The following is a 144,179-nucleotide window of genomic DNA, read 5'->3' on the forward strand; positions in this document are numbered from 1 at the left end:
GCTAACCAAACCAAACCAACCAAACCAAACGAAAACCTTCAAATAACCCTTAAACCAGAAATGTCACCAGTGTCATAATAAATGTCTTGAGGGCAGAAAAACTACATATTAAGTGCCATCTTTGCAACCTGTCCAGCCTCCTGTATAATCTTTCCTTTACACAGCTGCATGTCTTTCATTAGATACATGTTAGCAAGCAGTTCCTTCTATTGTTTCTAGTCACACGCTTTTGTTGCTTCAGCTCACATCTTGACTCACTTCTGGTACGACTGTCTATCTGCTTTGACCTCTAGAACCCATCATGTGAAAAATTTCAAGGGGACTTTTGTAACCATTCTGTGGAAAGAGTGTCAGAATCACCAAGACGGACTGTATCACCACTTCCCAGAAGTTGGAATGTGAAACCACTCTATAATTAAAATTAAAATGAAAAGAGTAGTTGTTTAGGTAAAACTATTTTCATCTCTTGTATATCATATCTATAGTGAGAATGAATATAATGCCAAATATTCATTATTTGTAAAGAAATATATAGAGATATATAAATATATAATATAAGCTTCATTGAATCCAACTGTCTTCTGCATTTTCTCATGTTGTGTTGTCATTCTGCTTTGTTATGGTTATTTTATAAACTGATATGATGGCATGCAAAATAATGAATCTGAATGTAGGCTTTTTGTTTTTTTTAATTACGACACTGTCCCCGCCAATATAATTTTATTTTATTCGGTCTCATATGCTTGTTTAATGTATGTCAAGTTGCTGTATCATTTTTGTTATTTTGTATTATTATTTATTTCAGGAGTCTGCAAATATGTATCTTCCTCTGTTCTTTCCTAGCCAAGCTATTGAAAGATTTTGTCTTTTTGAGTAGTTTCAACTTTGCCGAGGTCATCCAGTGTAAATAATTCTGCAATTAAATTTTTGTAGAAAATTTTTTGGAAAGGTCTGTTGTGCCTGCATTCTCATAATTAAACTGTTAACATAGCAGTACACAAATCACTGCTCTGACAATGGTAGTAAATGATTATTATAAATGGTAAGATTTGATTGAACAAGATAATTCCATATTACCAAAGGATATTATACTGAATCCTGATCATAATAACAGTGATAGTATTTTACCTTGTAGTAGGAAATGTTAACTATCATAAACATTTGGTGCATTTTATATGGTGCATGTTGTAAACTCAACATGGACTTTTCCCATGTTGAGTTTACAAACCAGAAAGGCAATGACATAAAGATGAAAAGTATCTCCTAATTACATTTCAAAAGAAACATGGGAAGTTATCTGACTGGAAGCAATAAAAAAAAACCCTCAGAAGTAGGACTCCAAACATGTCAGGCCCTTATTTCAAAACACAAAAAGGTTTGGTACACATAAAGTCCATCCAGAAACACAAGCAACATTATCATAAGGGGAAAGATACAAAAATCAAGGAAATCCAGTAATGTACTCATGGAAAATCTCTGACACACAAAGGGTAGAACATATACTAAATCCTCAAGTAAGATGGGGCACTAAATCACTGAGGGGGGCAAACACAAGTGCAAAAAGTAGAGTGACAAAGGTGAGTGTCAGAATAAAACAGGAAAAACTGACAAGAAGTGAAAACAAACATGACCATAATGAGAACTCAGGTTGTAACTTAAGTGAGCTAGGACGATAGTGACTGGCCTGGTATCATACCATGGCCAGTCACATCATCACTTTATCACTATGTGATAAATACGTTTTTTAAAAAGTTTTATAAGCGTTGCTCAGAGGCTCACAAAAATGTAATGAGGATGAATTATCTCAGGCTAGAATATAATATGTATAAAGCAAAAAAAAATACTACAACTTATGAAACAAATATTGTCATGAAACATTTTGATCAGATTCTCAAACATTTCACCAGGATTAAATGCATATGATTATGCATATTGTATTTTGAACAAAATAAACTTAATTGTAACATTACTGGAAATATGTGTTATGTAGAAAAATTTGCATGAATGTTATTTTCAGTGTAGATTTCCTTTAAATATTTCATTTCTGTGTCTTTGAATTAATGTTGAGGGATGATAACATGTCTGCATGTTGCCCAGAGTACCAGGACTGTGTATTTTCACTCTGTATCCTGTGCGCTGATCTCTTCTCAGATCTGTTAGTGGCAGAGTCATGATGAGACATCAGGTGACCAAACACAATGCAGTCATGAGAATAATAGAGGTGTGAAAAAACAAAGGCTGTCTACAATCACAAGTTTTCATACTTTAGGTTTCCCACTTCTCATTAATGCAGCAATTTAACCTAAATATTTAGGTCAGGCATGTAAGAGAGAATAATATGTCCCAGACTTTAAAGATAACAGCAGTCTCAAGAAGATGTAAATCATTTAAAAAGAACTGAAAATATTTAACATCCCTATTTTTCTCACAATTTAACAACTGCTTGATTTTATGTATTCTCTCAGCTCACATCTAGAATCTCATATATGCAAGACAAGATCATCCCCTAATGGCCAAAGGAAAGAAATTCATTGGTCAATTAACAGAAAATAAGAGGACGTCTCTGGAGAACAATATTTCATATAAACTGAAAAGACCTGACTTGACATAATCTTTAATCAATAAATTTCTGTGATTATTATATGTTAATATTTACCTCAAATTATTCAGTTAAAGTTGCTTTCTCTGTCACACCGTGAGGACTTTTTATTGTTTGTGTCCTTTGAGAGGGTCAATTAGTTCTGATGCTTCAGTGAGTGACTTTGATGAATAATGCTCAAATAGTACTTTAAAAGCTCACAGAAGTCTGATTATTATTGATGTGGGAGGAGAAGTGGTGTTACTGACTGAGAAGCATGCGAATAGTCTATACACCAAATGCACAGGAGTTCCTGCAGGCCAGATATGAAAATGGAATGGTTCGTGGAGTGGTTGTCAAACCATTATGTTGCATTCAGTAAAACTAAGGCACCATCGCATCACAAGAACAGTCTCGGTTCCACCTGAACTGGCTTCTTTGGAGGTAGTGTTTGCATGTCTTTATCTCTGTAGGTGTCCTCCAACAGTTCTGTGATTAACTGCATATGATGCATCTTGCTCCCAGTTGAGTGAAAGCAAGAATCTTTTATACCTTCCTGCAATTGTACATATAATTGTTGGAAATTAAATCAAGATGTATTGCGCGTTCGCAGTTAAAGGATGCTGTTACAGCATTTGCACCATGTAATTACACATTTTCTAGCAATTAAACCAAAATATAGTTCCCATCTTTTTTTTCTTCTAAAAGATTCGTCAAAATGTCTATGTTTCCGTCCTCCTATAATCATTTTTAGCTGTAGCATTTTTTTGCAAACTATATAGAACAGCTCTACCAATGTTTACACTTCTATTTTTGTATTTAAAAAAAACCTTGGACACTTTATTTTTTAAGATGAGTCTGTATTAGTCGGGGGGGGGGGGGTTCTTTCTTTCATAGTATACTTACTACCAGGATGTGATTTCTCAAAAAAAAAGATTTTAAAAAAGAAAAACGAGTGGCGGGCGTTGACAAAATCATGAAAAAATGAGTATTCTAAATTCACAACAACTGAACATTCATATTTAACACAAAATTAAAAAGTCATGTAACATTTACTGTAATTTTCTGGAAGATGTCCTAATTAGGCTTCAGGACCGCGGATAAGGGTTGGTAATGTGAACATGGCAAAAGGATTTAGCTTAATGCGAACGGTCTATAAAATGTAACATTAACATTAAGATTTCACATGCCATGTCAAACTAACTCAGCAAATCTCAGACTAAGTGAACGATAGGCTCTGATGTCAGACTTCATGTGGCATTTTCAGCTTTCCTGTTGCCATCTGTGGCATTTTGTCCATCTTTTATCCGCATTTTTGTGAGCATCTGAGCAGAGAGCGAATGCACAATTTATTTACCGTATGTGTGTGAGGATGTCCACAAACATCGAGACTACAGTCAATGTAGGTCAGGTTGAAAGGTTGTGCCAGCAACGTAGACTGTAGACCTCCAGTAATAAAACTCTGTCACACCCTGCCTGGTATTTCATTCATTCATTCATTGTCTTCCGCTTGTTCTGCTTATGGCTGGTCGCATGGATTGCTGGAGCCTAACCCAGCTGACTTGTGGGTGAGAGACAAGGGACACTCCGGGCACGACGCCAGTGCATTGCTGATCCACATGAAAGACAAACAACCACTCACACACACACTCACACCTACAGACAATTTGCACTGATGAATTCATCTAAGGTACATGTTTTTGGAGGTGGGAGCACCTCTCCGGGAGATCCCGTAGAGAACCCAAATAGACACGGAGACAACATACAAACAGAGCAGGACTCAAACCCAGAATTTTCTTGCTGTTATATCATATTTTTTAACATTATTGTCCCCCTGTAGGAGTCCAATGATGCACTGGCTCTCCTGAGGATGCTTTGTGCTCTGATATAATTAGGAACCAATGTTGGTAATGTTTCTGTCCAGAAGCATTAACAGTTTTTTTTGACCGCTGAACTCTGAATGGTTTTTCTATTTGATGTTAATTATTGGTTGAGTTAACTGAGAAAATTAATGGAAATAAAACAGAGTAATCAAGCATAAAGTGGTGTCAGGCTTTTGATTATATGGAAGCACAATTGCTACATTGTGGTGGAATCAGGGTGTTTACAGTGCAATAGGGACGATGATGTGTCTTACAATGTAAGAAGTAGGGGTCCTGCCCTCCGTGTGGGTCTCCTGCTATCTGTACTTGTCTAGTCTTTGTAATTTTCCTCATTCAGTTGCATTTTTTTCATTAGTCTGTCTAGTTGTGTAGTGTATATAATTGCAGTGTCATTGTTATTTTTATTCTTACAGCTTATGACACAAAACTTGGCTTAGCTTCTACCCCACCCCCCACCCCCCAACCACCTCCACCAACAGGATAGAAGTAGAGATGTAAAGACCAGAGGGATGATGATCCCCAACCCAAACAAATCACATCAAGGTTAACCAAAAGTGATATGTTTGATAGAATTTAATGTCAGGTTTTGTGGTTTTATTTTTTTATTTATTTTTTCTACATTTGCAGAAGAATACATCCTTGTGAAAGTAAAAAAAAACACCAAAAAAAACCAAGCACATATATTTTTAAAAAACACAAGTCCTTGTATAAAATCAAATATATTCTATTAACTAAGCTGGTAGACTTCAGTATTTGAAGCTTGTTATATCTGTATTCTTTGTATGGTGCCTGGCAAATGTACCTTATTTGGTACACTCGTACTTGTACCTACCGCGTTATGTTGACATTTACACGTTACGCGTGAGTCAGACGTTCCAAGACAAATAACAGGGAGGTCACCACGAAATGAACAGCTGCATTGGCCAATGGGATATTCAGTAGCTTGAATGGGGCGGTACTTCCGGTGTGAACACCACATGACTAAATAGAAATCGCGTGATGTTAAACTTCCTGCTCTAGCTTGATTCGTCATAACCTGTGAGACTCTTGCTCACGTTGGATGTTCCTCGGAATGGTATGTTCTGAATGTTGCTAGGTCGAATATTAGAAATTTTCCGCTAGACCTGTTAGCTAGTAGGTGAGTCAACTCCACCTTTTGTTGTCGTTTATTCTATTTCTTAAATTTACAGCACACGTACTGTGTATTGAGGTTGAATCTGACATCGCTTTGCTAAATAACTTTGCTCTTATCATAAACGTTTACAGTCTGAACGTTCATGATCACAATTGTCACATTTATTTGATGTGCAACTTCTAAATTTTACGGAGTTCCTACCGACAAAAATATCTCAGAAGCGTTTTAGCTCAAATCGCGAAACGGGGTACATTTCCATTTAATAGCTGAAAACAAACTAGTGGGTGCTTCGTGAACCTGTGACTTATTTAATTGTCAAGTGTTAGTACTATAACTTTTGCAGCATTACATATTTTCCGAGGCTTTACCCTCCCTTAGGCCAACCTCTCAAATATTTTTTCGTGTCCATGAAAAACGTTACAGAAATAGAATTATTGTGTTCCATGAATCACATGCTTCTTTTTTCTTCAGCAGGTGACGCCATGCGTCTTCCACCTCCTGCTTTAGACGAGCCCTTCCTTCACTGAGCCACTATCCTACTCCCAACACCATGCAGACCACTCGTCTTTCCCAGCCCAGTGCGGAATACTTTTCATGGGACTACCGCCTCCATCTTATCTGCCTGGGCTGGGCCTTCTATGCTGCAGTATTTCTCCTCTCCCACATCCTGTCTGTCGTTCTGTCCCGCACCTACAAATCCTTACTAACGAAGGAGAAGGTTTTCTGGAACCTTGCAGCAACGCGGGCAGTGTTTGGCATCCAGAGCACAGTAGCTGGACTCAGAGCCCTGATGGGTGACACCGTGCTTACCACAGACAGAGTGACAGGTCAAGAGGACTGGTCATGGTTCAATATTCTCACAGCCACGGGTTTCTTTGTTTTTGAGAATTTATCTTTTCATACTTCCAATATGATATTTAGGTCCTTTGACATCAAATTGGCGACACACCATTTCTTTGCCCTGATGGGTTATGCAGGGTTGGTTGTGTGTGATTCCGTTGGCCACTATGTGCCAATGATAATACTGCTGCTGGAGATGAGCACACCATTCACATGTATATCCTGGGTGTTACTGAAGGTAGGCGGCTTTCTGTGTTTTGAGTTAAACTGCCTGTTGTAATTTTGCTTGTTGTATACCTGCACCTGTTTTCTTTCCTTGGTCACTTTGCAGTTACCAAAGAGTAGTTTGGTATGAGCAGTGTTCTTTGATGGTTCTCGGTTGGTCATCAGATTCTTGTAAGTCAGCATAGAAGTTACCAGAAACAAGCAGTCCCAAATTTGGCCTGTGCACCATGGGCAGTAGATTTTATTAGAAAAAGGAAGTTATTTGGAAAAAAAAAAAACGATGAGCAACTGAAACTTTCTCAGTTCGGTAAAAAGCAAGGCATATTTTAGTAAAGACCATGTCATCATTTTGTCTTTCTTCTTCTGCAACAGGCTGGCTTGTCAAGCACCAAGTTTTGGAGAGCCAACCAGTGGATGATGATCCATGCTTTCCACTGTCGTATGGTTATCACCTACTACGTTTGGTGGTTTCTGTGGAACCACTGGAAAGAGATGAGAAACCATGTTGCCCTGCCCTTAGGTGTGCTTTTCTTCACTGGCCTTGCTTTGCTCACATTTATCATCAACCCCATCTGGACACACAAGAAGACCATGCAGCTCTTTAAACCAGTGGACTGGAACTTTATCAATAGGCCAGTAATTGCAAACGGTACCACACAAGGTCAATCTGAAGAATCTTTCAAACCACACACCAGCTGAGATGTTCCAAGGATCTCCCTTTTTCTATCTAAATCGTATTTGATTCAGTCTTTTTTCAACAGAGTATCTGCAGTATTTATTTCAGCTTTTTATATGCAGGAGTGGTTCTGAGTTGAAGGATGGTGAAATGTATTCCACATTTATTTTCTTCAACTTCACAATGTTGGGACATTAAGAGTAAACTGCTTTCAAATCACATTTTTTTTAAAAATATGCAAATTTGCAGAGCACATTGACTGTATTTAGAGAGTCACGTACTGTCATTCTTGAGCATATTGCATTATACGCCACTCCATTGTCAACTATTGTCGGTTTTTTGTCAATTGCTGGTAAACATTCTACTTGGGAAATTTAAAATGAAGAGACAGGACTGCTTATGTTCTTTCCCCATAGTCATCAAACAACCAGCAGGCTTTGTCATACGTGGAGCCATTGTTTCTTGTACAATAGTGGTTATTCTGCAGTGATTGTGGAGTATATGCAGGAAAATTGGTTTTATACATTGAAGTTTATTAGATCAGTCTATTCATCAGGCACAATGGTGTTGGACTGCGAATCCACTTCCAGTTAAGGGAATATGTATTGTGGTTGTGAAAGAATCTAACAGTATCTTCATTGTTGAAGGACAAAAGCTCAGGACTGGTAGACTCCACAAAGTGTTTTTTGTATTAAATACAAATATAATCTAACAAAATTGAAACGAGGATTACCGAGCAACATTCAGATGCCAATTGCATTACTTTTATTCATATGTCGTGACTCAAGTACAGTATTATTTCTAACGGCTTTATTTGTGTGTTGAGTTTTAGTGTTTTTCAATTAATGGCTGACCTTCTGCACATGTTGGCATTGTGTTTTTGGTCCATTACTTACACCTCACGTGTGTTTTTTTTGTTACAGCTATAATGCAGGTTTTCAGATTCCAGTGTTCAGTGTGTTGCCAATGTAAAAGCATCACCACTGTAGTCGTGGTTATATATTTTGTAGCATATACAATATGAGTTTTATTTTATTTAAACATTTTATTTCACTGTCATTCTGTTGAGATTTTGCTTCTTGAATTTTCATTTACAGTAATGTGTTGAACTATGGTATGCTTTCTCAAATCTCTGAAAGGTTGGCAAATGTAAGAAGAATTGTTGATAACTCCTAAAAATTACAGATAACTTATCCCAGTCATTAAAAGGTTTCAGAGTGACTAATTATATTACACTGTGTACTACTTTTGTGTACTTCTACTTTTGTGTACATCATACTACAGTGAATGGCTTAATAAATAGGGCAAAGAAAGTAGTTGTTGCATTTCATTTTGTTTTTTGTTTAATATATAAATTAATACTTTGACATTCAACTGTAAATATGATGCCTCATAAATGTCATCAGATAAGTGATTAATATTAGTTAGATATTAACTTAGCATTAGGGTGTTATTGAAATTGGATTAACAATCAGATCACAGATAATTCTCTAGGTTCTGATTATTTCACACTATTTTGTTTGTTTAGAGAAATTCATTACTTTGGCTCATAATATATTTTAAATACAGTTCACGGTACAGCGTCGTGGATTTTATATTGTTGGTTTATTTAAGGCTGTGTAATAAAACATTTACCTGTAGGTGGCAGTAGAGGAATATGTGCTTCCAGTTCTCATCTAACAAAGTAATGACTTGTAGAAGTAAATTTATATTTTAATTAAAACTAGATTTCCTCTCAAGTTATGTTTTCAATTAGCCTGAGTGAAATGAAAATTTGAATGGTGATTCTTGTATGAAGAAAATTCCTTAAAAATCGATGTACAGTGTCGTTTTATCATTTTTAAATGCTTTGTTTTCCAGGCGTTATGCACAGATGTCTCCTTTTCTTTACTACTGTGATTCCAGACACCTTGAATCCACCATTCCCACACAGATGTTCAGACAGGAGCCACCTCACACGTCACGTGATCAGTTCTAGGACTCTACTAAGAAGACCAGGGAAACTCGAGTGACGTTTTCAACAGCCAATTAGGTCTTGCCGGGGTCGAGCTATCAGCCAATCGGCTACTGAGAGAAGGTGAAGAGATTTTCGAGGATGGAGTCAACTTGCATCGGAGGGTGTCGGATTAAAGGGGACAGACCGGGAGGAATGTGTGTGTTTTAATGAGACTATAGTCGTTTTTACATCAAAAATGTGTAACGTGTAGTAATTACATCGCATCACAGCGAAGCTAAACTGCAATTCTGGGAAAAGTTATGAAAATGGTGAGTTGAAGACTTTTCGAAGTTTTGTGACACTTTTTAATATCCCCAACATTTTACTGTTTCGTCTATTTAAGCGTTAGCGTTAAAGTTAAGATCGATATTTGACCACAAATCATATTAAGTGTATACTTTGTGTATTATAATGATACTAGTGTGGTTTTGCTTAAAACAGTTTATCTGCAGTAGGACGTGGCGCCTCGAATAACTTTTCCAAGTCACCAATATTGTCAACTCATTTGACTATGTACTTTAGAGAAAGCACTACGACTTAATTTTCTCGACGCATGTATGTTAACATAACTTATAATAATTAATGCGTCATAATAAAGAATAATTTAGAATAATCAAAATGTCTCCGATGCACCATTTCTCCTTGTTTTAGTTGAACTGCAATTGAAAATGACTCCAACAACCATCTTTAGGCATTACCTATGATACCCAACATTTTGTGAATGGCTGAACTATTTTCTGAACACGTCAATCTGTGTCTCCAGGATGCCAATGCAGGTGTAGTACACTGTTTAGCCTTCATACGACTGAAGGCATGAGTGTTGACATCTTGATAGCAATAACTTAATATAAAATACACATTGAAAATTAAAATCATCCCTGTAAAGCTGAATTCTCACCTAAAGTTAAATGATGTCTTTCTTGGCTGCAGCAGCAAGCCTGACTACAATGTAGTCATGCATAGCATTCCACGGGCCAGCAATGAACAGTTTCAGTCAACTGGAAGACACATCTGAACTGTTTCCCTCTTGTTAGGTGCCTTTCTGTTTGTCCAAGACAGGAATCAGGAAAATTAACCAAGTTTACTAAGACTGGTTAATATACAGGGGTTTGTGTAGATCTTCACTTGTATTATCTGGTGTCATGCCTGACCAATTTCACCAAAACATGTGCAAGATGGGGTATTGTAGGGGATCACACTTACATGCATGCACACAAAATTCTCAACTGGTTATTTGTTTTGCAAACACAGTGGCGTAGCTGCAAATACAGATTCTTAATACCGCCCTCACATTGTAATGGGACCTAGCAAGAGCTGCTCATATTCACTGCCGTTTCCCAATGTAAGCACTAGTGATAGCCAAGCAGACATAGGTATAAGAACTATATTTTGTATTTGACCTGGAAACATGGAGCCAACTGCAGTAACATCTCCTGACATGTATTGTTAAAGGCAGATGCAGCTCAGAGAAGAGATTACCTGATGAAGTATGCAAACTTTGACATGTCAGTAACTCTGCTCTCTTAGCATCTCATGGAAATTCCTTCTGCTTACCATGACTAAAGATAGGATGTCACAGTATACAGTGGTTGAGCAGAGGGGCGTGCTATTCATTTTTCAGATGACAGTGTTCAGCCACAACCAAGGAACCACTGAGATAGAGCAGAGGCTGACAACATAATTGAGAAACAGCTGGAAAAAAAAGGTCACTCTGTAGGTGGATGTGTGGAATTTCCCAGCAGTTGGGTACATGTGTTAGATAATTATATAGCATTTATTTTTCTTTAGTGAACACATATGCAGAGAGCGTAGGGTGTAGTACTTGCGAGTTATATAATCCGATATTTAATACCATATCATTGGAGCTTTCTTCTCCTAGTTAATGCTTTAAATGAAAAGAGGCATTTTGTGCCCCAGATTCATGCATTCATCCAAAAATTAATGATTTTTATTTAGATATGTAATTCTGTAGTTATCCAGTTTCTAATTGTTTGTTACTGTTATGCTGCAAGTAGCCTTTATACGTTGTATTGTCATCTGCAGCTTTATCTCCATCACTTTTGTTATTCTAGCTTTCTCAGCATGTACCTGAACCCTAACTCTCTTGCATTTCCATCACGCTTTGTGATGATCGGCTGGTTGTGTCCAAATGTTAACTGCCACATTTTTTTTGTGTTTTTTATCTCTTTCCACGGAGAAATATGGAGAAAAAAATGCACAGAAACATAAAACACGCGTTTTATCCCTTAATGATCCTAAGTGTCCTCTAGAGACGCACCTGCCTGTCTCAGTCTATGTCTCTGTTTAATTTCAAAAGAAATTTAAAAATATGATGTCCATCTTTTTTTGCAGCCCAAACTTTATAAAATGCTCGTTATTGGACTTGTTTCTTTGTTAGTGTTAGGTCTGAAACTCATGCCATCATCTAACAGAAATGTTTGTGAAAATGGTAGAACCAGTTTTCACATTTCTGGGGCTCAAAGACATCCATGTTTCTGTGTGGTATATCCAAAATAATACTAGGATTTTGATTTTTCTATTTTATTTATATATATTTTTAGGGTATCAGTGACATTTGTCCTTACTCAAAATCTGCCATTGTGTGTGGCACTGATGCCCATCGCTCTGCCTACCAGGCAGCAATGGGGTAGTGGAGATTCTCTGTTTTTGTCTTGTCTAAAGTAATTATTCCTATTTAAATATAGTGAGAGCCTAAATCGAGTCTACAAACCTCTTAAATGTCTTATCCCTTCCTCACTACAATGTTGATAATGTTTTTCTGGGGACATGTTGGACTACCACAGCCTTGGCCTGGTTCACTGTGAGGGTGGGGACCAGTTTCACATATGTTACAGCCCCAGCCTGTAATTTTATTAAAGTATTTCCCAACCTAGAATCTACCTCCATGTGGGCAATGTAAACATACACATTATGGTAATGTGAAAGTAAGTAGTTTCACAAATTTCTCTGGTTCTTTTGAATATTCAGTGTTTTGAGGCTCGGCTGTTCCGGTGGATCTGCTGGTGGTGCTAAAGCATGCAGACACAACTGTAGGAACATCATGATATGTACATAAGGAAGACTGTTTTCTGTCTGTAATTTATTTTGTTATTTTCTATTTCAAATTTTTCTTTTGAGATCTATTCAAGAATTTTAACAGTAAGGATTAGGGAATCAGAATTTCACTCTGTTAGAAGTCAGCAAGATTGTGTGCTTCACCTACCATTCTGAGCTCAGGCTGGATGGTGAAGCATTTTGTGTTATCAAGGTTTTTGGTCCAGTTAAAGGTTAGAGGTTTTGATTGGAGTTGAATTGAAGTGACTGGTTGCTACCTGGGTTAGTGGATGCACATGCCACCACCATGTTGTTTACAGGCCAAAGAAATGAGCTATTCAGGTAGAGTATGGATGGTAAAGAAAATGCAATCCCTGACACTAACTGAATGAGTGCTGTGCTGAATCTCAACATTTCACAATTAATAGTGTGGTCACTGAGGTCGATATTTTTCACGGATGCTGATTTTCAATTTTTGTTAGGACTGACTGATGGTAGACGTTTGCCAGATCATCTTAATCTATTAAACAAACGTGCATGTGTTACTTAAATCTAAAATCTCCCCAGAGCTGGAGAATGAGTGATGTTGTCTTTGCTTGGTAAGTGTTAAATAAAGGTGTCATAACGCACTGTTTTAATTGCAGTGAGCATTTATGTTTGTTTTTCCACCAGTAAAATGTGTCCTTCAGTCTGGACAGGATGGGCAGAGGTACCTTTTCCTTTTTAGAGTGCTACAGTGCAGCAAGCTGCCCTGTCCTCCCATGAACTCCATAAGTACATGCCCATAATTTGTTAAACCAGTCCGTCTTCTCTTTGTTATTCTGAGATTTGTTGGTCCATGCCTGCTACTGTAATTTTGGCCGTGGAAGAACGTTGGGACACATGGCTTCGTAAAACATTCAGCCAGGGAGTTGCAAAGCCAAAAGCAGTCACAGCATACCACCAGTCCCTCCTTTTCCTGCTCCTCTTCTACAGCATACCACCAGTCCCTCCTTCTCCTGCTCCTCTTCTCCAGGCCTTTGTATATGACTTTCAGCCTGTGTTTGGAATGCCACTTGTCATTAAGTGCACTCCAGAAAACTACACAAGAATCAAGCCAATCTAACCTTAACACTCACAAATCCTTGAGTATAATGTAGAAATTCAAAATTAATGTTTGACTGATATCTTGATGCCATCTGTTACAGTTTTGGGTGCGTAAAACATGTTGAAAAAGATTTTTATTAATTTTGCAAGAAACCTATGGTTAAAAATATGGAGAAAATAAAAATAGTCTAGTCTGTCAAGTTCCATCACATTTTTATTCCTGTATTTAGACATATGATACTCATAGAATCCTTTTGTCCAAGTATAAAATGTTGTAAAATGTAGTCAGTGTGCAATATTGTAGTGTAATGCTGTATAAAGTAGCAAAATTCTGAATTTTGGAAATTTGCATAAACTTTGCAAATGACATGTTAATTGGCACCTCATAGACAGCTTTCAGATTTTCATAGAATTTAGGTAATGTTTTATCCTGGAGATTATGGATTATATTAACAATGACTCACGCTCGAAGGTTGTATGTGCATGTTTGTGCTAATTGTCAGTGTGTGTTCTTGAACATTTGTTATTAGGAAGACATAGGTGAGCAAATTGTCAGCATTATACCAGCAGACCAGATTACTGTTTTCCTGTCTGCAGAATGCAACTCTGCCTCCCCGGCATGTAACGGCATGCTAAGCTGAGACTGTCATCAACTACATGGTTGATTTTACCTCCATGGTGCTTCTGCTCTGCCCTCAATCATCACCTTCAGTTTAAAGGACTCTTTGGTACACTTTTAACCGAGAGTAGATTTCCAAAGCTGTTATAAATAAATTCTTAGTAAAAATGCACTAACGTGTTACTGTCAGTGCTGCAGATAGGCAGCTTGGTAACAAATGCTTCAGATGAAAGACGATTATTTAGCTGGTCTTGTTCAAATAATGAGTTGGGTGCTTGTATGGTTTTACACAAATTTGAAGTCATGTAGCTCCACCGGTCATTCTGGATGCAGTTTTTAGAAACGTGTATTTGGTTTGTTTGTTTTTTGTTTTTTTAAAAGCCAGTGAAAAAATCTAAACAATTGTAATAACAAGGGAGAGAATTGCAGGTATTTGCCGAGTGGTTTCAAAGCTGGGTATGAGAAGCACTTTCCCTCTTGACTTAAATTGAGACAAGACAGTCAAACAGTTATTGTTTATTTTTTATTTTTTAAACGTATATACAAACTGAAATGTTATAAGTAGATATTTTACTCAGATAACTTTTATTCTTAATCTTTTGTTCTGCCTCAGCATCAAAAAGGGCACACCTGAATATTTCACCTTGTCTCCCCCATTTCCTCCCACTTCCTGCTGTCCTACAAAACAAACAATGTGTTTGAAGGAGGAAATGAGTCATCCTCAACAGCTCATGTCAGGGGTAGACTGCTAGTCGTTGTGTCATTCAGTTTATAACCTTACGTCTCATGTTGCTACCCATTTTGCGGATCATTCTTTCAGGCCTTGCAGCATATAACTTAAAGAAAACATCATAGCTCCAACATCATAGCTTCCTCTGAGTGTCCCTTTGCATTCTCCTTTATTTCTCCTCAGGCTAGGCTAACTCCACCTGCATGTTGGCATTAGCATATTTATCAGCTGTACCGTTTTCAGCAGACACTGGCCCTGTGTTCATGTCTACTGTTCTGGCCTTTTGCCAGAAGAATCAGATGGCGGACAAAGAATCAGAGGATTTGCCATTATTTGTAGACAAAACAAGCCTTGAGACTTTGAGAGTGACTGATCTTTTACATTAGGTATCTTGCAGCTTTATGGCACAGACTTGAATTAGCCAGAAGTACACTTGTATTGTATGCTGCTCCGAACTAGAGACTGAACTGGAGACATTGCATTGATATAGTGTTAACAATCTGAATCTGAATAGTGAAAGGCATACATGCCACAACAATTGCTGCTTTATGCTACGGCATGATGTCATGAATCTGTTCTTGCGGGTACTGCAAGCTGAAGTCTGGAAATAGCACCGCTTTTCTCGAAGAAGCATTTGATGGAAACTATCACCTCTGGATACAATTTGAACCTCATTGTATAAAGAAATAGTGCCGCTGAGGAATGTAGTGTTTCTCATGCCTATGCAGGTCCAAAGGTCTCTCCTGTCTCAGCATGCTAATGACATCTCCCTAGGACAAACTCTGTGGCTGCTATTAAGTCAAAACCTCACCTACCTTTTTTTCTTTTAATGCTCACACATCCTATAGTTGATATTATTATATTTCACAGTGCATGTTGAGTCCAATCTGTAAATAGAGTGTCGCAACCTAGGAAAACCTATAATAACTGCCATCAAGAATGAGAATGACAATCAAGTATGACAATAGATTCATCCCTGACTTCACCAAAAATACACTTCCAAGAACACAAACTGTTGATGCTGTACTTATGTTTAAATGTTTGACCTATATTGTTGTGCTAGCAACATGTCTAGGGCGTACCTCCCCTCTCGCCTGCTGGGATGGGCTCCAACATCACTTGTGATCAGCATGATGGGAAATTAATGGATCGATGGACATGATTGAACAGAATTGTTCATTTTGATAAGTTGCATAGTGTAAAAACATATGTTTGTAATTGATCCACTTTGAATAGTTATCATCCAATATACCACCAAAATCTGAATTACATATGACATTATGACAATATGACACCACAGTGAGATCACAGGGTGGGGCCAAAGATTACAATGGGGAACAATTCACTTAGATTTAGTTGATTTACATTAATTACATTGGACTGCCAATAATAAACATGAAAATGTTGTGTACACATCAACAGCAGATGGTGTCAACATTCCTCAAGAGCACAGAGATTATTTTGTTTCCATTTGTTCGTTCATTTGTCTGAATTAGCTGTGGATCAGATTCTCCTGTTAACACAATGTGTACCAGACCGTGACCACAATGCGCATCACACTCCACTGCCGATAAAGCTCTGCTGTGATTGAGTTACAGGGAATAATACGTGTGGCTTGCCTTTGTGAGACTAGATAATATTAAGTACCTTGCTATTCCAAAGTATTTAAGTATTCTTTTGGTGTAAATAATTCAAAAAGATACCTGCAAAAACTTAGTCTTTTAACATCAATAATATTGTCTGTTCCCTTCAGGAATGTTCGTGGGAGTAGGCAGTCACCTTCATGCGGACTGACGAACTTGTGCAGGAGAAGATCAGCAAGCATGGACGGGGAAGACTTTCCTCCCCCACCTCCTGAAAGTAAAGGCAACAAAGCTTTGTCTCTCATACATGCCATGCACTGCCTCCACTAATAACTAGTCTAATTTACAAAACATGATTGATAGAAAAACATCTGAGACTGAAATAATCTATTGAGAGCTGTTTGGACATTTTGAGGTGCTATTGGGCCAGATTCTGTTGAAAGAGTTGTTCTAGTCATGCATATGTTTTGTGGTGTTATTTTAATGGAATAATTCAGTGATAGATTTAAAGTATTATTTGCTAACTTCTGTTGGCCATGTCATTGTGGTATCACTTCCTGAGAGGCTGGTGAAATCTGGAGTGTGCGATAACCAAAGGATTCTTCTCTTCCACTTCTCCACTGCTGTAGAGTGCGTGGGATGAAGAACAAGGGAGCAAGAAGGGTAAAATATGCTGTGGTGCTGTGAATACCAGACAGTGTGCCTCAGTATTAGGCCGAAGAGTGCAGTAACTGCACACACACACACACACACACACACACACAAACACACACAAACACACTGCCTCTGGGGTTACACACAATCCAGAGAAATACTTAGCCTCCAGCTGGCCAGTCACTTGCTTTGTTGCCGGGGTAATGCCGATGACGATTGTAACTCGGTGACTCATTTCAGCAGACTGTAATGAGGCAGAGTTGATGTGAGTCAGAACAGAAACCATTTGTAATTATGAATTGACAATGAATCCATGATCTCGTACTTCACACGGGTATTCAAAGAATCCTCCAAGGCATTGATGCCTTTTTTGTCAGCATTATGGTATGATAGTAGTTTGGAAGGACAGATGTTCTTCACATGACTGGATAAGGATTCTAAGTGTGTAAATGTTTTCTTTTACTGTAAAGTAAGCTCATGGTCATAAATAAAATGCAGGCTTACTCACCCACTCAGCTATCAATGTTCATCAACGCTCTAGCTATCTAACTGTCCATCAAAGCTAAAAAATAAAGAAAAACATCTCCTTCAGTGAGGCTCATGGGGGTACATCGTCAGGGATCATCCATGAGATGACAGTCATTGTTTGCTCCACAGGCCAACGCGATACATAGTTCATCTGCTGATAGAAGATGACTTTGATTATCGAGCTGTGAGCCTTCTTCTACTGGTGTTGTGCTGGGACTCAAGATCAGATTAATCCTGGTTTGAGCTGAATTGGAATTGTATCTCATTTCGTTGTTTTCCTCTTTGTGATGATTGTAGCGTGTTTCTGTTGTTTACCTGAATGCAGCGTGTTCTCATGTTGATAATGTTCGCAGACAGCTTGTAGCTTTATGTTTATGATTTAATTATTATACAAACAAAAATCATTGGCCATCATTAACATTCATCAGGGCAATAATTGGCATGCATTATCAATGTACTTTCCACCGTCCTGGAGTACTGTGGCTATTAGTTGGCCAGCTGTGCTTTATCTCTGTGTCTCACACCATTCATTATCTCACAGATGGAAAAAGACAGATAGCATCTCTTTTTCCAGGGTTGTTCATTGCCATTCTCTTCACATGCTCTTGAAGTCGTGTGCAGATGGACAGGGGGTCACACTTCTGACCTGGAGCATTAGTCACAGACTGTTCCCCGACAAACCGACTACAGTGTGGAACAACCACCTGTCAAAGCCTGAGGGAATCGTAAGGGATTTACTGTTGTGTTCATGGCTGTGAGATACTTCAAAGTTATTGGGGAGTTTCTTTGAGTTAAAGTTTACTTAGTCATTATCAGTGGACTGCTCAAGCCTGGAGGATTAACATAGTGTGTCCCAACAGCCGGCTGATTTCCACTGATGGTAATTGTCTCTGAGGAGTAACGTTGTCATCTGAACTTTAAATGGCCACAACAGAATCAGGCAAAAAGAACACTTGCAATATTGTGGAAGCAAACCGTGTCTAAAAGAGAGTATGATGAAGGCTCATAGTCGAAACGCGTAAGCGTTCATTTTTGGTGTGTGCCAAAATAAAAAAGTGGAAATGTGAGTACTTTGTCCTCCCTGGATTAATTTTTTAGATGTGCTACCTTTTGGGAATTTATTCCTATTTTTGATAGTTAATTATTTGGTCTAGCACTCTATTGTAAAAACACATAGTTGATGCGCAACCTCTTTTTTTCTTATTTAGAGAAGTTGTAGCCTCCGTGTTACAAGCAGTGCCACGTGCTTACACAGGAGTTTATCTGGGAACTAGGCAATGGGTGGCTGGGGGCAGTCAAAACACCAAAACCCAAGATCGAACCAGGGACCTTTAGATTTTCAGTCTAAGGTGAGATATTTCAGCTGTTGAGGAAACAGTGGACATATGATCTTCATGAACTGGTGAACACATGGAAAATCCAGGCTATAAGCACAGAGTACTAGAATGTAAGCTGATGCAATCAGCGGGAATGAAAGTGTTCCAAAAGAATTTGAGTTAGGCGTTAAATAACACTGAGGTGAAAGTGCCCTCCTTTTTTTAATGTTTTCATTGCTTCCCTTTTTTGTTCAGCCCTTTGGGCCAAAAGGTTTATGCTGTATGAGGAGTTGATTATTTCAATCTTTTTACTCTTTTGCTCTTTAACTGAACTTCGTACATGACTGCAGCTGTTAGATGGAATACACCAGTCAGACTGTACTAGTGACTGAAGGGAGTAACAGCTCTCTTTCCTGCCAGCCTAATTTCAGTGTGGAAACTGGAAAGATATTTGTTGTTCCTTTCCTGTCTGCTGCCAAGTGACTGCTCTGATGTGAACATGTTGCCTTTGAAAACTAACTAAAATCTTGCAGCTCTGCCCTAATTTGTCTCTGCTATCAAGTTGTATATGTTCTTTTTTTTTTTTTTTGAATGCAGATCCTTGATGTAAAAAATCTGGGGGAAAAACTTTGTAAGACCCACCCTTAATTATAAGTCTGTATGTGGCTTAGTCTTTTAACTTTTACTGCCCAAAGACTAAACCTGCCACCCACATTGTGTCTATTAATTGTCTCTAAAGGAATATTTGAATGACATGTGATTACTTAGTTCAACTTATGTTCAGCCAAACCCCCATAAGCATACAGAATGAAATCAGTCCCCAGCATGAGATCACAGATTTAGCATTCCGTTAATCTTGGATTACAGAATGTCCGTTTGTATGAAGGATTATCCACTTGTGTTATATTTAAAGTAAAAATTAGATTGGGAAACAAAGGGTGACACCAGTCAGCAACAAACAATTACAACTGATCTTATCAAGTCTGATTTGATTCTTTACTTGTGTTCCTGAATAGGATAATGTGTTTGATTCCTTCTGATATGACAGCACTGTAAACAGTAAAATCGGAATTTATGTGATTTCTCTCCCACTGAGCATTTGGTAATGGAGGACAAAGTCAAGTAAGAAGTATCAAAACAACTTCCAAATGGGGCGCACAATGTAGAAAATGTAATCAATAACTGGGAAAATCCTTCAAATAAATCCTATTCCTGCATTCTGAAATTTGGCCCAATGCCTCATGACTGTTTCCAGAGCAGCTAGTGCAACAAATTATTATCTTCACTGCATATTTAGTGATTTCCATGGTTGAGTTTTCTGTTAGTTCTGTTATCTGCTGTTCAACTGTTGCTTGTTGTCGATGTGATGTCACGGTACAGATCTGTTCACACTGATGTCAGATATGAGCCACATGGACGAATATCACCATTACAACAAGAAGTTCATAGAGAAAAAACATCAGCTAATAATTAAATTAATGTCACAAGGTCCTCACAGTAGCATATAAGACACAATATGTGAAACCATTACACTCCCACAGCCTCTTATCTATCATCTAAACCACCTATCAGAGACTGGGGGCGTGTCTGATGGAGTGTCAATCACTCAAGCTATGGCTTCTTTAGCTTGTGGAACACATACATCATTTTTTATGCTATGCTATTGTTAGCGTGTTCAGTGTAACAAGCTCCAGCCGTGTAGAGGTCCTTCATTGTGGCGCTGCTGCATAACCTCTGTGTGAAGAGGTTTCATCTCTCAACATACTTTTCATCTGTTAAATTAGTATAAACGATTTTCTCAATCCGGGTGACAAATCTCATTCCTACACGATATGTTATCATTTTTATCATGCCACCCAACTCTTCTGTCTGATATTCTGTAGCTCAGTGAGTAATCCATTACTCTGTCTGAACTGTTTCTAGTGTTGGCAGACGGTGTCAACTTTGCAGATGAAGATGAAGGGGAACCCTTCGACTTTGATGACACTGATGATGACATCCTTGAGGCTGACCAACCAACTCCTGCACCTCCATCTCCTCTGACCCCCAGCCGTAAGGATCCGAACCACGAGGCGTTGGTGTCCAGCCACCCAGAGGGGCATCTCCACAATCCCCCGGCACTTTCCACTGCACCCAACACAACTCCATCATCAGCAGACACAACAGTTGAACCAGTCAGGTCCTCCAACATATGTGCAGCGACAGAAGAAGGCAAGGGGACATCTTCTATTGAGGGGATTGATGACAAAGAGACAGATTTACCACCACCGCCTCCTCCCCCTTTCTTTGACGATGCAGAGACAGATGCTGGACAAACAGGTTTGAAGCCAAAAAACTTTTGTTGTTTAACATTGGGGAGTAAGATTTACTGAACACTAATTTAAGCTTTACTTGGTCAGAGGCTCCTCATCACAACACTTGTGTTTGCAAATTATGGCAAATATTGCTTTGAACTTGTCGGATAAGTTCTAACATAAACTCTAAATTCTCAGAATTCCTCCTCCTCCTTATGTTTGTGTATGTTATCTCTCATCCAGCCCCATCAACTCCTGCAAAGTGGGGCAGTCTGTCTCTCTCATGACACCTTGTATCTCTGGCTGCCTGGTGCTGGAGGTTGTCTGGATTTTATCACTGAAAACTCTGACAGCTGCAGCAGGCTGGGCTCTTTGTATGCAGGACCGGAACACAAACACATGCCTGTTGTTTGGATAATAATGAGAAACTACTCTGTCCTGACTTCTGTATCCTGAGCAGCTCAGAAAATCTCATTCAGAACAACCACTCTTAGGAAACATACCATCGCTCTGAAGCTCTTATGCTAAAAATATCTTCAAAAGGCTTTCAGGAATTTTTAAGCAAAAATGTTTTTTTCCAAGTCTAAACAAAGATTCTTCTACTGAGTCACCTGTTCAGATCACCAAAGCTGTCACACCCCAGATGTGTGACAGTTTTGGTGTTTCACACATGATCCTTAAGAAGCAAAGGGTGCAGTGTAACTTTGAACAGCTGTGGAGTCGGTTTAACCATTTATCCGACATGTCATAAAGAGATCCATTTGAAGCTGGTATTGCCAGACATATAATAGTAAGGCACTGATGAAAACATTAATATTATAAATGATTTGATGTTTTTTTGTTTTAAGTGTTACTTTGATAAAACTCTGGAGTTATTTGCTGTTCATAACCATTTTTAAGACCTAAGAATGGATGCAATAAAAACCATTTCTGAGAGAGACACTTGGAGAGGATTACTCACAAAATTTGTCTTTTTACATCAAATCTCTTTATTTGAGATTTGATGTAAAATTTTATTTCTGTAGTTTCAAACTGAGTACAACAAATTTATCATCATTACATTGTCAGAAGCAAACTGATGAGATTTTTTATAATGTGCTCCAGTGTTATTGTAATTATTGTGACTGACATGAAACTTGACCACAGTTATAGTGCTGTGATGCTTCCCCTTCTTTAGGCGGCGAGGGCCAGGAAGCATCCACTGATGATCCTCCCCCTCCTCAGACCGTCCCTAGGTCCCCCTCCAAGGGCAAAGTCAACCCCTACTCTGTAATAGACATAACTCCCCTTCAGCTGCAGCAGCTGGAACAGCACCATGGTCCCTCCATCTCTGCCTCCTCACCAGATGAGCTGAAGGAACAGGAAGGAGAAGCCCACAATGCCCACACCAGCCCTGTGGGCAGCACTTCAGGATACTCAGTCCCAGTGCCCTGTGGCTACGCGACCCCCTCCAGTGTTCCACTCATCACACCAGCTTACACCACGCCCATCATCATCCGACACCTCTCCATGGATGAGGACGGTAAAGTAGAGCCAGCAGCACTGGGAAATTCTCAGTTTTCAAAATAATGGAATAATATGAAGCTTTCAGATGGGAACTGATGATTTTCTGTGTGGAGTTTCTCTGACTTCCTCCCACCACCAAAATATGCAATATCCACCAATCACTGATGAAATGCTGGCTCCAAATTGCCCATAGGCACAAAGGTGACTGTGATTGGCTGTTTATCCCAGGCCTTATCCCACCTCTTGAGTAATGGTGGGATAAGGGATATGCTATACAGCACATTCGTGCAACAACGCTCGCAACTTCACCTCATCGCGGATTTTTAGTAGGCAGTCACGTGATACCGTGCTCGCATTCTATTGGCTGATGGTATCTGGAAGTGCGCTCTGTTCCGTGAGTCTCTGACTTCTGTGAGACACAAAAGGGCTTTAAACAGTCGATGACAGTTTGGGAAAAGGTAATACAGATAGAAGGTGGGTTAATATTAGTATGGGGAGGGTTCATAAACGGTTAAATTACAGTAAATAATAAGATAAATAGTTTGTCGTTCTATCGCGGAATTTGTTAATAGCGTGTGGTTCCTGGAACGCATTAGCCGCGAGGAAGGAGGGCACACTGTACCCCCACTAGGGTAAGTGGTGAAGAAAATTAATGAATGGATGAGTGACCTTAGAGGTGCTGTTAAACAGATGTGTTTTGATAGCAAAGCAGTAATTGTTTATCACTTTGAGCAACACTCTTAAACAATCCAGATTATACTTGCATACAAGGCCATGACACAGAAATGCAGTCTCAGCTCCATCCATCCCATGTCCTCGCTGTTTTCCTAAAGCCTTTCCACAAGGAAGTACTGACTAAATTTAGCTCTCCCCAAAGATCTGTGTTGGCTGTGAGGATTTTCCGGTTTTTCTGATTTCTAGCAGTAGTTGAGTCCAACTTGACTCTTATTACACTGTTATTACCTTACATTTGTCACAGCACCTTGAACTACTCAGATGTTTTTTCCTGAAAGTTGTGAAAACTTCATGTTTTTTTCTGTTTTTACTGGATGGGTGGATGTTTAGCTGGTTATCATATTTGCTGTGTCATGTCTGTTGTTAAATGTTAGAGTATAGTTACTTATGCCAGGTGAAATATGTGGAAGTACTTTTGTAAGAAAATAAACAACGATTCATGGTCACCCACTGAATGCTATCATCAGTGACACCTGGTGGGAAACACAGGAAATCACAAAAGTTTTTAATCCTGGCTCCAGCACGCTGCTTCATTGGACAATTGTTTGATGATTATGTCATTTGTTCAAACAAAAAACTGAAGCATCATTTTCTGTCCTTCTTTTTTCTTAGTTTTATGCTTCTGTGCTTGAATTGCTTCAACTGGAAATCTGTTGTTTTCCTGCTATAATTCTTTCTCTTTCTTCTCCATCAGTTACTGTAGTTGGGACTGGCAGCACTTCTGTTGACAGGTATGTCACACAGCACAGGTGTCATATCTCAAAAATATGTGTGTAAAGGATTCTCCCCACTTACAGTTAAGTTAGAGTTTCTAATCTATTAAAATTAAAATGACTACTGCTCTCATTTTAGTGGTAATAGATGGATTATTATGACTAAGGTACAGATTTGTATGAAATTATTATGTATTTGCATTATATGACAAAAAATGTACATTTTATTTGTATGTATGTCATAATTTTGTTTATTTGACTTTTTCAAGTGTTTTCAATGAAGTTTATCCACCAATCAGAGAGGAGGATGCTTTAGCTAAATGGGCGTCTGATCCTGCAAACACAGCATGGATGGAAAGTAAGGAATGATGTCTCTACATCCATTCCAGATGCTTGTAATGTACAATTTCCATGATAAAAATACTGCAGTTGTCTAAGTTGTGTGTACTTGCCTGGGCGCACACAGTGTATGCCTTCAGTTTTTCTTTTTGCATGAGGGAATTCTCAGACACTTCCTTCTCTGTTCTTTTGAGGAAGCAGACCCTTGTGTGTGATCTTCTATTAAACCACTCCCACATGACATCCTGTTTATTACATGATGTCAGAAATAATCCATTGATTATTACCTTATGCTTCAGATCCAGATGAGGTGATTTATGATGACGTGCCCAGAGAGAACTCTGACTCCAATACAGGTTTGACAAACATTGTTGTTTTCAAATTGCATAAATTCAGCGTTTCAGTTCTCGTCTGCAGTCTTACTGCTCACTTTCACTTCTCTTGTCTTATATCTGTGCTTTTTTAATATCTCTTTGTTTAAGTCCTGATTAATGATGTTACTTCAAATTACTTTTCTCTAGTTTCATTTGAGTTTGGAATTCGTTATACTATGTGTTTAGTTAATTTTATGAAGCTCATGATTTAAGTAAAATGGTAAAATAAACATTTTGTAAAACTAACAAAATGTTTGAAAAATCAAACACAAAATTAATGTAGTTCTGGATTCTTTCTCAGTAAAAATTGACCAGTTTTTGCTTTTTCAAGAGTTTCTGTTTCATTTCCTCTCTATTTGAATGCTGTGCATTGTTTTATTGTCAATCTGCAGAATTGATCTGCAGAACTTTTCAAATGTGGTGCAGCCAAATTAGATATTGTTGATAGACCAATTGTTTTTCATACAGATCCAGATGAGATGATCTATGATGATGTTGAACTCGGAGAAGAGGGTGGTGGCCACAGCTCCCTGGATAACGGCTGGAGCTCCAGCGAATTTGAAAGCTATGATGAAGCCAGTGATGGGGAGGGCCGGTCTGAGAATGGCCTGCCCCATGCCTTCATGAGAGGAAAACCCCCCCAAAGGAAAACCCATGTGAGTATAATAATCAACCTTACATTTACATTACAGCCAAATAATTCATTCGTTAATACATGTTCTGTTTGTGGGAAGAAGCAACAGTAATTGTCAAATGTAGTCAGATGTTTTGTGCTTTCCGTTCTACCGCCCACATATCCACATATGTGGCGCCAGAGGTCATGAACCAGTTGAAGGTTGAAATAAACCCTTTTATTTCTGTATCAATCATTCATTTTATTTTGTTCCTCCTGAGGTTTGGAGTTAACCTCTTTTCATTTTCATAAATATGGCTCTAATGGCCAAGAAACTAAGCAGATTAAAAAATCCGTAGACCTTGCTACAATTGTAATTTTAGTTAACATTTATGAAGTAATATGTTGAATTAATGTTTTTTTTAAATAAAGGGGAAAAGTTTAAAAGACATCAGACAAAATACAGCAACGATAAAACTGTTATTGTGGTTGAGTCACTGTCCGAATGTGTCACTGTTATTTTACGGTGGTGATTTTCCATTATGTCTGAGCATTTCTTAACATCCAACATTTCAACAGCATGTTTAAAAGAAAAAACAAAATCAAAGACACCATCTATAAACGTCCTTCCTCCCTCGATGCGCAGTTGAAGAGGGTTACATAAAAGGAAGTTCTTGGAGGAGCATAGAGCTGGTGATCCATAAAAGCATATCAAGCCTGAATGATCTTGCTCTGGCTCTGACATTCATTCCAAAAACATAACCAATAATGACTGCTTTGCTTTTGTTTAGCTTTCTGAAGATCTGTCACGCTTGAAAGAACACTATGAGAAAAAGATGAAAGATCTAATGGCAAATACAGTGGGAACGGTAGAGCTGCAGCAGCTAAAACAGAAACACGAGCAAAAGGTAAACTACCTGAGGCTCACTGCACGTGTCTGTGCTCGACAAAGTAGTCCCAACCTTTAACTTTAAGTCTACCTAAACACTCTGCGTGTCTCTTGTTGACTCGTTGCCCAGATCCTGCTGTGAATAACTTATGGTGATGGTAGCACTGGTGGTGGGTTTTCATCTAGTCCAGTTGTCTGCATTGTCTCACTGACCTGTTTCACTAAATGTTTAAGCATTGGAGGATGTGAAGCTTGGGATACAGTTGTTTTAAATTTTAAGGTAAACTGAGACACCAGCAGTTTACTTTGAGAATAGCACAATTTGCTTTCAAAACAACTAAAAAAAACTTGTGATTTTGAAATGTTAGAATGTGCAATTATTTTAGACTGATGTCCCAGTTACTGTTTCATCCTCTGGTCTTCTTGGGTCCTTTTTGTTTTTGAGCTGGATGTTTATTTTCATTTCCTAGTCTAACACTCCTTTTCCCACTTAGCTTAGTCTTCTTAACCATAGGTCTAGATAGGAATCTATACTTCATCTTGGGTTCAAATTCTCACCTGTGAAAAAATAAAACCAATGGTTTTATAGTTAATTGTGTATTTGTTTCTCATCAAAGATGCAAAAACTGGTAAAGGCAGCAAAGGAAGGTACCAAAGATGGCCTTGAGAAAACAAAAGCTGCCGTGAAGAAGGGACGCTCTTTCATCAAGACCAAGTCATTCTGTCACGGTACGACTTGCTCTTCTCTCTTGTTCTTCTACTAAAGCAGTGTTTCAGCGTTTTGTCCCTTTTCATTAACAATATGTTTGCGAAACGGTGTAATTTTTTTTTAGCTTTACTTTCTAATTTTTCTGTTTAAAGAGAGGAAGTCAGCTTGCTATGAGGATGAGGAGTCTGAACTCTTCATTGAGGTAGATTGTTTCAATGTTGAGCCAGTGCTATGTCCAGAGCCAGAGGGTCTTTCACAGCAACAGGTAATAACTTTTACAATTCAAATGTAAGGATTTGTTGTTAAAAACTGAGCTGTGGCCGCAGAACAATGGTTTGTTATTATCTTCTAAAGCTGGTGAGAAGATGTATATTGGGATCAATACTGGAGAGCGAGAAGAACTACCTTGATGCACTGAAGAGGATATTAGAGGTATGCAAGTGAAGCAGCACTAATTTCTAATGCTTTGAAGTGCTTGTTGTCACAGTGCACAATGTCTGATTCCTCAGCAATATGAGAAGCCCTTGTCCCAGATTGAACCGAGGCTGCTGAGTGACAGAAAACTAAAGATGACCTTCTATCGTGTGCGTGAGATCCTGCAATGCCACTTCCTGTTCCAGATCGCCCTGGCAAGCCGTGTGGCTGAGTGGGACAGCCTGGACATGATTGGGGATGTCTTTGTGGCATCGGTAAGCTGGGCCTGTAATTGTAAAGCATGTTACGACAAATTCCCTCCGTAGTAAATATGACTAAAGTATATTAGATGTGGTAACTGCGAATTACCTCAGTCCAGTTGTGTTTGGATCTGTTTTAGATCTGTGGCATTCAGGAAAATTACATACAGCAACTTTTCTTATTTTTAGAGTCTTACCTCAGTGAAATCAAAGACACATTCTTTTGCAGATACAGAAACCTGCCATCTATCCTTTTATAGTGTTTACTTCAAATTCCTCCTGATTATGTACACCTGGCAACTGGGCAAATAAAAGACATCATCTCCTCCATTCTTCTTCCAAATTTCCTTGTTTTTGTACAGAAACTGACCCCTAGCATGACATCAGAGAATCGATAAGACCATTTGAAGTCTGTTTGCTGGCCAGTCTCACCTATCAATCCTCATCCAATTATAAAGCAGCAGGACTTGAACAAAAAGACATTATACTAAAAATACTCCTTTGTATGTTTATAGAGTAATAATAATAAAATGCAGTCATGTTTAATCTGTAAAGAGTATCACGATTGTTCCTCCCTTGTCATTCATGTTTGGTTCTTTTTCCGCTCAATGAAATGAAAACCAAAAATGTGTATGATGTGGTCAACCAGTTTATGAAAGTGAGGAAGTGATTGTATGCTTTTCACGCTCTCATCTCTGATTTCTCTCTGCTCTTAGTTGGACTGTTAAAGTGTTCATGAATTATTTTGCTTATGCAGTCAGCTCAATTTTCTTTTAAATAACCTGGAAATGACAGAATTTACCTGAAGGCATTTGTCATATTTAGTAGGTGGAGATTGTAGTCTTGAAGTCACCCCTTGAACAACTACTTGACAGAGCCAAGGAAAGCCTCCCTTTTGAAATAAATATATCTTTACACTACCAAACAAAAAGTAACACCTTCAAAGTGTTCTATGCACTCCCAGCCTTGTTGAATTCTCCTTGTTATAGAAAACTACTCACTATAAAGACCTTGAGTGTATTAGTTTAATTTTTTAATAGCGCACAGGTAAGTGGGAAGAAGCTAACACCCAGCTGACTGCAGCTTAAAACTCCATCACTCAGTCAATCTTAGGTAACTGTATGGTAGAGTGACTTGTTTCTGTAATGTAGTCAAAACCAAAGCATTACGTGTGTAGGTAAAATAACTAGTGATGCTTCAACATTGCTGTATTTACAAACCTCACAGTCACACAAACAGAATGCTGTCGCTTCCACCACCATCTGCAGGATGATTGGTTTGATTCCAAATCATGGTATGCAATATTTTTTCTTGCTAGTTGTTAATGTGTTAAAACGCCTTTCTTTCTCAACAGTTTTCAAAATCCATGGTGCTTGATGCCTACAGTGAGTATGTGAACAACTTCAGCACTGCAATGGCAGTCGTGAGGAAGACTTGCGCCTCCAAACCTGGCTTTCTGGAGTTCCTCAAGGTTTGAGAAAGACACAAAAATTTCACTTATCTCTGTGTTCACAATTAAAATATTCCTTTGCATTCATGTAGTGAATTCATTCATATTCTGCATCGAATTTTGGAATCAGAAACATCTATACCAGGGGTCTCAAACTTTTTCCTATTAGGGTCACGTAACTTTTCCCCTCTCTGCTGGGGGGCTGGGGTCAAAATGTAACAGAAAAACTGTGACAATCGCAGGGGTGCCTAAATGTAAATATTTATTGTTTTCCAGAACCAAATATTAATAGCCCAATCTGGTTATTATGTCATTTGGGAGGGCGACATAGAAGTCAGCGAGACTGTCGTTCTTGAAGGCGTCTTTCAGAACATCTCACTTCTGTAACTCGGCCAAGTCAAACTGATCAGAAGGCTGGGCTTCATCGATGTCGGAAACAAAGGGGTTCTAGAAAAGACGGATTCTTTTGCATTAGCATGTAGTTCACAGAATCGCACATGGAACTCCGCCTTCAGCAATTCCAGTGCTTCCACACTCCTTTCAGCTGGGAACGGGACCACTGGGTTCCCTGCATAAAGGTTTTGGGTAGCAGGGAGATGGATGAAGTTGTCCTTTTTTACTTGTTCCAAAACCAGCGATAGTTTCACCTGAAATGAGTTTTCCCCTCTTAGCTGCAAGTTAAGGCTGTTCAGCATTTCTGTCACGTCCTGTTAAATATACAAGGTGCCATTTCTATCCTGGATCCATCAGCTGGGACCGTTTTGTTGGGGGGCATTTCTCTGTTACTGTTCAGGGGGCCGTGTCAAATGTGGAGGCGGGCCGCATCTGGTCCACGGGCCCTAGTTTGGGACCACTGATCTAGACCAATTCAATACAAGATGGATAGAAACGTTTGCCTTTCGAATTGCTAAAAACACTTCATTATGAAAAATGTTGATTTGCATATTACAGCTCTGCTCTGCTATCTGGTGCTGCTCATCTCATAGACCGGTCAGACTGGTTCCTGACCACACTGCAGTAACCTTTCTCTTGCACACAGCATCGACAAGAAACTAGCTGTGACCGAATCACTTTGTACGGCCTGATGATGAAACCTATCCAGAGGTTCCCTCAGTTCATTCTCCTTCTGCAGGTACAGTTAGATTACATTTTTGCTTCCTTACCAGACAGGAAAATGCAGACAGTGCTCTCCGTGCATTTACCAGCAGAGGGCGATCTATACAAGTGTATGAATTCAATTTTTTTTTTCAAATGAAGACTGCAAGAGGAGGTGAGGGAAATGCTTTCCTCAGATATCTTTTAATTCTGCCCTGGACTATTTACTTTTTCCTTTTCTCCCTGTAGAATGCCTTAGATAATATGTGGGACACTGAATTGTTTGTTTTTAAGTCTATTGCCTCAATGGTAGCCGTTTAGTGGCTATAATTACCATTCCAAAACATTTTAGTTAACATGATGCCTGGAATTGTACTTTTACTTTTATTCTTCACATCCATGAAAATTTATGTGAAGAATATGCTTCATATTTTCAAATGTTTGGTACAGATGCAGATTTTAGTCCATTAATGAAACTAGCTAAACATCCTCAGAGATTGGTGGCTGGTGCTGTGTGATAATCAGTGATGACTATGTAATATGTGACTTGTCTTTACATGCTCATTAGGACATGCTGAAGAACACACCAGTTGGTCATGCAGACCGGCTGCCCCTGCAGATGGCTCTCACTGAACTGGAGACACTGGCAGAAAAGCTCAATGAGAAGAAGAGAGAAGCCGACCAGCGCTGCGAGATCCGTCACATTGCTAAGGCCATGAACGAAAGCTACCTCAACAAGGTCTGTCCTTGGCCTGTGATGATCCTTTTTGAGGAAGTGGTTAAAGTTGATGATGAAGTCTTTGCTCAGTCAGTGTGTAAATATTTGGCTGATGTTTGATTTCTGGAGCATATGCTGTGGCATTCTCTCCCAGTGTAGGTGGCTGCTGGCACTTGAGCTCCACATTTTCTCTTGCGTGAATGCCATCTTCTTAGCGCATGAGCACAAACATCAACTTTCCCCAAAGGTCTAATTATTTGTCTGCAGCCACCCACTTTGGCATCTGTGTAGAAATGTGTATACGATACTCTGCATAGGGCAGAGGACTTCTGCTCCCAAAAGCTTTTAAATCCACTGACTCACTGTTGATAGACATATATCCTGTTGTGTTCCACAAAAAGTGAATATTTTCACACGAGACAGTAGGCAGAAAACCCAGTGAAGGAACAGCATGATAAATGAGAAAAGCTCCTGACCAGATGTAATTTAGAGATTTAAAAATGGTCCAGTATTTCTTCTTGTCTAAGTAAATTAAGTGTTGCGGTATATGCAAGTACTTTTGGTGTCTGCATGTGTTAGATTCTGTCCTTGAACTTCTATTATGTGGTACTCTTCACACGGAATATCTCTGACTTTTGTCCTTCTTTAGCTCCTGAGTAATGGCAGCCGCTACCTGATTCGCTCAGATGACATGGTGGAGACTGTCTCCAACGAGCGTGGTGAGATCATCAAAACTAAGGAGCGACGCCTCTTCCTGCTGAACGATGTTCTCATGTGTGCCACGCCCAATATCCGGTAAGATACCACAAACCAGACCTCGTCATTTAATTTGTCCTTGGGTGCGATAACCTGTAATCTCTCAACCTTTTTATAATTTTAGAAAGTAATTGTTGCGTGAATATTTTTGTTATGGTTTTCTCATTATAGTTTGCTACTGGGAGGGAATACTAAACACAAAATGATTTTCTCCCAGCAAGCTATCTTAAAGTGACCTAGAGGAGTAGAGAACGCTGGATGCTGCTGTTGTCCTTGGGCTTACAGTTAACCACATTGAATCTCTGGGTTTTGACCCATATGTGCCTGATGTAGCTCATTTCGCTCAGAAATGAAAGCCCCCATGTCACTGCTTCAATCCCATAATTATAACTTATTTGTCACCACACTTCCTATTGGAAACACATGTTGACTTCTAAAAGACAGGTTTTCTAGATGAGTGACTTTTACAAACAAGGCATCCCTCGGCCTCTTCTGTTGACCCTGTTTTCCATTATTCCTTACTCTTTTTGGTTTTTTATTTTCCAGATGTCAGGATAGTGGCGGGAGTGGTGGTGGCAATGCGCCGCTTGACCAGAAGTTCCTTCTGAAGTGGAGCGTGCCTTTAAGCTTTGTGGAGGCAGTAGAGTTTGGATCCAGTGAGGACATGGCTGATAACAGCCACTACCCAACACCTCATTCTGGGGAGAAGGTGGTCATCAATGCTAAACCAAGTATGAACCATAGTCTCACATTTTATTTTGCTTTTGCAGTCTATGTACAAATTATTCCATGAAATAATTGTTTTCTTGATTAACTCCATTGAAAAGGTCAAGTCAAGAAGTTGTACATGTTCATTTAGTTGTGTTGTAAGAATGTCAAACAGTTGGGGATCAATCCCTGTCTAAGCCACGGGGATCTGACCATACACAGAGTTTGCGTTTTTCTTCGTTTTGCAATCCTCTGGTCTGCTGGCTGCCGAGTCCAATGATTTCAGTCTTTCCATCGAGTCCTCTGTTACAGTCAGCTGCTGCGCCCCTGAGGGTTTATGTTTTTACACTCACAGCAGTGTAGTTTTCAATCTAGTATTTCGTTTTGTGCTTTTTTGTTGTGCACATTGTTGAGTTACTGAGTGCTTTTGTGCCATATTAAATCTGTTTGTTCAAAGGATGTATTTCTATTCAGGCGGCGGTCAAACGCTCACTATTTTTGTTGGAAGCAGGCTGGAAATATAGTCTGAAATCTAGCGTTCGCTCACTCTCACCCTCTCAATCTCTCCCTGTGATCTAATGTCTGTCACACAATTGCATAATGCATTCTGCTGCCGGGCATTACCCTATTTGATTTAGGTTCTATAAAGTCTTTTTGTGTTATTACTTGTGTCCTGCTCACCTACCATTGCTGATCATTGTTCACATGCAGTGTAACAATTACAGATGGATTCAAACAGGACAGCACTCATTTACTTGCATGACTCCTTCTGCTGTGTGAGATTGTGCTTCAGATGGCAGCATGTGAAGTAGAAAATTACGTGCAACCCTTGGTGCGTACACTGAAAATATTCAAATTTGGTTTTGTTTTTCACTTTTTTGCCTTTTATAGCCACATTTCTTTACATGACAAATTAGGTGCCATCCCCCTTGCAGCATTGCCTGCTCGACCACCTGTTTCCCCGTGATACTTCAATGGCCGGGTTAAAAAATCCAAACATATAAGTGTAGATAACAGATGGTGCAGATGGCGTAGACAGACCTGAGTAACATCTGCTCTGGCTGTAGGACTGTCCTTGGGAAGCAGCTTCATGTTAGCCCGACAGGATAATGTGAGGTTATGCTCACTCTATATGTGTGTATCTCATAATGCTTCACTTAAGTTCATTAAATTCTGCAGGAGGTCAGCTTTGAGAATATATGATTTTACCTCAGTGCGTTAAGAAGAGTTTAAGCAGAAAAATGTGAAAAGTCTCCTAAATGAGTTTTAGTCCAGCAGGAATTTACCGACATTTGTTCATTTACTTTGCTCTGATTTATTCATCCCTGAACCAACATCACCTACGTGTGTGTGTGTGTGTGTGTGTGTGTGTGTGTGTGTGTGTGTGTGTGTCCATGAAACATTTAATGAATGGAAACAACTGTGTCTCAGCCTTCTGTGTTCTGCCAAAAACACTCAGTGACCAGCCTGCTCGAGGGCAATGAAAAGACTCTCCAGCGTATGATGTCACCGTTTCACGTTTGTCCCCTTTTTGTTCATCTCCCTATGCAGAATAGCAATAAGGCCGCCATGCAGACTGGTCATTTTAAGCAAAGCTGTTGCTTCTTGCCCTCAGTATGTAACTTGTAGTTTTGCTGTTTATTTTTCTGAAGTGTGTAATTGCTGAGATGACTGGTGTGATTTCTTCCAGGCCTGTTTTGTTTATAAAAAAAAAAAAAACTTGTGGTATTTGGCACGCTCACAAAGAGCCATTCACAAAGTTGGACGTGGATTCAAATGAGTTACACAGTGCTTGTTTTGTCTGTGGGAGTGATCAGTTGAGTGATGGTTGAAGGATGGTTCTACCTTGAGTTCTATTATTCACACTGCAAATTCAAAAGACGCGCCTGAAAAGACGGTATTGAACTCATAATGTTTAGTCTCATAGAAGCTCATTCATCTTAGCGGGACAAAAGATGAAGTACAGGTATGTCGTATGTCCCTAGGCGTGTGCAGACCACACACGGATCACATGGCATCTTATGAACAGACAGTTAGATTCTGCATGCTTGCTTGATGCTCTGTGATTACCTGGAGGCTCGTTCCGTCCATGTCAGCTAGGATGGGAGGGTAGCCCTCCCACAACCCTGCACAGGATAAGAAGTTACAGGACATGGGTGGATGGATGCTTAGCTCATTTTAAATCAAATAAAATGTAGGGATATTTTAAGGCATTCATTTTAATGATCTTTCTATTATTTAGCAGTGACAGCGTTAAATGTGCGAACTCTGTACTGCATGCTATAAATGAATGTTTGTAGTTACCCTGGCCCCCAGTATGATACCCCATAGAGCCAACACGAGGTGCTTATTCAGCGTTTCTGCCGTAACCTCAATGCAGCCCTTGTGTGTCGGCCTTTCCTGAGACAGAGGAGCCATAAAAACTGCAATACTCTACTGGATGAGACAGTCAGACGCACTGCAGCAGTGTTGTTGTGCTGTTGAAGTTGGAAGCAAATAAACGTAACCTACACACATGTTGTAGGCTGAATGACATGAATGGAATACCCTGAGGGAGGTGGGAGGGCTGGGGCACTGACCATGAAATCCAAAACCAAAAAAACCACCACTGGCCTGCTATTATCTATTCATGCTCACGTTATATGACAGCGCTGCTCTGTCTGCTGACCCAGAGGTGACACAGACATGAGAGTGGTCCTCTCTGAGAGCACCTACTGACCTGAATTTTGGTAAATTTTGGTAAAGTTTCCCCCAAATGTGAGAGCGTTAGGAGAGAACTGAGGTTTCCATAGAGCTATAGCTCCAAACAGACTCTGATACGATTTCAGCAGAATGAAAAGAATGAAAGGGGGACAAAGAAGAAGATGGCAGAAAAATATTTCAGCACCACTGCTGTTTTCACTGATCTAGTGTGTGTGTGTGTGTGTGTGTGTGTGTGTGTGTGTGTGTGTGTGTGTGTGGGTGTGTGTGGGTGTGTGGGTGTGGGTGTGTGTGTGTGTGTGTGAGGTGTCAGACAGCTCAGAATCACTAGCTGTGAAACACTGATTAACTTTTATTGATGTTTGTTTTTGTCGGTCCTGCTGGAACGACCTCTCATCCATCGTTCTGTTTGTTTCCAGCTTGACTTCAGCCTTTTAAGTTTCAGATTCACGTCCTCGTGTCCTCAACATTTGTTCTATTTTTAATCTCAGTCTGTCCTGTGTCCTTGTCCCTATAGAGAATCTTAATATTTAATTTTTTGGATCCCACATAACTTTACATCAGTAAAAGTTATTCTGTTATTATACTGCAGACTTTGCTGTTTTTCTAATGCTTTGCCTTTGTGTATCTCTGTGTAGACAAACTTTACATGGGCCCAGGTCAGTTATACCAAGATCTTCAGAATCTAATCCATGACCTTAGCTTGGTGAACCAGATCTCCAGCATGATCTGCAGCCTTAAAGGCAACTACCAGGTACTGAATGTCACAGTTAAACCCACATCAGTTAAACTACATTTATCAAGCATTTCCTGTTTGCATTGATTGATCAGGAAGAAGGATTAAAGTGCATGTGAAAATAATGTTTAATCATATTTCATCCAGCTAGGCATCAGTTCATCATGTCTGATATGGAATCAGTAATAAAAAAAAGTCAGAACTTTTTTTTATCACAAATGTAAACAATAGTCCTAAATCCATCTTTTGCCAAGTTATTTTGGCTAATCTGGGAATCTTTGAATTATTATACAATCTAATAATGTTCTTGGAAGTCTGAAAAAGGTTGACATGGACAAATGTTTCTTCAGGGTACCTCAGAACACATTCATCACATTTCCTCTCAAAGGTCCACCAGGACCGGGCTGTCAGGAGGCGTTTAGTGTTTAAGCTGAGGAATGTGCCGGGGTTAGCAATTTGTCTCCTGGAAACTATGAGTCTCTTTGGTCATGATTAGCACCATTAAAGCCTACCGTATCATATGGCACACACACACACACACACACACACACACACACACACACACACACACACACACACACACACACACACACACACCAGTCTGTTTATGCTGTTGAGATGGAGGTTACGTGTCCCAGAAAGTGTTTGTTCAGTGCAGGTAGGTCTGTCAGTCAGAATAAGACAGAAGCTCTGAGAGAGACACGCGTCCCAGAGAAGAAGGAAAGGATGGAGAGACTGAGGGGACAGGAAGAAGTCAGAGATAGAGAGAGACAGTATGTTGTACACAACCAAAAAGTTTCCTAGAAGCTGCCGTCGTTAGGACTGAGACTACAGGAGATGTAGCTTTACGGTTTGATTGAGTGCATCCTCCCTCCCTCCCCATCCAGGCTGTGTGTGGAGTGTCAAACACGCCTCCTGACTTGTACACAGCGTTAAAAGCACTAGGTGGGCCCAAAAGAGACTGATTTTCTCATTTACTACTGTTGAGACTTGGTGACAGTTTTTGAATATATGACAAAGAGTTACCTTTGTCGACATTGCCCACTGCAGCTTTAATACGAAATGTGAAGTCTACAGGATCCTGACAGCATTCTAATAATAGATGCAATTGAAAGGCTGGATAGAAATAACTTATCCTCATCATTTATGACTGTTAAAGCCCAAATTATGTACTGTATTGTATATTTGGAGGCTGTGCATCATCACTGTCATTCAGTGTAAATGACATTTTTACCATATCTTCAACATAATTATGGTGATTACGCTGAGTTAATGTGGGTTATTGCAGTTTAAATGCCCTGAAGTACTTTTATTTCTGTTCCCCTATCATTATTTAAAATGTCATTGTGTCTCTACTTCTCATTTGTTCTTCCTCTCCCTCTTTTATTCCTGTGTGCAGAACGTAAACCCCACAGTGGCCCAGGATTGGGTGTCTGGCCTCCAGAGACTGATTCTGAAGAAGGAGGAGGAGATCAGGGCTGCTGACCGGTGTCGGATCCAACTCCAGCTGCCTGGCAAACAAGACAAGTTTGTGTTTTGCACACATGGACACCCGTCTTTAGCTAGCACTGTGACAGATTTTAGTCCCCGTACCCCCCACCATTATTGTGTTTATCGTAGGATTGGCTTTATCCCCTTTTACCCTCTTTTTTTCGCCCCCCCCCCCCCCAAGCGCTTATCTGCTTATAGCTTTACAGAAGAGTATCACAACACATTTGGAGATTTGGTTAAACAAGCTTCTTCACCAGCTCTGAACTGATGCATCAATTTCAGGGAAGGAAATGTGCTTTAATGTGTGCAACCAAAGGCTACTCAGCACTGCAGCTGTTTCACACACTGACACACACTGATATAGTCTCCACATGGCTCCCAGAGGGTGCATCTTGTTTGGGCTCTTTCACTCCCAGGGTTCATCATCCCTTGTCCCTTGCTGGTGAGATAATCCATGGGTATGTTTGGAAACACAGCTGTGCCCCTCTCATTCCTTCCTCTGTCCCCCAGTTATGAAACACACAGGAGTCAGAGGGAGTGATGCCTTCCAGACAACACACACACACGAAAAACGCACATGTCTACTGAGCTGCTGGTAGAGGCGATAATTGACATTGACATCTATTGCATTTCTGTCAGCCTGTCTAGCGAGCAAGCAGTGAAACTGCAGACTGCAGATATGTCCCTTTTTCATTTGACCTTTTTATCAGGGTGGACGGGTGTGTGTGCAAGAGTATTCAGACAACAGCATAACTGCTTTCAGAATTGTTTGTTTCAACCCAGGAGCTATCGTTGCTAAAGTGTTGAGATGTCTTTCAGGATGTTAATCATTCTGTTGTCTTGTTAAATCATCTGTTATGATTTAAATGGAATCAATTATTAACTTCTGAATTGTCTTTTCTTTAAAAGGCTTATTTTTATATAACACACAGGTCTAAAATGGTATCCCAGTGTTGATTTTTTTTAATCAACAGAAATAATAAACACTGCATTGCTTTGATTCTGTGTAATCTCTCTTCTTTACAAAGGACATATCTCATGAAATGTACCGATGGTATATTTCCAATAAGGATATAATGGATTTTAAAGGCTGGAATTTTCTCCTCACTGTCTTCTTGTTCATTTGCAGGTCTGGTAAACCCACTTACTTTAGTGCAGTATTCAATACCCTCAGTCCAGCCATCAAACAGTCATGGATCAGTAACCTGCAGATGGCAAAATTGGCTCTAGGTACTGTCTGTTCACTCCCACTGTCTCAACTGCACATTTGGTTTTCATTTGAACTGCAGTTATACAACATGGCAGTTTAATTTATGCATGATTTATTATTCCTCAATCCATTGTCTGTGAAATGTTAGTGGAAAATAGTTGAACTTTATTACCACAGCTAATTAAATTAAAACATTAACATTTTAATTTTAGTGAAAGACGTTTCCAAAAACCTTGTAGTTTATCATATCTGTGTATAACTACTTTATTAAATCAGGTTCTCTTTGTTTGTTCTGTACTTTAGTGGAGGACAACCTGCAGGGCTGGTTCTTTGCAGAAGATGATGGAAATCAGATCAAAAAGCAGAAACATCCTCTCCTGCTTCGACAGATGCCCGTCATCATGTCCAAACTACAAGAATTCAAAGTGAGACATTTTCTTAGTTTCGAACAAAGCTTGAACACCCTGGAGCTTGGGCTCCAGGGTGTTCTCATGTTAATTAGAGCGGTGGTCACCAACCATGGGCCGTGGAGCGGTGCCAGTCCGCGGGTCAGGTGGTACCTTGTCGCACAGAGAGAACACACAGCTTACATTATTTTTAAAATTATTGTTGTTGTTATTATTATTATTTACTTATTTTCTGATTCTAGACGAAGTTTCGTTTTGGAAAATTACCAGATTCTCTCCACCACACCCGCCACTCTTGACGCCTGTCAAGATGCTTAACGTTGATCACGTAGCTACCTTCTTAAAGGGGCCGCTTTGGCCGATAACACAGAATACATTACCATTAAATATAAACTCCAAAGCTTCCAAAATGAACAAAAACAAACGTCTTTGGAAAGTTTCTTTTCCCAGGATAACAATGGCAGTTTTTATACTGGTTGTACCATTTTATTTTGATGTATTATCCGCCATGACTTAAAGGCCGTCCTGGGAAAACATTGTCTGACGTTAAACCGGTCTGTGGCACAAAAAAGGTTGGGAACCACTAAGTTGGAGCATGGTGTTAATATGTGCAAGGCTGTGGAGTCGATTTCTGTGTGGATGAACTCCTTGACGTCTTTGTCTGCGGCATGCTTTCAACGTGTCATCTTAAATCAACCGTTTGATTGGCCCTGTGTGTATGCATTTTACAAATGTCACCTCTCCCTGCCATAAAGTAATATCAGTACTAAAATAAATTTTTGTGTTAATGTTATATTGACCAGATCTGACTGACCAACTGACTGAAGTAGCTCATTCATTCTTTATCTGTTTATGTGTGGTAGTAAGTTCCATCCTTCAGTGGGGTTCACATCCAACCCATTTAATTTTATTTTTATGTGGTTTGTTTCTGTTTAAAATCATATGATTCTGTCCCCATGATGAATCTGTGATGAGTTCATTCATTCATTCATTTTCCAAGCCGCTTCTTCCACATTTGCGGGTCAAGGGGGTTGCTGGAGCCTATCCAAGCAGACCTAAGGACGAGAGACGTGATGAGTTTAATATTTAAGCTTATTAATTTGTCATTGTCCCTCCATCAATTTTGAAGCTTCAGCAGTTTTGTTGAACCTTTTCATATTAGTCTAATTCCATATCATAGTTTGGTCTTCCTTTGCAAGTCACACAGGATCTAGAGTTCAACATTGTCATGCACATCAGACTTCAAGTCAGGATTTCACAATAAGAGTCATAATCACTTAAGTTTGTGTCCATTCAGCTTTTCTTTTTGCTCCCTTTGAGTGTATGCACCTGTTGGTCTTTGTCCAAATAATGTATGTATAACAATACTAGACAAAGTGCATATGTAGTTTGCTGCAGTGGAACACAGCATGTCTTCAGGGAACTGTGGTGCTAAACTGTGGTGCTAATTATGCTAACTTGACAGAATTCTGTGATGAAAGACTTAAAAAATAAAGAATGATGAGTTAAGTTCAGTCTTTCACACTGACACACGAACAACCACTGTGTGTATGGATTTTGCTACTGTGTATTTAGACATGAGTTTATTTTGTGAGGAAGTCTTCATGTGACACTGATCAGATGACAGAATGAGCGATGGTTGCCAACTCAAACAAATAATGGCAGACAAACAGGACAGGCTTCTTCTTTAGTTGTTCAACACTTGGTGTTGATTCTGCCTTGATTCTGGATGCAGAACTATTGATATTTTTGCACAACATATATATTCACACTAAATGTTCATCTTTTGGTCTGAATAAAACTGTTTTAGTATTAATTTCAGTCTTGAGCTGTGTGCCACTGTAACTGTGACAATCAAGCAGCGACGCTTGATGAGAATGGTATTAGAGGGTGTGTCAGGTAGTCGTACTTTAGAAGGGTAGGGGTCTTTATTGTCTCATCCTCACATTCATTAACAATCAGTGGCACTTTTAATTCCATTAAATTCTGAATTATGTCTTGATGCAAGCACTACTTTGACCTGTTATTGCTATACTGTGTTTTTCTTGTTTGTGCGACAGGTGGAATGTGCTGTTCATAACCCAGAGCCCCACATCAACACAGAGAGCACAGCCGACATGCCCGTCGTGGGCCATGGCTGCGTCTGGGTGAGGCTTTTTTTCAGTAACGAAGTGCTGGTGTGTTAGTTCTCGGAAATTTCCCCCCTGTGGGACTAATAAAGGCTCATCTTATCCTATCTCTTAGTTATAACTTCAGAAAATAAATAAGTTTATTCAAGAGTTTGTAGGTTCTGCAATAACCCTGGCATTTTACGCCCAGATGAAAGGAAATATTAAATAAATTGGACTTGTTTTTAGATTTAGATAAGTGAGCTCAGTTGCTCCATTAAGTGTCTATTGGCAAAAGGTCCTCTTATTTTTGTTAACTAATACTCAACTTCTTTTCTACTATAATGTGCTTTCAGGTCATATGATAAGTTTTTGCTTGTTTAGTAAAATGTGTCTTGTCCCCATTAGAATCAGTTAGTCAGGTTATAAAATGATTGCGCCTGTACTCCAAACAAACTAGAACTATGCTAAGAATGGCAAATCTCTACTAATGCAGTGTTTTTGGCCATCAGGGAAAACTTTAGGCTGTCAAAGATATAAACATCATTCTAGGTCTTTGTTTATACAGTGAGATAACATATAAGCTGCTGCTGAATTATGTCAAATTAAAAATAAAGCAAATGTCAGTGCTGATTTGAGTGGTTTTCAACATTACATAGTGTTGAAGAGAGTTATCATTAGGCTTTAAAGTGGATAATTATGACATGACTTCAACTTGAAGATATACGATTCAATATTGCGCTGTTGAAGGGTGGTCACATAGTGACGCAAAGCCTTTTGCCTTTTTTTGACTTACACTATGCATCCTTATCCGTGGATCTCTGACACGTTCTCTGAGTACAGAATTTCTAATCCTAACTCTAACTGGGTTAAATTACATGTTGTTAGCAAAACATGAACATAAATAAATATAAACAAGTCTGAAACAGAGTGTTAACTTTTGCTCAGGTTGCAAGTTGCACCAACCAGATGGGTCAGATATCCATTGTGGCAATGCAGAACTCCAGTCCAAAGGTGACCGAGTGTTTCAACGTAGAGTCTCGTATCCTATGCATGGCCTACGTTCCTGCAGAACAACCCCAGGAAAATGGTGAAAAGGTGCCCGAAAGCAACCACGTCCCTACGGCGAAGGCCAGTGATGCACCCAGTGTTTGTCTGGGCATGGAGGAGGGCAGGTATAACGCACAGATGTTACTGGAAGTTACAGTAACTGCTACACATGATAGATCTATTTCTGCTGTTTTACGGTCACAGAGAACAGTGTAGCAGCAGACAGATATCAGCTACCATTTACTCTACATTTAAGTGAAATGGCCAAAGCTAAATTTTGAAACTAGAAGTTAAAAACTTCAAGTAACCGAAAATTCAAAAGCTGCAGATCTATAAGTTAGTTTTATTTTTCTGTAATCTTTTGTTCAGCATAACTGTCTATAAGAGCAGCCAGCGTTCGAAGAAAGTACGTCTGCAGCATTTCTTCACTCCAGACAAGTCCACCGTCACCAGCCTGGTCTACATGAAGCACTGTTTATATGCAGGTCTGGTCAGCGGCGTCGTGGTGGTCTACTCCAGATCACAAGGTGTGTGTTTCTGTTAAATTCCCATAATTCTGCCTTTGTGTTTGTTGATCCTCTAAAATGACAATAATTAGAACCAGCACAAGGTTAAATCACTGTTATTGTGTTAAACAGTAATGCACTCAGTAAAATAATTATATTCACTTTTCACGTTGTAGTTAAATATCTGTAGTTATTGTAGCTCTGAACTTGGCTTCGTTGTTATATTCAACTTCTATTGCATACACCAGAAGCACCACGGTACATTCTAAACATGGAGTTTGAGATGTTTTTCAGTCTTGGGTCCCTGGATTGCCATTCCTGTCCAGGTCAGAGGCTCACTGTGTAACTCCAGGTCAGGGGTCCTCCTCTGTTCTGCATTGAGGTGCCATTTGCTCAGTTGTCTGGGAGAAGCAAATCTGTTAGCAGTGACCTATTTAATATCTTCCCTCCCAGACCAGCTCAGACACATTAGATAGAAGGATCTGTGCTGCTCTCTTCCCACAGTCTGTGTTTTGTTCCATCTCTTACTGGCGTTCATGCAGAACAGAGAGTCGATGTACTTCATCCTTTCTCTGCTCAGTTTCTATAACTATTTTCTGCTTCACATGGGTAAAATAACTTCATGCTGGATTTCAGGCAAGGAAACTGAATATTTCTAGGCTTTCAAATAGAAGATTTAGTACTACGAGTAGCACTAATCTGATATTGGCTAAATATGTGTTTTATGAATCTGAGTTGCACAAAGTTATTCATTTTCATGTGACATTATGACTAAAACTACATTTCCAGCAATGACAAGAAAATCTTCTAAGTGTGCCTGTTCAATTGGTCCTGAAATAGAATGGCAACAGACAGAAAATAGAGAAACACAAGGGGAAACTATTTTTGCTCTTTTTTATGTACATGTCACTTGTTTTTCATTCTTGATACAACAATTATCAGACTCTGGCTATTCCATCAGCTTCAGTAGCTGCTTTTTATCACCTCTGCTGCGTTAAATTAATTCCCAGAAGGAAACTGTGTCCCCAGATTGTCAGAATCTGACTTACGCAGTTTCTTCTCTTCAACGGTTCTGTCACTGTGCTGTACTATGATCCTTAATGTTAAAATGATATCTCATCCTGCGTAGTCTGGTAGGGAAACTGTTCCCCGCATCCCAGTTGTCATGCTGCTCAAGTACTTTGTCACAGCGAAAGGCTCTGTCTATACTCCATTAGCATTTAAATTAGACCCACAGTTTACCTTGCACAGAAGAAGGAAACCAGAACAAGAAGGAATTATCTGCTTATATACTCTGATGTCAGACTGCGAGCCGATCAAACGAAATCCTCAAAGAAAATGTGACAAGACATCAGAAACTGAACAGATGGGAATGTTGCTTGAAGCTTGCTTGAAAAGCCATTCTGCTGTACATGCAGTGGGACTGAAACTGGCCAGCCGGCCTCATTGTACCCTGTTTGCTGCTGCCTTTGTGAGAGATGGAAGAAGAGGGAGGCAATGGTTCAGCAAAGGGCACATGTCACAACCAGACAGTCACTACATAAAGTATTCTGCTCTCTTTCATCCTGTATGGCATGCTTCTTCTAGCTGTTGTTGTTGTTGTTCATGGATTGTCGCTTGTTTGTTGAAAGAGTCATATTATTGGCTTGTTTCATTTGCTTTCTGGTTTTTCTGCTACTCTTTGCACATTTATACCATGATGAGATGTTTATTGTCACTGACATGAACGATTGCAGCAGCTGAAGAAGTGGGAAATGTGGGCAGGGTTATATAAGACCACAAGTTGGCACCATTGACTTTTTTTTTTTTCTCAACTGCTGCCACTTTCCTCTTTCATCTCTTTTTCTCAAGTGCAGTCACCTACACAGTATGATTATGACGATAATATACACAAGGTGTTTCTGGAAAGGGAATCCTACCTCGCCACTTTAGTAGGAGATTGCCTTCACTTCCTGAATCATTACTGGCCTTCCAACAGACCATCTCTCCCTGCGTGGCACCTCTGCCTTCAATGAGAGCCTTTGTGCCTTCTCTCTTAACAAACACCACTGGTGAGGCCTCATTCGCTTCCCAGTCGAGATTAGCTCTGGGAATGTTATGTCTAGAGGAAATGAAATTTGTATCTTCTGCGGGGCCATTCTGGCTAAAGGCACTGATAGTTTTCACTTATGTGCATTCCTGTGATTATGTGTAAAATTAATAAAAGATGAAGTGTGTACACAACAAACTGACATTCCTCTCGTCTAATAAGGACTTTGACTGAAATCTAACCCAGTGAATGTGTTGGTTTCAGAAATGTAACATGTTTATTTATAAATACCCTGCGAGGGGTTTTCGCTGCAGCAGAACTGGCACTGTAGGTGCCCAGGCACATGTAGAACAGTGTGTAGGAGGTATGTGTGGGATAGAGCTCTGACTAATGCCTCGGAGCCCATCTATATTCACAGTGAAGCCTGTGAAGACCATCAATGGTCACTCTACAGTATTAGTAGACTTGTAAATGCAGATGGCCTTTTCGGATGACATTTATAAAGACAGAATGACTATTACAGTGTCTTCAATCTAAACAGTAAAACACACTTATTCAGCTGCATTACGTGAAACATTGCTTGAGGCTTACATTGCAAAAGAGACTGCAATGATACTAATATAAGAGTCATACATTGCTGTTCATCACGTGCCAAGTTTATTACATTTAAGCCTGAAGATATTATTGTGTTTACATACAGTCTGTGTTTTGTAAGTGAGGTATTTTGTGAAATGCTTTTTTTTTTTTTATTTGAGCACTTTGCTTTTTGTCACAGATGGTTCATGGAGCTGTGAAAAGCCCAAGGTGCTGAAGCTGGGAGTCTTCCCAGTTAAGGCCATGCTGGCTGTAGAAGAGCACCTCTGGGCTTCATCGGGTGGCCAGGTCTTCATCATAAGCACCCACACACACTGTGTAGAGGTATGTAACCTTACTGTAAAACAGTTTAGGTGCTCTCATATAAATATATCATTATAAATTGAGCAGGCAGGGGAGAGAATAGAGTCTGGTACCTGTAGGAAGGTGTATGTTTATTTCTCAAGGAGTAACTGGTGTAACTGGATGTTTTTAAAAAGTATCCTGCTGCTGAAAGGGCCTCCTTATTCTGTAATATGGAAGGTATTCCCTGCTGCGTGTCCCTTGTTCAGGGGATGGCTGCACCTGCTTTGGGTCCATGAATAGTAACCTTGCTCAGACATGCAACACACTCACAATCTCTTTAGCTCCATTAAGCTCATTATATTGGACCACCTGTCTCATTCTCTTTTCCACACAGAGGACTTACAGTGAGTGCAGAGTAGAGAATGTAAGAGGAAGACTGAGAGAAGAAAATACTGGATATCTGGAGTAAATCAGTTCGTAAATGAATGAATGATCACATATTAAATGTGAATCCAATGGGTAAAATGTCATGGAAACACAATAAAAGTACAAAAAAATGTACATGTGATGCTCCTTTGTTGCCACATTTTATCTGAATCCTGCACTGACAGAGATGTGAATGGACTCTGTGAAACCGAATATAACTCCACCTACTAGTAGGAAGATCTGCGATGAGATTACGTAACCAGTTGACTTGTCTCCACACACAGAGAACTCATATATATACTAGGCACATGTCTGAGTGGACTTGTACCAGTACGTCCATCCATCCATCCATCTTCCACCGCTTATCCGGAATCGTGTCGCGGGGGCAGCAGCTTCAACAGGGAGCCCCAAACTTCCCTTTCCCCGGCAACATCCACCAGCTCTGACTGGGGGATCCCAAGGCGTTCCCAGGCCAGAGTTGAGATATAATCCCTCCACCAAGTCCTGGGTCTCCCCAGAGGTCTCCACCCAGCTGGACGTGCCAGACACACCTCCTTAGGGAGACACCCCGGAGGCATCCGCACCAGATGCCCAAACCACCTCAACTGACTCCTTTCCACGTGAAGGAGCAGCGTCTCTACTCTGAGCCCCTCGCGAACAGCAGTGTTTCTCACCTTATCTCTAAGGGAGACACCAGCTATCCGCCTGAGAAAGCCCATTTCAGCCGCTTGTATCCGTGATCTCGTTCTTTCGGTCATGACCCATCGCTCATGACCATAGGTGAGGGTAGGAACGAAGATTGAACGGTAGATGGAGAGCTTTGCCTCTCGGCTTAGCTCCCTCTTTGTGACAACAGTGTGGTAAAGCGACTGCAATACCGCTCCTGCTGCCCCAATTCTCCGTCCAATCTCATGCTCCATTGTTGCCTCACTCGTGAACAGGACCCCAAGATACTTAAACTCCTTCACTTGTGGAAGGACCTCATTCCTCTTTCGGAGAAGGCAGTCCACCGGTTTCCTGCTGAGGACCATGGCCTCAGATTTGGAGGTCCTAATCCTCAACTCCGCCGCTTCACACTCGGCTGCAAACCGGACCAGTGAGTGCTGCAGGTCACAGGCCGATGACGCAAACAGGACCACATCATCTGCAAAAAGCAGCGATGCAATCCTCAGCCCACCAAACTGTAAAGCCTCCTCACCACGACTACGCCTCGATATCCTGTCCATGAAAATCACGAACAGAATTGGTGATAAAGCGCAGCCCTGGCAAAGGCCAACAGCTACTCAGACCAAGTCCAAGTTACTGCCGAGAGCCCGAACGCAGCTCTCACTTTGGGCGTACAGGGACTGGATGGCCCTGGGGAGAGGCCCCCTCACCCCATACTCCCGCAGTACCTCCCACAGTAGATCCCTGGGGACCGTACGCCTTCTCCAAGTCCCCAAAACACATGTAGACTGGATGGGCATACTCCCAGGGCCCCTCAAGGATCCCTGCGAGAGTAAAAAGCTGGTACGTTGTTCCACGACCAGGACGGAACCCACATTGTTCCTCGTCAATCTGAGGTTCGACAATCAGCCGGACCCTCCTTTCCAGCACCTTGAAGTAAACTTTCCCAGGGAGGCTCAGGAGTGTGATGCCCATGTAGTTGGCACACACCCTCTGGTTCCCCTTTTTAAAAAGAGGAACCACCACCCCAGTCTGCCACTCTTTCGGCACTGTCCCAGACAATGCTAAAGAGGCGTGTCATTCACGACAGCCCCTCAACAACCAGAGCCTTCAGCATTTCCAGGCGAATCTCATCAACACCCAGGGCTTTGCCACAGTGAAGTTGTTTAACTACCTCGGCGACTTTGTGTCCCATCCTTGCCGTATACAGCTTAGAAGGTCCCCCGTTTCCCCCTCCTGAGGTGTCGGACAGTCCTCCAGAACAATTTTGATGCCGTCCGATAGTCCTTCTCCATGGCCTCTCCGAACTCCTCCCACACACTCTGTTTTGCCTCCATCACAGCCGAGGCTGCAGTCCTTTTGGCCCGTTGGTACCCTGCAACTGCTTCAGGAGTCTCCAGGGACAACATGCCCCTCAAGGCATGTTTGTCCAGTACGGACAAACAATAGTTGAAGGCAACAGTACTACCCGTCAGTGTGGGCCTCGCTATGACAACACCTGAAAGTCCAATCATGTCCTGAAATAATTACATCAATCCAGAATAAACCCATTGTTTCATTGTCTTTGTCTGTTATGCAAATGACATTCAATTCATTCCTCTTTTAATGGCACAGTGTCATCACATAGTCCCAGCTGTAACAGCCACCAACGCAGCATGGGCTCCTGTAGTCTTCTTGATCGCGACAGATGTGAGCTGACTGTTGTTATAAACTTTACATATACTTTGTTACCTTTTTACCTGATACAAAGGAACAGAAGACAATAACTCTCAATCTACTGTCATTTGTAGCTTCCATTTTAAATGTCACTAAGAACTGAAGTAAGTGCTCGCCTAAACAAGCTGTTAGCATATAGCAAATGTGCTTCATATATAATTTATAATTCATCCAACATTAAGGAAAGTTTTCAGGCGATAGTTTTCAGGATATTTTGCACTTTTTTGCATTTTTGGTGATGCTCCCCATCTCTGTATTTCTCTTGGAATATATGGTATATTCCATGTATTCTGCCTGGAAGGAAATAAAGAGGTACATTGCAGCCAGTCCAATTGCTTAGCATTCAGCTGTTTGCATAAAGCTGTAATGTCATGTAAGCTGATGATCACAGTGACTACCTGCTTCCAAAGACAAGAGCTATACAGTGTGAGCAACAACATAGACTAATTATGTAGATGAGAAGACTTCCATCTTCTTATCTGACAGACGTGAACACACTTGATGACCCGCACTTTATCTTGAGACAGAAACCACACAAACATTCCATGAAGAAACTTACATTTCAAACATTTTGCTTGATAGGTAGCAGCTAGTTATTATCAGTTAATTAACTTTTCATCAGTTGTAAACCATTGAACATTGAAAAGTCTTCAATACATTCTTCATAAAGGTTTCTTTGGCAGCACTCATCTTTCCTCACGTAGAGTTCTTTGTAAAGTAGAACTGATGTCTAACCCTGTCACCCTGTGTCGTCTCTACCCACTCAGAGGCAGCTGGAGGCCCACCAAGAAGAAGGCATGGTCGTGTCCCACATGGTGGTTGCTGGGGTGGGCATCTGGATCGCCTTCAGCTCTGGTTCTACTTTGCGTCTTTTCCACACGGAGACCCTGGAGCACCTCCAGGACATAAACATCGCCACTCCTGTTCACAACACACTTCCTGGTAAGACGCCAGTCACTTTAGTTTCTGGATAAATGGAATATAAATCCAGAGTAATAAAGTATACTTGGATGTATACTTGATATTTACTTAGCAGCAAAACTGGAAATAATATTGAGTACCGAGTATTGATTACTTGGTTAAATAATAGTAACGTTAATTGCCAAAGGTGAACCATTCTGTTAATAAACATGTCTATAAGTGGCTTTCCTCATTTAATTTAGGAAAGTGGGAAAAACCAAACACACACAAACAGCATATTTTCCTGTAACAGTTTGTAAATTTAAAATTTTTTTGATTTCTGCTGGGTTATTCTACACATTCGAACACTCTACTGTGGTGTTCAGAGTTTTTACACCTTGCGTAGGTCATTGATCATTGTAAAGGCTTAATGTTTTTACCGCATCAGCAGCTATCAGTGAAGAGCTTTATCACCTGAGGCTGAAACTTTTAACAGTGTCAAACCAACTGTACAGCATTACAAATATCTGGAGAAATAAGTGGAAGCATGTAAATGTAATCCCAAAAAAATATGGTGACATCCTTCTGAATACTTGGACTAATGATAAATAAAATCTAATTGAAATATGTAAAATGCTTTATGTACATCTTATTTATAAAATTCAGCTAAAAGATAACAATTCTTATCTATATGAAGCATAAAAGGCATTAAAAATCTTGAATTAATACGGCATTTTCACTTAAAAAGTAGAAATATTGTGTTATCCTTTAGCAGATACCCTCAATGCAACAGATCAAACATAAACAACCACGTAGGAGTCTCTGCAGCTGCAGTAACTCAAACTGGAGGTTCTTATTTCCTGCTTTGAAAAGCAGCTTTCTTTAATGAAATCATTCCACTGTAATGTGTGTGTCTGGCTCTGCAGATGTAAATATGTCATTAACAGTTGTAAAATCTGTACAACAGTGTCAGAGGACAGACAAATGATGCTGTTTCTCACAGATTATATCATACTAGATGGGTTTAACCAGAAGAATTTGTTGTAGAGGCTTTGGGCAGCTGAAATTATCAGATATGTGCCAGAAATCTAACCTGTGGAACAACTCTTTTGCACAGACATTAGTTTTACTGCTGGTTGTCTTTATCACAGTCAATAATACTGTATTTTAAACTTAGTGCGTGGCAAGAGCTTATGAAACAATTTCTTTCCATGTGTCTTTAAGCCAGACCTCACTGCTGAGGTCAAATGTAATGTGACTGGTGGTTGTCCCAGGCTGCAGAGGAGCTTTCTGCTGTGAATCTTGTAATCTGCTGTGTTGCATCAGCTTGACCCCAAAACACACAGCCTTAGAGGAAGGCTTTCCACGAGTGGAGATGTGTGAAATTAGGACGTGTGCCGTCAGTCTCTGCTGCTGTCAGTCCCCCATCCTTCATGTCGATTAACACTGACTGCTGCAGTTCGAATGCATTTCCTGAAGTAATATCTGTAACAGTGTTCCAAAGTTTTATTCCTTGTTTGACTCTTAAATAAAGGTTTATGTAAGCAGCGTTTTATGGTGGCATTTGCGGTTTAATCTGCATGTGTTGTGGTCTGTAGTTAACAACTTGCTTGCGATTTCTCTGTGTTATCTAATCATTAGCAGTGCTGCCATTAGCCAGGCTCTGTCCAGACCGTTTGCACATTTCATCTTCAGAGGGAAGATGAGGTAGTAATAACACTTAGGAAATGGATCACAAACATTTAGCTACAAAGTCAACGTGTTCATAAGTTAAAATCTTTTAATCAGCAAATGTTATATCTCATGTAATTAGATTTGGGAGATGGATTTGCTATCACTTCGCTGTTAACAGCTATGACAGCAGACTGATTTGCTGTGAAGTGAAACTATGGCTCAGTGTTTGACACCATTTAAACAACTTCACGCTTCTCACAGCACGGAACGATGCTGCTAGCACTGGCAGCACTAGAAATGCATAAATTTACAAGAATTAAAATTATTAAAGATGACAACAGTTGGGAGTTGCTTGATATTAAGGGAGAATCTCACTCCACCCAGTGTTTAGAGTTAGAGGAAGGCCTCTTTTTTAGACAGATGCAAATGATAAAAATGGGCTACTCTGGGACCTCCCTGCCAGTATTGGCTAATAGAATCCATGCAACCACAGAGGAAGCTTGTTCTGGGACAAAATACCACAAGTGAAGGCTTTCATCATTGGACCTTGCTGTAAATGCCCTCTCTCCTGTGTGAATTTCCCCATTGTGGGACTAATAAAAGATCTATCTTATCTTATCCTCTGATAACCATATCATATCCATGGATGTCACCAAGTATGGGAATCACACTTTCATCAAGATTAAATTGCCTTCATGCCATATTTTAACATAGCAGTGTGTGAATTTCACCTGTCTGCTGCTGCTTTTTCTGTGATCTTCACTTATCCAGAATGCTCCTCTTTGTTTAGTATCACTGCAGGCTGCCCCCCGTGGAAACGAGTTTAACCAAGAAAGTGCTGTTTCTGCACAAACTCTGGTGTAATTGGAACCGCCAGCCAATATGTTTGGACAGGAAGGACTGCCTGCAGTCAGTATGTTGGAGACAAAGAATGATGGGTCTTTACCTGCATTTCTGTCCTCCATTAATGTGCATTACTGAGATAAAAGCTTAAACTAATGCATTATATACATATCAGAAACTGACAAGAAGTTAGATTTGGGAGATGGATAGTATTTGACCTCTGATTATTACATTACTGTCTTCTCTAGGAAATCCACGTTATTAAGTAGGAATATTACATTACACATCCTAACGCAATTTTGGTTTGTCCATCCAATGTCCAATCAGAGATTGGGTGTGTTTGCTTCAGTATGAAAGTCTGTAAATATAAGTGGTGTCATGTTGAAAGGCAGGAATTGCTCAGGGTGGTGTTATCCTTCTCAAGTTCATGCATGTTGGAGCAATTTTGCTAACTCCCTGCATAGCAGACAGGAGTTCCCTATCCCAGCACTCAACAGACGGCAGACTAATAAGCTGTAATAGCTGAAATGATCACTATAATGCTTTGTTAGTTTTTATTAATGTTTCCTGTATGCTCTTGTTTAGAGTAATTTAGTAGCATTAGCTGTTGATTGGAAGAAGGCTTAAAGAACTTGTATATATATTCCTAAATTTCAATAGATATATAGCAGTCATATATCCTGTCTGGTCCACATAATAAGAAACCTATATTGATATAGAATCTCCCCATTGAACGATGCATTTGTGTTATTCAACCTCTGTGGGACCAGGTGAGTCCCATCTAATCTATTTCCAAAATAAAGTAAGACAAGGAAATCCCCTCTAGTGTAAACGCTGTAGAGGAACTCCTTGTAGTTCTCATAAGCGCTTGTCATCCTTGATGACAACAGACTGCACTGAGACGATGTCTCAGAGGATGGTGGCTCGCTCTGCTGAGGGTCTAGTCTGTCTTTGTCTTCTGCTCTGTGACCTAAATAGTCGGTCATGCATGGCTTCACAGAAGACAAACATCAGGGGCTCAGTAAATAACACCTCCAGCTCTCCTTTGTTTTTATGCCACCATTGTTGCACACATGAGTAAAACACATGAGTTAACATGCTGCAGACACTGCTTGCCATTTTAAGTAGCTGTAATTAAAACATAACAGATTGATGTGAGATTTAAGGCGTGAACGCTGGAGATCAATAAGTCTCTGGCTCAGCTCATAGCATTTTTTTCATGGAATTGCTCAACAGTGTGAACCATTGGACCAGTTTCATCCAGGTTCAGATGTCTTGGTGACTAGATATCTCATATGTTTTTCTTGAGGACGAGACAATCGCAGTCATCTTCAGACACTTATCTGAAATACAGGTTGCGGGTTACGCTGGAGCCTAACCCTGCTGGTGAGGGATGAGAGGTGGGGAACACCCTGTAAGAGTTGCCAGCTCAGCTCACAGAGCTACATAGACAAACATTCCTTCTTACAGTTACAACTAAAAACAATATAGTATGTCCAGTTCTAAGTAAGTACACTAAGTAAGTGTGTGTGAGGATGTTGCTATGCTATGTAGCATTTAGCTTATTATACTGCTGCACCTGCACCTGTAATATACAGTATATTCGCATAGCGCCGTACATTAGTTCCTAGACATACCACACACTAAATCATGCTCTCCTCACGATGTATTATTGCATCAATGAGTGTCCAACATTTAAAACAAGGTGCAGCTACGCATATTGTGCTGACCCAACATGTTTCTGGACTGACTGAATGGCTGAGGTAGTGTTTTATTGTAGTTGTTGGAATTCGCCCCTCCCTCCTACTGTTGGTTGTCAGCAGTAAGTGCAGATCAAAGTGGTGATCTGGTGTAGGATCAGGGCCAGAGCCTGGCAATGTTGATGTTCACGTTGGGTTTATTTTAGTTTACCCTGTGGGTGGGGAACTCTGCAAATATTATGAAAGGAGGAAGTTGAGCAAGGCCCCCAACCAGTAGTGCGTGTTTCTGCTAAATTTGGACCCTCATTAGAAGCACATGTGGGCCGGGCTCAGGGCTTAGTCCTCTACTGTACCTGCCTGCCTATCTGGCATGATTCCTGGAAGCGTGGCAGCGTGGCGTGTGTGCCCCATGGAAGGGGTCAGCTCAAGTCAGGGGGGTCAGACACATCGGCTGGCAATCATTTCTTCTGAAGCCCAAGAGGATTCCTATGAGGGAGAAAATTCAAGTCAAGCTGTTATAGCAGTGACGACTCATGGTGGCCTCGCATCCCACACACTTGTACAGAAGAAACTGCATTTGAAAGGCCCAGATCATATAAAAGGATAATAAAATGTCTGACTACATACTATTCGTTGCAGTTTACTCCTTATGTGGAGACACTGACATGTGAGCCAAATTCCACATAATAAGTAACCTAACGCTGCTTGCTTGACTTTATTGCCATTGTCGCTGAAAGGTGTTGTTAAACTTAATCACTGCTTTTAGAGTCCAACATGGCATCACAGGGATTTTTAGTTACCAGAATGGGAGGGAAAAGGTCAACTCAGATTGTGCTTTTGAAACTGCTGCAGATACAGAGCTCCCTGTTTGATTGTAGCATTATGCTTCATTCATTCCATTACATAACACTTTTGTGTTTATTTGTTAGACTCAAACTGGTCCATAATGGGCTATTTTTCTATGTTCAGGCACTTGGAAAGAGCTTCTTTTATCCAGGCTCTTCTTTTACGTTGCCCTGGAGACAAATAACCGTTGTCGCTTCAGAATTGTCGACACTCGTGAAAAAGATACTCCCCCAGCCTCCTCCACATCACACAGTATTCAAGTGGCCCATTAACTACTGTATGCTCTGTTCTATTTTTTCAGCATACGTGCATATATGAGCATCTGGTACATCAGTCTAACAGCTCATTATAATCACAGTTGGTAGAATATGTTCACCACAAAACATTTGTACCTGCTTCTCTCAGGCTTTTCAATTCTTTTTAATTTACAGAGGAGTAAACCAGTGTTGTGGTTCTCTTCTGTTCTAAATGTTTCCAAAGGAACCCAGAGAGTGTCAGTGAGCAGTCTGCTAGTCTGCCATGGTCTCCTGCTGGTAGGGACCAACCTGGGGGTGACTGTGGCCCTCTCTGTCCCCAGACTGCAGGGAATCCCCAAAGTTACAGGTAAAACACCGTCCTATCACTTCATGGATTCACATAAGAGCCCACATCTAAGAAACGTTCATATGAATTAATCTGTTAGATTAAAGAACTGCTGGTGAATATTGAAAGCCATTCCTAATCTTCTGCAGACAGTGTGAAATGTTCAATCACAACAAGCTCAACCCAAAGACATTATTAGTGTAATGATAAACAGGATAATAGCCTCTCTACTGATTATATATGCTGGAAAGATTAACTCAAGTTGTCCATCTATTATGTTGTTTTTGATTGTGTAATTTCATGACTTTGTAGACACAGACGTTTGCACTGCAACTAACAATAATTTCATCATTACTCTTAAACATTTGATAACAATCAGTCTATGAAATGTCAACGTACATTTTTGTTTAGTCTTATCAGCAGTTAAAAAATATTTGCTTTATTATGTTGAAAACAGAGAAAGGCAGTGAATTCTCACATTGGAGAAGCTAAAAAAGAGAAAGTTCTAACATTTTTTACATTGAAAAAGAATATTAATCAGTTATCACCAATTGAATTTACATCAGTCACAGTCTGTAATCAGGTCCACTGGAGGATGATCTTCGATTCGTGTTTTTAGACATAAACATTAACTTTTATGTATAGTGAAGTGTTTAAAATGTCTTGGTGAGTGTTAAGGTGGCTGTACTTCCTGTCAGGTCGAGGAATGGTGTCCTTACACGCTCACAACGGGCCTGTCAAGTTCCTCACCGTTGCTGCTGCAGTGTGTAACCAGCCCTCCATGCTGCCATCGTCCACTTCTTCCACCTCAGTCCAACCGACGCAAACAGCTAACGGGGAGACCAGCACCCCACCTCCCTCAGATTCATCCATGACTCCCCCTCAGGGCCGGGGTGTGTGGTTGGGAGAGGCAGGCTGTACCACCATGGCTCTCCAGGATTCCCTGTCGTCATCCTGCGGCTCCCTGGCTCCATCCCAAGGCTCCCTGGAGCACGGGCCTGAGGATGGGGCCCTTTACGACATGCTCCATGACCCGGCCCAGCAGCAGAGGGGCCGTCGGGCCAGCAAGGTGGATGTCAGTTCTTTGTTGGTGGTGTCTGGAGGTCTGGGCCACCGCAGGGTCAACAAAAAAAACAAACAGTCTCGCCATGAGGACACCACCTCGACTATCCTGATCTGGCAGATCCCCTTACTCAACATGTGACACCGGAAGCTTCCTGGTAGGCTGGATGTTCCATTCTCTACCAGTACAAGATGTAGCTTCATCCTTGGGTACAGATCTTACCTCTACGTTCTGTCTTTTCAGGTTACGTCAGAAGTGTTGCACACGACTCTCACACAGCAATCTGGTGCTCTACTTCACAGGAGATTTGGAATAACTCAACTAAATAACTTATCAAAGCCATAAATGCATTCTAATGATGTCTCCTAACATTAAACCCAAGGATCAATATAACCACTCAATCACGATGCTTGAAACATCTCCCCAAAGACCAGTGAAAGGAAGCACTGTACTTGTTGAAGGTATAATTGCTTGAGAACATGTCTTACGTTTCACTTAAGTTGTTCTTCTGTAACATGGCTAATACATGACTCTCCTGTCTTGATGCTATATCAGTTACACCACTGGTGTATTTATATCAGTGTTGAAAAGAATTGAGAAAAATGTGACAAAAAAATCGATGAGCCTTTGCCTCATTCATAAAAGCTTTATACCAAGAGAGGAAGGTTTTTGACCTTAGATCAGTGGTCCCCAACCCCCCCCCCCCGTGCTGCGGACTGGTACCGGTCCGTGGATCGGTTGGTACCAGGCCACACAGAAAAGATACTTAACTTACTTTCTGTTTATCTATGATCTGATTCTGAACATTGTTTTCTTTTGGAAAATTACCGGAATGTCTCCGCCACATCTGTCTCTCTTAACACGTGTCAAGATGCTTGCCTCGGTCACATGACTACTTCTTAAAGGGGCTGCCCTCGGTAACACAGAATACATGACTGCCAAATTGAAACTCCAAAGCTTGCTAAACCAATAAAAAACAAACATTGGTGCAACGTCACAAGGGAACTGCTAATAAAAATGCATACACATTTGATCCACATTTATTATTACATTTAGAAAAAAAACAGTTTTTTGTATCATTTTATTTAGTTTTATTTATCCACCACACCTTAGAAACCGGTCCATGAAAACATTGTTTGACGATAACGCGGTCCGTAGCACAAAAAAGGTTGGAAACCACTGCCTGATATCATCTGTTAAGGTCAGAATTGTAAATAAGTTTAGAAAGTCAGAATTATATGTGTGTTTTGTGGTCAGAGAAGGGTTGAGCGTTGATATGTTCATCATTTTACTTATCAGACCACCTTTTCCGGTGATTTTACCAGTACTTATTTTCTTTATAGAAAAGGGATTAAAGAGGTTTGTAGTTGATGACTGAATTAGTTTGAGAAGGTGATGAGAACCTCTGGCTGGCCAGGTTTCTATTTATAAAGGGATGATATAATATCAACAGGAGAGTTTTCCCCCCAATGGCATGTCTCGCATACAGATAGTCTCATTTTGTATGATGTTTTGTGCATTAAAAAGGGTTATTAATTATTTTATTGAGCGACAATGTCCTTCATTGAACTTCTTTTTTTTTTAACATACATGCATTCTGTGAGATTTAGTGGACTTGTTTCCTGTGCCATCAGTAGTTTCATTAATCTGTCTCATTGGGAATTACACATTAATTCATGATAACTTTGTGCAGGTTTCCAAGTTTCCAGGATAAACAAAATCTTGCATAATAATGACATTTAGATAAAGCAACACTTAGTGATGAAGTTGAAGACATTCCTGTCATACTGAAGACAACATGTAGGAGAAAAGGAGTGTTCCTGACTCAAACTAACCTCCTTCTCCTCCCTGCTGCATGTGTGCAGCCGTCAGTTCATGCTGGGACTAGCAATGTGCCCGAGGGGCCGCAGGAACCGAGTCTGATACAGCTCTTCCGGGATTCAATGTTCATATCTGGAACTACTGAACAAAAAGGGTCAAGACTTTTCTCTCCTTCAACGCCCACATCCACTGTTGCACAACCGTGTTTCACTCCGTTATCAGTTTATAACAAAAATAGACAGGCTGATTTTGGGCTGGAGGCGTTCTCATGCTACGTCCACTACACCACAGGGTTACCCCAAATACTACCGGGCATTTATTATTTTTGGCAGTAGGAAACTGGCCTGAAAGATAATGTTTAACTTCTGTAACCAAACAGGATTGTATTTAATAACTTTGTGAAACACAGCAACATCTCTGACTGACTTACAACTGTGTCACCAAACTACAGTATCAGTTTGTGTGAGTGTTTTGATCGGTCACATATTTACACAGCACTGAACTCTTCTGTTTTTTTCCTGACCCTAAAGGGTCCATAGAATCCTCTCATTTTGTGAATTGGTCTTTGTTCTTAGACTATCTGGCATTAGCGCCTCCCAGCTGACTGCCCTTTAATCTGACATTGCTGATAGTTGTTGTGGTTTTTCCTCTCTATTTTTAAATCTAAAGACCAGTTGTTAAGACATAGTCTCCACACGTGGAGCTTATGGACCCTAGCTGCTGCTCTCTGGTTGTGCTATTTCAAATCACATTTTGAGCTTGTATATCTCTTGTGCCTCTTTTATTACTGTAGAATCACATTTCCGATCCCATGCTAACTTTTCCATAATAACCCTGATAGAAATAGTTGACCGATCATCTCCAAAAGGAACATGTGACTCATCCTGAACAGACTATTTCATGCTCAAACAGGTGGAGTGTAAAGATGGAAGATAAATTGATTTTTAAAATAACGTTCATGTAATTGAAATCCTATCAAAAACCTTCTAGAGTCACCAGTATTTCAGTAATATTCTAGCAATGTATTTTAAACGGTTATCAAACACACATGTAGGAGTTCTCTTCTGTCCTTACCAGGAGAAAAGTAGGGGGTTCTCCCCCTGTTCTGCCCCCTGACCACCCCCTCTAAAAGTGGTACCCAGGACTGGGATGCGTAACGGAATGGCGCGTCTCTGAGACGCGCATGACGCGCGCACAGTGTTTAGACAGTGGCGGCCCGGCTGTCGAGTGTAGGGTTAATACTGCCTGGAGGGGGCGTGGTTTACACCACTGACAACCACCTCACTGTGGGCAACTGTAAAACAGTCAACAAATACCCCGGTGCTGTCAGCTCTCACCGCGACCGTCTCAGCCGGGAAAGCACAACGACTCTCTCCAGGAGGGGAAAGGCGCCAAACGGCTCTCCCCGACTCTCCCTGAATGGGATGTCTCCACGACGGCTGGAGGAGCCGCCGGAGGTGTTGACTGCATGATCGCCTCTTCTCCTCCGTCCCTGATCCTCGACAGGTCCCTGCAGGAGCACTGGTGCTCCGGATAAAGGAGGGACGGACGGTGTAGCTTCGCTGGATCTGGCGGTTCGGTGAAGTCATCCTTGGGGAGCGCTGCCCGGCCGGTTCATCTGGATTGCGATTGCCTTACGTAACTGGGTTTTGTTTGGGGGGGGGGGACTGGCAGGGGAGCTGGTGGCGAGCTGTTTCAACACGACGGGGAAACTTCGGTAGGTCAACACTGGATAGATACTCCTGGAGTCTGGTTTGGTTTTAATTAGACGCACCTTCAATATTCATGTTCCTTTGTGATTTGGTCAAACAGCAAAGCGCTTTCTTCTTTTTTACAAGTCTTCATTAAAACGTCAGAGAATATTTCTTACAATTTCTAACGCCCTTTTCCCTCATATTAGAGATTAATTCCCCCACCGGTGCGACAGCACCTGCGCATGCGTTCTAAATGTCGCCAGATTACCACAAATAATGGGTTGACAGGGTGATTATTGCTGTCAGTCGTGCAGTTTTAAGCCACAAAAGGCTGCGTTTTAAGGGTGTTTCTTTAAGCTGTAGATTTTGCACGATGCAGACGAAACATCTGCTGTAGTCGGTTTAACAGTCATGCCACGTTCATGCATTGCACAGTTTGAATTGACTGCACAAATCATATCCTTTGAATTCCATGGGTATTTTTTTTAATTATTTGGGAAAGGGCGCCCCTTAGAGAATACAGGACGTCTACGCAGGTTCAAGTCTATTTTTCCCTTCCTCTGTTGAACCCCCCCTTTGTTTTCTCCATGTAGATGAAAAGAAAAAACAACCGCAACTGTCCAACCACTCAGCATGATCCGTAAAGGTGCTGACCTACATCACTAGTGGGTTCATGGACATGAACAGGCAAAGTGGAGGGGCTATCACTGTGGAGGCTGACATCCTCCTTCATGCCATGAACCCTGACCTCATCACACCACCTGACAAGAAGAGGAGTTTATGTCCAGGTTATGTTCAAGGATTACTGCAAGATGAGCAAGATGTCAGGCCCACACCAGCATTTGAGAAGGAATACCTGCTGGATGGAAGACCGATGGAGAATTGCCATGTTGATCATCAGCAAGGTTGCAGCTCTTTCAGCTTAAGAGCTGATAAGCCTCATCCATCCACTGATAAGGGAACTCCAGATCTCCCTCCTCACAGTGATTCTGCGGTGCCCAATCACACTGCTGGTATGCAACAAAATTATGCAAGCGGTGGAATACACAATGGTGCCAGAGCTGAAATGTCTTACAAGACAGAATCCTCCCAATGCTTGCCTAGCCAAGCCAAACAGGACACTGATTGGTCATCCCTACAAACAGACCTCAACTGTAGTGACAGCAACCAGGAAGCTGAAAATAAACCTGATTTAGTCATCGAAGTCGGTGGGCAGATGATCAATGCTCACAAGTCTGTCCTGGCAGAAAAGAGCGACTACTTTAAGGCACGTCTGTCACGAGACATCCTCAAAGTGAAGGGTGTGAGTTACAAGACTTTGTCTACATTGATAGACTATGTTTACACTTCTCAAATAAATGTTTGCAAGGACAATGTTGTAGATGTAATCATGGGGGCTAAGATCCTCCAGATCCCTTGTGCTGTACAAGCAGCCATGGACTCCATGTCTGCTCAAGTCAGTCTGTACAACTGCTACGAGATTCTGACCATTGCCAAAAAGCAGCGACTGAGTGAACTGAAGGAGACCGTCTATGGATTCATGAGTGACAACTTCCTCCAGGTCCTCAAAGACCCCGCTGTGTATGGGCGCCTGACTGGATCTGAGCGGGATCTGATCCTGAAGAAGAGAATGGATGGGAGGAAGACGCTAATGGTGGCTGAGATTAACGATGTGTTCGATCGTGTTGGGAGTCGACCACCAAGCCGCTGCAGCAGCCGTCCTCAGAGCCCATTGTCAGTCGGGTCTTCGGAGGACAATCACATGATTTACCATTTTAACGAAACAGCCAATGACTGGAGGCCTTTGACTGCCATGCCCGAGGAGATAAACACTAAAGGGTGCGGGATCTGTACCATGTATAACTATCTCTTTGTGGCAGGGGGAATAGTGGGATATGGGGACAAGGGCAAGGTCTCAGATAAGGTCTTCTGTTACAACCCCATAACCAACAGCTGGTCTGAAGTCAGACCTCTGAACCAAGCTCGTGCCCAGTTAAAGCTCGTGTCCATGGATGGCTACTTATATGCCATTGGAGGAGAGTGTTTGTTTACAGTGGAAAAATACGACCCTCGCATGGATCGCTGGACCCCAGTGGCCCCCTTACCCAAGGGAGCCTTTGCAGTGGCCCATGAAGCTGTGACCTGCAGTGGGGAACTGTATGTCTCCGGGGGCTCCCTCTTCTACCGCCTTCTCAAATATGACCCCAAGAGGGACGAGTGGCAGGAGTGCCCCTACAACAACAGCAGAAAGAAGTCCTCAGACATGGTCGCCCTGAAGAGCTTCATATACCGCTTCGACGTCAACCGTGAGCAAGGGATCACCGTGTTCAAGTACAACACCATAGTGAAAATGTGGCATGATTGTGCTTCGCAGAGGCCTGGAAGTCATTTACCCTTCAGGTGTGCTGTTATTGGGAACTGCATCTACTGTGTGAATAAAAGCAAGACTCTTCAGTTTGTAGTGGAAGAGGAGAACACCTACTTCGTTGAAGAACCACTGAAGGCGCCCCTAGAGGCAAAGGGCCTCCTTTTTCCTTTTGTTCTCTCTATGCCTGAAAAGCCTGAAAAAGTTACATAATGTGTGAGTTATCCAGAATAACATAATAAATATCTCAAAGCACAACTGGAATAAGACCTTAGATACACTTTTCAATGTCAGCTATCTGTCTCACTGTCTCATTGACCTGCTTGCAGTGGAATGTGTGTATTTGCATGGCAATATAATGTGTCTGCAGCCTTAAAAGGAAAATAAATCATAGTCCTGAATGACTTCAACATTTTTCGTATCTGACTGTGGATAAAGATATGATGACTGTGACTGTAGGTTATTCGTGATTTGTTTCAGTTAGGTGCACTTTTGTAGTTGGAGTAGATATTTAGAGTAGATATGAACCAGACGACTGGTGAGGTTTTTTTTATTTTTATTGAAAGCTCCACACCAGCTAACAGGAGCAGTTGTAGAGAAGTTAATGAATGACGCGTGATGGGTGGGTTCTGTGGTGGCTGTGACGTTATAAGTTAAATAGATACTATAAAGGGAATCTGACTGTGGAGGCATGGAGAACCAGTGTTCCTCAACTGCTACTCGTTATTATATTATTATTACACTTGTTATAAATTGATGAATTTGGTCAACTTAGTGTTTGATGTTGATTAAAAATATACAGGGCTAGGAGATTGATCTATTTGATGGAATAAACCAAAGGAACACAAAAAAAGGAAAGGACGGACATTTTTATTTTGGATATCAGTGACCTAAGCAGGCCTCATTTTTCCATTGAGGTCTATGCATTATTTCCAAGGATTTTTTTTGTAATGCCCAATCTTGCTATATTTAAGGAAGTGAAAAATAAGACCCTGGATCTGTACCATATTTTCAGCTCTAAGAGCAATTCTCCATTCTCTTGTCTGGCTGAGAAACCGACAAACACGGATAAAAACATAACCTCCTGGGCCGAAGCAATCCATCAGTTCATTATTTCCTGCCAAAATTAGATTTACGCCTCACATATATTCCCTTTGCAAAACACTCAAAAAGCATGTTGTACCTATTTTAAGTCAGGGTGAAATAAGAATCACAAATATAAAGTAAGATGCTTCAGACATGTGATTGATTTAAACTTGTTTTATTTATGTCTATAAATGACTTATTTAACATTTATTTTTAGACTCCTATCATCCTGGGTGTCATCCAACACAGTTGCCAAAGATAACATCTAGTCAGGCTAAAATACATCAAAACTGATATTTTACATCTTTTGTGGATGAATTTCCTTCTGCATTGACCTCACCACGGTAAAGGTAAAAGCACTAGCTTCTTTTTTTTGGAAGGGGAAAGACCATATTTGGAAGTTTTTAAAAACAAGTCATTAATAATAGGCTACGCTGCATTTCTTGTCCTTTGTTTAGGTCAAAGGTTAAATCAGATACCCCTGTACTGCAGCATGTTCAACACATGGCTCTTACTGCTTGTAAAAAGGAGATATTCTGCTATCGTGACACTGAAAAATCACGCTTGTCTCTTCTGTATCCGGTCACATTAACGTTCATCTTATAGGCATGTCACGCTATTTGTTTGCTTTTGCAATAATACCAAGGTTTGTATGGAACTAATACTAATATATTATACTTAGGAATGAGTTGCTTTTGAAAGTGTTTGTGCATCTCCCCCCAGACAGTCGGCTTGACTCAGACAAAATGGATGTGGTTTCACTACACTGCTTGCTGGCACCTGTATTTTTCTGACCTTTTCTATGGATTTGGTGGTTTTGGATCTGCTGCTACGATGGGCAGTAACGCAATACTCAGCATTGTCTTCAAAGTATTTGGATTAACTGTGGGATAATGTATACCAGTCAGAACTAAGTGCTTTAAATAAAATATTTTGTGTCTGAAAATGGTCTGGTTTTCTGAATATATCCAGAGCATGACTTTTATTTCATTTTTTGTAAATCAGTCACAGTGCTGTCATCTAGTGGATATTGACTATGCTAGCATCCAGTAAGACTGCCAAGCTATAAACTACTGTATATACCAAGCCTCAGTGAGCCCAATGTAGATAACCTTTTTAAAAAGTAGTTGTGTTTCTTACAGATACACAATAGTCGTTTTGACATTAATAGTATTACTTCATATCATCAATATGCTTTATAAGTTAATTTCAGCTGATCCTGATTGAATCATCTTCAGACAGCCTAATCATGAGTGTATTTACATGATGAAGAAGCACTTAATTACATGCCAATCACTTGCATCATCAATCAAGAGTCAAGCACTTAATATATGATGAAGATAGATGGCTTTGCCCCTTTTATTGCTTTTTTTCTATTACTATGACTTGATAACATTTCATTATCTTTTATATCCTGGTAATGATCCATTATGTCTGTATGGGAGAGTGTGTCAAAATTATGACAAATCATGTGTATCATAATTAATTTAATAAGAATATCTCTCAAATGTACCTCATAATTATGGTGTACTATCTTAGCGCAATGAGCTGTTAATGATGCTAGAGACATCTTCATGACTCAGTGAAAACATGTCATGTCTAGACAGCTCTCAGAGCTTGAAACACCGCCCCGGCAGCTCCTTTACAACTGTGAAGCTCACTTCATCATGGAATATGTGGTCTCACTTTGATCTCCCTGTGGTCATACCTTTCTTTTCTAAACAAATCTGTAATGGAGCTCACCTAAACCTGAGACACATGGGCACCTGAAGGTGCTGCTTCTCTTCATTCAATCACCTTGATTAGCACTTTAAGCAGAAAGTGAATAATACTGTTAGGTTTTGTATTAAGGTTGAAATATGGTCTGTGATTACAGAGTGAAAGAGCAATGTCCAAACAGGGGGGGGGCGTGTGTATACATGATTATAGTGATCAATTATAAGTTTGAATATGATAAATCATCAAAAGATGATACAGTGTAAAATCAGTAAAAAATTACCCGATAAGACTCATGTTTTCAGCACGGCACTGCATTCATTATGTTATTGTAGCATAAACAGTGGCCACTTGTGGTGACTACAGGAACTACACTCAATAAATGTCCCCTGAAAGCCTCTAGTTTCCCAGGGTCAGTTATCCTTCAATCGCTGATGAACGCAAGTGGAAAAGGACCACCAGCTAGGATTACGGAGACATCTTCCTCCATCCGTCCATTGAAGTTGGGATAATGTGATGGAATGACACAAACAATTGTGCTTTTTCATATATAGTCAATTCAAACCAGCACAAATACAGATCATCTCATCACAAGGCGCAGTTCACAATTGAGGATTGAGTGAGGTGAACCACTTTGTGAAATAAGATTAGATAAAGAATTTTACTGTATTGGTTCAGTTTTTTTTTTAATTGTCAGAGTCTCAACTTTTTATTAAGATTCTAATTTATCATCAAAAATTACCACCAAAAATCTCCACCTCTAACGATGGCATGTCCTCTTGAAACACTACTCCAGTTTCATCCTTTGCTTTAAACTGAACACTTGATGGATCGTGTGATCTGTTCCTGTCACTATGTTCATCTTTCTAACACCAGGGGGCAGTATTAGCATGTGGTTAAACTTGAACGTGTCATATTTGCACCATTTTCTACCCATGCCTTCTAGAACAGGTATGCTGGTACACCAACCATGTATGTGTCATAGTTAGCCTTGTTACTGGATGACTTGTTACCAGATAGGGTTTAGAAAAAAACAGGAGAGGTGGGGGAGAGTAAACAATTATTTGATTGGGTGCACCAATGTCAAGGTTACAACAACATATTATTGTTTTTGTTTTTATTTACATCGGAATATCAAAAAAGAGGCTGAATATTCAGTGTTTACTGTAAAGAAAACCTCTTTTCAAAAATGTTGATCTCTATGACCCTTAAAACAAAGCCAAAATACAAAGTAACGACTTCCTAAAAATGTTTTATGTTTAATTCAATTGAAAATCACATTAAAAAAAACAGTATATTTTAAGGTGATCTCATCATCTTTGTTGGTATTTGTAAATATTTGTTAATTCTGAATAGTATGGCAGCAACATGTCTCAAAGAAGTTGAGAGAGGTTCATTGGCAGGTGGTATGAAAGGAGCATCTTCAAAAGGCTCAGTCATTCACAAGCAAAGATGGCAGAGGTTCACCATTTTGTGAAAATCTGTGTGGAGAAAAAGTGCAAGAGTTTAACAACAACATTTTTCAACACACAATTGCAGTCTATAGTCAGGGAATCTGGAGAGACCTAGACACATACGGAGTGAGATAGAAAACCAGCAATGAATTCTTCTGATCCCCCCAGTGGCACTGAACAAAAACTGACGTGGTTTTAGTGCTGTGGAGCAGGGTACTACTTTGGCTTGGGTGAACTTTGGAAAACCATATTTGTAAAGGCAATTATTTCTACATCTAAAAGTCAACATTCTACCATGCTAAGAAAAAAGATAAAGTGATGTAACACCATGGAAAATATAATCCTGTCCCAACATTGTTGAAACATTTTGAAAGCACCAAATACGGAGTGAGCATATGTTTACGATAAAAATAATTTATTAAATACTCAAACCAACAAATGTTATTGTTTTGAACTTTGAATATCTCACCTGTCTGCCTGGGTTCTCCAGGTTTTCAAGCTTCCTCTCAATACATGTAACCCAGGTGAATTGGTCACACAAATTATCCGTGAATGCGAGCGTGAATGGTTGTATGTCTTTGTGTGTGACCCTTGTGATGATCTGGTGTCTAATCCAGGGTGTACCCTGCCTCTCGTTCATAGCTGGCTGAGATAACTTGTGAACCTTATGTCTGATAAGCAGCTGACTGAAATCGTCTCATCATCAACACGATGTATGAAGGAATTAATGGTTCATCTCTATTCTTTATTAAATTGCATTTAGGATAAAAACTAATCTGTTAATCACTGCATTTTGTTTTTATTGTCATTGTAAATAGAGTCCCCACATGTCTAAAAATTAATTTGGGGTTCTATGGAGCTAGTTTGCAAAAACTCCGACAGGAAACACGAAACACAATTACATTTTCCATTTTCATACACTATCAGAATGTATTTGAGATGAAAACTTCTATGTTTATTGTGTATCTAAATTAATGTGTAAATCTGTATTTACATGTAGGTTATAAATGACTGTCAGCTGTAGAGTCTGTAGAATATCTCATTTAGATTCTAATTAAAATAAAACAATTGAATGTATTAGACCTTAATGATTTATAATTTCTTTCATATTTTTTCAGGTTTAGGCCTTCTTTTAAAAAAAATATATCAATAATTACTATTTTCCCTAATGAGTTGTCACATGTAGTGGCACAAAGATAGACAAATTGATGGTTGAACTCCTCAATCTGAGGGGAAGATAGTATATTAACTAGCTAACTACTACCAATATCCAGACTATTTATTTTAAACTGTCACAGAAAACAGTAATAAGCATATTCAATGACAGGAAGAATGCTAATGGAAATGTGTGTACAAACTTTCACAGCTAGCCTCAGCGTCTACGGAAACTAACCACTAACGTCACACATGATAGTAACCAGCTTCATCCTCTACTGCAGACCTACAGATGCTTTGGGAGGTTCTTACAGGGTTAGTAAACTGAAATTAATCTGTCAAACATTAACAAAGTTAGTGCAAATGTTCCTGAGCCGGCTGATCAGGCACATGTTGGATGTGGTTGAACAAAATGTGAATTCATTTACCATAACTTGGGTTGAATGCAGTGCTATATGTTATATAAGTCCTATTGTGACTACAGCAGGATATGAGTTAACATTCTGAAACATTCACAAAAGTTCTCCTCATTAAAGAAATAACAGAAATTGATCATTGTGAATCATCATCTTATTTTCAAAACTCTTTTTTTTTTTTTTTAACAGTGTTTCATGACTGTGGGGGTTTGAAATTTCCACAGGAGTTGAAAGGGGTTTGATGATGAATATGGTGCCCATATTGAAAAATGACATGTCGTTTGTTTCCTGAGATATTCTAAAGGTGGCCACGTCTTTCAGTGAATTCCATATGTCCTCTGGCAGAACAGGAAAAAAACATTTCAATCATGTCGCACAAACTGCTCCAGAGCTAGGATCCTGCCCATCGGGTGTCTTCTTTTTATTAACAGCCCCATGCTGCAGTCATCTCTAAATTTGTTAGTGAACACTAATAACATTTGTACTATTGTTCCATAGACAGCCACATTGTCAAAATCTTGCCTGTTGGTGTGTCCTCACCTGGAGGAAAGCCGCTAGTCCTGGCAAGACAATCTACACCCTCAAGATGATCCCCGAGTCAGAACAGAGTCAGGGAAAGAGAGTGAAGTTAAACTGTCTCTTCTTCCTGGAATAATGAACAGGTGAAGCTAAAACTGTCAAAACTCATTACTTTGGTGGTAATTTTAGTCTCTTATACAAGATTGAGAAAATAGTACTCTGGTCAATGTGATTGCTTTGGAAATTGCATCGTAAATGTTTTTGCTTGTTCTTAATTAGCTTTTGGGTTTGGTTTTTTTTTTCATATAACCAGAAAGTATATTAATCAATGTCTAGTTCATGAATGTTGTTTGATTATACTGTCTACCGTTGTCGTATAGTACTGCATGTCTCTAGTCATTTAAGTCTGAACTGCTTTAGTCAAAGAATGGGGCAACTGTGGTTCAGACTTCAGACAACAATCGATTGCACATCTCGAAAGAAGGGACATAAAATTTAAAATGCCTTAAAAAAGCTTATGAGATAAGCTGTTTGGAATGTTTTTGTACTCCAGTGCTGAATGGCTTTAAGCATCCTTTTCATTTAACGGCGGGGATATAAAAAAAAAAAAAATTGACATTTTGTTTTAATTTCCAGTTGATTATCTGTGATTATGCACTTAAACAGCAAACTTGCACCCTTTTTAAGAGATAGAGTGAAAATGTAAAAGGCTGGAAATTAGAATCGCCAGAAAAAAGCATGGCCTGGGGAAAAGCATCATGTAATGCGCTTTTCCACATCCACCCCACACTCTCTCATTTTTGCCATTTAAATATACACAGAATTATTTACACCTTCAAGGCAACTCAACTGAACTGCATATCAGTCAATTAGTAAATCAGAAATTTTCTGTGATTCCAGTTTAGCGTGGAGTCCTTGGCTCCCTCTGGTCTCCCCCTTTCATCTCCCATCCTGACAGTGACAAATTACTCCTCTGCTTGGCGAGATTGAAAATTAAAAGCATTTAAAGTTGCTCATGCATTTATGCTAATGAGAAATTCAGATATGATTTGCATGCGAAAGAGGCTAGTCTGAGAACTCATCACTGCACCCACCACCTCCAGTCCTGCATTTCCTTAGGTGCTTTTTTTTCTAGTATGGGAGCGCGGGAGAAAATGCAGTGTGTAAACACTCTCAGAATGGGACATTTTATGTGGCTGCTTTTCATTATATACAATAAATGCCATCATTCCTGTGTGAGGGCCTTTATAGACTATTTATGAAGCATTTATTTATGAAGTAAACTACCACTGGCACCCTGTTATAGCCCTTCAGGCAAATTGCGTCACTGTGTCTGTGCGTCGTCACTTCACACCAGGAGGAAACACTATGAACACAACAACATTTTGAATTTAGGTTGTCTCCTGTCTCTTGTTTGCATAGAGACATTAAAATAGAGGATACTCACCGGTATGACGCTGGACGTGACCAGGTTTGGAGGATGAACATTATTTTGTGAGCATAAGCTTCCGACGTCTAATATTAAAATGTTTGCTCGGATATAAAAGGCTTTGTTTTGTGCTAAATAGGTGCAGAACACTTTGGAGCCTGAGGATTAAAACTATGGGCTGATTTGATTTCCCAGTAAGCTCCATTCGCTTCTCCCCTCTCAAAATATTAAAGCGCATCCTTCTTTGAGTTTGTTTGCTGCAGCCTTGGTCACGAGATGCATTAGCGAAGGTGGGAAATGAAATGGGGCTATAATTTGTCTCAGTGTTCATAGCTGAGGTGGAATGGATTAGCTTTGATTGAGGTGCGAGATGAAGAAGGGAAGTGCTGACATGACACTTGTATTTGTCATCATGTCATTTCAAGGAGGATGCTGCACCAATTATGAATATGGGTACACAGCAATTAAAAGCGGTAGTATTCATTAATAATTTTTATATTAATTTTTCAGTGGTCGCTTAAGTGATTGCCGCTGCACACAGGCTTTCCAATTATGTTGCTTAATTAGAAATGTCAATATTAAGAAATAATTAAACTTGAGAATGCATTAAGGTTGTCAGAAACATTTAAAAAGTTACGGGCATCATTCAAGCGGTGTTTTCTCTAATATGTTTTGCAGTGATTTGTAAATTAAAGATGAGACGTTGATCAATGGGTGCAGTAACCTGAGGTCGTCTGTAGTTTTTGGAGGCACATTCAACTTCATTAAGGTGAAGAGTGAGAAGCTGCTTCCTTACGTTTTAGCTCCTGTCGCCTTGCCTTCCTGGTTAATCTGCAGAATGATCCCCCGAAGGATTACAAAAGAGTCGTGGGAGAGATCAACAGGTTCACAAATCTGCTGAGGTTCTTTTTTCTTTTTTTTGTTAAACACATGACGGGTTCAGGTCTTCCCAGGTTGTAGTTGTGTGGGTGACGTCACAATTAATGAATGTTCCACTGCTGAAATGTTTGTAGGCCATTCCTGCTCACCAGAATAATCTTCATCATCTGTATTTTGCTGAGGAGTTGAACCAATTACTCAGAGACCTGCTTTTATATCAGGAAATACAGTAGCTAATATATGCTAACGGTTGTTATGCGGCACTCTTGTAAATTAATTCAAGTATTATTCTGTTATTTTCTAAGGCCCCGTCCACACGATAACGGATTTTTTTTAAAACGCAACTTTTTTGTTGCGTTTACGCCTTCCGTCCACACAACACCGCAGATATCCGGAACGAAAACATAACTTCTTTTTTTTTTAAATGATGGGTCTGCGTAGTCGTGTGGACGGCGTATCCCCGGGACTTTTTAAAAACGCTAACGTCTTGCCTGCGACGAAAACCGCTGTGACGTCATATTTATGGGCCCGTGTGTTGTGACAACAAAACACGGAGGATTCCTATTGGATAAAATTTGACTCAATACTGCCACCACATGGTCTGGCATGCTTATAGCCGTCTTCGAAAACGCACTGGTGCGTTTACGTGTGGAGGAATTTTTTTTTAACGCAAATCATTTTTGAGGCCTTTTTAAAAAGTTCCTTTTTTTTAAAAATCTGTCATCGTGTGGACGGGGCATAAATGTTTTTCTTCTTATACTATACCACATTAGCTTATTAGCATTTAGCATATTTTCTTTGACTGCCAAAAATTTGCTGCATTTTGAAATATTATCAGAAAATAAAATGTGTATGTGCTCCAACCAAATAATAATGTGTGATCATAAACAGCTTTTTAAACCTTTTCAGCTAGCAGGAAGCTGATAGCAGTAGATCATATTCTAGATCTGTCAACAACAATGGAAGAACAGAAACATCCGCAGCTCGACAGCGATGGTTGTGCGACTGCTCCTTCTTGTTGTGTAACGTGTTTGTAGCTGCTAGTGTGTGATTGCTGTAGTCAAATGTTTTATAATATATTGCAATAAAATTAAGCAAGACAGAGTTGATCTGAAGGAGATCTGCCTGTATTTTTATGAAGGCAGGCAGTTTAATGTTCATTTGCCCCTTGATATCCCTGACTGATTCTGCCCCTTAATGAAGTGTTAACTGAGCGCTCATGCATGCAAATAATGAAGAATTCACACTCCTTGGTGTTACAGTTAAAGAAATGTTTTGTACCTCCATCAAAGGATAATTACTAAAAACATGTCCAATTACCTTCGTGTGTTGTTAGCGGTTCATCAAACTGGCGGTACACAGGATTTTTCAGTGTTTGTGAGAACATTCATCCTGTGTGTGTGTGTAAACAATATGCATTCAGTACTAATGGAGCTTCAAGAGACGAGTCCTTGGCCTTGGTACTGCTGACACGTCTCTCTGTCTGCTTCCTACTTGTTGTTCTTGACCAGCACAGAAAAAGCAAGAAAAAAAGACCCTTGTGAACCAAAGTCTCATCAGTCAGATGAGGTGTGTGTGTGTGTGTGTGTGTCCTTTAGCCTGAGGCTGCAGATTAGCCATGAGAGCCAGAGGATCGCCCCCGCTCTCTGACAAATGAGAAAAGCCACAGTGGCCGTTGCCAAAGTGACAGGCCAAATGGAAGCAATTCCTCCCGAGGCAGGGGAGAGCAGCTGTGACCAGACCCTGCTATGCAAGTCAAGACAGGACTCTATGTGTGTGTGTGTGTGTGTGTGTGTGTGTGTGTGTGTGTGTGTGTGTGTGTGTGTGTGTGTGTGTGTGTGTGTGTGTGTGTGTGTGTGTGAGCGATAGAGTATTTGTCTGTGTATTGTCTGCTGTAGTGACTTAACCCACCAGACAATTGGCATTTATCTCCCGGCGGTCTCCGTGAGGCAGTGTGTGTCTCCGGCCTGTGGGAAGCCCCATCAGCCCCTGCACCTTTACCTGAGGGAGGGGCTGTTGTGTTTTTTGTTACGGCATGTTCCATTCCTGCCCTTACCTGGATGGGTAGGTGAATGGGTTTTCAGGATGTTTAGGATGACTAATTTGCATCGATGAAATAAACGACGACCTCGCATTCGTTCCCGGTGTCGTGTGCGTCAACCCAGCCTCACCTCAGAGCCGTGTGGAAGTGTGAGTAATTATCGCTGGGTCCTGATGGATTAAGTGTGACCCTGACGTGCCCGACTGTGTCTGATGCTGTTGGCATGGTGACCTGCAACAATACTCTTTCAGGGGCAAGCCATCTGAACAACAAGCCTGGTAGACGTGAGGTATCTGAGGAGAAACAGAGAGAAGTCCAGTTGCTTCACATCCAACCGCCAAGGATTACCGTCACCTGGATGGCCGAGGATCTAAACCCACATCTCTGAGTGAACAGCTAAGTGGAGAATAAGGACTAAAAGATGGATAGGTTCTGTTCCCACCTGTGTGTTCTGTCTCCAGTCCAGTCAGGCTATCTGTGAAGACATGAAGCCAAACCTTATCCTTGTCCTTAAATCTCTGTTTCCCCCCCCTCCCACCACCACCCTCCCCCTAGCACCCAAGGCCAGCCAGATCAGGCCTCCCTTTGACACAGCCATCATAATTACTCCACGCCGGAAGAATCAATTACAGCTAAGCGCCATTATTTCCAGAATGGAGCAAAACATTAAAGTTTAAAAATTCCAAATGATTAAAAAGTCATGCTCTCAGGGACACATACAGAATATGTACTGTTAACAAATAACTTAATAACTTCACTCTGAATTATTAATTCATGGTTCACATTGGCTCAGCCAGACGTGTCTCATGGTTAATTTCTCAGTCTTTATACATTGTTAAACATGTATTACTTCCTGACTGTTCTATACAAGCACTCAGCAAGTCTGTCAGCACTTTTCTGACTTTATTAAAAATTCTGAGCTGCAGTTTTGTTTCTTGAGATACTCATTTGACTATTGTTGTCCAAAATAATGCTTTGTTTATGGCTGGAGAAATGGAAGCAGTTATTCCTGCATAATATCGATGTGGATAGGCTGGCAAATGTCTTCAAGTCAGCTCACTTTTACTAATCAGGTGGCTCTTTGAGCAGGAAACAGGCACACTATCATGCTAATGCTTTGCATAATATTACTGTCTGAAATTAAAATGATCATTTCAGTGATGTCACCAAATTATAAAAAGATTAGTCTTTAATGGTTTGCTCTTCTCCATCAGTTGACCTTGGACATATCTTGTTTTGTTTTGTTTTTACGTGATATCCAGCTCTATATAACTTTACACCCTGATATATTAGCTTTGTCTCTGGGCAGATGAGCCACTGGACACCCCCAGAGGCGTTTTCACCATTAATACACCAGTCTGGTCTCTGTTCATCGAGCTTCATCTCAGACTGCCCTGGTAAATTGTTGCTCCTCTTGCCACATGATAAATAAAAACCACAAGGAGTGGGACTATTCTCATAAATTTACTTCTCATTGATTCCTTCCACAACGGGAGTATTTCATTTCAAGTGCACTTTTTATTTATTTTTATCCTCTAAGTCCCTTGATTTTCGATAGAATGTTTGGTCCCTGTGTTTTACAGGTCATATTCCAGGACCAAGATGTCATTACTTCTATTCAATTGTGAATATATTCTCCTTTAATAGTCCTTTAGATTCTTAGATTGTCTCCTATCTGATTTAATTCACTTTTACCCCTTTTTATCCCTGTTCTATGATTTTACACTTGGAATGAATGATTTGCTATATTTATTTATTTATGTCATCATATTCATTTTTTCTCGGGTTTGTTGACCACTAAGTTTATTTTTCTCCAACCTTTAGTTTCCTATCACCTGCTGTGCATTTTGTAGTTTTATATTCCTTTACTTCAACCTTCATGTCTGTCTGTCTCTATGGTTTAGTTTTGTGCTTACAGTTGACACTAACTTCGAGATTGCTGTCATATCTGTCAAACTATACTGTAAACAGATGTTTTTAAAGGTGCTACATAAATAAAGATTATATTATTATAATTACTCATACAGTAAATGTCACATGGCCATCACCGACCATCCAAAAATGTCCTTGTTTTGTTACAGATTTTTTCTCATTATTTACCTCCGCGTTGGCACACAGAACACCACCCACGAGACTGTTTTCCTTCCTGGTATTTCCAAGCCCCTTGACTCCCATGAGTTCCAACCATCAAGCAGCAAACAATTTTCAATTAAGGTCACACATAGAGTTTTTCATAAATATGAATTTTTTTCAGGGGGTGGGAAGCCTGACAATGAATGTAGATGGTCCTTTAGCCCCTCACAGCTGAGGGAATCAAAACAATGTGGCAGAACCAGAAATAGTTTGCAGCTTTGGGAAAAAAAAGTGTCCAGGGACTGTAAATTGGCTCTCAGAAGAGGGAAAACGAAACAATTGCCCTTTACCTCTGAGGTTGCATGTCATCTCTCTGAAACTCAGTACTGGGCAGATTAAGGTCAAGTAGACCATTCCCCCTCTCCCCCCACCCTATTCTCTCCTGAAGGGAGAGAGGGCAAATAACATGATGACAGCCAGGGATTGAGCGAGAGAGAGAGAGAGACAGAGAGAGAGAGAGAGAGAGAGAGAGAGAGAGAGAAGGAGAGAGGGAGGGTGAGGGAGGGAGAGGAAGAGAGAGGCGGTGCAGAAACTGGGATTTTGAAGGTCTTTGAAATAGGTTTTACACCCATCCCTAGTGGGTTTCCTCTCTCACTCCAAGAAGTGTGTTGATAATGGCTGCTTGTCAAAAAGGATGAGTCCAGCCGCTCTTTGTGACTCAGTACTGCTGCTTCAGCTCACAGCCCCGACACACATTTGGAAGCTGAAATGATTCAACCCTCATTGTGTAGTAGGATTATTGGCAGAATATACTATTTATCAACTGTTTGCAAAAAAAAAAATTCAAACAACAGTTTAGATAGATAAAAAAAGCGAGATATTACACATGCTATTCACATAAACTGCTTTTTGAACTGACTACTGCAGTCTCAAAACGATTTAACCTTCATGCTTAAATACAAGTGCCTCTATTTGTAGAGACCCTTTAGTCTCTACATGATGCATATCACCAGCGTCTAGCAGAGTTACACATGAATCCCAGTCCATTCCTCATGGACAAATCTTCCAGTCCGGTGACATTCCTGGATTTCTGTGCTACAATGGCTAATCGATTCGGAAACAGTGACTCTGGAATAATCCAGTACTTCTGAAGCCAAATATTATTGTATTTTCTGTTGGGATTACTGTCTATTAAGAACATTCTACAATAACAAAGCTTCATCTTCCTCTTAGATGATGAGACACTTGATTCTACAATTTCCTGATCTTTGATAGAATCCATCTGACCCTCTCCACACTTTCCGGCGCCGGGGACAGTCAAGACATGGAGACTTTTATTTAAATTGAAACTTTAACAGAAATAAACCTTTGAGCTTCTACTTGTAAAGTCAGTCAATGAAGGTTCTGCAGGCAGCTTTATGAGAAGAAGAGGGGACACATCTTACAGAAGACACAAACACGAGCCTGCTATTCTTATACTGTGTTTCAATCTAACAGTAGGCCTACACAATTACAGTAGGTTAGCCTCCTAACAACACAGACTATTCTGATGCTAAAAGCATATTATATCATTAGGTGCTCATTCGTCACAGAGGATAAATCAATTGAACTGAAGTGGCAAGCCTGCCAATTGTAATTACAGAATCAATTGATGAACAATTAAACTCTTTGGTTTCAGTGGATTGTCCTGTCAATCATGCACGTTCGGTAATGTGCAAATCACTGGCATAACATTTTACCTTCCCATGTCAAGGGCACATTTGAGATGCCAACAATTAAAAACTATATTATCCTTTAGTCGATCACGGCAACAAAATAGGCGACAGTTTCTCCTGCTCCTGTTGAAATTATGCTTATCAGGTACGTCGCCTCAGCAAAGGCGAGGGGTCAGCCCGAGCAGGCAGGAAGCATTTTGCCACATAATTGAGAGAAGTTTGGATTTAATTGTATAATTAATCTTGTCGAATTAAGTTACACAGAAGTTCGACCTCTAAATTAGGCAGTCTGGGATTTATATTTATATTTTAAATGGTCTTAATGTGAAATCTGGCTCAAGAATGCACTTTGTTACTTTCCCTCCCTCCTGATGGCGTGAGTTAAGTTGTTTGTTTTTTTTAAAACTTGTGATGAAGGTGGCATACCGTAATAACCGGTTAGCTGTTCTTATCACCTTTTGCCTTTATGGAATAAATTTCCTCAGCATGTAATCACAACTGCAAAGAGAAGCTAATTTTATCGTATAGGTTATTGTTGACAAATGAAGAGAAAGAACAAAGAATCCATCCTGCTTATAAATTAATTTAAACTCAATATCTACATTTTTGGCTTTAGTTCTTTTTAATTTCGTCCTACTGTGTCTATTTTAATAATAACGCCGAACCTTAATGTGTAATTTTCCTGAAGTTATTACTGCTATCTTCTTTTTTTATTCTCTTTAGAAGTGATGGTGTGTTGCTAATTGTGACCTCAAGGTTAATGTATGGCCCCAGGCCTATCTACTGAGGACAGAAAAAAGAGAAGCAGGAGATCATGTCAGTGATCCCGTTCTGGCATGGAGTCAGTTATCAGCTTTACGCTATAAGCTGTACAGTTTGCATCACACACTGACGTGTCACAAACACTTGGATAACAGATGGACAAAAACAGTTAACTAAATAATTTAGAGGACAATGCTGGACTAATAGACATTTGATGATTAAATATCTTGATTATACATTTAATAATGGATTGTCCATTTGGCCTTATCTCCTTCAGGAACCCAAATAAAACTAATAATTCTAAATAAACTGAATGAATCATCAGTAAATCAGATACAAAAATAAATGAAAACAAATTTAAAAGACACTGGCTTGCTGTTGGTATAATGTATGGGGGTCTGGCAGCTTTAAATATGGATTTATTAATCAATATTTCCACGGGGTAGTGATCAATTTGTGGCAACAATTAAGTGTTCCGTTTTTTCAGCAGCGTGTCAGTCAGGTATGACATATGAAATGAATTCAAATGGATCTATATGAATCGATACCATTGCAACCACACACGACACCTTTATGATCGTCAATCATTTGTGCCATTATTATGTCACCAAATAAGAATACGTAATAGCACCTGCTGATATCTGTCTATGGTTGCTGATCGAAGTCACAATGTAACCAGATGACTGTATACTAAGGTCATGAATCCAAAAGCTCAAACACCATCTCTGCTCAAATTAATGCACCTCACGGTATCTCCGCCTGATAATCGTATTTGAAGTCACAGTTGATAGTGCATCTCACTGCAGTGTCTCTAAACAGACTTTGCAGAGATTAGAAACACTCGAGTGGAGATTGGTTTGGGAGTGAAAAGCCAGTTGAGTGCGTCACATGGGACTAAAAAAAAAAAAAAAGACAAGAAAGCAGCATCAATGACCTGACATAATACGAGATGCTGATAATGCAAATCTGAACGTAGCTGATACAACGTCTCATAACGGAGATTTTTTTTTTTTAACAGTCTGCACAAACCTTAAGATTAAGTTATGCATATGTAATATAGGAAATGTAAATCTGCTGAGATTCTAGTTCATTTTCAAATCTTATGTTACTTCTATTTGCATCTACTTAGTCAACTCTGACGACAATATTTCTGTTTACCGCAGTATGGAAATGAGAACAAACGTCCGACCATCTCCTGCCTCAAAAGCGGGAAGCCCTTGGGGTATTCGTCGGCGTAATTCTCTTAACACGACTCTGCTGCTGATGTCAGATTTAGTAACTGCTGTCGCATGGGGGGGGGCTGGTGGGAAAAAGTCTCCTCCAGTTTGCTCGAACGCCGCCTGGCTGAGTGAGATTTCACAGGCCGCTCTTTTATGTCTGTGACGCGTGACTGTTTCCATGTAGACAGCATCTCAGCGAGAGAAATGCTATACCAGCACAATGCCGTTGTCACCCAGAATACAGATGCGGGATCTGCCCTTGTGCACTTTCCCTGAAGTATGTACTTGCATAGACGGCTCTATTCTGCCCTGCTGTGTTCCTCTTTAGTGTACTTTCTGCTATCGGAGAGATGTGATTGCTGCAGTGGAGTGTGATTATTTTTAGCGTCTGTGTTAGATGAGTTTCTCTCTGTCCTTGTCTGTTTCTGCACAAGCTGAGGGAACAATCCCAACAAACCCATTAACCCATTTCTGGCTCCTGGAAGTAAGTATGAAGACAAGAAGGGTCAAAGTCATGGTGTGTTTATGTTCTTTCTCTTCTTTTGTCAAGAACATGCATCTACCGGTAATTCTGTCCCAGTACATTTTCTCTGGTGGTCTTGGACTACAACTATGGTGGGGGAGACCCAACGGGCTTCACCTTGTGCCTTGTGCTCCTCTGATATTTTGAAAAAGCAAAAGTTGTATAGAAGTTGAATGTTGCTGCTTTTCCCTCTACCTCGTACTTCATTTGGCTTCTCCCTCTTCTCCCAGTCCATCTTTAACTGTTCAGGGAAATCTCGTGAAAATGCAAATGGGGCCAAACACAATGTAATTGCTGCTATGTGATGATTACAAGGGAGAACTAATGATGTCCCAACACCGGGGTCAGGTAGGGTTTAATTAGAAGAGGCACAATCAGTGTCACTCCACTCCTGTGCTCCCCTGTTCCCGGTGCCTGTCTGGTCCTGTGCCAGCACTCTGCAAGACTGTTTAAAGAAAATGGGCTGCTGATGTGAAAGGCATGGGTGGTGGGTGCTTGAAATTAATGTCGCTGAGTTCTTTGTTCAGAACTGGGCTGTTTTGTAAATGGAGCTCCAGAAGAAGCATTGGCCTGTCTGCAGATAAAGGTGTGGGTTAATGAAGGGAGCAGAATGGAAAAGGTGGGCATTCATGCTCGTGAAAACATTGTACATTGTGTCGCGTTTACCCAAACCCGTGCACGGCGTTGTGTGCGCTCATTCTAAGCCCAGTAGTAAAAACCGAGTTTTTACGCTGTGATCGTGGATTACGCTTTGGCTGGAATATGCTGCGCTGCTGAGTAGATTACTCAGACGAGGAGAGCAGATTGGACAGATGAGATCAGCCAAGGAGAATAACACAGGCCAACATTCCTGATTATCCAATCACCGCTCCGAAAACATCAATTCGGTCTCGTCAATAGATAATTAAGAAGGGTAATTGGCTCGCTGCACCGTGGGCAGACAAGCATTTCTGGTAAAGTTCCAGTCCTTACCTCAGCATCCAAACGCACACATAGCAGAGACATCCTTCTACTGAAGGTCAACATCACGTTCATGTGACAGGATTAAGATTAAGATACAACACTTTTTTTTTAAGCATTTCTATTATCCTCCATTAAGCAGTAAAATTATCTCGAAAGACCTTGGTCGATTTTTACCTAATCCATTAGGAAAGCAGAGTTCTTTTTTTTTTTATTTGTCACCCGTCTTCCTCAGATCTCTGCATCCATTTAGGGATACAGGCCAACAGATTCTACCAGACAGGGCCAGAGATTCAACACATTGATCTTCCTGGTCCCAACAGTTTTGGGCTTTTTCATTCCGTTGCTCCAACTGTCCCCCACCCCCCCACCCCTTCCTTTTTCCTGCTCTGGTGAATAGCAAAGTCGTTAATGTGTGAGATCAAGAGGAAAATAAGGTTCTCCAAATGGAATCAAATCAGACGGAGGCGCTTGCCCGGCTCGCCGCAAAAGGCCTCAGCCACATTAGGGCCAGAATAAGACAAAGCAATTGGACCGTAATTCCTTTTCTAGCTATTAGCCACTTGCAGCATGCCGTTTGCTTGGCCACCCCACCCCCACCGACCCACCCAACCAAACAACCGGCCTTTGATTAATTCATTAATTCAAAAACAGAAGCTGAATCACATCTCAGCACTCAGTTGACACAAATTGGATGCAGGGTAACAATCAGTCCCTCCTACCCAGGACTGATCTGACAAATAAAAAAAATACAGCATCACTGAGTAAATACATTTCTGCCCATTGGGGCTGATAATTTGCTGCATTTTAATGTTTTATTTATGCTCATAGAAGCCACCCGTTCTCATATATCACAAGTCCAACGAGCCAAGGCGGGTCGGGGTCTATTGATTTGGGCTGACTGTGCACCTCTCTGCATAGACCTACGCCTGCAGCCCCCGCTACGCCCTTTGCAGTTTGTATTTGTCTCCGGCTTTTAGCCTTTGTGCATTGGCTCCCATTCAATGCCCCCCCCCCCACTCCATTCCCTTCTTGGCTCATATAAGGCCCAATCCCATTCCCATGCATTCAATATTCCCATTATAAGCTCATTAGTCTAGTCATTGTTTTGGGGGGTCATTAATAGGATATCCATCGCCTTAGACACCTCTGAATTAGCATGTCACAGTGTGGCCCCCTTTCACACCCTCAACACAGAGTGGATTTGCAGAGTTGCGTGTTTGCGTGTCTCGTGTGTGTCGACCTTGAGTTTTCTGACATGCCAGCCCCTCTGGAAACCTGCTGACACACATGCAGACGGTGGCGTCCTCTCTCCTCGGCCCCCCGTTCCTTACCCATTCTCCTGGAGGTTTGCCTGTCAGTGATGTTGAAGACAGCGGAGCGAGCCAGCTGGGGCCGGAGCTGGGGCTCTTAGCATGCAAAACAGGTTCTACCGTGCGTATGTATTGATCCTCCGAGGGCTCCCGGGCTCCCTTTTCCTTTTCTTTCCCCAGCAGCGGAGGCCATTCATCACCTCGGCCATGACTGGAGAGCTCAAACAGCCATCTCTGTCAGAAAATGGGCCACAGCAGGCTGGACCACGCCACACGGAGCTGGTCTGTCTTGCCAGCAAGGTTGAAGCCTTGACACGCTGGTTGATCTGTTCCTCACACTCATAGGAGTCATCCTCAGTCTGCTGACCAATTCCTCGATGAAGCTCTTTTAACTGCTCTATTGGATTGCAGTGTTTAATAATCAATTTCCAGGGAATAAAAAGAACGTAGAGGATACACATCTAGCGTTGGTAAAAAGCAACCGGTCTCACTGACAGAAAAACAATCAGGTCTTAAACGGAGCTTCCTCCTTCGGGACGTTTCTTTAATCTGCAGTCAAAGATTAAAAATGAATGTGAATATCCAGGTCACGTTTATCTCTGACATCTTTGCGCCTGCTGGCGATTTACACAAGCCTCCTGGAGTCTCCCTTCCTTCCTGCCTCCTGCCACACCTAGGTCCTCCCCCGGACCCTCATGTCTGATTGATAGTGACTCTAGATGCCGTGGGGAGTCAAGCATCCCTGCTCCTTGGCCTACATTTTGGCCACAGCAAGGACGTCCAGGGAGAAAGATAGATAGCGGGCGGGAGCAGAGAGGAGCGTGGCCTCAGAGCTCGATGTGTTTTAAATAACGTCGACAGAGGCGCATGAACTATCTCTGTAGGACGGAGCTGATCTGACTTGAGAGGATACCAGAGTCTGATAGGACTCAAAGATAGAGGGAGCAGCAGAAAGAGGCATGGAGGGGGAGAGAAAGGGTAATAGAGGTGCTCAGTCAGCTGGTGGGAAATCTGCCCTCTTCATCTTTTCATCTCTCAACCTCTCTCTTTCTCACTTTGCCCCCACCTCCCTTTCCCACTTATATCCATTTACCACCAATGACAAGCTCTCTCCTCTCTTCTTTCTGATTCACACTCCCTCTCGCCTCCCTCCACCTCTCTCCCCATCGTCCCCCTTCGCTCGCTATCTCCCCCACCTCACCTCACCGCTCCCTCCTTCTGTCTTTCACAGACGATTTAGGAAGTCATAGCCTCTCCCTTCCATTTATGAAATTGCTCATGTTATTTCCAGCCGCCCCCTCTTTCACTCACCCTCGCCCCCTCATGCCCGGCCCTCTCTCATATGTCCTAATGGATGCATCGTCCGCCCTAAAAAAAACAAACAAATTTCTTCTTAAGCGACTAGCCCCTGACACCACAACCTGGACATAACTCCAAACATCCATCCTTAATCCCCACCTGTGGGCTCTTGTTTACCTCATCGCCCTCTGGCCGCTGTGAAAAAACATATGCTGCCCCATTTTTTCTTGTGGCTGATTTTTTTTTTTTTTTATGGCTTATTGCTCAGAGGCCATTGCTGTTGTGAGCATTGTCTGAGCGCTGGTAGAGTCAGAAAGATTTACAGGGCCTTGAAAGGTTTTTTTTCTCCAAATAATAGTCAAGCGCCGTACCGGAGTCCCAGAGGGAAGTAGCTTTCGAACATCTCGAGTGAGCTGATAAGCTCAAAATTGTCTTGGACAATTTTTGGACAAATTTCAAAGGAATTTCTTACCTGATTTAATCTCAGCATGTCAGATTTGGATTAGGATTAATTTTAAAATTGGTTTCATATCAATTGTTTCATTTCCAATAATATTTTAAGCAGCATCTTTATTTTTGATATACTTTTTTGAGAGGCTCATTTCTAGCCTTTATTCCAAGCTAGGCTAAACACACCTCTTTACTATAATGACATATTGACTATAACACCCTTGTAGCTCTTTGAGTGAAATCAGGTTATTTCAAACCACTTTATCATCATGAACAGCCATGTATTTCTTATATATATTGTTGGACATGTAACCGTACATATATTAGTTAGGAAACCCTGTATGAATAGGAATGTGAGCAGCATGCATGCAAATGTAATTGTAACTTTCAAGCTGGGGAGTGATGCAGAGCAGAGAAGACAGGGAGCCAGGCGGAGGGAAGAAGGGAATGAGTGTCAAATGGTCAAGAAAAAAACCCAGAGGAACCTTGATGCAGCATGTCTTGTTGCATCTCGGCGAGGAATGGCAGCGGAAGGGGAGGGGAAAGATTGAGTGAAGGGTGTGTGACAGGTGGGGGGCGGAATGTGGTGGCCCGTCCTTGTGCCTGCTCCACTCCTCTCCCCTCAGCCTTCTCCTCTCTCCTCTCAGCCTCTTTCTGGCTCATTACCCCCTCCACCAGCAGACTACTCCCTGGGCGACAGTGAAAAGAACTGTCCTCTCTCACTCTTACAGACAACCAGAGCTCCAGCACTGCCTTGCCCTCCTGATATTAATCAACACACACACACACACACACACACACACACACACACACACACACACACACACACACACACACACACACACACACACACACACACACACACACACACACACCCTCTCTCTCCCACAGCCTGCTCTTCTGATGGACAGGCTGGTGGACATCCATTTCTTCTCCTGGAACCTCCCTTCCAATGAGGAGGAGCAGGGCATGGGCAGGATATTAGAAAAATTTCATGACTTATGGCGGGATTGTCTGCAGGAGGAAGTTATAATTGTACCAGATAGGGTCATATTTTTTATTTTTATCACAATTTTTACAATAAATTCTCTCTTTTTGAAGAATTTATAGTGCAAAAATGAAAAAAAGGGGAAAAGGATATGATCTAAATACTAAATGAAGGAGAAACTTTTACTAAGGTGTTATTAGGAAAAGCCCAACTGACCTCTGCATCAAGGTTTTTATTTTACGTCTGAATGACTTTATTTTAAATGTTTCCCCATCCAGCCATCCATTTTCTTAAAGGACTTATGACCAACTTCAGCCGTTTCTTCACTTTGCGAGTCAAGGGTAATGCTGGAGCCTATCTCAGCTGGCTGTGGGCGAGAGGCAGGGTACACCCCAGACATGTCGCTAATGCATCACTGCGCCACATGAAACACAAACAACCACTCGAGCACACACTCACACCATCTAACAATTTGGTGTGATCAATTCACCTAAGCTGCATGATTATGGAGGTGGGAGGAAGACAGAAAACCAAGAGGGAACCCACAGAGAAGATACAAACCCCGCATTCGAACCCAGAACCTTCTTGCTGTGAGGCAACACCGCTACCCACTGTGCCACCGTGAAATTGTTTATATGCTAATCTCAGTAATAGAACATAAATATGTGTTTTCTTACAGGGATTAAGGATGTTACACAGGGGATGTTTTCTGTCTTATTGATCAAAGTCCTTTACATTCCCCTTCAGGCTGTCTTTGAACTGGTTCTTAATTCTCAGGGTAGTCCAAGTCCAAAGTCAAAGGATTATACTTTTGTATAAGTAATGTCTAAGCTTGATGGTAGGTAAATATGCTCATAAGCAAGATATTGGGTCCAATTTGATGTCATTAAATTTTTCTTTGTCAACTGTTTACTTCATTCTTCTGCTCTCTCTCCTTCAATTTCTCCTATAATAGTGAAAAACACTTCAGGAGTATAAATTAACCCTGATCAAGACCTTTCTTCATCTTTTTAACTGTTTTTTTGCTATGTAAAATAAACCCATTTGAAAACATACATAAATCCTTCATGTTTGTTTTTTACTTTTGACGTTGCTCTTTGAGTGTTTCACCGATGTACCAAGACGTTCAGAAGTGAATATACTGGTGCACATACTGTTGGTTACTGGGATGTGACTCCTGCCAGTAGCTTCATTTTAGCAGCCTCTGTCCTATGATTTCTGGTTTGCAATAAAACTGGGTATTCTTCCTTTAATAAGATTTGGGAATAGAACGAGTGGAGGAAATGAATGTGGTGACTTTTCCATGCAATAATAATAAGTTATATATTGTAAAAAAAAAAAAAAGACAAACAGAAAAAACAAAAAAACAACTAAAAAAAACTCAACAACATGACAATAAACTTTTCGGAACAAAATTCCTTACCAAGGTGAGTTTAAAAAATAGACAACTTTTTGCCTATAATATTTGTTGTTATTTGCAGAATCTGTCAACATTTAACTGTAAAAACTTAATCACAATGTCAGTAGACAAAGCTGAATCTCCAGTCTGAAACGTCCCAGGGCGCCGGCCCTGCTCCTCTCTTTGCCCTCTATACCCGCTGACAGTCTGCCAGGTGTGTCCATTCCCAGGAGGCCTGCCCAGTGTCACTAAGCAAACCAGCCTCACGTTGGCTGCAGAGGGGCACGGTGCCACCTCGAATGCACGATAACTGAAGGTACAGAGAAGATACCTGGTATTGGTCTGTGTGACAATAGCTGGCTGCCTTCCCTCTCCTCTTGACATAGCTCACGGCCCCAGCTCTGCCTTCACACGCTGACTGACTATGTGACCTGGTGTCCGACTGACATTCCCTGGCAGGGAGTCAGAATATGAAACGATCGCATTATTCATGCCCTACCTCTTGACATTGTCTGTTAGCTGTGCAGCAAGCAGTGCCGACAGAGCTGCAATCTGGTGGTAGAGTGTCTGAACATCAAGTCAAAAAACAGACAGGCAGCCCACTGCTGGTTAGCATGTGTGTGTTTCACATATTTCATACAGCATCAGTCAGAAACAACGCGTGTCCAGCGTGTCTCTTTCATGATTTGATGCTGTGCTATTAGCCTAGCTTTCACTATTGTGGTGCTGTCTCCTGGGTGTTCCTCCAGTCTTCCTGTTCTGATGAGAGTGGCTGGACACGGGGGAGACTTTGTCTCCTCTCTCAGACAGACTATGCAATTTAAACCTGCCTCGGGCATGTAGATATTACTCCCTGGTGAGATGGCTGAAAATTAATGGAAATTGTTTTAGAGGAATCATTATTAACATTCTCCTTTGGATGCCCTTTTGTCATCTTACCCCTTTCGCCTCTCCAGTTTTATTCTCTCACTGATTTATGCAACTGCTAACATTCCTGTCAGAGTGTGAATATGCTGGGAAATGTGGATAACCAGACTAAAAATTAGCAAGTTGCTCTGTCACTTTAGTGTGTATATATTTTGGCATTGGAAGACCATCCATCGAGATTTATTATTTCATTGAGATGTTATTTTCCCTTTTATCTTGGCTGCCATCTTTTCTGCATGTGATTTTTTTCCACCAGAGAAGGAATGACAGCATTTTCTTTTCCCCAACATGTTTTTCCTTGTGTTTTCTCCAGTTTTCACTCGTCTTGTATAACACAGCAGTTATACTCCTCTCTGGAACTGGGAAATTACATTCCCTTACACATACGACTCAATTTCACACCCCAGACTGGATTAAGGGGACTTCACTCTCTGGGCCTGCCCAGGAAAAAGGGTAAATATCACCCATGTTCCCGGTGCCAGAAAATCCACTATTTAGATGTGGAGTAATGTAAGTGACATTTTCCAGTTCATTATGCAGCCCCTGACCTTCACAATGGATGACTTGGATACTTCTCTGGTGAAAGGCGAGGCCTGGTTCTCCCTAATGGTAGATGTTTGACCTTGTCAGGAACTAAGAGGAGGTCAGAGATGAAGGAGGCTGTAATCAGCCCAGGAGAGATGGGACACAACGACGAAACACCTGCAACAATGATTCAGAACCTTGCAACACTCCAAGCACCATTTCAGGTCATGTTGAGCCTGAGACACGACTAAAATCTTTACAGACAACTTATTATTGGCAAATAATAGTCCATCTTTTTGGAAATCCACCGTGCCTTGGATACTTTTTGCTAATTTCTGATCTTCGGGGATAATCTATAGCTGTCAAACGTGTATTATATCATCTGGTTTTAAGATTTGTGTTTATCTCTGTTTGTGGCCAAACTGCTGAGGCTTATCACAGATGGATTTAACTAATCTTCAACTGGCTCTTTGCCTTTATGTCCGACTTCTCAGGATTCCAGATAAATCCATCGCACTTGGTCACCAAATGTAATGGAAAGTAATCATATCGGGAGTCTTTCATGGATTAGGCTGTTTTGAATGTGATTTATTATCTCTTCAATTTGTGTGAACTACAATGATGTGCGCTGGGCGCCTGCCAGAGATAATCTTATTAACCAGTTGGCTTTTGTTTTCTGTGCCTTTCTTTATTCTTTATTAAAACACTTTGCTGCATTAAACATGCTAATTTGTGGTTGGGCATAATTGAGGTCTTGCTTTAAACACCTCTCTGCTGTTTGGTGGAAGATTAGGAATTTCCTTTTCAAGGATTAGGCATAGACTACAGTGAAAGCCCATGAAATAATCTTACTTGCCATTATGTACAAATCCACTCTGACTTATTAAAGTGAAAAGGAAATGTATTATTTGCTAACTAAGGCTATTGTCAGTTGACAAAAAAGGTGTCAGATGGTCGGTATTTTGATTGATGGGACTGTTCGGATGAATTGTTCTCTCCCAGACAAGAAGCTTTTGAATAGATAGATAAACCTTGGTCAATCTAGCTCGGTGTCTTTTCAGGATTGTTAGAGATAGCCCAACATCCAGTGTCAGAGCTGCAACAGTAAAGCTGTCAGATCTTCTGTACCTCTGTATTCAGAACTAGAGCGGCAGCAAACCAGCTTTGGACACCAGAAGGGAGAACGTGAGGCAGATAAAACCCGGCACCTTGCACAGGAATCCTCATTGATCATTGGTGGCTTTTCATGAGCCTCAGATGTAGAAAGATCAGAACATCAATCCTGCTATGAAATGATATCTCGCAATGTGAAATGATTCCCAGATCTGCTTTAAAAAAATGTCATTGAAAGCGCAAAGAGAATATTCAGGTGTTAGTATTCCTGCCTCGTTCACCTTGGGGTCTAATAAGTGATCACACAGAAAAACGGGGAATCTCTCCCCCATAATGGCGACCAACTTTTGATTCTGTGTCAAAACATATTTAAAATTTGAACAGCGCCGCCGCTCCTGTGGTGCGCTGCTCTCTTTCTCTCCGTGGGGCTTGTCACGGGAGGCGTCACGCCATGCGGCTCCAGCGCACGAGGCTCCTTTCATTTCTCCGTCTGACATGTTAAGTGTGATGGTACAAAGAGGTTCAATTTTAATTGTTTGGACAGATCACTCAAGGGAGAGGGGTTTTTGATTTGGGGTGTTGACAGAATAGGCACAGGCTTGCTGAGCTGCTTTTTTGGTGTCTGTCTTAGCCGGTTCAGGCGCTGGAATGCATCTGATTGGGATTGGGCGTTCATCTCAGGTCGCTTTAAAGCTAAAGGTCAACCCTTGTCTGACCTTTCACACCAAATTTAGATAGGGAAATTAAAGTGTTCTTCGTATTCTTGTAGATTCAAACTTGTTCAGTCAAATAGTGACTGTCAATCGATTTTAATTGGATAGTCTTCCGGGTAATTATGAACAAAGCATTCTAACTAGCTGGTTAAGCGATTGATCTATACGCAGACGTATGTGTGACGTCTATTTTATCTATATCTATACATGCAGGCACTTTATGAAATAGGAGTATACTTCGATTAAGGCTAGTGAGTGGTGAGGAATTACCTGTTGATGGCTCTTAATGTAATATAGCATTCCTTTTGAAGGGGCGGGAACCATATTATCACACAGTCCATTAATATCGTCCCGCTGAGCCCACATCAGGGCTCTATGGGGTAATGATGAGGGTGACGGATGACGCAGCAGCGACAGGAGAAACAAGTCCTTCACCTCCCTCCCCCTCGCCACCCCCACCATTTTCTTCAGCTCCCCTCCACCCTTCAACACAACAGCCACAAATTACCCACTTTACTTGCAATATTATCAGGGCTGATCGTCGGTGTCCATAATTAGAGTCTTAGTCTTGTCTAGCCTCCATTAGGCTAACAATGGAGTCTTAGAACAAGACCACTCTGGGCAAATAACATGTCAAGAACACTTGACTTTTGTGAAGAGATAGTGAAAAGCTTCCGAGGCCATTACTGATCCAGACAACCTTGAATAGATGTGAAAGGCACACTGTGGAAATGTTTTGTGCATTAAACACACATATGTACAGCCAGAGATGCCTTCACAGGCAGAAACACAGCCACACAAGTGTTTATGCAGAAAATGGTGACAGTTTTTGCTTTCAGTGCCCATATTCATTTGACACAAATACAAATATCATCTTGCTGCACGCCGCAGCCTAGTGGAGCTTGTATTTCAATCTCACAGCGTTAGATAGCTTGCTGCTGAGTTTCCTCCCAGGCTATGGAGAGATAGAGTGAGCTCTGTATTCTGAGCCCGGGCCCCGTTTGATCTCCGTCATTGCCCCTCTAAGACATCATTGTGTAACGCTGTAAAAGCGGACGGCTTCATGGTGCGAAGGAAATATCAAGGAAGTTATTCATAAATATTAGATAAGATCAAAACAGCCAGTTGCTCTCCGAGTCTGAGCTCCTGGGTCAAGCCATCCACATCCCTTTGATTTTTCTTCTTCCACTCAGGCAGAGCAGGCATTGAAATTGAAGCCTCACTTTAAAGAGCTGAAAAACAGGGAAATGAGAAAAGTACACAAAAAGTCAAATCCTATTACTAATAAGCTGCTAATACAGCACAAATCTACTGTTTTGTCTCGTTTCTGATCAACACTTTTTATTATTCATAATTCTCTTGTTTTGATTATCGTCCCTCACGCACAGCTCAACGAACCTGGGGAGATTAATAGGCAGCATCCTCCCAACTCTTCCTCCTCTCCTCCGGAGCTGACACAAATTGGTGAAATATCACTTTGATCATGCCTCCTGAACAACAAACAAAACACAAACCTAATTAGCCCAATTCAAAATCGTTCCAAATGCCTCTGTTTCTTATGAAAGCTTTCCTTCTCTGTACTGTTGTTGAAATAAAACTAAGTTGGAGGGGCGTTAGAGTCTTTCTTACCTGAGAGAAACAAAGACTAAGAGAGAGAGGGAGAGAGCATTGGATAACTGAGCAAATTGGATCCCCAATGTGTCATCTGACTTTTAGCCTTTCGGCTGACAGAAGGCGGTGGGTGTCGGTCGTTCTGATGCAGCAGGTCTCAAACCTCCAGCAACCTTGGATCAAAAAAAAAAAACCATGACAGAAACTGACTTGCAGACTGTATTGGACATTTGGATGTGAGTGAGCTTTCTTTGCTCCGACTCCTTTGTCGATGTTTGTCCTCCCATCTGGATAGGAATGTCAAAAACCTCTTATTTATTGCACCGCTATAAAAACATCTCAGTAATTTAAGGATGGAGGAGACACTGCTACACAGGATGAATACTCATATTACTGGTCTGCAGTTTTTGCTATATTCCTGATGATCACATCAACAGGCATTTATATCAACTAATGATGCTAAGTCCTCCATGAAATGAGCAAAGCGCTCATCTTTTACTGCTAGGGCCTCTAATTTGCTTTAAAAGTTGACGCATTGCATCAATGCCAATGGGGACTTTTCCAAGGGTAGCAACGCACCAAAGCTATACAGCATTTGAAGTGTTCATTTAATACATGCAGCATGAAGTCTACCTTGCAATGCTAGCGGATTAGCTCACGTTGCCTCGCTAACATATGCAATGACTGGCGGCGAGCTCTTCCCCATTAGGTTTGCACATCAAAGGCGGAGGGAGAAGTTCTTCACAGGCAGTTAAAAGTGGGCTCAGTGTGGATCTTGTAAATACCGTCTTTGAGTCTGTGCCTCTCAGGGGACACTTCACACACTCCTCCAGTCAGGAGAAGGGAAGGGGGGAAGGAGAGGAGCAGTGACAGGCATCAGAGGGGCGGAGGGGATGGAGTTATGGGGGGAGTTCTAAGAGCCCAGTCCCCTGTCACCATCATGATAGAATCTGTGGATGAAGAAAATCACTCTCCTCCGCTCCCTTCTCCATGTCTGTATCTTGCTCTCATCCTCTTCCTCCTCTTCACACTTCACATGATAGCTGACAGTAAAAGTAGAGCATGGCTGTTTTCTGTTTTCTTTTGAGTCATATTTTTCATAACACATAAATAGAGCATGCAGCGTCCTGGGAATTCTGTGATTCTCTGTTTCAGCTTACAGGCGGACACAATAGCATCCACTCCTCTAAAGTGTTGTTGAAAACATTTTATCCATCATAGCCGTTTGTAGGGCTCTGCTGAGGGCCTCCACTCCGCTAGGAACAGGAAAGGAATAAGAGATGTGTTTTGTTAGCAGACACTCGAACGCACACACACACACACACACACACACACACACACCCAGACACACATATATCATACGGTCCCAGGCCCATCGTTGCCTGGTTTTGCAGACCGATCAATGCAAATGCTGTTATTTATCCAAGCCTGAAATGAAAAGACTATGGATCAATTTGATGCGCTTCCATAGGGTATGCTCACAATTGAAGGCTGGGTTTTTGTCTCAGCTACACCCCCTACTCCTCCTCCTCAGCCATCCACCCTTCATCTTAAACCAGACCTCCTCTCTCACGTACACAAACCACCATCCAGGCATTCTCTCTCTGCATGCTCTTTCTCTTTTCCTTTCAAACACACCCACGGTGTGACACTGGGGCTGCATCCGTCTGAGCTGAATGTGTATCTGTGTGTGCATGTGTGTGTTTTGGGCTGACCCACTTTCTGTGCTTGGCCAGGCTTGTGCTGCTGCTGCTGATGTCTGCTGTGCTGCTAGGGGGAGATCCCTGCAGACTTCCTTGGAACAGACTCCAGTTTGCTTCCTGACAGACACTCACCGTGGCATGTTATCCCCCACGCATAGGAGACCTCTGCCTCAGTATCAGAGTCTCTGCATGTGCATGTGTGTGTGCGTGTGTGCGTGTGTGTGTGTGTTGTGCATTTCTGATACACCTTGATGCAAATGCACAAAGAAATAACCACAAAAACGCATGCACTTGGGTGCACATGCATCCTCACCAACACCCATATGGGCTCTCATACGCATATGCAAAGCTCACACCGTGCGCGTATCTGTATATTTTTAATTCCATCCACCCTCCCCTGACTCCTCCTCCTCTCTTCTCCGTGTTTGTCTGGAGTTATTGTTTCAATCTTGCTGCATCAGGGGGCCCCTGAAGGTTATAAATTAAACATAAATGCAAATGCGCTGAGCCATTGCCCTCCTCCACATCCCTCCTCCCACAAACACACAAACACACAGACACACACACACGCACGCACATACACACACACACACGCACATACACAATGCCATTCAAACAGATCAGTGTGTCTGCGAATTAATAGGAGAACAGTGGGCTTTTTTAATGAGCGAGAGAGGGAAATTAGAGTTGTAAAGCCACAGCGAGCACACCCAGAGCTGCAGCCGAGGCAACGGCTTGAAAAGCCAGGCGCCATCATAGAATATGCTAATGCTCCAGGTCCCAACACTGTCAGCCTTGGTGTTGCTCTCGATGAGATCTACCTGAGGCTTTGATCTGGGACACTGATGGGAGCCAGAATCATCATGTGCTCAAAGCACAAAGAGCAGACAGGGTGTAGATGAGTGTTGTGCAAGTGAAAAAATGTGCACAAAAACCAGTAGTGGAGCATGAAGAAATTATTGCTCATTGAAGAGAGAGTTAGTTTGGTCTGCGCTAACAGCAGTCTTTGTGTCACCTACACATTTTAATTTCTCTCACATACATATAGGATGTAAATGTAATATCTTCTCAGGGTGTCCTGAAGATGAGTAGCCATCTGGTCCTGTTGATGCTATAGGCTGGGCCTGAGTAAACTGAATGGTGAACACCACTCAGACGTTCTGCTTGGACCATAACAACATTATAGCTTTTATATTCCGCCATATGGACTCATAAAGGCAAACGGCTCTGAAAGGTTTCTCTTTTTCTGGGAGATGATGTCGCTCACTTTTATTTGTTTCCCATGCATGTGCAGGCTTCCATTTAGAACAGTGGGATTAAGCCTTTCTTGCTGTCTCGTGATAATCTCCTCACCTATATATTTGAAAAAACTCACTTGAAAACCTCACGCTTCCGGCATCTACCCGGAAGTTTGGGCTGCTAGCCAAGTTAGCTCCGGTCTTCAGATTTGTCCATGTCTCTCACTTACGGAGCCGTTTTGACTTCGTCAAACATAGCGCTTTATATTCTTTGATTGTGACGGACCTCACCTTGTCGTGTGGGGAATAACGATGATTTATTCACCAGGACTGAACTCACGAAGCCGGCGTCTAGGAAGTGCGATATTGTTGTTTTATCGTGGAATTTCCACGGGTTCCCGCTGGTAACATTATATATTTATTTTTCCTCGCTACCCACATCCTTTCATAGAATGCATAGTGTATAAATAGTGTCATGCATGTCATGTCACTGTCCTCTCACCCGTTTCTACTGGTATGCGGATTTTGGTAGGCAGTCACGTGATACCACACGCGCATTCTATTGGCTGACGGCATCCGGAAGTGCGCTCCGTTCCGCTGTTCTCGGATTTAAGGGAGAAACATACAGTAAGTGCTTTAAACAGTCGATAAGAGTGTGGGAAAATGCAATACAGACAGAGGGTGGTTTGATATCAGTATGGGGAGGGTTCATAAATGTTTAAAATACCGTAAATAATAAGATAAATAGTTCGTCGCTCTATCTCGGAATTCCTTAATCCCGTGTGGTTCCTGGAACGCATTAACCGCGAGGAACGAGGGCGCGCTGTACTTTATTCAGGTCTGACTTGCACTGACGCCGTGTGTCCACCAGGGGTCTTCCCATCGTCATGACTTCATAGTGAATTATCTCACTATGCACCCATAGAGCAAGCAGAGTGCGTCCTTGTGACACCAATATGTGACCTAAGCAGCAGAAAAAAAATAGATAAAGAAAAGAGAAGCTGTTCACTGGCCTCATACTCATTTGTATCACCTTCACTGGTGGCATCTCCCTTGCCATCATCGTCATCATCACATTTGTTCCCACAGCCACGATTACTATCACGGCCGTCCTCAGCACATCTCTCATCCCCCAAAATCCTTCTCTCTTCTCTCTCTCTCCCCCCTCTCTCCCCCACTCCCTCTCCGCTCCCTTTCATCCGCAGCTCCCTCTGTTGATCAAATGCATCTGATCTCATCAAAGCGGACCCTTTGCTCATTCAAGTCCCAACAGACACCCCCAGCTTCTTTACTAAGCACTATTTCTCATTCATGTTTGAATATCACTGATGGGATGCATATCTTGTAGACTTTGGTTTTGTGTGGTCCTACACTGCAGCCTGAGGTTGATTTGTTTCTTTTATTTTAATGATTATTTCAGACAGGTTAGTCTAGCAAAGTAAATCAAATGAGAGAAAATAAAGAACCGAGTCTTTTGTTCAACTAAAACCCTTATGAGGAATGTCTTTAATATTCATAATATTCACATTACTTTCTATGGTGAGTTAATAATTATGTGAACAGCTTCTTTAATCTCGTCCTGAGAAATGTGCTGTAGTTCATAGTTTGTGTTATCTCCATGCTTTCCATGTCGGCACAGGGTTTCTACGGTTCTTTGTTGAAGGAGCATTAACATTATTCTTTCTCAGGCTGAGAAGAAGTGACTGAAACGCGTGGGGAATGAACTCTGTGGTGCAGATAGTACAATATTATAGCCGCTATAAAAAGTGATTACATTCTTATTCCGATGGCAACATTATTGCGCACAGCTTGCGGTTGCGTGTCCGACTCCTGTCAGAGCTGCAGAGAACTGGCTTGAGCCGAGGGACAGAAAGGGTGGGGAGAAGGAAAATCAGATCTGGATAACTGCACAGAAAGTCGAACGGGCAAACTTAACATCTACTGGTGTGTTTTTTTATTCTAAGGATCCCACCGAAGGACCAATGTCCTTGCGTCGTTTGGAAATGCTCGTATCTGTCGTGATTTTTTTTTTTTTTTTTTCAAATTTTGAAATGAATACGCGCTTTAAACTAAAGGGTTGTTTGGCGCCATTCCTGCACGGTGAGGGGGAAAATGTAGGAAGAGAAAGCTTGATGTGATTACATTAACAGCATACATCCCATGTGAAATTATAGTGGCATAGACTTTTATAGTGGCATTTACTTTTATTGTAAAATCAGTCCGCAAAGCCTCGTTTAAACGCAGGAACGTCAAAACACGGCGCGCGTAAAGGCGAACGACTCCAGTCCGGATTTTCTATGTGAGGCGCGCCCGAGCCCTGGAGGGTGGATAAGCTGGTAGAGCCCGCTCTCTCTAATGCCATGCTGGGCCACAAGGGCTCCGGGAGACGCTGCTACATATTACCGAGAACCGGGATGGAGGAGAGGCGGAGGGCGGAAGAAAAAAAAGTTTCGTTTAAACCTGGCAGAGAAACTTTCAACATGAAGCCACACTAGCGCTTCGTTTCTCCGCCACAGTAACAACACCAGCGCTGCAACAGAGCTTGTTGTTACTCAGAATATATTTTCACCTCCCAGTGTTTTCTCTTTACCTCTTTTATTATTATTTTTTTTCCCCCCGTGTGTGAGGCTGGTCGGAACTGTCACTGCGCGCTGAGATGTTGGAGTGACCATGGCTGCGCAAGTTGCATCGGCTCCGACCAGAACTAACAACAAAAATAAGAAATTGTCCAGCGGTTTGGGACCGGAGCTCAATTCGGGGAAATCCGGAGGAGGAGGAGGAGGAGGAGGGACCGTACAGCGGACTGGACCGATGCTGGGTGCCGGAGATGGGACTCTGAATAATGTAGACCTTCATCGCCGAAACGATCTCAGCATGGTTCATTCAACTTCCACGACTCACAACGTTCCGGACGGCCACGACAACAAGGATGGGAATAATCTGACGAACGCCCCGACTTCGACTAAATCAACCACTTCCTCGATAGAAACGAGTCTTATCTCCAACCACAAGCTGAAATGTGTGGGGAGCGCAGAAGCCCCCCAGTCTCAGCCGTCACCGCTGCCGCAGCCGCCGCCGCCATTCGGCCAATTTGCGACACATCAGCAGCGTCAGATGCAAAGTACCAACAGCTCCAGTAACAACGGCCAGGGGCCTCGGGAGGACAGGGGGATGGATCCTCAACACCACGGCGGCAAAGAGAATCTGCTGGGCCGGCAGGAGGAGCCGCAGCAGCACATGTCAGGAAAAGGTGAGGGGGATCTCACCTGTAAACCCGCGGAGAGGCTGATGGGGACCAGGTATGAACACACCAACTTGGGACCAACTAGTAACAACTCTGAGTTTAATAACAACTATTACACTCCAAGGCCTTGTTATGAGCAACATGGCGGACAGCAGCAACAAAGCACTGGGATTGGAATAACGCACTCATCGGCACACAACAGCATGGAGAACTCCCACGAAGCTGGGTACCACAACAACCAGTACACACAGTACCCGGCGTACCGGGCGGGTTATGGCGGCGGGGCCTACGGGATGATGGGCCCCTCTGGATGTCGGCAACCTGGGAACATGATGATGGGCAATAACTCCTTAGCAAACCACGGCAAGCCCCCACTGGGTGGGGGCTCCTCGGGTGGCTTTCAGAGGTTTTCGGGACAAACTCATCAGCAGCAGCATCCCTCAGGCGCCACCCCGACCCTAAACCAGCTGCTGACGTCCCCCAGCCCCATGATGCGGGGATACGGCGGTGCGTACCAAGACTACAGCGGCTCCGCGGCGCAGCAACAAGGCGGCATGGGCTTAGGAAAAGATGTGGGGCCCCAATATGGGGCCACTTCAGCCCACGGATGGGGAGGACAGCAGAGAAACCACTCTCACCCAATGAGTCCAGGCAACGGGGGACAAGGCCTCGGCAGGTCGCAGGTAAGTTTGGAAAGTTCTCCGCCAGCGCGCACCGGCGTGACGAGCAGAAGCGCAGAACGTGCGCCTCGGAGGAGAGCTAGGTGTTGACATAACCTGATATTCATGAGTTATAGCAAAATCACACATGATGTAATCACAGAGGTTATAAGCTGTTATGCTGACAGTGTATGTGTATGACTGTGACTTTTGTAAACGTGTTAAATGTTACCCTAACCTGGGCGAGAGGCAAATTTATTTCTATAATTAATAATCAGCTTTGTTGACTAATGGGTATTTTCATACAATATTTGACTTTTTTTCTACCTTACAAATCGGGAGGTCATATTAATGCCATCCTTATAAGGCAATTTTATTTTCAGATTAATAGTGTAATGGATCAAAAATTAGATTAAATTAAAAAAAAAAGAAAGAAAAGAAATATGTTGGGTAAGTTCACCTCCCTGCCGACGTGGTGTCGGACACGTTGCGAAACGCCCTGTTTAGAGGACGTTGTGTTCGCAGCTCTCGTCGAAGAAAGTGTATGCTGTAAAAAAAAAAAAAAAGAAGAAGAAGAAGAAAAAAAAAAGAGGATAATTACAAACTCCAGTTTTCCGTAACAGTAATAATCTCTTTGTGAGATACTGGATCGACAAATCCGGCGGACAACCGCGGCTGTGCGTCGCCTGTCGGTGTCTCTCCGTGCGCTCCGCATCCTGCCGGAGCGCCTCTGCGTGCCCCGTTCATTCCAGTGCTGCTCTTTTGAGAATTTAAATAGTGGAGGTAAACCGACTGAAAGCTCTCTGTACACCACAGTTGACACCCAGTCTGCCATCTGATTGGCTGCCTGTGCCCTGATGTGCACGCTGCACATGAAAAAAAACGATTTCTGCCGGGATTCATAGGGTACGGCGCTGTTGTGATGCTGCATTCATGTTTTATGGGAATAATCCAGATTTGGAGGCCGTCCAATGTAAGAAGTGCAGTTTTTGTTTTTTGAAAGTTTAGCCTGTTTCTGATGTGTATTCTCCTCATTCTCTCGCAGTGAATAGACCCTGCAGTGTCAGCCCAAAATAATAAAAAGTGCAGATCACGTTTTCATGTATAGTGAGGAATAATTTAGAAATAATTAGAAATAAACCTACTGAAGATCTGTTTCTATTTTATATAAAACGCAAACATTTTCCTACACATTTAGGTAATTTGGTGTTCATTTTCAAAACTGAAAAATTCTTATTTACAACCATGATTTTTCACTGCAAACCCTACAAACTGACTTCCAGGATCACCATACAACATGGGATCGAATGCATTGCTTACCAACTGAGAAAGTGAAGGAGTTGTGCCTAATCAAAGTACCCCTGACCCGTTTGGGGGACAGCATCGCTGGGATGTCCTCAGACTTAATGGTGAAACAGCAGGCACACCTACTACCATGAGGAGGGAGAGGATGCCAGTTCAGGAGTAAGCCACAAATCAACACCGTGTTCCTCCAGAAGAGTCTAAACATGATGCACTAAATTATTCGCACTGCTGGATGGCACATCTGGACGACTGGAGGGCAAGGCAGTTGTGCATAGCTTATACTGTCTGCCTCTTACAAAACAAATGCAGTTCATTAGCCTACATTGTTTCAATCAAAGGCAATTTGCATAGGATGCTGGGGAAATTAAGGGAAAGTGTTAGCGTGGGATGGTTCCTGGTATCAAATAATGACCCGTATTCTATACTACTCATTTTAAATTTTCAAGCGCAGACAATCCCAACACACCAGCCCCCCTACACATATCCTACATTTAAATATTACACTGCAAATGTTTTCACTGCCTTTCATTTTTTTTGTGTGTGTTAGGAGGAAGGGCATGTGCTGCTCTGTTTTTCCTTGACTCTATTTCTGCGGAGCTATATTCACGCTACAAAAACTCTATGTTTAATTCATATTTGGAGCGCTGGCACTGCTCTCCTGTGCGGTGACAGGCTGTGTGAGAAAGGCGAGCGGCGTAGTGCATAATACTGCCTCCAAATTGGCCCCATGATATGACTGTGCTTCACTTCAGAGCGCGTTTGGTTGGAGCACGCCTCTGTCACCTGTTGGCACAGTTTGCCCTCTTTCAAATTCAATTTCCCTCCCCACTGCCTCTCTTCAAGAGCAAGTTGTGAGCGAAATAAGTGCACCTCATTTACACCATGCACACACTAATTCAATGTGCACACACATCAGACTGACATATGTTTTGAGGCGTGTGTTGAGCGTGTTCTCAAAGCGTGACATCCCAGTTTTTAAAATTACTCTGGCCTATTTGATTGAGTATATACAGAAAGACGTCCCACCTCTGTGTGTGTATATCTGTGTGTGTGTGTGTGTGTGTGTGTGTGTGTGTGTGTGTGTGTGGTCATGTCATGTCAACCGCTTTAAATCCAGACTATTTCTGCTCCGATGTGTGTTTTTCCTCCTTTTGTGTTCCTGTAGCGGTAACATAAGAGAATATATGTGAGCCTAATGATTCAGTTAGTTTGAAATCATAAATTAATTTTCCATCTTGGCCTGTATGTGTAACCAGGATCTGTCTGTTATCCACTAATCAGAACACACACACAGAACAATAAAACTAATCAAGAGAAAATAATGAGACTGGCATGTTGGAAATAGTGTTGTTGGTTAGATAATTACAGAAGCAATTCATTTAAAATCTGACATAATAAAGAAAAAAATGGATATCTGCCGTTTCCACTAATTCAACACCATTACGCTCATTGTTTTGCTTTTGTAACTTCAGGATTGAAATCAAAGCTCGGGAGATGTACGTATCAAAGACGAAACCCAAACCCATCCCTGGTAATGTGCTTACCTTGAAATGATTTCTGCTTGCAGTGCTCTCCAGTGCATACTGTTTACATTTCTCTCTTATGAATTATTAGTGTGATACGAACAAAGACTTTATAATGGGAGCAATGCATCAATGTCACATTGTATTATGCGGCTATCTCAGGGAGCCTTGTGCATAGTGATGTGCTCGACGGTGGCTTCTGGAATTTAATTTATGGTGCATGTCGTGAGTCTGACGGACAGCCCAAGGGGTCCGGTCAGGAATTGGGGCGCACAGGTGTGCGTGTGTGTGTGTGTCTGTGTGTCTGTGTGTTTGGGTGCTTCTTTTTATTTAGGTGTGTGTTTAGATTATTGCGTCCTTGAGTGTGTATCTCCTGTTTCACTCCGTGTGTGTGTGTGTGTGTGTGCAGGAGAAGGCCAAAGCCCCTTTGTCAGCACTAAGCAGTCCAACCTCAACCCCACCCCTCCCTCGGTATCTCTCTCTGCCCCCACCCTCAGTCGTTTGTTTACTCTGTGTTGTTTACATCTCTGCCTCGGCCAGCCAGTGCAGTGCTGATTAGCAACACTAGAGTGAAATTTTAATTTGCTCTGTTGCATCCGATAAGGGCCCCGTGCAGCGTTTTTCATCTTCCTTGGATGAAACACAGCTTGCTGGTAATTGGCAGTCACGGGTTATCCATGGTCTGCATGCGGTTTCCACAAAACATCAAGTAATTTAGATTTTTAAAAATAATACATATAAAACAAAAACAGCTGTCCAGTTTCATCACCAGATATAAGCTCACGTATTATTAGCAGGCAAATAAAACTGTTGTTGTATCTTTTTTAGGGGCCCAGTGTTCAGACATAACAACCTCTGGAGTCAAAGGTTTCGGTGCAAAGAGTATGATAAAGGATTTAATTACTGCAGGCAGTGGTTTAGTTTCCATTCAGCTTTCACAAAGCTCCATCTGAAAAACAAACTTCCGACACTAATTTTTCAAAAGAAAGTTAATTGTCCATTAGGGAGAATCTGGCTTTTCTGCGTGGGTTAAGTAGTCCAAAGATATTCTGATTTAAACTAATATTATTTTTATTTCATTTCTCAACTTTTATTTGCTCAGCAGCTGCAGCATAAATATACAGCATCCCTGTTTCAGTGAAGCCCACAGCATCACCAGCGCAGATATTCCCCTGCATTCCCCTGGTAACACGAACGCATCACAAACCTGTTGCTGCTGTGGTGGAAATACTGAAATAAAATATTAATATAAATAAAGACAAAAACAAACACTATAGCATGATTTATTGGAACGTGTTTGACTTGTGAAAATACAGTTGAATTAATTTACGAGATACGACATTTCTCAAGAGATCAACATATTCTAATAGGTCAGATCAATATGAGCATGTAGTATTTAGAATATGTGGATGTTATTAATAATAGTGAATGTTACGCATTATGTGTTTCAAGGTAATCAAAATTACCCAAGTCGGCAAATGTCAACAGTTACTGATTTTAAAAAAAAATTAAATCAAAGAAGTAGAACAAAAATTTTTTTTAGAAATGTCACAGCCAGCGCTTTTCTTTTAACTTTCTCTCTATGAGCTCAGACTATTCTTTTATTTTGTGTGGTTATGCAGTCACAACCTTTGCTTCCACTCTATTGTGGCTTTTTTCTAATTCTGTCAAAAAGCCTCAAAATAATAAATAACTAAATTTCCTGATAAACTCCTTTTAAATACAGATTTTATTTGAACCCAGACTTTTATCAACAGGTCATTTCAATAGGCTGGGATGTGACACTTAGCAGCCTGTGTTCTGTGTAAAGTATAGGAAGGCTGGTAATGTGGGTGATTTTTGAAGTGAGTCACATGGAGGGCTGCTGACTGCTGAGGAATGGGCTCAGCTGAGTTCACACGCACGCATGCACGCACACGCACACACACACACACACACACACACACACACACACAATCACACACACAGACAAAGAATCAGTATCTGAACTCTGGCAAATATCAGCAAAGTAAAAATCCCGTCCCTGTGGGCCGACAGCCTGGTGAACGACGTGGGGAGGAAGAAGGATTTATGAGCTGTTAGGCCCTCAAACACACTTATTATAGGGGTTCCTTCGGCAGTGTGTGTGTGTGTGTGTGTCTGTGTGTGTGTGTGTGTGTGTGTGTGTGTTGCTGGCTGGGTGCCAGAACTCATGGCAGTGGGTGCTTTGGTGGCATCCCCTCCCACCACCACTCTGACCTTCGCATATGCTAATTAGCCACGTGGAGCTGCTGAAAGGAATGACCCCCTTCCCCCCCCACCCCAGGGAGGGGTAATCTTTCGTTTTTTCTTTCTTTCTTTCTTTCTTTCTGTTTTTCTTCCTTTCTTTTTCTTTCTTTCTTTCTGGCTCTCAGCAGCCAAATCTCCCCCGGGGCCTACAGTCGGTTCAAAGGTATTTAGACAGCCTACATATTCCATTGAATATTTATACACTGTACCCAGCAGATCTGTGACCCATGTGCTGCTTACAGTAGCTACCCCCCACCCCCCACCCCCTGACAGCTCTGGACAGCAGAAGAAATAGAAAACATCCATGTCGGTCCTTCCAGGAGTCAGCAATTACATGATTGCAGCAGTTAATGCAATTAATTCATACAGTCGCCTGTTTTTTTTAAAGAGCCAAACAGACATGACCTCTTAATGCTTTAGAGTTGGTGGGTTTTAAAAAAAAAAGATTAGACGTGGAAGATGATCTTGGAAAGCTGTCAGTGCAAATCTTATTTCTAGTAAAAAAGGAGTTTTTCTTTTACCGCCACGTCTATTTTTTTGGTTTGGTAGTTTTTCTGACAGTATTTCACGCTACTTGTCAGATTTTCACTCAGTAGAAATCTGATGTGTTCTTCTACACATGCCAAACATGTTGCCAGAAATAATCCTTTAAGTTTGTGCTCCTGCATGACGTTGTGTATGAACAAGCATCCTCTCCTCCTTTAGCTGGCCCATGAGAAAATAATCATCAGCGTCATCCGTCGCTTCGCACGTCAAAGCCCCTGCTCTGCTCTCCACATGGTGGACCGTTCACTCCAGTCACACGTCTCACTGTTTGGCTTGAGTTGATCCTAATCAGCGTTGGCACAGTGGGACCATTTGCTCAGCTGAAGAAGAAAAACAAGAATCACATCCAAACAGCTCCAGCAAGGCGCTGACTGTCGTTTGAGAAGCACAGAGAGACAAAAATAGAAAAATGATGGGACGCAGATGCACCGAGTTTCTGTTGATGACTTTTCTCTTTTACTTCGGGGTTTGTGCTTTTTCTCTCTAAGAGCTTTTCTATTACTTACACACACACACACACACACACACACACACACACACACACACACACACACACACACACACACACACACACACACACACACACACACACACTCACACACACAATGTGTGCATTCCTTTGCCTTTGTGTGGACCGGTCCACCTTATCCACTTCCTCTGAAGTGACTTCGCACCTCGTCTTCCTCTGCATGTAACAGATACGTATTGAACACTGGTTGCTGGGGAATCAAGATTTGGGGGAAGGTTATAGAATATAGTTTTGTTAGTTTGTCTACCTTCAGCCAGATTCATGCTCTTTAACCTTTGACACAACCTGAATGAACTGAATGAATTAGAAAATGTCAACAAAAAAATAATAGTTTGCAGTTTATTTCTATAAGATGTTCATTTCTCCAGAGGACATCAGAATATTTGCAAGAGCAGACGTTTACTTTTAGCACCTACCCGTGTGTGTGTGTGTGTGTGTGTGTGTGTGTGTGTGTGTGTGTGTCTGTGTTTCAAAGCCTGTGCATGTCTGTACATTTCCCTACTCAATGAACATCCAAGAGTTACTGTTGGCTAAACATGCAAAGGTTACTGTAATGTCAGACACACGCCAGAGGGGAGTGTGGAATACCACATTAACATAATCCATAGACGACTGTCCCTTTTCCAGACCTGGCCTTGTGCAGGTCTGACCGCCGCTGCTACGCTGCACAGAGCAGAACAGAGGAATCTCAACACAACAGCATTTCTGTGACTGGAAGACTTCCTGGGAAAATGATTCTGGGACAAATTATGACACTTCAATCTGAAACATTCCTCCAACGCCACTGAAGATAGGCACTGATGTCTCTGACTCACCAACAATCTAAACATCTTATATGGTGGAGGGCCGGGGGTCTCGAGCTGGGAACATTCTTTGGAGTCACACTAGCGTTATTTTTTCCTGATGAGACCATTTGGGTTAAATGTTGCTCTAAACACCAGACTCCCTTCAGTGTCAGGTTGGGGATTGTGGAATTGCTTTCCAAGGCCTTTTAAGATCTAAGTAGACACAGTTTTTGCAGGGTGTGTGTATTTATTGTATTTGTTTGGGGTTTTTTTTTTTTTTCAGAAGTAATTTGCCTTCTTTCAGGAAACTACTGCTGCAGAAATGAATTCAAAACAGCTTCTAATACTTAAAAGCATCCAGCCGTAATTAGATGCTTTATAGTGGCTAATGCTGCCCTCTCACCCGCTGGGGCTGGAGTCTGCGCTGACAGTCGGAATGATTGTTTTGATAATTATGTGGGCATAAGCTGGTGAGGAGGCTCTAACTGCATTTGGAAGAACATATTTTTATAGTTACAGCTTGTTGTGACTGTGTGCATCTGCTTTCAGCCTTTTCTTTCTTGCATAACCGTTATTTTAATTAGTCTGTCTTTGGAAATTCCCTGTGTGTGTTGTGGTTTCTTTTGGACAATGCAGATTTCCCCAAGCTACCAGACGTTTCTCAACTATTTTTCTTTTTTTTTTTCTTCTTTTTAAAAAAAATTTTACTCAGTGGGACATATTCCAAAAAGTTGAGTCAAGCTTGGAAAAGTCTGCAAATTCACATTTTGTCCTCTGTATTTTAAAGGCATAAACAACATCTGCAAGTCTCTCTTCTGTTTCTGCTCTTCTTTTCGTCTCCTCCACTTGTTTCCAAGTCTCTGTCTCTCTTTGGATGCTAGTTGTAGGTGACCTTGCCGGGTGACTAGAGTGCCTTCTCATTAAGCAGTAAAGATGAATGGTTCCATTATAGCGGGAAGAAAAAAAAAAAAAAAACCCGCCGAGCCAATTAGTTGTAATTAACAGCGGCGAGGGCGAGGCGCTCTGGAGGGCACCCTGACCCGGACTATGGAGGGGGCAGAGGGGAAATATACATGAGCAGGAAAAGTGTGTATTATGGGAAGTGTGAAGGAGTACATGAATCTATGTGTGAGTTACAAGAGGTGATTATAGGTGTGCGTTCTCTGTGTGGGAGGGAAGCTATAATAGTGATCAATACGTGACGATGCATGCACTGGGTCGAGTGCGTTCATGTGTGTTGAATGTGTGCATATCAGTAATAAATACATGGAAATATGTTTGCACGGATCTATTGAGGTGCGTGACGGTGGTGAGGGGGTGTTACAGGTGAGGCCGTGTCGATATTGTGAGGTAAAGCTGTAAGCGTGTGTCTACGCTCACATTCCGAGCTGACAGATGGGAAACTCACCGGGGGGATTCAGTAGGTTTGAGCTTTTAAAGGTGACGGAGATCAACCGCCGCAGCACCTGTCTTTGACTTTTGACCCCTGATTTGATGTCGCTCCCCCCCCCCCCCTCCCTGCAAGCCCGTCGGCGTGGCAAGGGAGCTTATTAGGCGAGAATCTGAGAATTAAAAGCCCTGAAATGCCAAGCCAATATTCCATCAGTGCTAATGAACATTCCGTGATGATGTTTGCTCTTAATTGGGGATTTTTATTTTTTTTTTGTGCTGATTTGCAGTATTTTAGCATTTCGGCATCAAGGAGAAACTCAAGGTTGTTCAGTGAGAGACTCTGCCTGCGTCTTTCTTCCTCAGCGGCTGCACTTGATTTATTCACCCCTCCTATCTCCCCCACGCTTTTGTTTATCAGCTCTTGGGTGAAATTGTCACATCCGTGTTTTCCTTCGGGTGCAACATGTACACGTGAGCGTGCTCCTGAAGCGATTGGTGTGTTTGTGCTCATAATGGTATTGGAGAGTCTAAGCAGTATAGGCAGCGCCCAGTCCTGTGTCCAACACAAAAGACCTGGCGTGTCGATAAAGCGATGTTCAATATACCAGGAAGGAAGGTTGTGTTGTCGCTCTACCAGACATGCTAGAATTGGCAGTTAGTGAGAGAGAGCTTTCGTGGAGGCTGGAGAATTTTTAAGGTATTCTGTAAAGTGCTGCCAAAGTGCTTCTTTCAGGGCCTCTGAAATTGCAATGCCTGGTAAATGGATGGTTTGAGGAGTATACAATGTATTAGAAGTCAATTGTGCATGGGAGGGCCTATTTCCCATCTCGCTAGTTGAACAAGTGTGCCACCGTGTGTGTGTTTGTGTGTGTGTGTGTGTGTGTGTGTGTATGTGCGTGTGTGTGTAATTGTTGCATCTACAGCTTGATGGCACACACACATCCAATCTGTACAATCCTTCGCTCCATCTATTCCCCTGTTGCTTCGTCGTTGTATCAGTTTTGCCCGTGTGGTGGAGGTGGAGGAGGTGATGGAGAGGCTCCACTGTGAGGGCTGCGACGTACATCAGAAACCATTACCCATAATGGCCTCTTTCTCCCCACCATGCATATCATTCCCATTCCCTCCTCTGACATTTATTTTATGACCGTTTACATATATTCACAAATATTTAATACAAATATTTAAATAAACAGAATCAGGGGCTTCGGCTGAGGTTTGATGGTGTGTGTGAGTGTGTGTGTGGGGGGTGATGGAGGAGGGAAACGGGGGACAGATGATGACATTCATTTCTGAAATGAGCTGAGGAAGAAAAAGAAGACAGGACCGGGTTGGGCTGTGTGTGTGTGTGTGTGTGGGGGGGGGGGTTGTGGGAGAACGGTGGGAGGAAAGGCAGCAGAGGAGAAGGAGGAGAGAAAATTCTTTGCTTGGCTCCAATCAAAGTGGGCGGAGGAGGATGGCGTGTTTTTTAGCTTACGCCTGGCTGCAGCGGTGACAGACAGTTGTGTATGTACATGTGTGTGTGTGTGTGTGTGTGTGTGTGTGTGTGTGTGTGTGTGTGTGTGTGTGAATCTATGTGGCTGTCTGGATGTGTGTTCATATGAGTTTGCACATTGTTGCGGGGCTCATCAGTCAGCATTTCCTGGGGACGTGGGAGGACCCGGGGGGGAAGGCCCTCATCGTTTGTAAAATGCAACACCATTTGTATGTTTTACCACCAAAGAGATCAGAATCAGACGCCAAGTAAAGGGAAAGAATAACAGCTAGAAACAAAGTGTAAAGCAGCAAGCTGAAGCGTTAGAAACGGTATAGAGGACATAGGGAGGAAGGGAAGATGAGGAGGAAGATTTATGTCTTTTTCCTCACGAGAGGAAGATGGAGAGAAGGCGGGTGTAGAGAATGAAGGAGACAAAGGTGTAGAAATTTAAATGTGGAAAGCCGAAGTCGTCCTGGGGTGTGGATGGCCGGTCTTGTGTTTCCTGGCGTCAGTGGGAGGCCCATTACTGTCAGGCTAATCTTAAAATAATTAATTGCGAAGTTGACGCTTTTTAAAGAGTATTGTAATTGAATCCTAAATTAGGCTTGGGAAAGGGGACGCGTCCTGCTTTGCTGCAAGTCTGTTCCCATTCTCTAGTCGTGCGCGCGCACACACACGCACGCACGCACACACACACACACACACACGCACACACACATATCGGTTCATGCACGCAGGCGGGAAGGAGGAAAAAAGACAACAGGCGAAGGAAATGCTAATGAAATGCATATTTGGGGAGAAAGGGGCCATCTATAATTTAGCTGTGCTCTTTGAATGTGAATGATGTGTGTGCAAGCACTGTGATTTATTTTTGTTGTGCAGAGGGATAATTCTGTCAGAGTAGGCTTTTATTCTTGTAAACAAATGTGGGGAAAAGAGCAGAATAAAAGTGGAGTAATAAAGTAAACAGAATGTATGAATACATTTAGCTGCTGGCATGAATAATTTGTATAAGGGACGAAGGGGTGTGATGAAAGGGAGATGACGGGTGTAAGAGCGGTGATGAAATTTTGGGCCGGCCTCCGTTCTGCTGGTTTCTTGCACTTTTCTTGTTTAATTGTTGTGTGATTTGTTTCCACTGGATTAGCAGTTCGTACTTTTTCCTTTTCCCACACCCCCACACGAAGGCAGAGCTTAGCCCTCGCAGACACGTGCGCATACCCAACATGCACCTTGTAACCCCCCCACTCAAGTCCTCCGAGGCCCTTTTTTGCGAGCCTCCTAGCCGAGGTTCTGTTTAACACAGGCACACAATGTGCTACCACTTACACACTGCTGCCCACATGGATCCTCCTGAATGACCCCTGGAAAATTTTGGGCTATAGAACATTCTGGATCAAAGGTCCGGGTAAAGCGTCTGCCCTCCATAAACGTCGACCCTGCTCCATAATTTTGGCAGGAGCTGGTTAAGAAAGATGGTATGGGTTGGGAGGTCAGACAGACGGTTCTGCAAGGCAATAATGGAAACTAAGTGGTCAACATACTCCGTCTGTTAAGAGAAAATACAGATGCTGGACACAGCAGGATGGTTTAAGATTCTGGAATGACCAGTGGGTCGGAACCAGCCAGAAACTGTCCAGTGTCGATTAATCTAAAAAGAGTCTGCATGTTTATGGATATAATGGATGCGATTATCATTTTTACTGCATTCATTTCCATTTGTATAAAAAATTGGCATGACTCAAAGTTAGTTTGTTGAGTATAATAGAGAAGCCCCGCCCATAAGTTCTTCCTATCATAGTTGGAAATTAAGATTTTTCACTCATTCATTCATCTTCTTAACCGCTGTGTCCGCTAGAGGCTATCCCAGCTGACTTGTGGGCGAGAGGCAGACTACACCCTTGGCATGACGCCGGTGCACCGCTAAGCCACCTGAAAGACAAACAACCGCTCACGCACACACTCACACTCACACGTACGGACGATTTGGAATGGTCAATTTCAACTGAAGTGCATGTTTTTTGGAGGTGGGAGGAAGTTGGAGAACCCGGAGAGAACCCATGCAGACACGGGGAGAACATGCAAACTCTGCACAGAACAGGACTCGAACTCAGAACCGCCTTGTTGTGAGGCGACAGCACTACCGACTGCGCCACCGTGTCGCCCAAAACTGAGATTATTTATCATTGGTAATTAATTTAACCACATGTTTGTATTTATATTATTATAACACCTTGTGTTTGATTTGTTCAGTGTTGGCACAGAGATTAGTCCACAGAGTAAAGAAATAAATACTATAATACAAGTTGCAGTTATTCAAATGGCTTGAATGTTTCCTGCTAAACAGCCTCAATTTCACCTCCGCAAACACACCAGAACCAGTCCAACCGCTCCCACCAACATGTTGGCCCTTGCCGCCATTCACTCAAATGAGCCAGGCCGTGCACTTCAGGTTCAGCATTATCGTCATCTGGATTGCAGTCCTTGTCAAAATTGAAATACAATGAAATTCTTCAGCCGTGGCACAAGAATCTGGCTGCATATATATGACAAACATTTATCATGCTGTTTTCCAAATGTTTGAAACCTATTCAACTCCTATTTGGCCCAGATCTGACAGCTATAAACTTGGCTCAGAACATCCCATTATCTCCTGGCTGACTGGGATGAGTAACAGCACCGAGGACAATATTGTGGTCTATCTCAGCGCGGCTGACTCTTCTGTCTCTGTGATCCCTCTATCAATAAGGAACACAGTCCTGTCAGAAGGCCTGCCAACTGTCTGGCTGTCCACGCAGCCTGCTCTCTATGCAACATCTGGACACAGATGGTACGCACAGCTCACACAGATACACACACACACTCACACATACACACACACACACACACACACACACAAACACACACACACACACACACACACACACATACACACATTTCGCCGGTTCAGGCCTCCACACACATTCATAACCGTGAACATAGTTAGCTCACATATTGTTTTCAGAATCACTTTTATCCTTCTCCATAGTCTGTAAAATCAAATATATACACTGCTTCACATGAACACTGCCATGTGGCTGAATTTATACAATAAATACTCATACACACACATGCAAAACTTGTTCTCTAGAATTGGTTTCGTGGCAAAATCTGCAGATTGAAACCAAAAGATCTGTTGCCTCTCCTGGGAAATATGTACATGGCTCTATATTTCTATCCTGTAATAAAACCTGAATATAAACAGGTCAGCGTTCAGTGTGAAAACAGTTTGTGACCAGGTATCTCCTTCTGACTGTAGATTGGTTTGCTCTGGTATAAAGCCTCTCTGCTACTACACAGTTGCAAAATGCTGATTTTAGTAAAAAGCAAGATTTAGCTATTTTTTTTAAATTTTCTTTCTCATGAGCCGATAAAATTTGGTTTAATTTTTTTTGGTGAGCTCATGTCCAGATCTAATTTAAAGTCCTTTCATGGCAGATATCACTCAATTTCCTTAGTCATATGCTAGTCGTGTGGTCTGGCAATGCCGCTCCACCACAAACATTGCTGCCCTGGAGCTCGGTGGTAATGGAAGTGAATGGGGGAGTTAAGTGTGAGTCAGAGGTGTGTGTGTACACTCAGACCATGCATCAAGGCTCCCACAGGCCTGGAGCCTTTCATCGATCGTCTCAACTCCCCCACCTCATGTTCCCAGCCAACTCTGGTGATTGATTCCCAGTCAGGGCCCTAGAGATGGGAGGCCTGGCCCCAGCTCACACAGCCTGGGGCCGCCCAGAGGGTGACCTGAAGGGGCTGTGAGGTGAGGAAAGGCAATTTCCAGGGCTCCTAACCCAGGTCGAGGAGCCTATTTCTGGGGAAGCCTTCACAGCGGGCTGGGGGGGAGTGGGGGCTCACATTCATTACAGGAGAAAATTAAGGCCACGTCTGCTGCTGCTGCTGCTGTGACCGCTATATTGAGGTGTGGGGAAAACAAGTAGGGGTGGTGGTGGACTGTGTGTTTGAGTGTATGAACATGAAAGGTGAAAAGGTTAAGAGATAGTGGTGAGACTTTGGTAGGGAGGGGGGCGGTACCTTAACATGTTATTACACAATCTGTCACAAGCATGCACACACCAACACACACATACACACTCTTCTATTACGACAGAAAGCTGGAATGAATTTTCTGACTCCACACAGACTGTTCAAGCCTCTAACCTGCCGCGTTCCCACAGACCCTGAACATCGCTGCAGCCGCGCACACGATCCCACCTGGTTGCACCACTTTTTCATTTCAAAGTGACATAAAATAAAGTAGAGAAGGAAAAAATATTATATGAATTTTTTTTCTGATTAACTGTGCAGATTTCCTGCTGAGCCATCAAAGGTGGGGGCCTCGCGTATCACGCCGAGTCCTATAATGAAATCAATCTGCTCCAAATGATTTCAGGTGACTTTTAATGAGTATCTAATATCTACCCGAGGAAGGAAGGTCAGGATATCTGTTTGTTATTTGGGATTTTGTTTTGTTTTTCCAGTGATGGATCACCTACAGGAGAAATATGGACGGTTTTGCCTTCGGAGTACTGGGCAGAGCTCCAAAACAAACAGCCTGAATGTAAATCCTCAATTTTAGTGGGAGGCCTCTTTAACTGCGCCGTAGGTGCGACATAATTTGACAACTTGCTTAATTTAGATAACTTATATTTATCAATTCTTTGATGAGACACATTATTTTAAAGAGCACACCTGTGTTTCCAGAGCACCAAACAAAATCCAAGCAGGAAAAGGTGGAAAAAAGGGGTTTAATAATGGGGGGGGGGGGGGTTGTTATTGTGGTTTTGATTTAAATGGAGCTTTCGCATTCATAATTTACTCTGCTCCCTCTCCTTCAAAGGCCAGCCTCCCAGCCTGAGGAGATCGTTAAGCTTTGCCTTACAGGGAAGACTAATGGATGGCAGAGAAAGCCCCCTCAGGACCCTTTAGCATCATTTCTGTTGGTCTGCTCGCTTAGTATTCACTTATGTATTTTCACCCTACTCTGAGCACAATAACATGAATAACCATTGCTAATTCATAAACACACTTGGCGATACGGGACCCCGTTCTTAATTATCCAAGCTGCAGAAACGCGGTTCCTCTCCAATACCATTCCATTAGCAAAGGTGGTGATTTCCTCGAATAAGGATGGGATCTAGTCTGCATATTTAATACCTGCTTTCGGCTTGGAGACAAGCGAAGCGAAAGGGCAGCATATTTACTCATAGCCTGCTCTCTCTCTCTCTCTCTTTGGGGTAGATGAAGTTATTGCTATTTTCCTCCATCCTGCCACTTATTTCTCTTTCATTTGGTCGTGTAGCGGCATCTCCCCACCGGTTCTCAGGGCTAGGGAAGTTAGAGATGAACACATTCCTTTCATTCCTCTGTGGCCCTTAGATGAAATGGAGTTTTTCAGCGGCCCTCTGTTGTCCCATGGTTACTGCAGGCAGGAGGCACACTGAGAGACAAGAAAAGACTAGGAATGTGGCAAGACTCTCACATCAGTAACAGATTCTAAGAAAATAGGCAAGCAGCGCTGCAAGGTGCCTTCAGTGTTTCCTGGAAGCATTTAATTTGCATTGGTTTCAAAGAAGTTGCCGTGCTGCATGGTCTCACCTGCGGGCTTTTCAATGGGTTTTCCACCCAGTGAGAAACTTTTTCAAGAGGAAACACTGATGGTTTGCAGCAAAGCTTGTCAGATGATTTAAGAACACGTGCTCGGCACATGAAATAAGCATGACTGTGTTAGATGAGAACCTAACTCCATAAATACAACAAATTCCCCGTGGAAAAAGTTTTATCCTCTAACTGGAATGAGTGGATTTTTATCATGTCTGCACCTCCTAAACTGAGTGAATCCAGTTTACTGAACTGCATCCTGGCAGGAGTTCTGAACAGTAAATCTGTGAGTTGTGTTCGTCTACATGCATTTGCAGAAGATCGCATTTATATATTTTCGTTCTCTAATGGTGTGTCACAGGCATGTCAGCTGCATCTCATTTTGTCATTGAGCCTCTCTCTCTCATCTTGTTGCGCTGCGTCCTTAGCTTTTAGCTTCGGCAAGGGAAAAGGGCTCCAGCAACCTCGCGACCCCAATCTCACGCCAGACAGATAGAGCGGACACTCTTCTCCTCCTCCCTCTCCTCTTCCATCCCCCTCTTCTTTACTCTTTTAATGATGTTTTTTTTTTTAAATTGTTTTGCTACCTCTGATGGGGTACTCCACAACTTTTCCTCGTGCACAGGGGGTGGTTGTTTTTCTCAGTGTTTGTTTGCCTGTTGTGCAAGGATTGGTGTCAAACACCGATCGCTGGCTAAAAGGAAGACACAGGAGAGAGAGGGAGCGATTATGTGCATTGCGCCAAACGCTGAACAGCAGCCTCGTTTTTATCCTTCTGCCTTTTATTCTCAGTCCACACCATCATGGTGGAACACACACTCTGTATGTGTAGGTTAGCCTTCCTTTCCTTTATGGCTGTCACTCTCTCCCCTAATTTCATGCTTCTCCTTGCTAGCCAGCCTTCATGCCTAACTGCCTGTGCCATCCAGGCATACTGGGCTGAGGAAAGGCAATTTGGCTCTAGCCAGCTCCCCATGGACTAGTCTCCACACTGTCATTCGTTATGAGACTTTTTGCTAACAAGGAGACGCAGGTTGAGATTGTATTTCGAGACATAATTCACTGAATTGGGTCCCCTTAACAATGAAACGCTCACAAGGGAATTAGTCGTGCATTCAGTTCAAATACTTGGCCATCCATTGAAATTATAACAAGATTTTTAGGATGGGGGGGGGGTCAATTGATAGAAAATATCTGACAAGGCAAAGCTTTTAGTGAGTGAACTGGTTGGAATCCTGGTGGTGATATGTAGTGACGAATCGATACTAAACAGTCTATAATCTATTCCTCATGGAGACCAGGCAGGGAGGAGTTAACAGTTGGCTGCTCCTCTCCTCTCCGCTTGATGACATCAGTATTGTCTCTGCATCCATGAAATTAATTTTTCTAATCTTAGTCAGCAGGAGCGGGGGAATTTGCACACATTAATATGGAACTCGATCGCCCACTGCTGCAGTCTCTCTTCTCTTTTCCCATCTCTTCTCTTTCCTCCCTTTGCATTTTTTGTAGCCTGAAAGATTAGGACCAAATACACCGAGTACTGAGACTTAAAATGTAGAGCTTTGGTCTGGAGGCCGGAGCAGTCTGGGTCCCACAATGTAATAGGAATTTGAGAGCGCTCTGCTCCATGGTATTAATAAGTAGCGTAAAAGTCAAGGCTGATTGTCCCGGCAGACCAACAGGCTCCGGCTGCAGCATGTTGATTCTCCAGAGGCAGACACAGCACAGAAGATAAAAGAGATCTGCTGACAATAATCATCCTTATTTGTTTGTGCAACACAAATACAGACAGGCTAAAAGGATTTCATTATACAGGTCTAAACGCCTGGTGTATGCAGCCGTCCTTCCAGGAAAAAAAAGGAGAGGATAATCAATACCAAAATGCCAAACTGGGGCTAATTTTCACACACAATCAGATTTGATGAGTCTTTCCAAGGTGATATTGAGAACAATTTGCACCACGAGAGTACCAAATGGGTCTTAACACCCAATATGAATCCTATTTTTGCACATTACAATGAGGACTTTGGAGTATCCAAGTACCTGGGAACATTGAGCTTTAGAGCGACAATACTCGCTGTAGCAGCTAGTTCATTGAGCCTAAAATGGTCCTCTAGGAAATGTTACTCATCCAGCAGGAAAGACCTTTTATTCTGGAGAATATTAAACAACCAGGTGATTTAAAGGAACATAAAAGTTCACTGAACTGCTCTTTGTAGGCTCAAACTGTTTATGAAAGAGCTGCTGCTTAATTAGGCACACATGTAGAACAATAATGGACGCATCAAGGAGAATATTTCACAATGTTTTAGGATGCTGTTTACATTTTTAAAAAAACGTTACTGTGTTAATTTTATTTTATTCCCAGTCAGATCTCATGGGTTTGCTTTTGCACCTGCAGTGTGGTGAATCAGTCTGTCGCCCTTTGACACAAAATAATGTCACAATGAGGACCCATCTCGACATCACTGCTGTTAGATTACACTGGGCATAATGACAGTAGCTTCATGCGTCGTCTCAGGGCATGTCTTTAAATTAAATAATGTTCCACAAGCAAAAGAGGTATGATCATGCAGCCATGTCTAGATCTACAGTGTGTCATTTTACAAGTGGTTTTTACTAAAATTATTTGCCATCCCTGGTCCCTGATTTTCTTGCTGCTGCTACCTGCTTTTAAAATCTGTCGATGCTTGTTCTTTTATTTCCTTCCACCACACCGGTCAATTCTCTTACTTCCTTCGCTGTCAGATCAGAGGTGGAACAACAATAACGGTCGATTACACATTCTGGAACAATTAGGTGCAATAACAGTAATAACAATAATGTAATGACATAACAGCCTCGTGTTGAACAGGCTGTGTAAAAGGGTCTTCTGTTTACTCTGTGTGAGTGTGTGTGGATGGTAAACAAGGCGAATGTAGGGCTCCTGCAGACAACTGATGATTCTGTCACCGAGTGTGAAGGACAAGGGTAACAATAGCCACAGGGACACAGTGTGGTTGGTGTGAATGTCACCCTGTTCCAACATGTTCATCCACCACGCCTGATCAACCGCAAGATTTTTTAAAAACAATTCCTGCATTCACACTGAAATTGGAATAATAACCTTTACTAATATTGTTTTATGTTTGATCCCAGTGTGCATCTCATAATCCAAATATCTGAGCCTTTTGTGTCAAGCATTTTGTCTCTTTCTGATTAACAACTTTGCACATTAAAGCGAGGAGCAAAATCATTTTTGCAACATAAAAATGTTGAGCTCAGAAAACCAATTTAGCAGGTTTCACCCCACAGTAATTTCACCCATGTTCTGTTTTAATGGCTTTGTTTTATGGGGGGGAAAAAAAAAAAAAAAGCTCAGCAGAGTCAGAACACTGGAAAGGAGTTCATAAATTGAATTTTAAATTTAGCAGTTGAATTACTATTGTCTCCGATGCCTCCTCCTCCTCACCCTCCTCCATGCCCAGATGAACAAAAGTGAAAAACATATTTGAAGAAAATAAAAAACAATTTCTGAATATTCCCTCCAGTTTTTTTTTTTTTATCTCCTGTCCCTCCTGGCACAAACACAATTCACTTCATGTCATATTCATAATTTTTTTTCCTAAGTACAGCCATTTCTCTGAGGGGAGGAAAAAAAATAATGTTTCAATTTGTCAAGAATTGTTGTCTTTTTTTTCTTTCTTTTTTTTTTTGTGCTTGCTGGTGCGGGAGAAATTGTGAGTGTATCTCTAGGAAAAAGCTGCAGTGGGCTGAAATCTCATTTAATGGAACTTGTCATGAGAGCAGATATGAGGCTCGGTCTGGGGGAGCGGAGGATACTCATTTTTTGTCCTTGTGGACAGGTGTGGATAATGCCATGAGCGGAAGATGGACCAATGTATCTGGTAGCTCTGTTGTGATTTGATTGTGGGTGGTTTAGTTTAGAATTGCTCTCATGTATGTGAGAGGGAGGGAGTGCCTGGGAGAGAGATATCAACAGTGAGAGCCAGTGGAAGGTTCTAATAATACACGCTACTGAGAATGTTTAATCCAGCATCCATCTCTGCACTCCCAAAACTCTGAAGTAGTTTTCTGTGTCCACTGCCCAGCAGATTTTCTAAGTGCTGCAGTTATTTGGCAGACATGTGAGGGTGTTTACTTTTGTTGCACTCAGCATTTTTTGGCTGAGCTGGTGAACTAGATGGAGCTGGAGAGGTGGAGGACGGGGGTGGGGGTGTCCCACATCACATCACGAATGGCACAGCACAATGGATTTAAAGAAACTAAAGAAGAATTGCACGTTACTGTTTCCCATCTGTGTGTTTGTGTCCATGCACTCCTGTGATTAGATGGTGTCCACACTGTACAAAGGTAGGGGCTGGTCATGTGACCAGCATCTAGCTCTCACTAGGATTCATCTGACTGGAGTACTCAGATGCTCTGAAAAGGAAAGTTGTCACTGCTGTATGTGATCACATAAAATTCTGTATGAAATATTCATGTTTTTATAGCATTATGTATTTCTTATGATTAGGAGCAAATAAGCCCAATGGTTTTTTTTTATACTCTTCTTGCATGTTATCTTTCTTATTCTATATATATATATATTTAAATTAGGTGTGTATGTTTTTTTAAATAACCTTGTAACTGAAAGGCTGTTTTGCCATCTGGATCTATTTGTACTGGCTTACCATATGTGAAAGATATTCCCCTATATGAATGTATACATAAATATCTACCATCACTTCAATAGAACAAGAACTAAATGCTAATTTATCCAAAGTTCTTAAGTACTTAAAAGTAAAAACTTGATATCTCTCATCAAAAAGTCATGACCTAGTTGTTTAAGATGATCCATAGATGTTGTTATGAGAGTTTTAATTTAAGAATTACTTATTCTTCGAAGTTATTATTTTAATTGTTTCCCCAGCTCCTCTGTAAAGACTTATTTTGGCTTATTTAGCAAAAAAAAAAAAAAAAAATCCTCCTGCGCAGCAAAGAGACATGTCTCAACTCCAGGATTGAGATGCTGGTGTTTAGATTTTCAACTGAACTTTACTGAGTTCTTTTTTTATTTTATTTATCTGATCTTTTTTTCCCCCCTGTTCCTCTTCTCTCCTCTGCTTTACAACCTCATCATTTAGAATGTTTTCTTTTCTTTTATCCATTCAGGTATTCATTCCAAGGTTTTTTTTTTCTCTTGTCTTTGATTTTGAAATGTCTGAAAACAGTTTGTAAAAGGAATTAAGATGAATTCCGCATTAAGTAAACATGATCACAGACAGTCGTGGTCTCACACGGGAACGCACCTCAGTAAAATTTTAAAATGACTCCAAAAGATTTGGTATGATTTGGTATGATTTGAAATAATTTTAGCAACAGAGCTTGAAGGTCACGCATGACTATTTCATAAATACAAATAATTTTCCATTTCAGACATTTAAAAACAAGTCTTTTTAAATGAATCCATATAGCGATCATTTTGTCAGATGATACATCAGCTTTGTCCGCTGGTTAAACGTTTCTTTTCAGCTCGGTAATGCACTCTGTGACTTCAGCTTCTGTAAAGTAGAGAATGATCCACTTATTGGTAGTTTCATACGCGAGCGAGGGCAATTAAAGGGCGCAGCGACGGAACAAAATCACCCATTAACACACATGCGTAGAATAAAGGTGTTTATTCCTCTCTTTGGATGAAACACTCGTGGAGACGCAGACCTTTGCAGGATCACCCTTCTCCTTATGCACACCCACATATCACGCTGTGAAATATCTTTTAAACACCCAAGAGTGCTTATTCCTCTCTCTTTCCTTCTCCATCTCTCTTGCCACCCAAACACACTTATTTCATCTCTCTCTCTTTTTCATCCACTCTCTGTGAAATAGTCCAAACTACTCCATACACATGCCTCAGTAGACAAAACCACTTTAAAGCTGGAGAGCCGTAACCGAACGCGCGTAACCTGCTGAATAAAGTGCTCCCATCCCCTGACGTGTCTTCTTGATATTAGCCTCGCAATATGAGGCAGCTGCAATTTCTCCTCTATGCTAGACAAGGTGATATTGAGTTGGGGAGAAGAGAGGGAACTGAGGAGGGAGCTGGTGTTGGCGGTCATGGAAGAGGAGGAGGAGGAGGAGGAGGAAGAACAGGAGGAGTGTGGGGCGGGTTGGTGGAGATGAGAGAGGAGAAGTGTGTGTGTGTGTGTGTGTGTGTGTGTGTGTGTGTGTGTGTGTGTGTGTGTGTGTGTGTGTGTGTGTGTAAGAAACAGTAGGAACAAAATGCCATAAATCACGCATGATCCTGCTCGGCGGCGGAAGAAAAATGTAGAGAGGGAAGATGGAAGGAGCCCACATTATCTGCCCAGCAGACAGACAAACACGTCGCTACGGGTGACGGATTAGCAGTAGTCCGATGCACTGTACCATCATTTCCCGATGGCTCACTGAGACCCTAAACAATAAAAAAAACCCCAAAAACTTACATTGAATAAATTGAAGAAGTTGCCCTTGACGCACCTCCTTCTACTCTTCGATCTTCTTTTTTGATCATTTGAGGATCTTGTCGCTCCGGATGGAGATACAAAAACTTCCCCCGGGGGTTCATCCTGGGATTTGAACCAGCAAACCTAAAGCCGCTTCATCACAATCGTAATGCGATGTGTGGATCCACGCCAGCCTCTCAATTCTTATTTGTTCTCTTATTTTCGCTCAGACGAGCGCGCACTCAAAGGTAATCATTGCGCGTTTTGTGCCAGATTGCTGTGAGCATCAACGCAGTGAAAGGAGAGGCGATTCTTGGCACCGCTGGTTTGTGGTTGTGGGATCAAGGCCATGGAGTTTTTATTGCTATTGCTTCCCATCGTGTTAAACAGCATTTACAACACTCTCCAAATCCATTAAAACAAAGATAAAAGCTTTAGGTTTTAATTAAATCATTTTATTTTGGCCCTCCTCCTGATAGCGGCGCAGTAAACATCTTTGCTTACTGAATTCCAGTTGTATTTCATTTATGACCTGTAGACATTAATTTAAGGCTTCCACTCACTGCGCAATTACAAAATAAATCAATGCTGGCTGTGGTTTTGGAGTGTGTGAGCGCTAAGTGGACTTCTGTCAGGGGTTCCAACTTGGCAGATGGTGGATGCTTTTATTTGAACAGCTCTCAGTCAACCATAAGCCACCCCTTGTGAGTCAATTGCAATTTTTAACCCAGACATGAAGCTGAGGATAAATCATTTACCTGTGTTCTGCTCTACAGGTGTCCTCCATGGACTTCATGGCTATGAAGCGCTCCCAGCTGTACGGTATGGCCAGCAATCCCTACTCCGCGCCGCCACAGGCAGGCGGCGGGCCTTACCCCCCCAGCCAGACGTACGCGTCACCTCCTCCTCACAGATATCCAATGAGCATGCAGGGGAGGGGCCAAATGGGGACGAGCGGAATGCAGTATCCCCAGCAGCAGGTACGTCAACAAACAACACAAGCATCGTCTTCTTGTTTGTGCGCCTCAAACTGATTCCTGAACGGGTCACCCACCCCCACGCCCCCCGAAGCAGAGTCTGTCACCGGATTTGTGAGCATGTTGCTGAGGGACATTCCCTCCTCTTGGTGAACATTCTCCAGTGATTTCACCCTGAAGGCTTGGCGTGTTCAATTTGAGACGCAGCCTAAAATACCAGGGAGCGCATCGCATACCCTGGTATGTGGGGGTGTCAGTCCTGTTCATCACTTAGTTCCCCTCCAAGTCCCACCGGAGGAAGATGGATTAGACTCTCTATCTATGTGTGTGTGTGTGTGTGTGTGTGTGTGTGTGTGTGTGTGTGTGTGTGTGTGTGTGTGTGTGTGTGTAAAGTCTGCAGATTTTTGTAAGGAAGCTCTCGCATGTTTATTTTCTATGTCTTCATTCGTCTCTGGTTTTGTGAATACATGCATACTGGTTTAGATACTGATTGTGTCTTTGACCATGTGTGTGTGTGTGTGTGTGTGTGTGTGGGAGAGTGTGTGTGAGTGTGTAATTGGTAAACAGACACAGCACAGCTGACCCACGTCATAGTCTGTCTGTTTGACACAGCAGGGCTGTGTTGGAGACAATCATTCTTTTGTGTGCTTCATTGAGCCTTAAGCAAATCTCATTTGGACTCGAGGGGCATGTGTGTGCGTGCGTGTGTGTGTGTGTGTGCGCGTGTGTATAGTATATGTATGTGTGTCACATTAACAAATCTGTTTTGTATAATTTTTTTTTCTTTTTTCGTCAGCCCAGTCCGGTCTGTAATTGGACGTGGCTTCCTGGGCGTGCGAGCTTCCACACATAGAGTAGCAGAGAGAGAGAGAGAGATGTTGAGACGAGGGATACTCAGATGCACTGACAGGCAGACTTCACACATTTTCTTAAACTATTATAAAAATGTGTATATATGCAGTGAAAATTGTGTGTGATGGTATGCAGAGAAACTTTTTGATGTATTTTTATGATAAGCATCGTGTGTAGACAGGGATGACTTTACAGACAATAGCAGAGTGTTTTCTAGAGAACTGCGGGTGTGATGCTGAGTTTGCAGAAATTTCAGGTGAAACCAGAGCCTTACCTGAGGGACAAAATTATTATTGTTTCCTCTTTACTGCTGCTCCATCGATCCTTCTGTGATCCTGACGTTACGCTCAACATCAATTTCATCAGTTTGGTGACAGCAGAGAAACTTTTGCTGCCCAAGACGGTCCTTAGCTTTCTTACGATGTTGCGTTTTAGCTTTATGAAATCTCATGAGAACATGTGCCACCAAGAAATCAAGATGATGCTGTAGACCAGTTCGCAACAATCAGATGTCTGAGTCACATGAAAGCAAGGATGTTTAAAACCATCTGATGTTTCTTTGTCATGATTTAGAGCTTTTAGGAGGGGACTGTAGCATATTTAATGGGCATATTGTTTACGGCAGTACTTTGAAATTGTCACAGAAAAAAAAGATTATTTAGAAGAAAAACATGCTGTGTATTATATACAGTATAATATTTATTTCTAATTCAGGATTGTGTCCAAAGGGTATAAGTAAATGTTTGAGGGTATGGTTGACATGGTTCCCAGTTTCAAAAAACCTGTACTTTTTTGATAATTTCTTCTTTTAAGCGTCTCAAAATCAAAATCTATGACAAACTTTATGCATGTAGTGAAGCAGCGTGGGATCATGGGAGTTGTCTTTCCTAAATTTGGTGTTGACTCAATCAGAAATATTAATGGATGAGGTTGTGTTGTCTGTTTGCTGACTTTAGTTTTTGACTCTCCTTGAACTAGAGACAGGCAGGAAAGTTTGGGATGATGTTCTCAAACAAATATTTAACAGTAACACATGAGTATAGTATACTCATCATCATATACTATACTGATATGTGCACAAAGCATGAACACAGCTGGGAGCCTGTGGACTGCATGAGAAGACAAGCGGTGCAGGGAGAGCGACGCCGATGCATAAAGACAGTTTGTAACATGTACAAAAACACACCCTCTGTACTGTGTTGTGATGAAATCCTCAGGCGTATTACATAGCTTGAGCGTAGTGCCATGGAATGTAATTAGTTCAAATAAAATTAGTCGTTCATTCTGGCTATAGCCATGGGAAATGTGCTTCTAAAGTTTCTAATTATCTGGCTCTGGCTTTAAGAGCGGTACCACCACATTGCCTATCTGCAGCCGGTGAAATCCAGCCCACAGTAATGAGTTCGGAGGAGGAGGTTTAATTCTACACTCTCAGACGAGTGTAATGAGGCTCACCTACAGAAAAGCGGTCAGGGGTCTGATCAGAGAGGAGCAGGGAGGGCTAAAAAGGAGTATCCCACATGTGAACCGCACATCGCACTGCATACGAAGCTTTACAGTGAGTATTAATCACACATCAAAAGATGCGGCAAACGCAGCGTAGATGGACGTGATTAATGCTGTCTGTCGGGAGAAGAAGTCAACCTCCGTGTTCAGAACCTCACAGCTGCGCAACATTCTGCTATTTTGACTACGGCTGCACTGGTGAGGAGGATTTTGGGTGATGTAAGACACGGCACACACAATCCCCCATGATGCATCGCGCTTCAGGGCTGAGACCTTAGCTTGTCATAGCTAAACATGCTGGGATGTTGCCAGGCAACGTGACGTCTGCAGAGATATGCATATACATCTATCTCTGTTCTCTGTTCTGTGTGTGTGTGTGTGTGTGTGTGTGTGTGTGTGTGTGTGTGTGTGTGTGTGTGTGTGTGTGTGTGTGTGTGTGCGAGCGTGTGTGCACGCAGTGTATGTGCGTGAGAGGGGCTTTAGCAATTGAACAAGGAGTCCTCTTTGATTTTCGTTCATTATTATGATTTAATCCTACTAAAACAAGCCCAGCTAACATTAATTGAAATAATTCTGTTGCTACATATACATTTAATCCAGTGGAGGAACATCATCAGACCAGGCCTCAATTATTACTGGAATTTCTTTTTTAATGAAAGGGTAAGGTATTTTGTCTCTCAGTGATATCTAGCTACATATTTGTTGTTGCCTTAGCTTAGGCTTTAGGGATATCTGACTGTGATAATTATTATTTGTATTTCTCCCCCATTCCCCATCATCTCTAGTATTCCTATCTAATAATAATATAGAGGATGCCAGAAAACAGACACGAGCACTACCAGAAAATCCGCACACCTCCCTGTAAACAGTTTTTATTGGAAATCCTTCATTCTGTTAAATCCTCCCTATGAAACTATTGACAGTGGCTTATCCAGATTAGTGAAACAATGTGTTTTAGAACCACAAACAAAACTGCATTCAGTGGAATATTTGGGTGGAGTCAGAAATGTTCGAGATGATGGATATCTCAAAAAAACAAAAAAACAAAAACCAGCCCGTCTGGATGGTTACAGTCGTCCCAGAGTTAAGTCAGCAAACACATATTTCTTTCTGCGTGTGTGTGTGAGTGTGTGCTTGTGTGTGGATTTGTGTGTGTTTGCCTGCTATGTTATAATGCACAGAACTTTATTACTTGATTCTATGGCATGTCTTCACTCACAAATCACACTAAGTCTGCCAATTTACTATTATTTATTGATGTTTGTTTGCGCACTAAATTACAGAGTGATATAAATAAAGTCACATCTCTGCATTGACATTGAACATGCACTGACTCAATAATGTCTGTATAGATACTTTGATATACCCATAAAAAGCCTGTTCATGGATCCCTCGGCTGAACTAACAGTTTAATCTGGTTGTTTGCAGTCCCCGTTGTACATGTGAGTCGACCCGGTGTGTAAACCAGAGGCAACACCTTTCAGTCCAGTTTGAGTCATCAGTCTGGAAGACTTTCTTTACCTGTTCCTAATGTCTGAATTTCTTTCACACAGCATGCAGACAGCATACACCTCTGCACAAGTTGACTAACTGACACATCACCTGAAATTTTATTTAAGATGCAATTTATTGGAAATATTTAGAATGTTACTGAGAAGAAAAATATAAAAAATGATCATCAGATGTAAGGAAACTGCATTTGCGACATTATGTCGGAAAAGTAGAACTGTATTAAATATCAAAGTTAGCTATGCTTAGTGTGAAAGCTCCTGTAGTTTCATCTGGGAGATGCATATGAGCAACATTCATTCATCGTCTACCGCTTCATCCGCTGTGGAGGGTCACGGGGAGCTGGAGCGAACCCGGAACCGCCTTGCTGTGCGACGACAGCGCTACCAACTGCGCCGACGTTCCGCCATATGAGCAACATGTCGGTTAAATTTCATAAGCTGTCCTGTCATTTCGTCCGATACGTATTCAAGGTCAAACAAATGAAAAGTAGAAAAGAAGCATTTTTACATGTATTCCCTACACTAGACAGAAAGAAAGAAACCACTTCTCCACGGCTAACTAAGACAGCAGTAGATAACATGGTTTAATGTTGGTGGTCTCATGCTGCCAGCTATAATTTTGAAGCTACCGCTGATTTAATGATACATACAAAATAGCAGCGCAATTCATCACTTAAATACAGTACTCAGTTTGTAACCTCCTTACCTGAGTGTACACATAACACACAACAGTCAAAGACCCTTAAAATGTCCTCACCAACCAGAAAATAGGAAGAGTAACTTACGTGTGATTCCTGTCTCACATGAGGGTGAGAGCCAGTTTGAGAATGTCACAAAGGGTGAGGAAAAGAGTGTGTATCTGTGACTCTGTGAGCCAAACAAACAGCTGAAGAAAGAAAAGAGGAAGAGTAGGAAGCAGATGAAGGAGGCAGGTGTCGTGGGGATGACGGGCCAGACGAGAGAAGCATCTGTGTGGAAAGTGGAATGAAGTTGAAAGCAAAAAAGAAGTAAGAAAAAAAAAGAAGAAAAACGGCTCCGCCAATTCTTAGCGTAATTTCCTGTGATTTCAAAGTTGGCAGACGGAGAGGAAAAGGAATTTGAAGGAAACATTAGTTTTTGATGTGAAAAGAGAGGGAGGAGGTGATGGAGTGGGAAAGAGCGGGAGGTAAAGAAGATATCCTGCGAAACGAAAGGAAGAAGAAGTAGGAGAAAAGATGGTGCGGGTGTGTGGACGAGGGCGAACGTGTCAACAAATCAGACAGAAACCATTACCAGTGTTTGTCTGTGTAGGGTCTCAGTTATCCAGGTCACGGTTAACCAAAGCTGTTTAAATCAACCCACTGGACTTTAAGAAAGTTTCTTGAAAATGTTTCTCCTCTAGTCTAAGAGGCTTCTTCAGTTCTGAAGGTGGCTGGTCTTGACCCAGCTTATTAACCCTGTGGGGTGTGGTCAGTGCTGTTCACATTCCAACGACCGTAGTTGAAACCCGTCTTTGTATACTAGTGAGGGTCATTAGCATGAGATACATGTCCTGGGTTAATCTGCTCAGACATTCTTTTTTGGGAGTTTTCGAAAGGACCTGATTATAAATGGGCGAAAGATTTAATAAGCTGGGACAAGACCAGCCACCTTCAGAACTGACGGAGCCTCTTGGACGAGAGGCGAAACGTTTTCGAGAAACTTTCTTAAAAGTCCAGTGGATTGATTTAAACAGCGTTGGATTACCAGTGTGTGTTCCTTACACACTGGGCCAACTAGATGGAAGCCAAGCATTTAAAGTCAAGTAGAAATTTGGCTGACCTGCTGCCTGTTCAGACTCGACAAACCTCCTTACAAGCCAGTTGTCCTTCAGGCTTTGTGCACCGTTTTATCAGCCTCTTATAATCAGCGATAATTGGTGTGTGAAGAATAAGAGATGATTGAACAGAAAACAGTTTGTCTGTAAAAGACTATTCCGTTCTAGTGGCCGACAGCTGTGTGCATTCCTAAAAAATAAGCAGCATTTCAACACTCTCCTCTCTTGTTTTTATTCACTGCATGTGTTTCTTTTATGAAATACAGTTACAACAGCACATTATATCGCCGTTATCAGAGCAAACAAAACCACATAACTAAAAGCAGTGCGCTAAGTTTTATAGCAACGTTTATAGCTTTTTGAAAATAGTTGCAGACAGTTACGCTTTTATCCACACTAAATGGTTGTAGTAATAAGTGATTTTGCTAAACTGACATTAGTCATGTCTCCATTCTGTTTGAGTGTCCCAGTGAGGCGGCACACACAATAGTAGGAGCCTGAAGCGAGCAGCTCAAGGAAGGCTGACATTTGTTCATTTTATCGTTCACACCTGGGCTTCTGCCGCCGCCACTAAACTGCATCTGGAAAAAAAATGTTCTGAAGGTTGTGGAAATTCCTGAAAGTGGAAAAGGTGGAGTTTACATCTGTATTTGGACTCTAATTTTAATTAAATGTAATGTCTGGTCTAAACTAGATGCTGCCGCTGGTTTAGACTTTGGGTTAAATGAAACCGGTTGAGGTAAACTTTACATGGACAAGAAGCAGTGAAGTTTCTTTTTTTTAAAAAGCTGGTAAAAGTCCTTTTCTGTCCAAACATCATCTTGTGGACTATCGACTTTAGGGAGTTAGATGGGTAATTTATGACATCGATTGAGCCCATGCAGGGGGGCTCCTCACTAGTGGGGAGAGTGAGGGCCACTTGGAAGCACTTAGGGGCCCGGGGTGCTTGGGTTGTCTCTGGGGTTAATGCAGCGAGCGCTGCTGGTTCTGACGGATGGCTGGGAAGCCCCAATAAATCAGCCCCTCTGCCAAGAAAGATGGAGGGAGAGGAGGGGCAGGGGTACAAAGGGGACCACTCCAGCCTCCCCGCGCCCCTCCCTGTTTGAAAGGCTCTTGAAACATCGGAGACTGGCTGTTCAAAGTGCACATCATCCCAACCACGCGGATACACACCCACCCACACAACACACACTTTTTTTTTCTTTTTTCTTTTCTTCGATCTCCTTCACAACTCCTGACCAGCACTCCATGGCCGGCCCTGGGGACGGGGGGGGGGGGCATTTTCAACCCACAATTAAAAAATATATTAGAAGAGAGATGGGGGTGTGGGGGGGGGTAAAAGAGTAGAGAGACAAGAGGATTGAAAGAAAGAGCACTATGACATGGAAAGGCTGATTAATGAAGGGTTCCTCTCTGTCTACAAAATAGATGAAGTTTCAGGATCAATTAATTAGCGAGCTAGCCTACACACGTCAATGGCTCTAATAGCCTGCTCTCATTTGTAACTTTTATTACCCCACTGCTGTGGAGTGGCTCTCAGCCAATCAGACGCCACGGGGAGATGATACTACGTGCCCATTAACTAGAAAGGGGAGGGAGGGTTCCCCCCCCACCCCTTCCCGTTCCACAGACCAGCTGAAGTGATGCTATCAATTATCGGAATGTAAAGTGTGTATATGCCAGATCTGACATAAAGGGAGACAGAACGGGACGTGTATTAGTAAAGTGGTATACACATCCTACATTAAACTATATTGTGCAGCACATGATTTGACCCGGTGGATTATATTTTTTCATGTGTGCCATTAGTTAAATTACAAACCCAGCTGTCAGCTCTTCTTCTTCTTGCATTAGTTCTATGAGCTGCTATTTCCTTCATTCTCTTTCCTGCAGGTGAAGTGATGTTTTAATTTGATATAATGTAGCGTTGAATGCAGGCAAGTGGTGTAAAACGTCACAAACTGAGTGTTTCTCAAAGATCCACGCTCGGCACTCTTTGTCTGCAGCTCGCTATATGCGCCTATTGATAAGATAAAAGAGTGGAGAGATGAAAGCGGCGCGAAACGCAGAGTGCGAGGAAGAGAAGGGGAAAGAAAGGGAAGCTTTATGTCTTTGACGAGTTACGAGGGGATTAGTTGCCGCTCTAATTGGCTCACGGAGAATTCATCTCAGTTTTCTTCTAGATTAGAGATAGATTTGCACACAGGTCAATACTGCGCCGGCATCTAGGTTTTGCCGGGCCTCATTTTGTTGAGCATTGAAGTGAAAAGACGTGACACACTACAAACATTTGCACGCAGATCTGAGAAGAAGCATGATCAAGGTATTATCTGGATTCGGGCCTCTGTGCATTGCTCACATTCATCCATCTGGTGTCAGATTGGTACAAGAAGAAGTGATCCAGACAGAGCCCAGCTGTGTGGACTACAGAGTGTAACTTCTGTGCAAAGCATGTCAGACAAACGTTCATGCATTCATTCATTCATACAGTCATCTTCGGTGCCTGCTTGTTCCGTTGTCGCGGGGTTGCTGGAGCCAATCCCAGCGGACTTCAGGCGTGAGGCAGGCTACACTCCAGGTGTAAGGGACACGTGATAATAAACAATACTAACCATCGATTTTTTGATTCATTCATCCATCCATTTATAGATCCATTCATCCATCTATCCATCCATCTATCCATCTGTCCATCCATCCATCCATCCATCCATCCATCCATCCATTCATTCACCCATCCATCCATGCAAATGAGTCAATTATTTAAGATGACCCTTTTGCACCAAGACAAATGGATTAAAAAGATTGTAAATAAATCAGTTCTCAATCCGAAATACCATAATCACATTGTCTTCATTCAGTCTTTTAGATTCCTTAATGGTGTGTAAAATTAATTTTTATAAATGAATAGATTTGTATCAACCAGTGAACACTTTCAACCTTTGAAAGTTCTTTTCGGGCTAGATGGTTTGGCTCCGGTTGATATAAACATCAGTCAGTTTGATGCAATACAATGAACTGACTTTGAAGTTTAATTCAAATCTTGTCTGGACAAAATCTGATTATTATCAGGGGTGGGTGCATGACATTTTTATTTGGTGAAAGAAGTGCCTGATGGTGATGCTTGGTATTCACCTTTTTGCGCAACAAAAGTTGGAATGCTAAGAAATAGACTTTGTGAAGCCTCCTCTTTCCATGACAGCAGCGCTAGTCTGACCACATGTATTCTGGCATTGTTCTGTTCTTTTTGCATCCCCATTATTAATAAAAACATGCTCCCTGTGTAATGGTGTGAGCAGATGACTTACAGTAGAAGAACATACAGTCATCTGACTTTGCACAGACTGTGACGGGTACATGGAATGTGCACAGTGGAACCCTGCCATCTCATTTGTTTGGGAGGGAACCAATGTTGACTGCAGCGCCATGTGCAGACGGAAACTAACCGTCTTCCACTCATCCCATGGAACTATATTGACAAAAAACGTTTCTTTATGCCCCGTGCTGTTTGATTAAAGAAAAAAAATCAGTGTCTCCACAGACACATTGTGTGCAGTGGTAATACACAAAAGTGTTTCTTGCTCTAATAAATGCTGCACACTGTTTATTTTGACCATGCATGCCCGCCTCTGCACCGTTTATGTGTACCCCTGATATCATCTTGTTCAAAGTTGGATCTTTTGCTGCTCTGTTAAACAGAATTATTTTTGCTTGGTCTATCTAATAATCTGGAAGCTGTAAATCTTTAATCCTTTATGGGACACATTGAAACACTTTGAAATCCAAAATTCAACCTTCGAGTGTTATTGGAGGACATAAGAAAACTTTACTTCTCTTATAACATTCTTCAAAATTCATTTATGTAGAAAATCAAATCACTAAAAATAGTCCTTGCCTGATGAAGGGTTAAGAGGTATAGACACGTATTTGCTGAAGGGATGCGAGGAAGAAAAGTTACGTTCAAGAGTCGGAGGTGCTGATTTTTTGTCGTTAAGTGAGCTGACAACATCGGTTTACCTGCCGGTGACCCGGTTCCCTGTCATCCTCACATCATCAGCGCTCGATTCATCTCGCTCAGCATCCACACCGACCTGAAGGAACGCCACCATCCATTGTATCACTGTCACTTAACATGAGGGTCCCTCCGCCCATCAGCATCCAGGAAGAGAGGCTCGCAGCGGGGAATGTTAAATACTAGTATAATCCTGTTCGCTGACGCCGACGGCTGATGGCGAACAAACTAGAAGGCTCCCCTCTCCCTCCCATCCCCGTTCAGACGTAATTGAAATGACTCCTACACAAATTCGAGCCTGTCATCACAGCAAGTGGTGAAAAATGAGCCGAGCCGCCATGCGCCGAAATGATTGATCTAAAAGACATTTTAGAACTCTTTTGTGGTGAATTATGATGTTTACACGAGTCGAGAGGCCCTCTGCAATTTAATGAGGATTGTTTCCTATCTATTTAATCTAGCATTAAGAAACCTTTTCCACACTAAATTTCCAATATAAATAGTGAGCATTTCCATATTAAGTATCATTTCAGGTCATCAGTTATACATTTACTCTTCTGCTACTACTTATTTGTGGAAGCCTGTTTTAACTCCCTCAGCATTAGCAGCTGCAGCCTCACTTTTCTCATTCACATTCATTTTTGAATCCACCAAGGAATTGCGTTTGCTTTTTTTGTGTTCCTCTTTCTCAATTTCCCCTCTCTGTTCTGTCTGTCTTGGCCACAGATTGGGGTCAGAAGTTTAGTAGGGGAAAACATTCGGAGCCAGTGGCACAGGGCCCAGAGGCTCTTGTGAAAAAAGAAAAAGAAAAGAAAAAAATAAATTGCTGTTCACACACATTACAGAGAGCATTAACCTGCCCTGCTCTGCCTCTCCAAATGCCTCCATTAGAGTTCTGCCTGGAACAACACAGGCACTGCTGATCGCAGCCAACCATCAATTGATGTGAGCAGAAATAGAGAATTAGAGACAGAGAAAAAATAAAGAAAGACAGAGAGGGGCAGAGAGCAACATTTGGCAGTCTTTAGAAAAGGATCCAAGATGAAAATATCAAAAAAACACGGCGGTGTCTATTGGTGGACCAGTTTCTGCTCGCTTTACTCGCTGTGGATATTATCACCAGGTCGATAAGTCACAAGATTTGAACAGACAGGGTTGTCTATTTATTTGGGTATAAAAACCCTGAAGTTCTTTTCATCTGCAGCCCACACTCTCTTTGTTGCCTAAATGTGGTTATTTCTATATTTTTATATTTGATTTGGGCTAAACGTGTAGCGTCTAGGTCATTATACGATTGAGAGTCATCTGAATCACTCCCCTTGTCCTTCACCCTGGCTCACTCCTCCAAGGGCGGCTCATGCGTTTGGATGTCAAGGGCTTCCCTATGTTAGAGGAGGGGGAGGAGCAAGAGATCACAGGTATAGAGTGACAGAAAAGGCCGTCACCTTGACGATGATGAGTAGGGTGATGCATTGCTTCTCTTCTCTCTTATGTTTAATCATGATCTCGTTCATGATGATCCATTCCTCCGAAGCTTCGCATTTCATTAAGGGACTCAACTTTGACCACAATCCGCAGACCAGCAATGGCGTTCATACCGCAATCTGAATATAAGTAATGAGTCCACATTGTATTACCTGAGTGGTGGGTCTCACGCTGGGGAAGTTGCTTCATCTGCCTTGACCATTAGTGAAATAGTGACCTCTAAGCTCAGTTTAGATGTGGCACAACTAATGCATTTCTTTGGATGTCAGTTTTGTATGTTAGAACCAGTAACGGACTGGAGCCACCAGTTTTAAAGTTATAACGGTGCTCTGGCGAACATCAAGCTTTGAGCTTCAAATCATCACCAAGTCTTTCTGTTGCTGCAGTTCAACTCATCTCTCACCCAGATTTATGAAAATATTATCATACTATTGTGAGATGTCGCGATGGCACACAAGAGTAAAAATATAACAACTTTAATATATAAGTGATCTTGACGAAAGTATCCAGGTTATAAGGAAAGAAAAATCTTGTTTTAATGTGATTGCATCATTCACTTTATATCCAGTGTGTTATGAAATGTTTTATCCAATGAATACATCACTCGTAGACAAAACATTACACTGCATGGAATTAATTCATTTACAGCATGAAATCTGCCCATTTTTTTTATATGAATAGAGTATTTTCATCTGAATAAAAATGTTTCTTTGTTGTTTACACAGAAAGAAGTCACACAACATAATTTAAATACTTAAGCCGGTTATGACAAATAGGTTTTAGAAAATAGATGTGGCAACTTCCGTGGCAGTGAGAGCTATTTTGATGCGGGTATACTTTTCCAGTGTTTTGACTGACAGATCTGTCAACGCTGCTATTTCTCCCCGACTGTTTTCCTGCTGCGCTCCCTTGCTGAAATATCCTTTGATTATCTGCCTTTATGTTAGGTTTTAGATTTACTGAATTACTCGAGAATCTGGCTGTGGAGAATAATATTTCATTTTGTGCTCTGTTTGCAAATGTTATTTTTCTGGGTTCTGTTTTCAATCCCACAGAGATGGTGGGATCACAGAGGTGGGACTACAGTGACCTTTATGTAATGTCTGCACAGAAAACGGTGGATCAGTAAAGGTGCAGCTGTCCCACCTTTAACAGGTTGCTCCTTTAGTAAAGAGATAGGGACAAGCACCTAATGTGCTGCAAATTCTTGATCAATATCTATCTTTACATGATTAAGCCATAAAGCAGTTGTTTGCTTGGTGCCAAGTCACTTAAAGAAAATGGGATGGGGTTACATATAAAAATGTCAGTTTTAAACAGTGACGTTGGGCTTTTAGTGTAATGTATGTTAGGAGAGACGGAATTGGAATTTCTGAATCCATCATTTTGAAGCATATAAATACAATAAAGTGTTTCTTTTCACCGGCGTGCCACACAATAGCTGCAGGAATGGTGGATTTGTAGATTAGGAACCGGTCATTTTTATCCAAGGAGAGTGCTGTGACCTGTTTGGTAAGTAGTTAAATTAATAAGATTTTCTATCAAATAACAACAACTAAATATAAAATGTATCCATTATTGTGCAACAAGCAAACTACAATTTAATGATAAAAGCAATTTTGTAATGTTTTACACCTTTTTCTTGAATCGTTCACGACCTTCAGTGATGTGTGGTAACTAACCCCGTCTCCTTTGTGTGTTTCACTGTGGAACAAACAGCTGGCATTAAGTTCATTACATATCTTTGGGACACATGTTCACCTGTCAGGGAAAACTTCATTTTAACAATTAAGTTTTCTCATTCCAAAATATAAATGCACTTAAAGTTCCCCACTGTGTTGTTTCCATCTTCTCTCCTTCATGCTATTTCACATTATCTCCATCCCCCCTTTGAGCGTCTTCTTCCTCATCTTCTCTACTTTTCTTTTACACTTGTCTGTGTCGCCTTTCTCTCCTCGTATCCGTCTGCATCTCCATCCTCATCCATCCCTCTCTGTCTTCATCCTTTGAAAAATGACTTTATCTATCCCTTTAAGCATCACAGTCTACAGCGGTACTCCTCCGTCTCCTGCCTATCTCTTCGTCTCCTTCTCTCTAAACATCTCACATTCTCAATCTTTCTTTCCCCTCACATCTGAATCATTCTTCATGATGTTTTTCTTCTGTTTTCTTCTTTGTCGGTTCATCTGGCTCATCATGACCTCAAACTCTTCCCCTTCTTTTTTAAAAATTTATTCCAAGCCGACACCTCCATGGACTGTGGTGACCATCGAGCATGACAGCATGCTAATGCTGATACCCGCGTATGCTTGTCATGTCTATGTGTGTGTGTGTGTCTGTGTGTCTGTGTGTGTGTGTATGTGTGTGTGTGTGTGTCGGGGGTAGTCCTGGGTGTTGAGCGCTCTGGTTGGTTGAACCCATCTGTCACTCAAAGAGGGGCAAATTGTCCTGGTTGCCATCCAGTCGTATCGCCACCGTCGCAACTTTCTGAACACCCCAGTCTGTAGCTCACTGCTCCAGTTGATTACAGGACGTGTCCTGTTCAGTGTGGCATTTTTGAATGTCTGATTTAAGGCATACACACACATAAACACACACACACACACACACACACACACACACACACACACACACACACACACACACACACATACACCATTTTCATGGATGGAGGCTAAATAACAAAAAATAAATGTGTATTTATTCCCCTCTGTTTGCAGTGTGAGAAGATTTTGTCATATTTGTCATTTGACTTGTTTTGATAGGTTCTAAATTGAGTTCTTCTCAGTGTCATCGTGTCTTAATATGCGGCCAAGGCTTTTGTTTTTATCACACCGTTTCTACAGTTTATGGTGAATTATTTGCTTCGCGGGATATCTATTCTGCGTCATTTCTCCCTTCAGCACTTCACATCTGTTGTCACTTCATGACAGACATTTATTTGACACCGTGTGCCTGCCAAGACACTCTGGATTAATCACACTTTTATTTTGTCTGCTGACACACACCTGAGTGGAAGGAAAAGGCAGGGTTTTGTCTTATTGTCTTCTCCCACCAGTCATTTTATTGGTATAGTAAGTTTGTTGAGCTCTAAGCACATTCCCAGTCAAAGGAAATCAGGTTTCGGTTTGCTGGTGTGTACTCAGTAGGTACAGTGCATTCATACAATCGCCCCAAGCGTTCAAACAGAAGCTGCATTTGAATTACTCTTTCTTTCCTCCCAAACCCACCGTGACAGGTTGCTACTTGTTAGACCTGCAGTCTGGCTGCAGTGTCTTTACCTATTTGACTGACTGACTGCTGGTATTTCTGTCTCCTTTTTCATTTGTCTCCATGTCTTCCCCCTCTGCTTGCTTACCTGATTGCCTGTCGACCTTCTCACATATCTGCCAGTCTCACCTCTTCAGTACACTGAAAATGGATGTTCTTAACAGCTGTTCTATACCAGTTCACGCTAAAATCAAATTGGGTTAACTTTGAGAGCGCATCTGGTTGAGACAGTAAATGTGGCAAACCTGAAAGAGTGGTTTCACTTTTCAGAACTGGCAAAAACAGTGAGAACAAGAGTGAAACAATGCAGTGTTTGGTACTCTTCCTAATGTTTGCATGGCTGTTACCAGGACTGTTCTGGTCCACAGAGCTGTTCATCAAACTTTCAGTAAGTTCACTGCTTCTACTAGAAAGCTTATTATGTACACAAAATGATGAACAAAGTGATCACAAAGTGAGGATAACTCGGTAAACTACGTTTGCTACACCATACATCTCTTCACTTCACTGGTACAAGTTAAAGCAAGTAAAATAAATTACTTTTTGAATTATATTACTTAAACCGTTCAAAACCTAAAAAAAAAAAGATAAATGAAAATACCATGTCTGAATGAAATATGACATAAAATTGCACAAGCATGAAACTACACAGTTATGCAAAGTACACACTTAGCACATGTCATGAATACAGTATGCATGACTTATTGCTGCACTTGATCTTCCTCGTCTCGGAGAAAAAAATTCCCCATGGCATCATGGTCTTGGAATTTTTCTCACAGGAGGCCCATTTATTGAGATTTTCGTGCGTCCTCCTCGGTGGGCTCCTTGCAGCCTGTTCCTGAGGTTGTATTCAGGCTTTGGTTAATAAATTCTTGACTTTAAAGATAGATCTGTGTTGCTAAGAGCGATAATGAGTTGCATGAGGTTCACAGTTCACACTGTAGGAGCAGCTCTCTTTCTCTCTCTCTTACCTCTCTCTCTCCAATCCTCCCTTTTTTCTTTGCCCATGTTTAATCCCACCTGAATATTGGTTTGGCTTTGACCTAATAAACCTGTAGCACTGTGGTGGATCATCTTTGTGGACTGGTGTAATAGTGTCATTATCAGAGACCTACCATTTATTATTTGTATAAATACAGTCTGCATGTGAAAACAGAGTCATTAGTCATTTAATCATCAGATAGGAAAGTTACTGTCAAAACCATTATCAACCATTATTTGTTCATCAGAGCCAGCTAAAGTAGCCTGACCAACTTATTCAGTAGTGCTAATGGACTTTTTACAAATCATTTGGACTTTGCAGGGCAGGGGAAACTCGGTACTATAGACCTAATCACAGTAATAACGCCTCTGTTCCTTTTCAGTCAAAGTTATGTCAAGGAGTTAGAAGGGAAATTTCAAAGCTCCTATAACTCTATCTACTTAGTCAGTGAACACAACGTCCTGATATGAAGAGAAGCAGACAATGTAAAACTGGTGTTTTCACATTTTCTCATCCCGGTGCGCTCACTAGCTGCATCCCAAGTGTATTTTTTACATATAAAACCTCAGTTATTCAAACTGGCAATTTTAACGACAACAGAAACTGTTGTAGTTTATTATTTATGCATCAAACTTTTCATGCTTCAGAACAATATTATTTATAGCACGGAGAGCAAGTTTTCAGTTAATCCTTTTTGTGTGCATACCTCTGCGTGTCTCAGAGTCTGTGCGTATCTGTGAGTCACGTCGTCATTGCCTCGGTATAAGGATGGAATCTGCCCGTGGTTGTTTGGTTTCGACCTGCATGGTGGCCTAATCTTTTCCAATCCCACAACGGTTGTGTTTCACTTGAGACCCACTGTTACACCAGCACTGTCGTCCTCGATCATAAAGTTCTTACTGTTAAATCAGAGCGGATTTGATCCGCGTCAAATGAAGTTTTTCTTTCCTACTTTAACAAATCCGTATTTAAATGAGGATTCAGTGGTATGTGAGAACTGTGTCTGCCTGTCACGTGTGTGTGTGTGTGTGTGTGTGTGTGTGTGTGTGTGTGTGTGTGTGTGTGTGTGTGTGTGTGTGTGTGTGTGTGTGTGTGTGTGTGTGTGTGTGCTTCTGTGGCTGGCAGTAATGGATCTAGTGGTGCTGTTGGCATGAGCAGGGCTATGCTATTAACCTCTCTGCCAGCTAGGCTGATCTCAGCTTGTCTGTCTGTCTCTTCGGCCTAATGACACTCTCATCCTCAGAGCACACCACACACTCAGACCTGTCCTTTCTAATCAGATTTCCATTGAAGTGAAAAGTATTCCACATTGTTCATCTCTATTGAGGGAGTTAAAAAGCTTCTGCCAGCACTGAGAGAAGTTTTTTTTTTTATTTTTTATGCCCAATAAAAAGAATGTACTCTTCAAAAGTATTTGAAACACATTCATCTCATTTTGCCGTCTGCGGCCGGATCAGATTTCACCGTATTTTACGGCAGCCATCAGTTTCTACAAGGCTTTTATGAGCGGACTCTATCACTTGTAACAGTCGCAGTAAAACTACATTTCTGGATGTGAGCTCTTTGCTTTTGATCGCACCAGACCACAGCGCAGGAGTGATGTCGCGTCAGAATCCTTGTAATACCATTATTTGAAATAAAAATCGCCCTCAGAGCAGTGCCTGCCGTTTAAAAGGATGTTTTAAAGTTTAGGATTCAGGCCAGAAAACTGAAAGTGGACTGAGCTTTTCATACCCCCCCCCCTCCACTTCGCCGCCATCAAATTACATGCTATGCGCTTGTATGAGTTTTTATGGTGTTTTTGGTCACCACTGAATGAAACTGCGATATGACATGATGTGGGAAAAATATGACAGAGAAAGTGTGGTCAAATTGCTTCACCAGCAGTCGTGAATGTTATTTAATAGTCTATACTTAGTTTTTTTTTTTCCATGTGCTTGTGTGCGTGAGTGCTTGTGTGTGTGTGTGTATGTGTGTGTGTGAATCAGAAAACCCCAGCCTCCATAGGAAATCCTTAGAGGACCGAGGAGCACCTGGTGCTGTCTGTAGTCATAACAAACAACAAGGAGGGATTTAGGTTACATTTGTATTGGTGCCAGCTTGTTACACGTACTCCCTGTTCACATTTTATTTCATAACCACTGTGTCATGCAGCTTCAGGACTTGGCGTGGCTTCACCTCGCTCAGTTTTTGTTTTCTTTTTATTTTTTAACTGCACTACTCTGGAATGTACCGGCTCATCCATGTGTCCCTCATTAGGGTTACGGACTGGGATGGGACAGCAGTAACATCCAACACACCTCATTCCATCTGTGAGCTGACCCAGATGGAGATAATGTAGAGAATGGGATGAATTTGGCAAGCAGAAGACATAAACGGAGTCTTCTCCGCAGTTTGAGTTCATTAGGCAGGAGACTGCTGGGAGATGGGTGTCAGCCGGGTGTGAGCTAAATTTGGAGCTTTAGTGGAGGAACGGCGGAATGAGGGAGAGAAGCCAGTTTGTGTCGGCCCTCATGGGACGATTTGGTTTTTGTTTTCCCACCATTACAAGAGGATTGTTGGTTGGACTCTCCTCCCCATGTATGCGCTGTGTTAGCCAGTAATTACACCTGGCAGTCTGTTGGTTTTGCTCCTAATTTAAAGTGTTGGTTTTTCATGTGATCTTCATTAGTCATGTCTAACCATCGTGTGATTGGTCGTCTCAGCAGGTGACGCCATACGGCCAGCAGGGGATTGGAGGTTACAGTCAGCAGCAGCAGGCGGGGCAACAGGGAACCCCAGCCTACTTCAGCCCCCCACAGCAGACCCCTCCAGGACCGGCCCAGAGCGCCTACCTGCCGCCTCGACCTCCACCTCAACAGGTACCGACGTGAACTCATGACACTTATACCAACTTCACTGGAAAACCAGTTATGACACCCAGCTGTAAGCGAGCCATAGGTCCCATTTGGATGCCATGAGCAGCAACTGGAAATGATTATCATGATTCAGGAAATACATATGAGTAAATATGTCAGTCACACGTATAGGTACTGATGTTACATCAAGAACAAAAAGGAAATACCAGCAGGAATCCATTTGATCCAAATCTTCCTCCAAGGCCTGTAATATTTTAGTGATGCTGAGACTGAGAAAATCACACACACACACACGCACACACACACGCCCACGCACACGCACACACACACACACACACACACATATGTTGTATATTTGATGTTCACACAAACCCAGTCATCCTTACAACAAAAGGCCTGTTCCAACTGTTACGGATCCAGACTTGACCATCCAGGTTTCATCATGATGTTCTGTAGCGTCTCCACTGGGATGCGGCGTTCAAGCAGTTGTTTTTAGGTTGAATGGAGGCTGCCCATATGTTTCCCATCCACTGTGCAGCCAAAGAGATCTATCAGCCTGTGCGGAGGGACTGGCTAACAGCCCTGACCTGGATCAGAACAGAGCAGAACAAAATGGAGCAGAGACAGAACAGCAGAACAAGAGGTGGGGGGGATTACAGCATGACTGGAAAGGAAGGGAGGAACCAGAGGTCAGCAAGGAAAAGTAGAAGATGGGACACAACAGAGCAAGAAAAGAAGGAAGAGAAAAGATCAACATAACTTCTCCTCAGCAGCTCTGCACAATCAGGATCAAAGATGATAACAGCTTGTATTCATTCTGACATCTATTAATCCATATTCCATTTTTCATCGGTCGATTATTACCGTATTTTCCGCACTATAAGGCGCACCTAAAAGCCTAAAATTTTCTCATAAACCCGTCGTGCGCCTTATATATGGATTAACATTCATATTAATATTGGTTAAAAACATGATCGCTGAAAAAAAGCCGGCAGTCTGGCCGCCAGTCATGCCTCACTCCGCCACCAGAGGAGCATCCTCACAAGGCACTCGGGCCCACGCCCCCTAACAACGGTAGTCAAGGGGCGTCACCGAAGTCGGCTCTGACTGAGCTGCTCTCAGACGGTAGAGCAGACTGCAGGAGTACTGGTGATTACGTAGCAAAACATAAGGAACGTTCAACAATTCTATTAATAAAGTTTGACTGACTGACTGATCTCAGTATTTCCTAACTATTTGGCGTCGGAAATAACCCACTTTAAACTCAATTGGTCTTAAAAATGCCATTGTGCTGTCATCTGGAATCTAGTGACGGTCCATTCTATTAGCCTGTGGAAACACAGAGAAACTGGCATAAAGGTGAATGAAAGACCCTCAAAGCTGAACTTCCTGCCTTTTCTGAAAGAGCAGTCACTGCTATACAAAGGTGCCAACGGGTGTGCTGCATTGATTTATAAAATGTAGTTGATAGCTCTGGGGGGGCGTCAGTGAGCTTCACGGCGGTGAGACACCGATGTTAAAGTCAGTTCTAGGAGTAAAACAGCGTCATATTTGCCAGTAAATTAGCAGCCTGTCATTAAAATCTAGTTAAAATTTGTTTAGGACACACAGCAGCAAATAGCTGCCATTCAAAGGTAGTCAGGAAGTCATGAATGCAATCATGACTGCCTGAGCAGCGTGGCTCTATCTAGTGGACGGATTGCGAAACTACAGCCGCTGCAGTTTCAAATAAATTTTATTTATCTTTATTGTGTGCGCCTTATAATCTGGTGCGCCTTATATATGAAATAAATTATAAAACAAACAAATTATTGAGGGTGCACCTTATAGTCCAGTGTGCCTTATAGTGCGGAAAATACTGTATTTTGCTTACTTGTTGTAAATGCGTGTGCCACATTTGTGGTGGACTATGGTTGCATTTCTCCGCAATCTCCCACATTTCCTGTGTCCTCCTCAGCTTTACTATCTGAAGGATCAAAACCAAAAAATCTCCAAAATAGAGCTTTGAAAAAAAATCAATCAATTAAAATGTGCAGCATTGTAAACCATACAGTTTGGCAGCACGTTGTGTTATGTAGGCATGTAGAAATGTTTTATTGAATATCTAGAACAGTCGAGGAAAAAGCGATTGCGAGTACAAAATTGCGTTGTCAAAAGAGGGGTACTGTTAGCTTTAGCATAACATTATTATTTTATGTAGTCTACTGAACAGAACTCATCCAGTCCAACCAAAAAGGCTGGGATCTTGTCTACTAGCTGTAGTGCTTACCAAGGAGCTGGTTTGTGTCTGTTTCCTGTTTCTAATGGTTACTGTAAGAGAACATCATCACATTATCACTTAAAAATCACCCTTGTTAAGGCTGCACTATTAAGTGCATTATCAACGCACTTGGTAATTTCAAAATCAGTGCTGCATCCCACTGTCTTTACCTTTAATCAATACATTCTTCCTTTGCATCAGAGCAATACATCATCATGTCTCAGGAACACAACAGGAGATGCCCCGACCCCCTCCTTCCTGTCTGCTCAGCACCAAACTATAGATACAACAAAGTATTTCTGCACTTTCCAGCGAATTATAAGTTCCCACCTTCCACGCTGTTATCTTGACATTACATTTTTACACCTCAGCTCTGTGTGGGAAATGAGCTTTAACAGGAAAAGCAACTATTAATGGGCAAGTACAGCAAAAGACCAATTTTGCCAACCAGCAGACTTAGCAGACCATATATACTTCGTCTCCTTTTGGCTTTTCCCTTCAGAGGTCGCCACAGCGAATCAGTTGCCTACATCTAACCCTGTCATCTGCATCCTCTTCTGTCACACCAACTAACTTCATGTCCTCTTTCACTTCATCCATATACCTCCTCTTTGGTCTTCCTCTAGGCCTCCTTTCTAGTAGTTCAAAACTCAGCACCTTTCTACCAATATATTCAGTATCTCTTCTCTGGACATGTCCAAACCATCTCAGTCTGGCCTCTCTGACTTGATATCCATAACCTCTAACATGTGCTGTCCCTCTGATGTACTCATTCCTGATCCTATCCTTCCTGGTCACTCCCAGAGAGAACCTCAGCATCTTCATCTCTGCTACCTCCAGCTCTGTCTCCTGTCTTTTCCTCAGTGACACTGTCTCTAGATCAAACAACATCACTTTTCTAACCACAATTTTGTACACATTTCCTTTCATTTTAGCTGAAACTCTTCTATCACACATCGCACCTGACACCCGTTCCATCCTGCCTGTACACGCTTCTTCAACTCTTTTCCACATTGTCCATTGCTCTGGACTGTTGACCTTCACCTTCTTGATCTCTTCTCCCTGTAACCTCACTCTTCCACTTGGGTCCCTCTCATTCACACACATGTACTCTGTCTTACTGCGGCTAACCTTCATTCCTCTCCTTTCCAGGACTAACCTCCACCTCTCTAGCTTCTCCTCCACCTGTTCCCTGTTCTCACTACAGATCACAATGACATCTGCAAACATCATAGTCCATGGAGATTCCTGTCTAACCTCATCTGTCGGCCTGTCCATCACCATAGCAAACAAGAAGGGGCTCAGAGCTGATCCCTGATGCAGTCCCACCTCCACCTTGAACTCCTCTGTCACACCTACAGCACACCTCACCACTGTCTTACAGTCCTCATACATGTCCTGCATCGCTCTAACATACTTCTCTGCCACTCCAGACTTCCTCATACAATACCACAGTTCCTCTCTGGGCACCCTGTCATAAGCTTTCTCCAGATCTACAAAAACACAATGCAGCTCCCTCTGGCCTTCTCTGTACTTCTCTATCAACGTCCTCAAAGCAAATTCTGCATCTGTAGTACTCTTTTTTGGCAATGAAACTATACTGCAGCTCACAAATGCTCACTTCTGCCCTTAGTCTAGCTTGAACTAGACTTTTAACTTGGGGTGGCAGTGACTCAGTGGTAAAGCACGCGGTAGAGCAGGTTGTCCTATGATTCAAGATTGGTGGTTCGATTCCCGTTCCCGCCCCAAAAAACAGCCTCAGCTGACAGTGGGAGGTGTCAGCTCACCTCTGGAGCACTGCCGAGGCGTCCTTGAGCAAGGTATTGTCCCCCTTACAAGTTGCTAATTTGGGCGCACCACGAAGGAGCTGCCTGCCACTCTACCTCCTCTGCATGCGTACAGGCCCCCTGTGTGTGTTTGTGTGTTCAGGGCCTGTACACACATATATGTGAATGATTTAAAGCCTAACTACAGTGTGCCACTAATTTTTCTGCGGGGATCATAATCAGTATATAAAATTTAAAAAAAACCCAACAACAACAAAAACCTACTTTTTCCCATAAATTCATTGTATTTCTCATCAGCTTTATTCCTCTGTAGTTCCCACAACTCTGCACATCTCCCTTGTTCTTATAAATAGACACCAGCACACTTCTCCATTCCTCAGGCATCTTATCACTATTTAAGATACTGTTGAACATCCCAGTCAGAAACTCTCCTGCCACCTCTCCTACACACATCCATACCTGTATAGGTATATCATTAGGACCGAGTGTCTTTCCACTCTTTATATCTATCTATCTATCATCTTCGATGCCCTCCTCACTTCATCCTCACTAATCTTTGCTGCTTCCTGGTCCACAACTGCAACCTCTTCTAGTCTTTGTTCTCTCTCATTTTCCTCGTTCATCAACTCCTCAAAGTACTCTTTCCATCTTCCCATCACACTACTGGCACCTGTCAATAGACTTCCATCCCTATCCTTAATCACCCTAACCTGCTGCACGTCCTTCCCATCACTGTCTCTCTGTCTTGCCAACCTGTATAGATCAGTCTCTCCCTCCTTACTGTCCAACCTAGCATACAAGTCATCATAAGCCCCTTGTTTGGCCTTTGCTACCTCTACTTTCACCTTACGCTGCATCTCCCTGTACTCCTGTCTACTCTCCTCAGTCCTCTCAGTGTTCTACTTCCTCTTAGCTAACCTTTTTCTCTGTATACACTCCTGTACCTCCTCATTCTACCACCAAGTCTCCGTATCTACTTTCCTTCCAGATGACACACCAAGTACTCTCTTACCTGTCTCCCTGATCACATTAGCTGTAGTTGTCCAGTCATTTGGAAGCACCTCCTGACCACCCAGAGCCTGTCTTAACTCCTTCCTAAAAGTCATGCAACACTCTTCCTTTTTCAGCTTCTACCATTTGGTCCTCTGCTCTGTCTTTGTCCTCTTCATCTTCCTCACCACCAGAGTCATCCTACACACCACCATCCACACCATGTTTGGCTTCAATCTTGCCTACCACTAATTTGCAGTCACTAATCTCCTTCAGATTACGCTGTCTACACAAGATGTAGTCTACCTGTGTGCTCCTACCTACACTGTTATGGGTCACCCTATGTTCCTGCCTCTTCTGGAAGAAAGTATTCACTATAGCCATTTCCATCCTTTTTGCAAAGTCGACTACCGTCTGTCCTTCTGCATTCCTCTCCTGGATACCAAACCTGCCCATCACCCCCCCATCACCTCTGTTACCTGCACCAACATGTCCATTGAAGTCTACACCCGTGACAGCTCTCTCACTTCTAGGTATGCTCTGCATTACTTCATCAAAGTCCGACCAGAATTTCTCCTTCTCCTCCAGCTCACATCCTACCTGTGGAGCATACCCACTAACAACATTGAACATCACACCTTCGATTTCTAACTTCAGGCACATCACTCTATCTGACTCTTTTTACCTCCAGGTCATTCCTAACAAACTCCTCCTTCAAGATAACTCCTACCCCATTTTTCTTCCCATCTACACCATGGTAGAACAACTTGAACCCTGTTCCTAAACTTCTAGCCTTGCTACCTTTCCACCTGGTCTCCCGGAGACACAGTATGTCTACCTTCCTCCTCTGCATCATGTCAACCAACTCTCTACCTTTTCCTGTCATAGTTCCAACATTCAGCATCCCTACTCTCAGTCCTATACTCTTGGCATTCCTCTTCTCTCTCTTCCTA

The 144,179-nt window shown here is 41.8% G+C and overlaps 4 protein-coding genes across 12 annotated transcripts in view; all 4 read left to right on the forward strand.

The window, feature by feature from the left end:
• The first annotated feature begins 5,480 nt into the window (after positions 1–5,480).
• Positions 5,481–7,563, forward strand: cln8 (CLN8 transmembrane ER and ERGIC protein). Of its 4 annotated transcripts, none has more exons than XM_068339653.1 (3): positions 5,481–5,536; positions 6,068–6,674; positions 7,034–7,563. In XM_068339653.1, the coding sequence occupies exons 2-3, from the start codon at positions 6,147–6,149 to the stop codon at positions 7,358–7,360; spliced, it is 855 nt and encodes a 284-aa protein (XP_068195754.1). In that variant the 5' UTR covers positions 5,481–5,536; positions 6,068–6,146; the 3' UTR covers positions 7,361–7,563. The 4 variants fall into 4 exon arrangements, with proteins under 4 accessions (XP_068195754.1, XP_068195755.1, XP_068195756.1 ...); XM_068339654.1 differs by having other exon boundaries at positions 6,071–6,674; XM_068339655.1 differs by having other exon boundaries at positions 5,507–5,599.
• A 139-nt stretch (positions 7,564–7,702) lies between these two features.
• arhgef10 (Rho guanine nucleotide exchange factor (GEF) 10) lies at positions 7,703–57,557 on the forward strand. 2 transcript variants are annotated; one of them, XM_068339651.1, is made up of 30 exons: positions 7,703–9,602; positions 16,576–16,682; positions 20,827–21,222; positions 22,375–22,719; positions 24,133–24,169; positions 24,421–24,509; positions 24,790–24,846; positions 25,333–25,520; positions 26,269–26,385; positions 26,984–27,095; positions 27,228–27,340; positions 27,430–27,507; positions 27,585–27,764; positions 29,104–29,220; positions 30,239–30,331; positions 30,863–31,033; positions 31,662–31,807; positions 32,315–32,499; positions 35,815–35,930; positions 37,312–37,439; positions 38,533–38,633; positions 38,917–39,038; positions 41,081–41,167; positions 42,077–42,303; positions 42,548–42,705; positions 45,489–45,631; positions 49,168–49,342; positions 54,844–54,966; positions 55,644–56,165; positions 56,252–57,557. In XM_068339651.1, exons 2-29 carry the CDS (start codon positions 16,646–16,648, stop codon positions 56,147–56,149), a joined length of 4,347 nt encoding a protein of 1,448 aa, XP_068195752.1. In that variant the 5' UTR covers positions 7,703–9,602; positions 16,576–16,645; the 3' UTR covers positions 56,150–56,165; positions 56,252–57,557. The 2 variants fall into 2 exon arrangements, with proteins under 2 accessions (XP_068195752.1, XP_068195753.1); XM_068339652.1 differs by lacking the exon at positions 26,269–26,385.
• A 1,198-nt stretch (positions 57,558–58,755) lies between these two features.
• On the forward strand, positions 58,756–63,903 carry LOC137611445 (kelch repeat and BTB domain-containing protein 11). Its single transcript, XM_068339658.1, has 2 exons — positions 58,756–59,546; positions 60,117–63,903. Exon 2 carries the CDS (start codon positions 60,197–60,199, stop codon positions 62,099–62,101), a length of 1,905 nt encoding a protein of 634 aa, XP_068195759.1. The 5' UTR covers positions 58,756–59,546; positions 60,117–60,196; the 3' UTR covers positions 62,102–63,903.
• Positions 63,904–95,004: 31,101 nt separating this feature from the next.
• The window catches only part of LOC137610611 (AT-rich interactive domain-containing protein 1B-like), a 172,620-nt gene continuing 123,445 nt past the window's right edge, over positions 95,005–144,179 (forward strand). For 4 of the 5 annotated variants that reach the window (XM_068338283.1, XM_068338286.1, XM_068338287.1 and 1 more), the window contains exons 1-3: positions 95,005–97,042; positions 119,721–119,924; positions 138,037–138,192. In XM_068338283.1, coding sequence (XP_068194384.1) covers positions 95,786–97,042; positions 119,721–119,924; positions 138,037–138,192 — 1,617 coding nt within the window. In that variant the 5' untranslated portion in view covers positions 95,005–95,785. The remainder of the gene's footprint in view (positions 97,043–119,720; positions 119,925–138,036; positions 138,193–144,179) is intronic. The other variant, XM_068338285.1, reaches the window with a different exon arrangement.

Source organism: Antennarius striatus, chromosome 17 (genome assembly GCF_040054535.1).
Source record: "Antennarius striatus isolate MH-2024 chromosome 17, ASM4005453v1, whole genome shotgun sequence".
Classification (NCBI taxonomy): Eukaryota; Metazoa; Chordata; class Actinopteri; order Lophiiformes; family Antennariidae; genus Antennarius; species Antennarius striatus.

What these genes read in the sequence shown, in the direction of transcription:
- cln8 (XM_068339653.1), top strand. Translation starts at nt 6,147, where the DNA reads ATGCAGACCACTCGTCTTTCCCAGCCCAGTGCGGAATACTTTTCATGG. An exon ending in TATCCTGGGTGTTACTGAAG is followed by an intron (nt 6,675 to 7,033) that starts GTAGGCGGCTTT and finishes CTTCTGCAACAG; the next exon opens with GCTGGCTTGTCAAGCACCAA.
- arhgef10 (XM_068339651.1), top strand. Translation starts at nt 16,646, where the DNA reads ATGGACGGGGAAGACTTTCCTCCCCCACCTCCTGAAA. An exon ending in GACAGATGCTGGACAAACAG is followed by an intron (nt 21,223 to 22,374) that starts GTTTGAAGCCAA and finishes CCCCTTCTTTAG; the next exon opens with GCGGCGAGGGCCAGGAAGCA. An exon ending in GGTCATCAATGCTAAACCAA is followed by an intron (nt 32,500 to 35,814) that starts GTATGAACCATA and finishes ATCTCTGTGTAG; the next exon opens with ACAAACTTTACATGGGCCCA.
- LOC137611445 (XM_068339658.1), top strand. Translation starts at nt 60,197, where the DNA reads ATGGACATGAACAGGCAAAGTGGAGGGGCTATCACTGTGGAGGCTGAC.